Genomic DNA, 142,130 nt, shown 5'->3' on the forward strand with positions numbered 1-142,130 from the left:
AGCAAAAGGGAGTAGAGACCCCCTCACCTCTGCAGGAGTATACCGTATACCCTGCAGCTGTGGACAAGTTTACATCGGGACCACAAAGCGTAGCCTCCAGACAAGAATAAAAGAACATGAAAGACACTGCAGACTTGGCCATCCTGAAAAATCAGCAGTGGCTGAACATAGCCTAACTCAAACAGGACACAGTATCCTATTCCAGGACACTAAAATACGTGACAACACTTCCAACTACTTTGTCAGACTGCACAGGGAAGCCATTGAAATTCATAAGCATAAGCACAATTTCAACAGGAAAGAAGAGACTTTAAGAATGAATAGAGCATGGTTTCCAGTCCTGAAAAACACCAGGCTAACAAAACACTCTATACCCAACAATAGCCCTGCAGAGAAGATTAGCACATCAAGCACCAATCCATATGCAAAAGAACCTCCTCAGGATACAGTGAAGCCTCCCTCCATTAGCATTCCACACCCTGGGAAACTCTTACAGGATGACTCAGCTCAACCCCACCCCTCCTGAGTAGATATAAATGACCTGCCAACATCTTTTCCACACTATGACACTGAGAGATCTCTGTCTTTTGGTGCTACACCTCTGAAGATGCCAGCCACAGCTGCTGGCGAAACGTCAGGAACTACAATGCCAAGACCACGGTTGTACAGCCCAGAAAATCCACAACAACCATCACTCCTGATATCACATTATTTTTTCCACTGAAATTGAACCAAACCAGCATAAGCCTGTACCTTGTACTGTAGTCACGATGAAGCACTGCAAAAATCACATATCCATTGCTTAGTGGCACCACCATAGAAGAAAAACATGATAGGACCCAAGTAGGGTTGCCAGCCTCCAGGTGGTACCTGGAGATCTCCTGGAATTACAACTGATCTTCAGGCCATAGAGATCAGTTCCCCTGGAGAAATAGGCTGCTTTAGAGGGTGGAGATCTTTCTTTATTCAAACCCTGCCTTCTCCAGGCTTCACCCTCCAAATCTCCAGGAATTTCCCAACTTGGAGTTGGCAACCCTTCTCCCAAGCATGAAGCCTCATGCATCTTCACTTCCCAGGGTTTTTACAGCTGTTGCAAAAATAGCAAGGTTCGTGACCTGGTGATTTGCCCAATGATTTACAACCAAACTTGGAGAACTTTGCAGAGGAAAAAACCTTTATTTCATGAAATAAGGAGGAACAAAGTTTCAGCAAGTAAAAACACCCTGAAGCAGCCCAGACATGGCAGGGAGGGTCTTTTTATACCTTTCTTCTTGAGACAAAGGCTCTGTTCCGAGGAACACCCACCTCCTTTTTGTTTCTGTGCCCCCCTGGATCTCTCTCCTTATCTTTCCAGCTCAGACTAGTTCTTGCTCACAGCTACTGCCTTGCTGCATAAGGCTTCTGAGCTGTTCTCTTGCATTGTTGAAGGCCAAGCAACTAAGTTGCTTCGTATTTCAAGGGAGCAAGAAAAAATAGCAGTGCTTTTGCTCCTACAGACACACAGGTTTTTTCCTCTGCAAAGTTCTCCAAGTTTGGTTGTAACCCATTTTGACATTCCTTTGGATCCAGGAGGATGCGTGCTTTGGGATTAAATATTTGCACTCTTGCAGTGCCCCAAAGTGGGGGATGAGTGATTTTTCTGGTCCAGTCTGTGGCCATGGACATGACATGTAAGCCAATGGTGAGTTTTGGGCCCCACATAAAAATCCTTTATTTCTTATCCGTGGCCATCTGTGCTGTGGAATCACAACTTTGCACCATGGCAGTGCCATGAAGTGATTTTTGTGGTGTGCTCTGTGGCTATGGACATGGTCTGTGATTTGATGGTGAGTACGGGGTGGGGGGGGGACCCTCTGGGTGGCCACGTGAAAATCCTGAGGACCCCACAGGATCTGTGCCCGGGATTCATGTTTTTGTGCTGTGGCAGCACCCCAAAGTGGTGGATAGGTGATTGTTATGGCGATGCCTACAGGCTAGGAAATTATCTGCAATGTGGAGGTGGTTTGCTTTTGCTTCAAGTCCACTGAAGAGTTAACGGGAAGGAGTCTGCCTTCCTAGAGAGGGCAGAAGAAGGGAGGCCTCCTGACTGGGACAGTCACTTCCTGTCCCAGGGCCCCAGTTGTGTGGCTGCGGTGTGGTTGGGCGAAGGGGAGGGGAGGCAGAGCCTGAGGACTCTTTGCAAAAGAGGTAAGGAATGCAATCGTCTTTCCTTTGCAAAGCGCCTCCCTGCTTTTGAGGGCCCCGTTGAGCCAACAGGCTTTTCTGCTGCTGTCTTCACTGGAGGTGGAGCTGAGCTCTTCCCGGAATAAGGCAGGCACCTTCTGCCGGATTTTCTCTGCATTGTGCTGCTGTGTGCAAACTCTAGCAATGAGGCCTCTCTTTCGGCTTCTGTTTAATTCATTTTTATTTTATTCACGTTATTTATAGACCAGCTTTCTCACTGTGTTCAAGGTGGATTGCAAAATGTGAGCCAATACAATCAATAGCTTGGTCATTCAATAAATAATACAACGGGGGGGGGGGTGGATTGCAGACATCTGAAAGCAAGCATCAATCCAAATATTTGCATGAAACACTGCTGAAACTAAACCTAAGAGGTTTTGACATTCTTATTAATCTTATATGGAAACACCCAATAAGACCATATCTCCACCACTAGCCGGTACCCAGTAGAATAGTCTATAGTCTCAGCTTTTTCCAGAGCATCTCTCTGATCCATTTCTTATGACACAGCCCTGTAATGTGGGTAAAATGCCCTCCTGAATAATTCAGTCTTGCATAGTTTGTGGAAAGCATCAAGAGTTGGGGCTTTCCTGACCACCTCAGGCAGTCCATTCCACAAGGTGGGGCCACCACAGAGAAGGCACCTGTGTGAGCAGCTGTTGATTTGGCTCCTTTTCGGGATGACCCCTGCAGAAGGCCCTGTTCAGATGAGTGAAGCTGCCATGGTGGGACATGGGGGAGAGGAAATCCCATAATTCTTTTCTGAAGCCTGGCACCCTTCCTGGTTTTTTTTTCCTCTTGTAGTTCTGGAATAGCAAACTTGGATTTTTGGAGAGTTCCCCTCTTCACTCTGTTTTGTACTCGAGGTATAATTCTACCTACGGACTCGGGACGATTTTTCCTTGCCAGAAAATCTGCTGCCTTACAGGTGACTTCTCCAGCCTGGCACACATCAGTTGCATTTGCTAAGGTAAGATCTTTGGCTTTTGGAAATCAGCCCCCTCCTCTTGAGTTCATGGGCACCTGCAGCCATCCGATGCCTTCTTAATGAGTCAGCAAACCCTGGGATGTCCTTTCTTGGACTTCCATTTCTCGAATCAGTCACAGAACTCACAAGATCTCTGCCTGGCTTTGCTTTCCTGTATGTCAAAGAACCTGACCGAGGCAGCTTAAAAGCACATTGTAATGAAAGATGAAAAGCTATGAATTAAAACTCCAGCAGTATGAAAATATAGATCATTGAATATCAATGAATCACACTTACTTTCATATGCACAGTTAGCGGAAAGATATAAAATAAATCAGTGGATTCCAGGTTCCAAATTAGGGTCCCTGGCCTCTTCTCCGCCTCCTCCACGGCTCTGCTGGCTTCCGTGAAGAAGTCAAACCGCTGTTGGAACCTGCTCCAGTTGCGCCATCCTGCTTCTGGGCCACTCTTTCTAACTTCACAATTACTTTGCAAATATGCACTTTTGACATCCCATAATGTTCTCTGGCTTCTGAATGCTGCAGGAATCTTTAGTTCCTAGTTTAGCCTTGCTTTTATTGAGCAGAGTAGAGCCTTTCTGCTTGCTGTGATGAAGCTCCTCTTCACTTGCTCCATCCAGCTTCTTCTATAGGAACACCCTTGATTCTGGGGTGCTCCATCAGCTTTCTTGAGTCGTGGGTCACCTCTTTAGAGGCAGGTGTCCAGATACACATTTCCAGCAAATGTCCTTTTTTTGCAGGAGGTCATCGATCTGGCAGTTGCCTTTACAGAAGAATCCAGCAGAGGAGGAAGGCGATCAGCTGGTCCAGGTGGAGGCTGGAGAGCAAGAGAGCATGAGGGAAGAGCCGGGATCAGATGGTCCAGAAGCAAAAAGAGGCCCTTCTGCCCCCGAGGCTGGGAGCAGAAGGGAACTGTGGGAAGAAAGAGTGCAGAAGGGCCTGGGAGAGGATTTTCTCCCTTCAGATGTGCAGCGCCAGCAATTCAGGCACTTCCGCTACCAGGAGGCTGAAGGGCCCCGAGAGGTCTGCAGCCGCCTCCACCATCTTTGCCACCAGTGGCTGAAGCCAGAAGGCCACAGCAAGAAGGAGATCTTGGACCTGGTGGTCTTGGAGCAACTCCTGGCCGTCCTGCCCCCGGAGATGGAGAGCTGGGTCAGGGAATGCGGGCCGGAGACCAGTTCCCAGGCAGTGGCCCTGGCAGAAGGCTTCCTCCTGAGCCAGGCAGGTGCCAAGAATCAGGAGCAGCAGGTGAGAGGGAGGATCCATCTGTGTAATACGTGGGGCACAAGATATGATCGAGGATGCCCTCGAAATCTGTACAGATTGTCCCCAAATGTTTAGGAAACCTTCCCCACCCTCAGCCTTTTCCCTGTCCCCTTTCTAAATAGTCTCCCCTTCTCCCCCCCCCCCTTTCTTTTTCAGGTGCAGGAAAAGCTCTCACAGGAGCATCACCACGGAGCAGCTTTTCCAGGTAAGATCAGAGGGGTCTTTGTTTCCACTGGTTTTCCTCCTCGAGCGTAAATAGGCTGCTTTTACTCCTCCTTCCCTGGGCCAGTGTGAGAAAGATGCTCCAACTTCTCAGTATAGAAGTGTCCTTTTGGGGAAGTAAAAGCCTAGAATCAATTTAAGATCAGTGCAAAATAATTGAAAGAGCAGCGATTTAGGCCATTCCCCATCTCCAGTTATATTACATACATGTGAGTGTGACATGTTTAACCAGCTGGGGAATGACTTTGTTAAAATGCCACTGGGATTGTGGTTGTTGATAAAGAAAAATTTTAGGGGTTTATAATTCAACCTTGGTAATGTAAGAATCCCCTATATGTATGGGACAAAAACAGAACAATAAAATGTCCTGCTCCCCTCCCCTCCGGTGCCAGCAAGAAGGGTGTTGAAAACAAAGCTGCCTCCACACTCAAAAAATGACAATTAATGCAAATAATGTTAAAAATTGAGCCAAAGAGTAGAGCAATTATAAGCCTCGAGGAGACCTTACGGCCTAGTAACTGAGGTTGGTTGCTCTGAGGGACTTTGGCCTCCAGGCTGAGGCTCCCCCATTGGTTACAGTTTAGGATTTCTTGACTTCCATGATAACCACAGGCCTGTCTCGGGTAATAAGAGGCTTCACGTCCTGCGCAGGGCAGACTCTGGATCTGGTGTCTTGCTCTGGGCAGGAGGAAGGTGATCTGAAGGTTGAAGGCGGCCCCCCTCTTGTTGGCAGATCACCACTGGCCAAACTCTGCCCGTTTTCCTTAGCATCCCTTCCAACATGGACTCTGCATTAGCAGTGACAGGGCAAGATGTCCCAGGGGCCAACTCGTCCTGTTGTTTGTAGATGCAGACAGGATCCGTGAAGGTTTGAGGCCTACCTCCTTTTTCTTAGTCTCTTGCCTATCCTGGCAAATTAAATCTGCCAGGGCAGGTCTGACTGGGCCTGAAAGGGAGGGGGTGGTTGCCCGAGCCTCGAAACAGCCTATGGTGTGCCCGCTTCTGAAGACTGGCCTATCACCATGCATTCCCTAAAGGGTGCTTAGGCCAGCCGATAAACGACTGCTGGTGGTCCCTGGCCCCAAGGATGCTCGCCTGGCTTCGACCAAGGCCAGGGCCTTTTCGGTCCTGGCACCAACAGAGTGGAACTCTCTGTTGAAACTAGGGCCCAGCAGGATTTATTATCCTTCTGCCAGTTCTGTAAGACAGAGATGTTCCGCCAGGCATATGACTGAGCTAGGAGTGTGGTGAGCTTCTTTTGAGGGGGGGATTGAAATCTTCCTCCGTTGTCCACCAACTTGCTTGATGTTTTATACCATCTCTATCCCACTTGGTTGTATTGGTTTGGTTCTGCTAATATTGGCTGCCGTGTAGAGTTGCTGCCTTCTTATACTGCATTTTATGTTTTAATATCTTTTAATCTGGTTTTATTACTTCATGTTACCTACTCTGAGCCCATTGCGAAGTATCCTACTATATAATTGAGTAAGCATGTTTCAGACAACTTACTTTATAACCTGGTGCACCACCAGAGAGCACTGCCGTGGAGGAAAGCCAAGGCAAGGCACCATCTCGCTCCAGAAAACATGCTGTGGCGGGAAGGCCAGGCCAGGACCGGGAGGGGAACGGGGTGCTATACCAGCCCCCTGCCTTCACCCAGCTGGTATTAGGAGCGGAACAGGTGGCAATACCTACTCCCCACCTTAACCCAGCTAATATTAGGAACGGAGCAGGTGGCAATGCCCAACCCTGCCTTAACCCAGCTGGTATTAGGAGCGAAGCAGGTGGCAATGCCCGTCCAATGCCTTAACCCAGCTGGTATTAGGAGCAGAACAGGTGGCAATACCTACCCCCACCTTAACCCAGCTAATATTAGGAGCGGAGCAGGTGGCAATGCCCGACCCTGCCTTAACCCAGCTGGTATTAGGAGTAGAGCAGGTGGCAATGCCTGTCCAATGCCTTAACCCAGCTGGTATTAGGAGCGGAGCAGGCGGCAATGCCTTCCCCCCACCTTAACCCAGCTAATATTAGGAGCGCAGCAGGTGGTAATACCCACCCCCCAACCTTAACCCAGCTGGTATTTGGAGCGGGACAGGTGGCAACTACACGAGTAGCAACTACAAAAAAGGGGGAACCAGCCCGAGAAACCCGAATACACTACCAGGTGTATGCTAACAAACTCTGTAATTAAAGTGCAAGTGCTCCGTCATACATATCACAATATACTCTATAAATTACAAAACTCATGTATCCTCAGAGATAAATATACAAACAATTGATCATACAGTGCTAAGTCCAATACAATATTCAGTCAATTAGGAGTGTCCAAAAAAGTCCACAATAATTTGAAAACCTCAGGTATTAACTCCCGTAGGTAAATATCTGGTGGACGGTCTTAGAGGACAGCAGACATCTTCTATGTGAAGCTCCAAAAGACGAAAATTCAAGGGTCGGCTGAAGTTCCAGGGAGCCGAAGACTCCAGGCAGTTGGCAATGAGCCTGCCAGCTAATAATTCTGCTCGTTTCGATGTTTCTTCTTCCCAGCCAATATTCATGTGGTCTCCCTAGTTAATGTTCTCGCCTTCCATCATCATCCTGTTTTGTCCAAAGTATTAGGAGTAGAGCAGGCGGTAATGCCCACCCCCACCTTAACCCAGCTGGTATTAGGAGCAGGACAGGTGGCAATACCTGGCCTCCTTCAGCCATCTGGGATCAGGAGCAGAGCAAGTGTCAGTGCCTGCCCCTTACTTTAACCTGGCTGCTATTAGGAGCGGAGCAGGTGGCAATGCCCACCCCCACCTTAACCCAGCTGGTATTGGGAGCAGGACAGGTGGCAATACCTGGCCTCCTTCAGCCATCTGGGATCAGGAGCAGAGCAAGTGTCAGTGCCTGCCCCTCGCCTTAACCCGGCTGCTATTAGGAGCGGAGCAGGTGGCAATGCCCACCCCCACCTTAACCCAGCTGGTATTAGGAGCAGGACAGGTGGCAATACCTGGCCTCCTTCAGCCATCTGGGATCAGGAGCAGAGCAAGTGTCAGTGCCTGCCCCTCACCTTAACCCGGCTGCTATTAGGAGCGGAGCAGGTGGCAATGCCCACCCCCGCATTAACCCAGCTGGGATTAGCAGCAGAACAGGTGGAGATGCCCATCCAATGCCTTAACCCAGCTGGTATTAGGAGCACGACCGTTCCTTCCGAGTGCGCTGAATCTAGGCACCAAAGAGTGGGTAGATCAGTTGCCAGTTGGGAGAACACACCAGGGTGGTTATTACACCGTCCCTGAAGAAGCGGACACCATGAAGCAAGCTATTTAATCCGGACGCTTGTTGGATGGTGCAGCTCGTTACCCGGTGTGACTGGATTCTCCACAGTGCGCTTAACATCTTGTGCACCACCCACCCCAACTTGGAACTTTTCATGGGACCCTCAACGATTGGTCATTCGTGATCATTGTTCCCAGTGAACTATGAGACTGTATTGATGAATGGATTCAGTAAATTTTGGAAATAAGCGATTCACTGGAAGAATCCTTTGAGGTCATACGGTCTTGTGTGAAGCATTAAGTCACTTTGTTACAAATGAATGACCACCCTGTGATGTTTGTTTGAATGCACTTTATTGTTGTACACAGTTTGAATGACTAAATCATTTTTGTACTTTGTTATACTTTCATTGTGGCTCCTTCCTGTTACCAAGTGTACGTTTTGATTTTCGGGAGCCGTCTCTGGTTTTGTTTGCTCGGTATTCGGAGTGGAGCAGGTGGCAATGCCCACCCCCGCCTTAACACAGCTGGTATTAGGAGCGGAGCAGGTGGTAATGTCTACCCCCCCACTTCACGTGGCCAAGATCATACGTGGAGCAGGTGGCAATGCCCACTCCCTCCTTTACCAGCCAGGATCTGTGATGGAGGAGGAAGGAATGCCTGCCTATCCACCCTCCCCTTTCTAGACCCCGTTGTATTTTTCCCCACAACGGGCTTTGTTGCTAGTAAATTTAATAAATAACATAAAAATAATCAAATAAAGACCCCTGCCCTGGTTTCAGGAGATCTCATTCCAACAGTCTGAAATATTCCATTCTTGGCCAAGGTGACTGAACAGGTGGTGCCTGGACAGTTTCAGGCTTTCTGGGATGCGGCCAGTTGTTTAGATCCTTTCCACACCAGTCTAGGCCTGGTTATGAGACTGACACAGCCTTGATGGATGAGCTGCCCTGGGAGATGGACAGAAGGCCCGACTCCCAGCAAAGCGGGCAATTGCAAGGCTGCCTTGAGTTCAGAACTGCCTGTTCCTCGCATTTTGGAGTTCCTCCTCCTTAATTCTGTCAATTCTGCACTATTGGAGAAACGGGCATAATTTTTGTAGGTGACAATTGCATGTTGCAAATGTATGGATTCTGGGGGAGTTGTGTCCATGACCCAAGAGAGGAATCATTTTTTCCCCAATGCCAGGAACAGAAATGCTAAAGACTTGGAAAGTTTAGAATGTCTTCCAGTAACTTTTTTGCTGCTTCCAGGCGGGGCCTTGACAGAAGTGATCTGTTCTTTGCCATCTCCTTGCGGAAGACAGAAAGCGGTTTGCGTGTGGCCAGATCGGGTAAGTGGGGGACTGCAAAGCATGAATCTGGGGGTCTCCCTGTACCTCCATCCCTCCCTAACCTCTCTGGGTCTGAGCTGCTCACTGGACAGAAAAGGAAAATTTTGAGAGATGTTTGAGTCCTGCAAGCAAGCGTCTAATTATAGTCCTTTTCTCAGCAGAAGGGTGCCATTATCTGAGAGGAGAGAGGGGTTTCTTTCTCTTCTCTTTTCAGGCTCCGGTGACCTTCGAGGAGGTGTCTGTTCATTTCACGGAGGAGGAATGGGCTCTGCTGGGTCCGGACCAAAGACGCCTTCACAGGGAAGTCACGGAGGCCAATCGTCAGGCTGTGGCCTCTCTGGGTAAGGCTGCCCTTTCCCTTTATTCACAGGAAGAAACGGCTCCTTCTAAGGAAGACTCTCTTCTGGCGGAGAATCTCAGTATTGTATTAGATTGTAAGTTAAAATGTTGCTTTGCAAACTAAAAGGAAGATTTATGGGATGTCAACAGGGCCTCTTGGGCTTTTCAAAGCAGCCAAGGAAGCCAACATTTAAATAACCATAATAATACTAGAAACAAAGCCCGTTGTGGGGGGAAAATACAACGGGCTCTAGAAAGGGGAGAGCGGATAGGCAGGCATTTCTTCCTCCGTCACTGATTCTGGCCAGTGAAGGAAGGTGGTGGACATTGCCAGCTGCTCCACACCTGATCTCAGCAAGATGAAGGTGGTGTGGGCTTTGCTACCTGCTGCACACCTGATAAAGTTTGGGTAAAGGGGGGCAGGCATTGGCACCTGCTCCGCTCCTGATCCCAGCCAGGTGAAGGGAAAACAGGCATTACCTTCTGCTCTACGTCTGGTTATGGCTGGGTGAAGGGGGGCAGGCATTGCTGCCTGCTCCAAGCCTGATCCTAGCTGGGTGAAGGGGAGTGGGTATTGCCACCTGTTCCCTGCTGGGTGAAGGGAGGGGAAGGCATTACTTCCTGCTCCTCGCCTGATCCCGACAGGTGAAGGCGGGCAGTGGGCTTTGCTATGTGCAAGGGGGGCAGGCATTGCTGCCTGCTCCAAGCCTGATCCTAGCTGGGTGAAGGGGGTGCGAGCATTGCCACCTTCTCTGCTCCTGATTCCAGCAGGTTGAAGGGGGGCAGAGATTGCTGCCTCCTTGGCGCCTGATTCCAACAGATGGGTGAAGATGGGGTGGGCATTGCTGCCTGCTCAGTGCCTTATTCCAGTAGGCTGAAGGGGGGGGCAGTGTCACCAGCTCCACTTCTTATCCTGGCTGGGTGAAGGAAAGAAGGGAATTGCCTCAAGCTCTGTGCCTGATCCCACCCAGGTGAAGGCACTGGGTGGGCAATGGCACCTGCTCCACTCCTGATCCCAGCTTGGTGAAGGGTGTGGGCATTGCCATCTACTGTGCTCGTGATCCCACCTGGGTGAAGGGGGGTGGGCATGGTCCCCTGCTGTGGCTCCCAATACCAGCTGGGTTAAGGCAGAGAGTAGGCATAGCCACCTGCTCCACTCCTGATCCAAGCTGGGTGAAGGGGGGTGGGCATTGGCACCTGCTTCACTCCTAATGCCAGATGCATTAAGGTGAGGGATGGGCATTGCCCCCTGCACCGCTCCTAATACCAGCTTGGTTAAGGCAGGGTCGGGCATGGCTACCTGCTCCACTCCTGATCCCAGCTTGATTAAGAGGGCAGACATTGCCACCTGCTCTGCTCCTAATGCCAGTTGTGATAAGGCAGGGGTGGCCATTGCCACTTACTTTACTCCTAATACCTGCTGGGTTAAGGTGGGGGATGGGCATTGCCACCTGCTCCATGCCTACTACGAGTTGGCTGAAGGGGAGTGGGCATTTCCACCTGCTCCACTCAATACCAGCTGGGTAAAGGCGGGGGAGGTCATAGCCACCTGGCATTGGATGGACATTTCCACCTGTTCCACTGCTAATCCCAGCTGGGTTAATGCAGGGGTGAGCATTGCTGCCTGCTCTGCTCCTTGTATTAGCTGGCTTAAGGTGGGGGGTGGGAATTGCCAGGGGTGGGCATTACCACCAGCTCTGCTTCTAATACCAGCTGGGTGAGGTGGGGGCGGGCATTGCCTCCTGTTCCATTCCTGATCCTAGCTGGCTGAAGGGGGGTGGGCATTGCCACCTGCTCTGCTCCTTATACCAGCTGGGTTAAAATGGTGGGTGGACATTTCCACCTGCTCCACTCCTAATACCAGCTGGTTGAAAGCGGAGGGGGGGGCACTGACACCTGCTCAGCTCCTGATCCCAGATAGCAGAAGGAGGGCAGGTATTGCCACTTGTCCCGCTCCTAATACCTGCTGGGTTAAGGTGAGGGTGGGCATTGCTGCCTGCCCTACTGCTAATACTACCTGGTTGAAGGCAGGGGATGGACATTGCCATCTGCCCCGCTCCTAATACCAGCAGGGTTAAGGTGGGGGTGGCTATTACCACCTCCTCCGCTCAAAACACCAGTTGAGTTAAGGCATTGGATGGGCACTACCACCTACTCCGCTTCTAACACCATCCATGTTAAGGCGGGGGTGGGCATTGCCACCTGTTCCACTCCTAATATTAGCTGGGTTAAGGTGGGGTGTGGGAATTGCCGGGGGTGGGCATTGCTACCTGTCCTGCTCCTAATACCAGCTGGGTTAAGGTGTGTGGGATGGTAGGCATTACCACCTGCTGCACTCCTAATATTAGCTGGGTTAAGGTGGGAGGTAGGTATTGCCACCTGTTTCTCTCCTAATACCAGCTGGGTTAAGGCATTGGACAGGCATTACCACCTGCTCCGCTCCTAATACCAGCTGGCTTAAGGTGGGGTTGGGCATTGCCACCTGCTCCGCTCCTAATATTAGCTGGGTTAATGTGGGGAGTAGGTATTGCCACCTGTTCCTCTCCTAATACCAACTGGGTGAAGGCAGGGAGCTGGTATTGCCCCCTGTTCCCCTCCCAGTCCCGGCCTTGCCTTGGCTTCCCTCCACGGCAGTGCCCTCTGGCGGTGCACCAGGTTATAAAGTAAGTTGTCTGAAACACGCTTACTCAATTATATAGTAGGATGATAACTAACTACTGTGCTTCTGAGGGGCTCCTATTCTTCTATATGAACTTCTTGGTGAAATCCAGCAAGGCTTCCCCTATATTTCTAGCCATATCCATAACACAAAGGAAATCCTGGCTTTCTTCAAGTATTTTAGACTGCAGTCAGGATCCAGCCGATCTGCTTAACATCTGATTGTGTGTTGCCTGGAGTAGACATTTGGGAAGCTGATTTAGTACTCCAGGAAATGTGCAGAAGGGGGTCTTGCAGGGAGGGAATGTGGGTCAAGGGGGGCTGGCTCAGCACCAGCTCGGATGTAGCTCAGACTGGGTGAACGGATCCTCTTGGTGGGACGCAGGAGTGCTTCTCCCTTCAGAGGTAAGAGAAAATTGCCAGCTGCCCCTCTTTGTGCAACACAAGGCGATTGGGGTTTAAACTGTTGCATCTCAAGATGGGTTCTCTTTTGGAATATAAACTTGACCCTTTATTTTTTCCCACTCTTGCCTTCTTCCTGTATTTAACTGCAAAAGGAAAGAGTGGTGGTGACCTCTGGTCCTTTATTGTACTGGAAGAGAGGGCATGGGCTATGTCTCCAAATTGTGGGGTGTCCTTAGGATGGGAGGAAAGGCTGTTGGTAAAATGACCCATGCAGGCCTGCATTTGCCCCGAGAGGGCAGGATTTCTGCTACTGGCTTTGGTCTCAGGTTACTAGACCTCCACAAGGAAGTCCTTGCTTTCTAGTTTCCAGCCCCCTCAGTCCCCTTCCTTTTTTCTCGGGGCTACCTCCGTTTGCTTCTAAGAGGTTTGCGGCCTGCTTTCTCCTTCATAGTATCAGAACCTCCCCTTGAAATGAGTCAGTACAGAACTAGGGGGAGACCCGGAGACACACATTTTAGAAAGGGAGCGGGTTATCATGCAGAGTGTAGCATGCAGTGAACATACCCAAAACCACCAGCTGAACATTGTGAGACTACAACATCTGAGCGTAGGAAGACCAAACACGTAAAAAGGCATCTTGTCTCCCCACACTAAACTTAACCCTGTGACGTTTAAAGTGAGAGGCGAAAGTAATTTAGTGCCTCCAGGTTTCTTCTTCAGATTAAAATCATCCCAGTTACCTTCTTCCCATGGCCAGTTATGCCTCACCCGGTCAGGTGCTGGTGTATCTCTGTCCTCTGGGATGCTTGCGTTTGATGGCCTTCTCAAAGCCTGGTTGCACCCAGAAGACCAGTCCCACCCAACTCCTCCAAGAAGGGCTGCCCCTTCTTCCAGCCACTGTGTCTCCTTCCTATGAATCCCAGGGCAGGACATGCCAGAGATTTTACCCTTCCTTCAGCAATCAGGCCACAATGCGATTTCTCCATTGTCTCGGCCAGGCACAGTCACAAGGAAATGATGTTGTCCCTCTAAATGGCCACATGCTGCGGATCAGCCACTACCATGCAATTTGTCAGAGGACAAGACTCCCAGCCATGATTTTGGAACGTGTTTCCAGGCCCCAAAGCTTGGTATTCTTGCCTTGTGAACAGCACTTAACTCAGTTCATTCCCTAATTTCAGGCTCCATATTTTTCTGTGTGCTTTTGCCAGGAATGGCAAAACAACAGGGACTGAGGGTTTTACTCTGTGGCACCTGGTGTTACTAGACCATAATGAGGAGTTCTTCCCTCTCTGGCCTTTCCCTCTCCTTCCCTTTGACACCTGGGGTTGGCACTTTAAGGCTACCAGCCAGTTCAAATGAGAATTGCAACCTCTCAGTGGGCAGGTACATGTTGGAAGAAGAATCAGCAAGCACTGGGGTGGCACATTCACTTAGTGGCCCTCGGCCATTGCCGAAGGTGCCAGTGTCTGGGGGCACCATGCAGCTCTCCTCTGCCACCCTGCTACCACTGGGCCATCCACCAGGAGATCTGAGTACAGAGAAAAGGAAAAAGGTAAAATCATACCCTCTTTTCTTTTGAAAACTTACCTATGTGGTGTTAGAGAGACAGAGATAACTCAGGTTTCTTCTTAACGTTGGATTACCTTTTCCTCCATCTGGCTTCTGCCATGTGTACAAATGGCTCTCCCTCACTTAAAGGGTGCCTTTACCTCCCACCAAGCCCTTATCTCCCATTACTCCCCTTTGTAAATCCACCCTGGCAGAAACAGATAAAACAACTGGTTCAGTTTAAAATTGAAGATCTCCATTGCACATGAGCTTTCTTTTGTCATCTTGGGTTACTTGGCTTGGAACTTAGAAGGAAATGAGAAGGTTAGGGGCAGAAATGGCTGCTGACTGTGGGAGATTAATATCTCAGCATTCATAAACTTTACACCACATGAGGTTTCTCTTCCTTTCTGCAGGCGGTGTATGGGAGTCACCAAATGAAAGGAAAAGGCATCCAGTGATGGAGAAAGAGGATCCGTATTCATATGTGAAGGAGAAGCCTGAATATTGTGATGCCCCAATAAAGGAGGAGGGAAAAGATCCTCATAGAGGGAGGAACGCTTCTGGACTTGTAGATGGGGGTGACTCTATACTGGAAAAAATATACAAAGGAGAGAATAAGAATGAGCTCACTGCAAGCAGGGATATTTTTCCTTGCAATTCAGATATTATTAATCAAGGAAGGATGTATAACAAAAAGAAAAAATATCAGTGCCTGGAGTGTGGAAGAAGCTTCCGTCAGAGTGGGCGCCTTAATTCCCATCAAAGGATTCACACAGGAGAGAAACCATACAAATGCCTGGAGTGTGGGAAAAGTTTCGATCGGATAGGAAAACTTTCTGAACATCAAAGAATTCACACTGGGGAGAAACCATATAAATGCGTGGATTGTGAAAAAAGCTTCTGTCGGAGTAGAGATGTTACTGTCCATCAAAGAATTCACACAGGAGAGAAACCATATAAATGCTTAGAGTGTGGGAAAAGCTTCAGTCATAATGGAAGCCTTTCTTACCACAAAAGGATTCACACAGGGGAGAAACCATACAAATGCCTCGAGTGTGGGAAAAGTTTCAATCAGATAGGAAAACTTTCTGACCATCAAAGAATTCACACTGGGGAGAAACCATATAAATGCCTTGAGTGTGGAAAAAGCTTCTCTCAGAGTGGCAGCCTAAATTCCCATCAAAGAATGCACTCAGGAGAGAAACCATATAAATGCTTGGAGTGTGGGAAAAGCTTCAGTCATAGTGGAAGCCTTTCTTACCACAAAAGTTTTCATACAGGCAAGAAACCATATAAATGCCTGGAGTGTGGGAAAAGCTTCAGTCGGAGTAAAGATCTTACTGTCCACCAAAGAATTCACACAGGGGAGAAGCCATATACATGCCTGGAGTGTGGGAAAAGTTTCAATCAGAAAGGAAAACTTACTGTCCATCAAAGGATTCACACTAGGGAGAAACCATATAAATGCCTGGAGTGTGGGAAAAGCTTCAATCACATAGCAAAACTTACTGTCCATCAAATGATTCACACTGGAGAAAAACCATATAAATGCCTGGAGTGTGGGAAAAGTTTCAATCAGATGGTAACACTTACTGTCCATCAAAGGATTCATACTGGAGAGAAACCGTACAAATGTCCAGAGTGTGGGAAAAGTTTCAATCAGATGGGAACACTTACTGTCCATCAAAGGATTCACACTGGAGAAAAACCATACAAATGTCTGGAGTGTGGGAAAAGTTTCAATCAGACAGGAAACCTTTATTCCCACCGAAGAATTCACACTGGAGAGGAACCATACAAATGCCTGGAGTGTGGGAAAAGTTTCAATCAGATGGGAACACTTGGTGTCCATCAAAGGATTCACACTGGAGAAAAACCATACAAATGTCTGGAGTGTGGGAAAAGGTTCAATCGGACGGGAAACCTTTATTCTCACCAAAGAATCCACACAGGAGAGGAACCATATAAATGTCTAGAGTGTGGAAAATGCTTCAGTACAAGAGGAAACCTTAATTCCCACCAAACGATTCATACAGGGGAGAAACCATATAAATGCGTGGAGTATGTCCCTAGCAAGCTTGACACAGGGAGGAAAGACCCAGTGACTGTGCAGCCACATCAGAGGGCTGTGATCTCAGCAACCATCTGGTACCCGCCCACACAGGTGAGTCACCTAGGGGATGCCATCTTCCGTGCAGAGCCTGGAAGTCTCCCGGAATTACACCTCCATACCACAGAGACCAGTTCTCCCCAAGCGAACGGCATCCTCTGTAAAGACATGAATTGTAATGATTAGGTGTTACGTATTGAAAACGTTGTTGTTTCAGTTTTGGATCTGGGTTTTCTGAAGGAGCTATGCACCATTACTGTATTTTTTAGGATGGGCGTTGCCTGCTTGGATCAAATTCAAGCTTAGTGGTTTTTTATTATCATGAGTTTCAGCCCCATTCTTTGGAATAAGCACTTCCAGGCTCTTTGGGACAGCTGTTTTTAGTGCTAGAACACAGTCTTCCCTCTAAACCATCAATCCACTGAGGTTTTTCTGAGTTATACTATACACACACAACAACACCAACACCCTGAAGAAGATGAGAATCAGCAGGTGGTGATGGTGGGAAACAGGCTGGTACATAAAAAACTATCTTGTTTTATTTTCACTTTTTTTTCTCTGATGTAAATAAATCATGCTGTTGCCTGTTGGTGCTTTGCAATTTTTCAGTTCTTCAACTCTGTATTGGATCCTTACTAATGCTACGTCTTTGTAAAATCCTATGATGGTTTTGGAAATGTCCTTAACACTGTATAGAAATGTCCTTGATGCTATATGAAAATGTTCCTGATACTGACTGTACTAATCCCACACTATGTAATCCGCTTTGAGTCTAAATGAGAAAGGCAGTCTATAAATAATGTTAATAAATAAACTGAATTACCACAAATCTCTGTTGCCCAAGTGCCGGCAGGCAGGCAAGCAACTTGATTGCCTGGATCCTGCCCTAAAAAGATGCCTAAAAAGACCTGTGTTTTCTCCATAAGTTTTCCTTTTGGTGTGGGTTGGTTTTTGAAAGGGCAGTGCAGGCAACTGACTTGCAGGATGGAGAGGAAACAATTCTAAACAGGTCTACTCAGATGTAAGTGCCATGTGATTCAACAGTGCTTTCTCCCAGGAAAGTATCTACAGAATTGCAGCCTGTGGTTGAAGTCTGTATATTCCCCTTTCTAAACCTTTCCAAAGCTGATATGTGGGGTCTCTCCTTTCGAGGATTCACCTGATAGACAGGGAGCCAATACCACTGCCCAGGGAACCACAGGGGAAAAAAGGATGCACTCAAGAGCATTGCGCACATGCCTCCTTCCTGCCTACAGAGTTAATTAATAAGAGATTGTCTCGCTCCCCTTGAGATCCGAAATGCTGTTGAGAAAAACAAGATATTGCTCCTTCTGCGATGTAACAACCAAATGGAAACGAAACACACAAACTTTTGAGTGGGAGGGTGTCATTATAAATTTGTTTCCATTATTTGGTTCACAGTTCTGGAAGCTGCTTTAACGAAAGGAAACAATGGTTTCCAGCTCGTTTATTTAGTTTTGCACACCCCTAGTAATGATTTGAACTGTTAAACTCAGATTTATTCTTTAAAGGGAATGTCTTCAAAGAACTCAAAGAGTGTCCATTACATAAAACTGTTTGAGGGAGAAGTTATCTTTCAGTACAAAATATCTGGATTATTCCTTCCACCCCTGAAAGAAACCCTTCGACCTCTATAACCAGTCCATGCACTCGGTTGCTCATCCCTCTTGTAGATGTTATATACTGCGGGAGTATCGCAGGCTCCGCAATCCTCTTCTGTAGGGCATCATTTGGGGGGGGCTGTTTGAAGTTACCATTTAGTGGAGAATTTTGGTTCTCTAGTTCACCAAACAAGTCCCAATCCATACCCAGAAGAGCAGGAATGGAAAACATGTAAGGGAACACTTGAGCTAGAAGATCCATTCTGGGGCCTCCTGGATTTTCTGCAAAAATAGAGCACTCCAGGAACCTTAATGAAAAGAACCCCCAAGGAGAGGAGAAGGTATCCTGCTACTTTGCCCCATGGGTATCTGGTGTCTGAGCTAGTTGGAGGGGGCCATGACACTTCCTCGGAAGAAAGCACTTCTAGCTGCTCTTATGGAATTCTTGCTCCTTTTTTCCACCTGCCTGAGGACCCTTTTATCTCTGCCCCTCTGCTTCTTTCCCATGAAGCGTCAAATACTTTCCCCCTTCTTCCAATCAGGGTTGGTCTAAAATACGGCTCTGGCCCCGTCTTCCTGACATTCAACATCCTTTCTCCTTTTGCACTGTAGCTCCCATGTTCACCCAGAAGCCAGTAGCCCTGTTGAGGCTCCTAGCTTTATTCTCTCAGGCATTATGCCTGCCACCGGTGGACAGAGCCTTTACAGATTTATTACATTTACTGGCAACAAAGCCTGTTGTGGCAAAAAATACAACGGGCTCTAGAAAGGGGAGGGTGGATAGGCAGGCATTCCCTCCTCTGTCACTGATCCTCACTGGTGAAGGAGCGGGGTGGGTATTGCCGCCTGCTCCACATGTGATCTTAGCCACATGACGGGTGGGTGGGCTTTGCTCCATGCTCCATGCCTGATACAGGCCAGGTAAAGAGGGGTGGGCATTGCCACCTGCTCCACTCCTGATCGCAGATGGGTAAAGGGGAAACCGGCATTGCCTCCTGCTCCACGCCTGATTAAAGAGGGTGAAGGGGGTGGGTATGGCCACCTGCTCAGTGCCTTGTTCTGGTAAGTTGAAGGGACTGAGCATTGCCACCTGCTCTGCTCCTTATCCCGGCTGGGAGAAGGGAAAAAGAGCATTGCCTCCTGATCTGCGCCTGATCCCAGCCAGGTGAAGGTGCGAGGCGGGCATTGCCACCTCCTCCACTCCTGATCCCAACTGGGTTATGGTGGGAGAGCAGGTATTGCCACATGTTTTGTCTCTGAACGCAGCTGGTGGAAGTGAGGGTGGGTATTGCCATCTGTTCCACTCGTAATACCAGCTGTGTTAAAGTGGGAGCGGGCATTTCCACCTGCTCCACTCCTAATACCAGCTGTGTTAAGGTGGAGGGTGGGCATTGCCACCTGATCCACTCCTACTACTAGCTGGCTTAAGGCAGCGGTGGGCATTGCCACCCGCTCTGCTCCATATCCTGGCTGGAAAAAGGGAAGAAGAGCATTGCCTCCTGCTATGTGCCTGATCCCAGCTAGGTGAAAGCATGGCATGGGCATTGCCACTTGCACCACTACTAATCCCAAGTGAGTGATGACTGGGATGGGTGCTGCCGCCTGCTCTGCTTCTGATCCCATCTGGGTGAGGGGGGCAGGCATTTCCACTTGCTCTGCTCCTAATACCACCTGGGTTATGGCGGGTGGTGGCCATTGCCACCTCCTCCACTGCTAATACCAGCTGAGTTCAGGTGTGTGTGGGCATTTCCACCTCCTCTGTGCCTATCCTAGCTGGGTTAAGGCGGGGGTAGGCATCTCCATCTTTTCCTGATCCCAGCTGGGTGAAGAGGAGGCGGGCTTTGCTGGCTGCTCTACTCCTTATACCAGCTAGGTTAAGGCAGGGGGTGGGCATTGCAATCTGCTCTGCTCCTAATAGCTGTGTTAAGGAGAGGGGTGAGCATTGCCACCTACTCCCATCCTAATACCAGATGGGTGAAGAGTGTGCAGGCATTGCCACTTGCTCTGCTCCTGATTTTGGCAGGTTGAAGGGGGGCAGGCATTGCAATCTGCTATTCCTGATCTCAGCTGGGTGATGGGGGGTGGGCATTGCCACCTCCTCCACTCCTAATACCAGCTCCATTACGGCAGGGGGTGGGCACTGCTACGTGCTCCACTCCTAATACCAGCCGGGTTAAGGCAGGGGGTGGGAATTGCCGGGGTGGGCATTGCCACCTCCTCCACTCCTAATCCCAGCTGGCTGAAAGGGATGGGCATTGCCACCTGCTCTGCTCCTAATACCAGCTGAGTTGAGGCGGGGGCAGGCATTGCCACCTGCTCCATTCCTAATCCTCTTGCCAGAAGTCCTGGGCACTTCTTGGCATGAAGGAGGGGGTGTAACTGCTAACAGAGAGGGCAGAACTTGGGTACCTTCCCTTTGCACGGGGATTCATTGAGCCTGGGTTGACCGAGTGGTGGGGAGAGGAGAGCAGGGGCCAGGTGGGGAGAGGCAGCTCCTGAGAAACCTGCTTGTTTGAGAGAATGTGCCTTCCTAAATATCAATGTAGGAGGGATTGTAATGGTCTCTGGGTGGGGTGGAGCACATGTGACTCTTCGGGTTCTGCTTCTGTATTGTTACTAGTTCCATGTTCTGGGTGGAGCTGATGGCTTAGCTGTCTTTCAGATCCGAACTGCAGGCTGAGCAAGAGACCTCTTGGGAACCTCTCTTAGAGTCTGTCTCACCTGGCCCAGAGGCTCCCTTGGAAACTTGGGCAGCCATTATTTCTCAGCCTGAACTACCCCAAAGGGCTGGCGTGACTGGTAAGATGCTGCAGGGGGAAGTCCTCAAAGTATCTTTGGAAAGAAGCAAGCAGGGAACTCACCAGGTGGAGCTGACACCGAACCCTCCTGTGCAAGAAACTTGTCTTCTCTACCGAGGGATTTTTCACGATGGGTCCGCCATGCAAGATACATTTGTCCGCCTGCGCCTCACAGCAATTCTGTCCCCAGAGGGTTTGACTGTGCTAGAAACCAGCCCTGAGATTCCAGTAGAGAACAGGAGGCGCTCCCAGAAAACCCTGCCTGGTGCAACGGCTGGGGCAAGTCATGAGTTCCAAAGGGTCCAGTGGAGGAAGACGGCCAACGGGGATCCTGCACCCCTGAGGATCGCCTCTTCCCCACATGCTTACATGGATGAGTCCCACCAGATGCAGAGCAGTGGGCATCTCCCGGAACAGCCCCCGCAGCATCTGCTTTGGACCTCTTCCATGTCGGTATGGAACAAGGGAGCCGTTGGCTGGATTGCCCTGTCCTAGCAGGCTGCAGGGAGGCCTCCTCTGCTGTTGCAAACCAGCTCTCCGCAGCCTGTTCCCGCCTGGGTTGAGGGAGACGGTTCGGAAGCTGCTGAATGTAACATACCTGGCTCAAAGCGGGGCCCTCTTGGCCTGGTTCTGTTTTAAAATGAGCTGGAGAGGCCGAGCCGTGGCCCCAGGGCCCAGCTCAGCAGGGGCTGCAATCCCGGAAGAAAGTTCTCCTTACCTCCCCAGGCAGGTGGCTGTTCAATATTGGGCCCTCCAGGGGTGCCCCTCGTGCTGAGCCCTGACAGGAATGATAACATTTGATTTATACACTGCCCTCCAGGACAACTTAATGCCCACTCAGAGCATTAAGTTGTCGTCATTACCCCGACAACAAAACACCCTGTGTGGTGGGTGGGGCTGAGAGAGCTCCAGAGAGCTGTGACGGCAGAAGTTCAGACTTGGTTGTCCTGCCCCATCTTTCTCCCCGGGGGCTCTCTCTCTCTTGCTTCCCTCAGGATGAGGGCTGCTCAGGATGCCCCCTCCCCTCCAACCCCCCTCTTTCTCCCTGCCCCCTTCTGCATTGCTGGGGCAGTGCTCTGAGGCGAGACTCGGGAGTCAGGCATGGATGACAGAAGGGCCACGGCTGGCCTGTGTGCTAAGATCCCCCTTCCGTGTAGGCTGATGGGGCCTTTAAGCATAGCACGGGGTGTGGACAGAAAGGGCGGCTGGCCCCATCCATCCCTGTTGACTTAGCCTGCCGGCTCCACTGGATGTTGTAGGGCTGGCCTGTTCCCGAATCCCTGCTGTGCCCTCTGAGGATCAGGGGTCGTCCTGGCCTGGGCTCTGTTTTAGGGTGACCCAGAGAGCCCAGGCCGCCACAGAAGACTCCGGGTCCTGTGTCAGTGGAGGCTGGAAGTGAGTTCGAGTGCAAGGAGAAAGACTTGACTCTGTGGTGTGGAGGAGGGAGGCAGGTCTCTAGGCCATTCCCCCCCAAACAGGCCAAAGCTTCGTCAAAGCCTCAGGCCCAAAGACCTAAGGCATCCTTTTGTATCCAGTGGGATATACATGGTTTAGAGGGGAGTGGGAAGTGGTTCATAATCTGGTTCATAATCTCTGGTTCATAATCTCCCCCCTCCCCTGAGATTATGAACCAGAGTGGCAGGATTTTTTCAGGGTCAGCAGCACCAGGTGCAGACTGAAAGAAAGAGACCAGGCCCCCATCCAGCATGCCTGGAAGACGCCAGTCTCTGGCCTGATTCCCACCAGCAGAGACTCCCTGCAGGGCTAGATGTCTATGTGTGGGGAGGAGGTTTCCCATGATACAAAGGGACATTGTGGGGCTGCCCAGTCCAGGAATGGAGTCCCCCCCACACACCATCTGGAGCCAGGCAGTGCCATTGCAGCCCCTCAGGGCCTCCCCCCTCATGGCCTCTCCTCAAGGGGTGGGGAAAGACATAACTCCTAGGCATGGGTCCTCCTGAAATCGCATTATTTTTTCACTGAAACTAAACCATACCACCATGATCCTGTACCTTGTACCGTGGTCAAGAGGAAGCACCACAAAAATCAAATATCCACTGTTTTGTGGCACAACAATTGAGCAAAAACATGGGTCCAAGGCACGGAGCCTCATGCATCCTCACCCCCCCCAGGATTTTTACAGGGGTTTCCCCCAAACTCATCAGAGTCTCCCTTTGGAATTAAATATTTGCGCTCTTACAGTGCCCCAAAGTGGGAGATGAGTGATTTTTCTGGTCCAGTCTGTGGCTATGGACATGACATGTGATTCAATAGTAAGTTTTCAGTAACCACATATAGAAAACATTGTTATCCGTGGCCATCCGTGCTTTGGGATCACATTTTTGCACCACGGCAGTGCCATGAAGCGTTGAGTGTGTAATTTTTGTGCTGTGCTCTGTGGCTATTGTAGAGTTAAGATTTTTAATATTCTTTTTCTTTTAAAGGTTTCATAGAATTCCATGCTTTATACATGTATATTCTTAGAATGAATTAATAGTGCAAAGTGGCTTTTTGCAAACCCCCCCTTCTCTTTTTCTTACTCATTGTTCAAATTTTTGCTGAAAGCTGTTCTCAGAGAGAGAGAGAGAGAGCATAACCAAGGCCGAAAAGGTTTCTCATTTCTCAGTTGCTTAGGAAACTTAAGATAAGGCCACATTCTTTGAGCTGCTGTCTCAGGAGAAGGGAGAAATAGATTCAACAAGAAAAGTACAGCCACTGTATCCATAACTTTTGATTCTAAGGTTTGGGAGTCCGCACAAGTGAGAAATTCAAAGTCAGCAAAGGATTAGTGACCAAATAAGGGGAATAGAAAGTTACATTGATAGATGCAAAATCGCGAGATTAGCTGAAAGAACTGAGTCCGTAGCCAATCAAAACAACTACAGAGATCAAATGTATGGAAAGGACCAATTGCAAGTGGTTCAGCAGGTAGTCCCTTTTGTACTTGAAAAATGTCTTTAAAAATTGCTTGTTCTCTGGTGCTCTTAGGGCTCCTTTGAAAGCTGGGTACCCATATTGCAATATTCAATACAGTCATTGAAAAGAAGCGCTTGTCTGTCTCCTCCATTTGATCTGAAGAGTTTGGGTAAGGGCAAAAGGGCACCATTTGTGTAAAACTATGGACATGGTATGTGATTTGATGGTGAGTCTGGGGGACCCCCCCCCGGTGCCCCCTCGGTCCCCCTCCCCCGTTGCCGATGTGAAAACACTGAGCATCCCTACGGATCTGTGCCTGGCATTCATGTTTTTGTGCTGTGGCAGCACCCCAAAGTGGTGGATGCACGATTGTTATGGCGATGCCTACAGGCTAAGAGATTTTCTGCAATATAAAAAGTGGTTTGATTTTGTTTCAGTGGTAAAATGCACCCTCTGGCGGGGCGAAGCCAGAAATGGGGCTTTTTTGCTTTCTGGAGAGTCCATTTAAGGGTTAAAGGGAGGGAGTCTTTATTCCTAGAGAGGCCAGAAGAAGGGAGGCCACCTGACTGGGACAGTCATTTCCTGTCCCAGGGCCCCAGTTGTGTGGCTGCTGAGTGGTTGGGCGAAGGGGAGAGGCGGCAGAGCCTGAGGACTTTTTGCAAAAGAGGTAAGGAATGCAATCATCTTTCCTTTGCAAAGCGCCTCCCTGCTTTTGGCCTGATCGACCAGAGGGCTCCATTGAGCCAAAGGGCTTTTCTGCTGCTCTCTGGAAGCTCCTCTTCTCCGGGGATGGAGCTGAGTTCTTCCAGGAACAAGGCAGGCCCCTTCCGGCATATTTTCTTTGCAGCCTGCTGCTGTCTGCAAACTCTAGCAAAGAGGCCTCTCTTTTGGCGTCTGTTATTTTAATCTTACTGACGTTATTTATAGTCCATCTTTCTCACTGAGGCTCAAGGTGGATTGCACAGCATGAGCCAATACGATCAATAACTGGGGCATCCAATAAATAATACAACCGGGTGGGATTGCAGACATCTGAAAGCAAGCATCAGTCAGAACATAATGACGAAATCCTGCTGAAACAAAACCTATGTCGTTTGACATGAATGTATTAATCAATACGGAAACCTATCACCACCAGTAGACAGCACCCAGTAGAATTGTCTATAGTCCCAGCCTTTCCCAGAGCATCTCTCTGCTTATGACACAGCCCTGTAATCTTGGTAAAAAGCCATCCTGAATTATTCAGTCTTGCATAGTTTGTGGAAAGCCGTGCAAGTGGGGGCTTTCCTGACCACCTCAATCAGGCCATTCCAGAATGTGGGGCCACCACAGAGAAGGCACCTGTGTGGAGAGGTGTTGATTTGGCTCCTTTTCAGGATGGCCCCTGCAGAAGGCCCTGTTCAGATGGAGGGACATAGGGGGAGAGGCAGACCCATAATTCTTTTCCGAAGCCTGGCGTTGCTGTAGTGCCGTCCTGATCCCACAGGCCCTTCCTGTTTTTTTCTTGCAGTTTTGGAATAGCAAACTTGGATTTTTGGAGGGTTCCCCTCTTCACACTGTTCTGTACTCAAGGTCCAATTCTACCTCCAGATTCAGCACAATGGTTTCTTGCCCACAAATTTGCTGTTTTATGGGTGAGTTCCCCAGCCTGGCACACTTTGGAAATCGGCCCCCTCCTCTTGAGTTCATGGGCACCTGCGGCCATCCGATGCCCTCTTAATGAGTCAGCAAGCCCTGGGATGCCCTTTCTTGGACTTCCGTTTCTCGAATCAGTCACAGAACTCACAAGATCTCTGCCTGGCTTTGCTTTCCTGTATGTCAAAGAACCTGACCGAGGCAGCTTAAAAGCACATTGTAATGAAAGATGAAAAGCTATGAATTAAAACTCCAGCAGTATGAAAATATAGATCATTGAATATCAATGAATCACACTTACTTTCATATGCACAGTTAGTGGAAAGATATAAAATAAATCAGTGGATTGGGCCCTTCCAGGTTCCAGATTAGGGTCCCTGGCCTCTTCTCTGCCTCCTCCACAGCTCTGCTGGCTTCCGTGAAGAAGTCAAACTGCTGTTGGAACCTGCTCCAGTTGCGCCATCCTGCTTCTGGGCCACTCTTTCTAACTTCACAAGTACTTTGCAAATAGGCACACCGCTCTTGACACCCCATAATGTTCTCTGGTTTCTGAATGCTGCAAGAATCTTTAGTTCCTAGTTTAGCCTTGCTTTTATTGAGCAGAGTAGAGCCTTTCTGCTTGCTGTGATGAAGCTCCTCTTCACTTGCTCCATCCTGCTTCTTCTATAGGGACACCCTTGATTCTGGGTTGCTCCATCAGCTTTCTTGAGTCGTGGGTCACCTCTTTAGGGGCAGGTGTCCAGATACACATTTCCAGCAAATGTCCTTTCTTTGCAGGAGGTCATCAATCTGGCACTTACCTTTACAGAAGAATCCAGCAGAGGAGGAAGGCGATCAGCTGGTCCGGGTGGAGGCTGGAGAGCAAGAGAGCATGAGGGAAGAGCCGGGATCAGATGGTCCAGAAGCAAGAAGAGGCCCTTGTGCCACCGAGGCTGGGAGCAGAAGGGAACTGTGGGAAGGAAGAGTGCAGAAGGGCCCGGGAGAGGATTTTCCCACTTCAGATGTGCAGCGCCGGCAATTCAGGCACTTCCGCTACCAGGAGGCCGAAGGGCCCCGAGAGGTCTGCAGCCGCCTCCACCATCTTTGCCACCAGTGGCTGAAGCCAGAAGGCCACAGCAAGAAGGAGATCCTGGACCTGGTGGTCTTGGAGCAACTCCTGGCCGTCCTGCCCCCAGAGATGGAGAGCTGGGTCAGGGAATGCGGTCCGGAGACCAGTTCCCAGGCGGTGGCCCTGGCAGAAGGCTTCCTCCTGAGCCAGGCAGGTACCAAGAGTCAGGACCAGCAGGTGAGAGGGACACACCTGGGTAATACGTGGGGCACAAGATATAATCAAAGATAACCTCAACATCTGTACAGACTGCCCCAACATTTTTAGAAGGCCACCCCATGCTTTTTTTCCCCTTTCTCAACAGTCTCCCCTTTTTGGACCCCCATTTCTGTTTCAGGCGCACGAAAAGATCACACAGCAAAATCACCAAGGAGCAGCTTTTCTGGGTAAGATCAGAGGGGTCTTCATTCCTACTGGTTGTCCTTCTTAAGGGTAGGTGGGCTGCTTTTATTGCCGCTTCCCTGGGCCAGTGTGGGAAAGATGCTCACTCCAGCTTCTCAGTTTAGAAGTGTCTATTTGGGGAAGCAAAAGAATCAATTTAAGATCCGTGCAAAATAATTGAAAGAGCAGTTATTTAGGCCATCCTCTGTCTCCAGTTATATTACACTCGTGAAAGGGTGACATGGGTTTATAATTCATCCTTGGTAATGTCGTGAGAATCCACTAGATGTATGGGAGAAAACATGATTAAAACATCTACGGCTCACCTCCTTTCTGGTGTCAGCAGGAAGGGTGTTGAGATGAAAGCTTCCTCCACACTCAAAAACTGACAATTAACACAAATAATGTTAAAAATGGGGCTAAAGAGAAGGGCAATAAAATTATAAGCCTCGAGGAGATCTTACTTCATAGTAACTGAGGCTGGTTGCTCTGGGGGACTTAGGCCTCCAGGCCGAGTCACCCCTGTTGGTTGCAGTTCAGTATTTCTTGACTTCCATGACAACCAGAGGCCTGTCTCAGGTAATAAGAGGCCCCACATCCTGCACAGGGCAGACTCTGGATCTGGTGTCTTGCTCTGGGCAGGGGGAAGGTGATCTGAAGGTGGGGGGTTGAAGACGGCCCCCCTCTCGTTGGCAGATCACCACTGGCTGGGCCTTAGGCCTACAGGGACACCAAAACTGTGCAGGGGCAGGAGATAAGGTAATCTGCCCCTGTCGCTGGGTGGATCCAACTGGTTTTTAGATGGCCCTGGGGATTTTCCTGCCAGTTTGGTTGGCTGGCCATACCTTGGTTGACCTCCGGAATGAGGAAATGACCCAAGCACTCAACACAATCCCACCTAGGCACCCCCAGGCAGCCACTAGCTTTACTGATGGGTCTGGACTGTGACAAGAGAAGGGAGAGGGAAGACGCTCATTGTGAAGCCTCCTCTCTGGAGGGAATGGCAGCAAAGAACTCTTTTAATCCTCCATTTGGTCTGCACAATGGAGGCCAGTGGAGCTGTTCCAGGTGGTCCAAGGCCTGCTGAGATCTGGCCTGAAGGAGGAAGTTGATTTCCTGGCGGCCCCATTGTGGCCATTTTGCTCAGCATCCCTTCCAATGTGGACTCTGCATTAGCGGTGATAGGGTCAGATGTGACTCGTCCAGTTGTTTGAGGGTGTGGACAGGATTAGTGGATGTCTGAGGCCTACTTATAATGATAATGATAATAGATTTATATACTGCCCTTTAGGGCAACTTAATGCCCCCTCAGAGTGGTTTACAAAGCATGCTATTATTATCCCTACAACAAAACACCCTGTGAGGTGGGGCTGAGAGAGCTCCAGAGAGCTGTGACTAGCCCAAGGTCACCCAGCTGGCTTCAAGTGAAGGAATGGGGAATCAAACCCGGCTCTCCAGATTAGACTCCAGCCCTCTTAACCACTACACCAAGCTGGCTCAAACCTCCTGCTTCTAAGCCCTTTGCCATTCTTGGCTAATTAAATCTGTCAGTGCGGGCCTCGTTGACTGGGCCTGAAAGGTGGTCGCCCGAGCCTTAAAACAGGCCGTGGTGTGCCCACTTTGGAAGACCGGCCTGTCTCCGAGACTGCCTCTCACCGTACATTTCCTGGGGGGTGTTTAGGTTAGCCGATGAACAACTGCTGGTGGTCCCTGGCGCCAAGGCTGCTCGCCTGGCCTTGACCAGGGCCAGGGCCTTTTCGGTGCTGGCACCAACGTGGTGGAACTCTCTGTCTGTGGAAACTAGGGCCCAGCGGGATTTATTATCCTTCCACCGGGCCTGACAGACAAAGATGTTCCTTCAGGCATATGGCTGAGGTTGGGGCGTGGGGGAGCTCCTTTCGAGGCAGGGGGATTATAACCCTCCTCCCCTGGTTGTCCACTGACTCACCTAATGTTGTATGCCATCTCCCACACCCTGGGTTGTATTGGGCTGGCTCTGGCAATATGGGCTGCTGTGCAGAGTCGCTGCCTTCTTCTATTGCATTTTATGTTTTAATGTGTTTTAATGTCTTTTTATTACTTGATGTTACCTGCTCTGAGCCGTCTTGCGGGGGGAACAGGATATACATTTTGAAAATAAAATAATCAAAGAAAGACCCCTGCCCTGGTCTCAGGAGGTCTCACTCCAACAGTCTGAAATGTTCCATTCTTGGCCAAGGGGACTGAACGGGTGGTGCCTGGACAGCTTCAGGCTTTCCGGGATGCGGCCAGTTGTTTAGATCCTTTCCACACCAGTTTAGGCCTGGTTATGGAACCGAAACAGCCTTGGTTGCCCAGGTGGATGAGCTGCCCTTGGAGATGGACCGAAGGCCTGACTCCCAGCGAAGTGGGCAGTGGCACTTCACCAACGGCAAGCCTGCCTTTTCCTGTATGTGCCAATCTTGCCCATGTGCCAAGAGGTTCTGGGAGCTGCAATTCAGTCCTTGAGTTTAGAACTGCCTGTTTCTTGCATTTTAGAGTTCTTCCTTCTGTCAATTTTTGCACCATTGGAGAAATGGGCCATAATTTTTGTACGTGATAACTGTGGCAAGACTACATGTTGCAGATGTATGGAGTTGTGTGTATGAACCGAGAGAGGAATCATTTCCCCCCCAATGCCAGCAACAGAAATGCTAAAGACTTGGAAAGTTTAGAATGTCTTCCAGTTACCTTTTGCTCCTTCCAGATGGGGCCTTGAAAGAAGTGACCTGTTCTTTGCCATCTCTTTGCGGAAGACAAAAAGCAGTTTCTGTGTGGCCAGATCAGGTAAGTGGGGGACTGCAAAGCTTGACGCGGGGGGGGCTTCCGGTACTCCACAACCCTCCCTAACCTCTCTGGGTCTGTGCTGCTTACTGGACAGAAAAGGAAAATTTCTGGCCTAAATTTTTTGGATATAATATCCATATGCAGCAATGGGAGAAAATGTGGAATTATGGTCTAAAATTTACATTATGTTATAACTTGAAAGAAAACGTCTATAAACTGATGTGTAGGTGGTACATGACCCCACAAAAATTAGCTAAGATGTTTAAGGGGGTGTCAAACAAATGTTGGAAGTGTCAAAAAAATGAGGGTTCCTTCTACCATATGTGGTGGTCCTGCCCAGTTGCTAAAACGTATTGAAAACAAATACATCTAACAATGCAAAAAATATTAAAGAGCAACCTACAACTAAAGCGAGAGATGTCTGTTGAGTTTAGTGGATATTTCAATAGAAAATGAATTTGGAATTTTGATTAGATATATGACAACAGCTGCAAGAATAATTTATGTACAATATTGGAAATCGAATAAATTGCCAGCAGTAGATGATGGGCTAATAAAGATGTTGGAGATTGCGGAAATGGCAAAATTAACAGAACTGCTGAGGGACAAAATGATAGAAATTGTGTGAAGATCTGGAAACCTTTCATGGACTTTCTGTATATAAAAGAGAAGTCAGAACTAATGATCTGTGGATTTGAAAATTAGAGTTATAAGGTTGGCAATAAATGATAGGCTGAAGTAAGCGGGAAAAAATGCAGATATCTTCACAATAAAGTCAAAGTTATATGGTTGTTGTGGATTTTCCGGACTGTATAGCCGTGGTCTTGGCATTGTAGTTCCTGACGTTTCACCAGCAGCTGTGGCTGGCATCTTCAGAGGTGTAGCACCAAAAGACAGAGATCTCTCAATGTCACAGTGTCTCAGGAGGGTGGGGTTGGGCTGAGTCATCCTGTAAGAGTTTCCCAGGGTGTGGAATGCTAATGGAGGGAGGCTTCACTGTATCCTGAGGAGGTTCTTTTGCATATGGATTGGTGCTTGATATGCTGATCCTCTCTGCAGGGCTATTGTTGGGTATAGAGTGTTTTGTTAGCCTGGTGTTTTGTTAGCCTGGTGTTTCCTGTTGATATTGTGTTTGTGCTTATGAATTTCAGTTCATACGCATAAGCACAATTTCAACAGGAAAGAGACTTTAAGAATGAATAGAGCATGGTTTCCAGTCCTGAAAAACACGGGTTTTTGCTGTCCTCTGGAGATACCTTTGACTGAATATACTGTTTGTATATGCATATGTAATTGTTTATTGCAAAAGAACCTCCTCAGCCAGCCACAGTTGCTGGCCAAACGTCAGGAACTACAATGCCAAGACCACGGCTATACAGCCCGGAAAGTCCACAACAACCATCATTCTCCGGCCATGAAAGCCTTCGACAATATATCAAAGTTATGTGTCTAGTTAAGATATGGGTATCTTACAGAAGAGTTACTAAGTAATAAGAGAAAAAAATTCTGTAAAATGTTTAAATGATATGTCTCTTTGTTCTTGTTTGTTTTTATGTTTTTGTTTCTTTATGTGAACCTTTGTCGTTTGCTGTAATAAAATAAAAAAAATTAAAAAGAAAAAGAAAAAAAAATAAAATTTCAGAGGGATGTTTGAGTCCTGCAAGCAAGTGTCTAGCTATAGTCCTTTGCTCAGAAGGGGAAGAAAGGTTCCATTATCTGAGAGGAGCGAGGGGCTTTTTCTTTTCGTTTCAGACTCTGGCAACCTTCGAGGAGGTGTCCGTGCATTTCACGGAGGAGGAGTGGGCTCTGTTGGATCCAGACCAAAGACGCCTTCACAAGGAAGTCATGGAGGCCAATCGTCAGAGTGTGGCCTTTCTGAGTAAGGCTGCCCTTTCCCTTTATTCACAGGAAGAAACGGCTCCTTCTAAGGAAGACTCTCTTCCGGTGGAGACTCTCAGTGTTGTATTTGACAATACGAAGAAACATTTCCTTGCTCCAGGGCCTTTATGGTCTTCTGTTTGCATGAGGAGGATAACCAGGTGTGGTGGGGGAGGGGGACAAAGGGATGTTTTGGGTCCTTCCACCACGTCCATGCTTCTTACATCAGTGTAGGTGTCAGGTTCTGGCAGTTAGATCCCAATAGTACTTCACTGCAAACAGTCCAGTGTGTGAGTTAAAGTTGCTTTATTGGAGATCCATCAGACTCACTATACACAGCCTTTTGCATTGGCAGAAGTTGTCAAGTTATGGATGACAGCACACAGCAGACAGATCTCTGGCCCATTTGCAGTAAGACACAAGTACTTAGTCAAATGGATTTTATTCAGAAATCATATCATTTCCATATGCAGGTCCATAGGGCTACTTAGAAGCAAGACAGGCATCTAAGCAGCATGAGTAGAAGTTGACAGGAATGACATCATGTGAGAGAGACTTCTCTTTTACACTTCTGGTTTGCTCCTTTCTCCCCCCCTCCCAACTGTAAACAATACCATGGTGCTTTATTTGTGTGAGAACATTTCACATCTTTGTGATATCACGATGAGTTACTAGGAAGCAAGACACTGCACTGTCTGGGAATGAGCACAGAGTTGTAAACACTGGAAGCTGCTACAGTTCAACAGATAACCACCTGTGAAAGCCTGAGAAAGAACAGTTATGACACTAGGCAAGTGACATGGAGCTACAGCTAGATACACTGTGTTCAGCAGAACAGAATAAATTGGCATGGATGGGGCTCAGACATGACATTACTGACGTAAATGGGGATGGCGATGTTAGTTATAGGGAGGATTCCCGCCCTCGGGACAGGGACGGTTAAGAGGTCTGGCCTTGTTGGGGTGTGGGGAGATGGGTTTAGGCTAGACAGAGAAAAGAATGAAATAATCTCAGTTCCCAAGGAGGATACATCTCTGAGCCAGCTTCAACCAGCATTCAAGGACACCTACTCCAGTCGGCTGGAAAAGCTCAAATAAACACTTGCAAGATAAGCTACCAGCTTAGCATCAATGGTATACTTCCCATACCCTCAGAGGATCAGTACAGAACACAGAATACAGATATGTAGGCAGACATATATGACAGTAGGCTTAGACATGGAGGACACAGGCAGGAATAGCGTACGGTAAAGCCTTAAAGAACAAATAGCGTTATGGTAGAGCCTTGAAGAGCCAGTTTGGTGTAGTGGTTAAGAGTGGCAGGACTCTAATCTGGAGAACCAGGTTTGATTTCTCACTCCTCTGCTTGCAGCCAACTGGGTGACCTTGGGTCAGTCACAGCTTCATGGAGATCTTTCAGCCCTGTCCACCTCAAAAGGTGATTGTTGTGGGGATAATAATGGCATACTTTGTAAACCACTGTGAGTGGCTGTTAAGTTGGCCTTTAGTGGTGATATCTCCTTCTTTGGAGGTACCTAAGAAGAGGCCAGATGGTCACCTGACAGCTGTGATGATTGTCTGACTTAATATGAATGTCCACAGATCAGGAGAGGGAGAGAATGGAGGAGCCAGTGTTTGGTTCTTGTGGCCATTTCTTACATGCCCAGCATCACGGCTTTTTTTCAGCCAGAATGCCCCAGAACAGCGTTCTGGCACCTCTTAAAAATACCCACGTGACTGGTATTTTAAAGAATTTTTAAAATGACTCTTTTGGCTATTTTGGGCTCATTTCGGCCTGATTCGGGTATAAAACGGCCTGGCTCAAGCTGCTGAAGGACGGGGGATGGTTCCCTCACATGACAGCAACTTGTTCCAGGCCAATTTGGGTCCGATCTGGGCCATTTTGAGCCTGTTTTGGCCTTTTGTGCCCGGATTCGGCCTCTGCCAGGTGTGGAAGGGTTCCCCCATGTGGCAGCAAACTGATCCTGGCCGATTTGGGTTCAATCCGGGCAGTTTCAGGCCTGTTCAGCCATTTGGTGCTGGTTTCGGCCCAATTCAGGCCCAAAACATCCAGGATCGGGCCGCTGCCAGGTGGGGGAGGGTTCCCCTGTGTGGCAGCGGCCTGTTCCAGGCCAATTCAGGCCCAGTCGAGGCCGTTTTGGGCCCCTTGACATTTTTAAGCCTGTTTCAGCCCAATTCAGCTGCAAAATGGCCAGGATCGGGCTATTACCAGGCAGGGGAGTGTTCTCCCACGTGGCAGCAGCGGGTTCCAGGCTGATTTGGGCCTGAATTGGACCCCCTGTGGAGCGTGGGAGTGCTCATGGGGTGGCCTCTGCCTGCGTGTTAACGTCATTTCCCAGCAGGGATGTCATTGCGTGGTTCCAGGAGCGTGCTCACATGAAGAGCACGTGCATGTGGCGCCCAGTGAGTTCCATCACCTCTTTTCCCAGGAAAAAAGCCTTTCCCGTGGTAGAGAAACATGTAGAAAGTTTATTGTATTCAGCCATAGGCCATTACAAGTCACAAACAACACACAAAACAGAAACACAAGCTTGCATAAAATTGATGTGACGTGGTCAAAAGCATTAAAATTTAAAACTAGATACATGGTCAAAGCGTTAAAATTTAAAACTAGATACAGCCATTAAACCATTTCCTGTTTTCAAATTCATATAGAACAATAAAAGTATACGCAGTTAAAACAGTAAAGACAATAAAAATCCCCAATGTACAATATTAATGTTATCCCTTAATCACAGCATTAGCCCGTATTTTTTTTGCAGCCAGGGCATATAAAGCCATTTTGTGGGATATGTTAACATCGGAGTCGGCTAATAAAATTGCAATCTTCTCAGGATCTGAGTGGGTACAAAGGTTGGACAAGATCTCAGAAAGAAATGTAGTCCTAGGTTGGGCATACAACGGACAGTTAAGAATATAATGAGGTAAGTCCTCAATTGCGGATGTTCCACAGGGACAGAAGCGCTGGTCCTTAGGTATTTTACTGTAGCGGCCCGTGGTAATGCTGATCACCACTTTGGGGTTAGGAAGGAATTTACCTCTGGGCCAGATTGGCCTGGAATCCTGGAGGTTTTTTGCCATCCTCTGGGGATACCTTTGATTGAATATACTGTAATTGTTTATTGCTATGAGTGTTTATTATTGCCGGTACTCAGCCTTCTATTGTGGTTTTCCACCAGTCTTATTTGTTTGCAATGAAGGCGCCTCTCCTTTGTTGCTTGTCCTCTGGGGATAGAGCAGGGGTCACCGAGGGAGGTGATAGGGGTGGGGGTAGTAATAGCTTGTGAATTTCCTGTGTTGTACTCGGGGCTGGACTTGATGACCCTTGGGGGTCCCTGCCAGCTCGGTTTCTATGTGTATAGAACCTTTGGTTCCATTCTAAGCCTTCACTATTACATGATGAGTCGAAAAAAGTATCTTACTCAAAGATAAGCTGGCAATGACCTCCTTCCAAGAAGAAGCTCCCAGTCAATTCAACTCCTCATATTTGTAGAGTTTCAGAGTTATTTCCTAATAATAACTAATTGTCCTGCTTCCGAGGGGCTCCTATTCTTCTATGAACTTCTTGGTGAAATCCAGCAAGGCTTCCCCTATATTTCTAGCCATATCCATAACGCAGAGGAAATCCTGGCTTTCCCCTGGGAAAGCAGGATTTCTGCTTCTGACTTTGGTCTCAGGTTACTAGACCTCCACAAGGAATTCCTTGCTTTCTAGTTTCCAGCCCCCTCAGTCCCCTTCCTTTTTTTCTCGGGGCTGCCTCCGTTTGCCTCTAAGAGGTTTGCAGCCTGCTTTCTGCTTCATAGTATCAGAACCTCCCCTTGAAATGAGCCAGTACGGAACTGGGGAGAGGGGGAAACGACAACCCAGAGACACCTGTTTTAGAAAGGGAGCAGTTTATCATGCAGAGCATAGCATGCAATGGACATGCCAAAAACCACCAGCTGAACAATGTTAGACTACAACATCTGAGCACAGGAAAACCAGAAATGTTAAAAGGCATCTCCTCTCCACGATAAAATGTTTAACATGAGAGGCAAATCCGACGTGCTGCTTCCAGGTTTATTGTTCAGATTAAAATCATCGCAGTTACCTTCTTCCCACGGCCAGTTATGCCTCGCCCAGTCAGGTGCTCATGTATCGCTGTTCTCTGCGATGGTTGCTTTTGATGGCTTTCTCAAATCCTGGCTCTACCCAGAAGACCAGTCCTCCCCTCCCAAGAAGGGCTGCCCCTTCTCACAGCCACTGTGAATCCCAGGGCAACCTATGAATCCCAGGGCAGGAAATGCCAGAGATTTTACCCTACCTTCAGCAATCAGGCCACAGTGCGATTTCTCCATTGTCTCTCTGCCAAGCACTTTCCCAGGGAAATGTTGTTGTCCCTCTAAATGGCCACATGCCTATGAATCCCAGGGCAGGAAATGCCAGAGATTTTACCCTACCTTCAGCAATCAGGCCACAGTGCGATTTCTCCATTGTCTCTCTGCCAAGCACTTTCCCAGGGAAATGTTGTTGTCCCTCTAAATGGCCACATGCTACGGATCAGCCAGTATCATGCAGTCTGTCACAGGACAAGGCTCCAGCCAAGACTTTGGAACGTGTTTCCAGGCCCCAAAGCTCAATATTCTTGCCTTGTGAACAGCACTTAACTCGGTTCATTCCCTAATTTCAGGCTCCGTTTGTTTCTGTGTGCTTTTGCCAGGAATGGCAAAACAACAGGGATTGAGGGATTTACTCTGTGGCACCTGGTATTACTAGACCACAACAAGAAGTTCTGCCCTCTCTGGCCTTTCCTTCTCCTTCCCTTTGACACCTGGGATTGGCACTTTAAGGCTACCAGCCAGTTCAAATGAGAATTGCAACCTCTCAGTGGACAGGCACATGTTGGAAAAAGAATCAGCTAGCACTGGGATGGCACATCCACTTGGTGGCCCTCGGCCATTGGCAAAGGCGCCAGTGTCTGGGGGCACCAGGCAGCTCTCCCCCGCCACCCTGCTACCTCTGGGCCATCCACCAGGAGATTTGAGTACAGAGAAAAGGAAAAAGGTAAACTCATATCCTCTTTTCCTTTCAAAACTTACCTCTGTGGTGTTTGAAGAGGTGGAAATAACTCAAGTTTTTTGTTAATGCTGGATTTCCTTTTCCTCCCTCTGGCTGGCCACCTCGCTTCAGACCTTCTGCCATGTATATGGATGGCTGTCCCTCTCTCAAAGGGTGCCCTTCTTCTCCCCCCAACCCACCGTCAGTCCCCCCTGTAAATTCACCCTGGCAGAATCAAATAAAATTACTAGTTCAATTTAAAATTGAAGATCTCCATTGCACATGCAATGACATCTTGGGCTGCAGGCATTGCCAAACGGATACTCTGCCAACTTGGAATTTAGAAGGAAATGAGACAGTTAGAGGGGGAAATGGCTGCAGGCTGTTGGGGATTAATGTCTCTGTTTTGTTAAACTTTGCGTCACACAAGGTTTCTCTCTTGTTCAGCAGGAGGCGTGTGGGAGTCAGCGAATGAAATGAGAAAACATCCAGTGATGGAGAAAGAGGAGCCGTATTCAGATGGGAAAGATAAGGCTGAATATCATGTTGCCCCGATGAAGGAGGAGGGAAAAGATCCTCATAGAGGGAGGAATACTTCTGGTCTTGCAGGTGGGAGTGACTCTATACTGGAAAAAATATACAAAGGAGAGAATAGGCAAGAGCTCACTGCAAGCAGGGAAAATGTCCCCAGCAAATCAGATGTTAATATTCAATGGAGGACATATATCAAAAAGAACATATTTCAGTGCCTGGAGTGTAAAAAAAGCTTCTGTCGGCGTGACAACCTTAGCTCCCATCAAAGAATTCATACAGGGGAGAAACCATATAAATGTTTGGAGCATGGAAAATCCTTGAGTCAGAGTGGAAACCTTAATTTCCACCAAAGGATTCGCACAGCGGAGAAACCATACAAATGCCTGGAGTGTGGGAAAAGCTTCAGTCGGAGTCAAGATCTTACTGTCCACCAAAGGACTCACACAGGGGAGAAACCATATAAATGCCTGGAGTGTGGGAAAAGTTTCAGTGATAGGAGAAACCTTAATTCCCATCGAAGAATTCACACAGGGGAGAAACCATATCAATGCCCAGAGTGTGAAAAAAGCTTCAGTCACCATGGAAGCCTAATATTCCACCAAAGAATTCACACTGGGGAGAAACCATATAAATGCCTTGAGTGTGGAAAAGGCTTCAGTGATAGGAGAAGCCTTTATATCCACCATAGAATTCACACTGGGGAGAAACCATATGAATGCCCAGAGTGTGGGAAAAGCTTCAGTCAGAGGGGAAATCTTTATTTCCACCAAAGAATTCACACTAGGGAGAAACCATATAATTGCCTAGAGTGTGGGAAATGCTTCAGTGATAGGAGAAGCCTTTATGTCCACCAAAGAATTCACACTGGAGAGAAACCATATAAATGCACAGAGTGTGGGAAAAGCTTCAGGCAGAGGGGAAATCTTTATTCCCACCGAAGAATTCACACTGGGGAGAAACCATATAAATGTCCAGAGTGTGGGAAAAGCTTCAGTCAGAGTGGAAACCTTTATTCCCACCAAAGAATTCACACTGGGGAGAAACCATTTAAATGCCTAGAGTGTGAAAAATGCTTCAGTGATAGAAGAAGGCTTTATGCCCACCAAAGAATTCACACTGGGGAGAAACCATATAAATGCCCAGAGTGTGGGAAAAGCTTCAGTCAGAGTGGAAACCTTAAATCCCATCAATCGATTCACACACGAGAGAAACCATATAAATGCCTAGAGTGTGGGAAATGCTTCAGTACGAGGGGAAACCTTAATTTCCACCAAAGGATTCATACAGGAGAGAAACCATACAACTGCTTAGAGTGTGGGAAAAGTTTCTGTCAGAGTGATAAGCTTACTTCCCATCAAAGAATTCACATAGGAGGAAACCCATAGAAATGCTTGAAGTATGGAAAGATGTTATGTCAGGTATATTGGCTGTCAAGCAGTGAAATAACAGACTGTAATATGGTGTTTCGTAATTCAGTATAATTACATGAAAGCTTTCAGAATTAACAGCCGAATCCTAGAACCCATGGCAGCAAAAAGGGGGGGGGGGAAACCCCACAGAAAACAAAGTACAATTATATACAATTTATAAGTGAAACTTTAAAGTGCAACATGCTAATAATCCATAAACCCCTTTACAAAATTACAAAAGCAAATGTCATCAATTCCACAAGCAACAAATGACAATTAGATTACAGTATCCGGGTATAATAAGAGTCCTCTATACAAAAGGGTCCTTCTGAGTTTTTCTTTCTTGTTTCTGCGTGTGTTTTCTCAATTGGTGAAAATCCTCCACTCCATTAGATTCCTCCGTTAGGTGGCTCGCGGCATGTGATGCACAAAGCAGCCCTTCAGCATGCTCAGATCTGAGGCCAGGTACGAACAGATTTCGCGCTTGCTTCTTCAGCAGCGTGCTTTATATCGCCCATGAGGAACCATAATCAATCATTTTTCCCGGAACAAGGCGGCGGTATTCTCTCTCGCGCTCTCTCTTGGCACATCCCAAGACAGCTTTAATTTAAAAAGGAGAGATACTGTAAAATGCAGGAATAACATCCTGCCATTTGAGCTCAAGAATGAAAGTTTGGTTACGTTTCTGTTAAAAAGCTGTCCAGAGTTTTCCCAAGAAATGAATTGATGGCAGAAGGCCTGCAATAAGGGGCTAAACAATATCACGGGGAGGGAATTACAGAGACTTAAGAGAGTACCTTTGCATGAGTCCCTCTCAAATCTGTGCCTGCCGGTCTGGGCTCCCCCCCATGGCACCCTCAGAATAGATCAGTCTGTTGTGAGACTGATAGGTGGGATTTCCCAAGTCTTGTCATGCAAGGGGGAGAAAGCTTGACTTAGCAAGGGCCCAGTCACTGCCTCCTTGTGAAAGAGCCGCTACGAGTGTGTGAGGTCCCTTTTTATGTTTTTGTCCAGGGCCTCAGAGCTGGGGGCACCAGGAGGTGGGGGGAGACCAAGAGATGGAGATGAGGCTGGGGGGGGGGGCTTTCCTCTTCCTGGTGGATTCCCTGTACACATTTAAGTTTTACGCCAAAGCTGGGTTTCGCCGCTGCAGCTAATGCAGTTCTGTATAGGGGTGGGGTATTAAAAGCTTGTTTTAAAAATTTGCTTGTCAGGATTCTTTCTTGCCAAAATGTTGCTGCAGTTTATCAGACGTCTTGAGGGGCCTTTGAAAGGAAAGAGGAAGCCCAGGTTCAAGCTGGAAAAAGAAAAAGAAAAATGGACTCCCGCCCTTCTACTAAAGCGATCCTCAAAGAATCCAAACTCCAAAAATAAAGATTTTGAAAGGCTAAAACAAGGAGCCCCCCCCCCCCATGATTATCAGATAATTTTATGTATTTCTAATTTTCAATCATCCCATTCAATTAGGTGCAATATTGCTTGGCCGTCAGATGTGGTGTTTGAAGTGGTGAGATCCTTTCCAAGGATTAAGGCCAGAGAGTCTGCAGCCTAGAGGGGCACATGGAGGGGGGAGCCATTTCTTGCCCCATCCTTTGAGTCTTCCTGGCTAAAGCTTGAATTACTGGGGGGGGGACTGATGAGCTCAGAGGGGCTTTGCAAGACGCGGGATGGGAAGGGGGTGCAATGCAAGACCAAAAGCAGAGCGAAAGGAAGGGGATCTTTTAATTCTGGGGAAGAGCCCCTTTCCCCAGGTGCCGCACCCTCCCCCCCATGCATCAGAAAGAGCTGCTTTGTGCAAAGCCAAAGAAGTCACCCCAAAATTAATGGGCAATAGAGATCTGCAGGCAACATGTATAGGAAAGGGAGCTGCTTGCCCCTTTGGACTGCGGACTGCAGGAGTAGATTTAACAGGGAAAGGAGAGGGGGGCCCTATTCCTGTCCTCTACTCTTCTTTCCAAGCTATCTTGTCCTTCCAAATCAAGCTCCCAAAACCACAGCCCTGTCCTTTGCTTTTTGGAAAATTGAAGGACTGAATGGGGCCTACAGAATTCCCTCGCCTTTCTCCTCCTCCCTTTGAAAATCCTGGTTGTCTTAAGTTATGGGCTGCTTTTCTACCCCTCTGGGTAGACTCTCCCACCCCGCCATCTCTAGCCAGGCAGTCCCATTGCAGCCCCTCAGGGCCTCCCCCCACCTAGCCTATCTTCAAGGGATGGGGCAAGACATGGCTCAAAGGCATGGATCCTCCTGAAATCGCATTATCTTTTCACTGAACCATACCACCATGATCCTGTACCTTGTACTGTGGTCAAGAGGAAGCACCACAGAAATCACAAATCCACTGCTTTGTGGCACCACTATTAAGCAAAAACATGGGTCCCAGGCACGAAGCCTCATGCATCCTCACCCCCCAGGATTTTTAGAGGGGTTCCCCCCGAACTCATCACGGTCTCCCTCAACCTGTCCACAGCCGCATGAGTTTTGGGGGCCCTGTTGTAAATTCCTTAGGATGGCTGGATGAGGATCTGCGCTTTGGAATTAAATATTTGCACTCTTTTTGTGCTGTGGCAGCACCTCCAAGTGGTGGGTGCGCCATTGTTATGGTGATGCCTGCAGGCTAAGAGATTTTCTGTAATGTGATGGTTTGATTTTGTTTCAGTGCTAAAATGCACCCTCTGGCGGGGGGGGGGGGAGCCAGAAGTGGGGCGTTGTTTTGCTTTCCGGAGAGTCCACTGAAGGGTTAAAGGAAAGGAGTCTATTCCTAGAGAGGCTAGAAGAGGGGAGGCCACCTGACTGGGACAGTCATTTCCTGTCCTAGGGCCCGAGTTGTGTGGCTGCTGAGTGGTTGGGCGAAGGGGAGAGGAGGCAGAGCCAGAGGACTTTTTGCAAAAGAGGTAAGTCATGCAATCATCTTTCCTCTGCAAAGCGCCTCCCTGCTTTTGGCCTGATTGACCAGAGGGCTCCATTTATCCAAAGGGCTTTTCTGCTGCTGTCTTCACTGGAGGTGGAGCTGAGTTCCTCCTGGAATAAGGCAGGCACCTTATGCCGGATTTTCTCTGCGTCGTGCTGCTGTCTGCAAACTCTAGCAAAGAGGCCTCACTTTCAGCATTTGTTAATTTATTTTTATTTTGGTTGTTGTGGATTTTCCGGGCTGTATAGCCGTGGTCTTGGCGTTGTAGTTCCTGACGTCTCGTCAGCAGCTGTGACTGGCATCTTTAGAGGTGTAGCACGAAAAGGCAGATCTCCAAGACCACGGCTATACAGCCCGGAAAATCCACAACAACCATCGTTCTCCGGCCGTGAAAGCCTTCGACAATATATTTTTATTTTATTCACTTTATTTATAGTCCACCTTTCTCACTGAGGTTCAAGGTGGATTGCACGGCGTGAACCAAAACGATGAATAGCAGAGGCATTCAATCAATAATACAACAGGGTGGGATTGCAGACATTCGAAAACATACAACTGTAAAGGAGGCACTCAGGGAAGAAAATGCAAAATGCTACAAACCAAGAACCCTCCCTCTGTCTATTCACTATATAGTCAATTATACATAAATTATACATCTTTTGGTGCTACACCTCTGAAGATGCCAGCCACAGCTGCTGGCGAAACATCAGGAACTACAATGCCAAGACCACGGCAATACAGCCCGGAAAACCCACAACCATCGTTCTCCGGCCGTGAAAGCCTTCGACAATACATTATACATAAACCGTTTAATAAAGTGCAAATGATATCTACAGTGCAAGAATTAAACATACATATATCTTATATAGTCGCAAAATGGTTCAATAAATATGAAATACGATAAACCCTTAATATACAACAATTCAATCACTATATAATATATAACATACCATCAGTCAATACATACACATAATACACAGCACACCAGAATGACTCATAACATCAAAGAGTAACAACCAGCCTCCTATTCATATGCATCCAAACTGGAAAACTATTCTTGGGAAGACCACAGTCCAAAAGTCCATTCCTGGTAATCGATAGAATATAATAAATGTAACCCTCCACCTTGTTCTGTAACAGGAAACTCTGAAGTGCAAACGGTGGTGATGCTCTTGTGGGCAATGGTTGGAACTCTGCCCAACAAATCGCTAGTCCAATCTGTTTCACAGCGTAAGCTTCCTCAGGTGCGACAGTCCAATTTGTAGAACACCTAAAGATTCATAGTATCTGGTCTGGTTTGCGAAAAGCCAAGAGAGGGGGGGCTTTCCTGACCACCTCAATCAGGCCATTCCACATGGTGGGGCCACCACAGAGAAGGCCCCTGTGTGGGCAGCTGTTCATTTGGCTCCTTTTCAGGGTGGCCCCATCAGATGAGTGAAGCTGCCATAGAAGGACATAAGGGGAGAGGCAGTCCCATAATTCTTTGCAGAAGCCTGGCGTTGCTGGAGTGCCGTCCTGCTCCCACAGGCCCTTCCTAGATTTTTCTTGCAGTTCTGGGATGCCATCTTAATGAGTCAGCAAGCCCCGGGAAGTCATTTCTTGGACTTCCATGTCTCAGATCAGCCACAGAACTCAAAAGAGCTCTCCCTGGCTTTGCTTACCTGTACGTCGAAGAACCTGACTGGCAGGCCTTAAGAAGCCTGTTGTAAGGAAAGAGGAAAAGCTATGAATTAAAATCTAGGGGTATGAAAATATAATTCACTGAATATCAATGAATAACACTTACTTTCATATGCACAGTTAGTGGAAAGATATAAAATATATCAGTGGGTTGGGCCCTGCCAGGTTCCAAATTAGGACCCCTTTCCTCTTCTCTGCCTCCTCCGTGGCTCCGCTGACTTCCATGGAAAAGTCAAACCACTGTTGTAACCTCCTCCACTTGCGCCATCCTGCTTCTGAGCCACTCTTTCTCCCTTCACAACTACTTTGCAAACACGCACACCACCCTTGACACCCGGCTTCGGAATGCTGCAGGTATCTTTAGTTCATAGTTTAGCCATGCTTTTATTGAGCCGAGTAGAGCCTTTCTGCTTGCTGTGTCTACAGCTCCTCTTCCTATGCTCTGCCTGGCTTCTTTACGAACACCTTCAATTCCGGGGTGCTCCATCAGCTTTCAGAGGTCACCTCTTTAGGGGCAGGTGTCCATGTATATATTTCCAGCAAACATCCTCTCTTTGCAGGAGGTCATCGATCTGGCACTTGCCTTTACAGAAGAATCCGGCAGAGGAGGACCTTGATTGGCTGGTCCAGGTGGAGACTGAAGAGAGGATGAAGGGAGAGGCTGAATCAGTTTGCCCAGAAGGAAAAAGAGGCCCCGGTGTCCCCGAGGCTGGGAGCAGGAGGGAACTGTGGGAAGGAAGAGTCCAGAAGAGCTTGGGAGAGGATTTTCTTCCTTCAGATGTGCAGCGCCAGCAATTCAGGCGCTTCCGCTACCAGGAGGCCGAAGGGCCCCGAGAGGTCTGCAGCCGCCTCCACCATCTTTGCCACCAGTGGCTGAAGCCAGAAGGCCACAGCAAGAAGGAGATCCTGGACCTGGTGGTCTTGGAGCAACTCCTGGCCGTCCTGCCCCCGGAGATGGAGAGCTGGGTCAGGGAATGCGGGCCGGAGACCAGTTCCCAGGTGGTGGCCCTGGCAGAAGGCTTCCTCCTGAGCCAGGCAGGTGCCAGGAATCGGGACCAGCAGGTGAGAGGGAGGGTCCATCTGGGTAATACGTGGGGCACAAGATATGATCAAGGATGCCCTCAAAATCTGTACAGAGTGCCCCAATGTTTTTAGAACCCCCCCTCCCAGACTATTTCCTGTTCCCTTTCTCAAAAATCTCCCCTTTTTGAGACCCCCATTTCTGTTTCAGGTGCAGGAAAAAATCTCACAGGAGCTTTACTACAGAGCAACTTTTCCAGGTAAGATCAGAGAGGTCTTTGTTCCCACGGGTTGTCCTCGAGGGTAGGCGGGTTGCTTTTAATTCCCTCTTCCCTGGGCCCATGTGGGAAAGATGCTCACTCCGGCTTCTCAATATAGAAATATCCATTTGGGGAAGAATCAATTTAAGATCATTGTAAAATAATCGAAAGAGCAGTGATTTAGGCCATTCCCCGTCTCCATTTATATTACACACATGCAAGTGTGAAATGGGTAACCAGCTGGGTAACGACTTTCTAAAAATGCTAGTAGGTCTGTGGTTGCAGATGAAGAAAATTTGTAGGGATTTATAATGTACCCATGATAATGTTGTGAGAATCCACTCTACGTATGGGAGAAAACACAAGAAAAACATTTCCTGCTCACCTTCCCTCTGGTGCCAGCAGGAAAGGAGTTGAGAACAAAGCTGCCTCCACACTCAAAAACTGACAATTAATGCAAATAATGTTAGAAGTTGTTTGGATACCGATCTTCTGGACACTTGGGGCAATGCTCTGCATCTGGAAAGAAGAAGAGAGATCCAGTGAGGTGCATTGCTGCCACATTTTGCATGAATTAAAGCTGCTGAGACATTTTCAGAGGCAAATTATTAACAAGAGAGTCCCTACTGATCAGACCAAACAACACCGGAGCGGCTGGATCAATGGTCTGATTCCATATAAACCAGCTGCTGTAGCATAGAGGTGCGGTGGCTGGGCTACAAATCGGCCCCCTTCTGGTTCGACTTCCTCTACTGCCGTGAGCTCTACAGGCAGCCTTGGGCAAGCCCCTCCTGTGAAGAAAAAAAATGCTTATGTTCACAATTGTATGAGAAGCCCCTTTTGATAGGTTAGAGGCTTCATTTCTGGGAGAAATTCTCCCCCCCTAGAGAGGCCTCTTCGTTTCTTGCTAGCAACAAGTTCCTTTTGCTTCTGTCCTTGAGATAAGATAAGCTGTTCTTGCTGGTGCCTAGCAGAACCTCCATAGCTGAACTTTTGTGTGTGTGTGTGTGTGTGTGTGAGTTAATTGGCAATCAAATTCGCACCTGTGGATTTGGGTTGTGTGCTAAGAGCTGTCGACTGGACACACTTCCCTTTTGCACTTGACGCCTACTTCTCACGTGATATTGGCAAGTTGTGACCAGATTGGCTGGCAGGTCTGAAGCTACTCTGGCCACAACTAGCATAAACTGACTACCAAAAACATGGCGTCTGAGCTTGTGGTGAGTGTCAACTACAGACAACTGCCCTTGTCCCTGTACATGGCGGAGATGGACAAAATGACAAGAAGATTGAGAGACCTTGATCCAGGACAGTTTAACACGGATTGGGAGAAGCTGAAACAATACTTGGTGAAAAAATGAGAGGTGGGAGGAGAACTGTGGCAGTTTGAAAATTACTGAAATATAACAAAAGAAGAAAGAAGTGACTATACCGGGGGGGAAGAGTTAATTGAAAAATTTCTAAGCAATTATTTTATTTGACTATTATATATAGTATGAAGTAATAGTGATGTCATTATAAGATTTATAGGGATAGAAACTGATTAATTTCATCGCTGGCAGATAATGGTATAATGGAGAATTTATATAATCAAAACGAATGAATATAAGAAAGAAGGGGAAAGTATACGGTAACATACAGAATATGGGTCAAATTGATTGATTGACTTATGCTTAAAGTATATATTTAAAGTACAGTTAAAGTGATTGATTATTTTTGACAGAGTTGCATAATGGAGAAACTAGACAATTAAAATAGTATGAAGATAAGATATATGAAGCAAAGAGTAATATATGGAGTATGGGTTAAATTGATTGACCTATATTGAAGGTATGCAATGTTTATAATGTACTTAAAGTTATGTATAATGAGGAACAAATTGTTTGTATTGTCGAAGGCTTTCACGGCCGGAGAACGATGGTTGTTGTGGGTTTTCCGGGCTGTATTGCCGTGGTCTTGGCATTGTAGTTCCTGATGTTTCGCCAGCAGCTGTGGCTGGCATCTTCAGAGGTGTAGCACCAAAAGACAGAGATCTCTCAGTGTCACAGTCAACTGCTGTGACACTGAGAGATCTCTGTCTTTTGGTGCTACACCTCTGAAGATGCCAGCCACAGCTGCTGCCAAAATGTCAGGAACTACAATGCCAAGACCACGGCAATACAGCCCGGAAAACCCACAACAACCAAGATCTGTTGTCTTTGTGTGTGTGTGCATGTCAACATGGGCTGGAACGTGGCTATTATACACCAACCCCTCCACGTCCACGCTGTAGCTGACATGAAAAGTCTGTAAGATCCTCTTAGCTAATAACCATTTTTGTTCCTTTAGTCTGTACTCTAGTCCTATTTCTCTTTTCATGTCAGCTACAGCGTGGACGTGGAGGGGTTGGTGTATAATAGCCACGTTCCAGCCCATGTTGACATGCACACACACACAAAGACAACAGATCTTGGTTGTTGTGGGTTTTCCGGGCTGTATTGCCGTGGTCTTGGCATTGTAGTTCCTGACATTTTGGCAGCAGCTGTGGCTGGCATCTTCAGAGGTGTAGCACCAAAAGACAGAGATCTCTCAGTGTCACAGCAGTTGACTGTGACACTGAGAGATCTCTGTCTTTTGGTGCTACACCTCTGAAGATGCCAGCCACAGCTGCTGGCGAAACGTCAGGAACTACAATGCCGAGACCACGGCAATACAGCCCGGAAAACCCACAACAACCAACAAATTGTTTGTTCGATATAGAGGAGATCAGAATGAGTAAGATAGAGCACAGGTTACCAAAATGATTATTGAAGAATATATGCCAGAAATGTATTATTTAGTTGTTAAGTTAAATGGAAAGGGAAATGAGACAGCACTGTGATATAATAGATAAGCTTAGAAGAGAGTGAAAGTATATGTTTAATAGGTAAAATAAGTTTGAAATGAGTAGGGGAAAATAGATAAGAGGTTGGAAAACTGTTGGAAGTCAACAAAAGGGGGGAAGGGAGGGGGTTAGAATTGGAATATTTAAAGGAAATTGATTGTAATGGACATTAAAATATTTCTAATCCAATAAAAAAAAAATTTTTTTTTTAAAAAGACAACTGCCCTTGCCCCTTTGTTCTGCTTCTGGCTCGTTTTGTGAGAGGGACTGAAGCCCCCACCTTTGAGATTGCTGCTTGCTTTTGTGGACCCCTGACTGAAGACTTTGCTTGCTACGTTTGTGAAACCCACTTGCTTTGCCTCCTAAGGAATTACTGTGGTCTGTAGAGCTACCAGCTATAGTTTTCTTTTTTTCGTTCTCACATTTTGTCTTGTGCTTTTGATAACCTTGCACTCTGATTAATAAACATTTGTATTTTTACCCTGTGTGAGTTATGGTGACTCTCAAGCCTCAAAGCTGAACTCTGTGTGCTCATGTGTGTGCTCATGAACCACCTACCGTACAGATACTCTTTTGCTGTGAACTCAGCTTGCAACATCAACCTTGCAAGGTAGACTATGCTTTGGCTAATTCCCTAACAGGCTATGGAGCTTTGCTCCCTGACTCCTTAGCCTAGGGATAGACTGGGGAGCTGGTGGCAGCCTACTTGGCAGGAGTGGGGCTTTCTCCTCTTGCCTGTTTTGTAACTAATGTGCTGTTTGCAAAAAGGCCCTTCCAGGCAGGCTGTGTCCCTTCCCCTCAGCTGTGTAATGGTCCTCCCACCTTCAAGCATGGATATAAGGGTTCCAGGATCTCTAGTCCTACTTGTATCTGAAGAAGCAAACTTTGACTCATGAATGCTAAAACCTGGAAACTTTCGTTGGGCTTGAAGTTGCTGCTGGACTTGAATCTTGTTCTTCTGTTACAGGCTAACAGGGCTGCCTACCTGAAAATACATTGGTCACTTTTTGTGCAGCACAAGAAGACAGAAAGGCCCAACTTCTGTATGGCTCTCAGATCGGTCCCTTTGTCAACTTAAAGTCACTTGAAATTGTCCATTCTAAATTTCTTAGATCCCTATTTGGTGGACATAAATTCACTTCCAATGTAATACTCAGGCAAGAGGTCGGTCTACCCAGAGTAGAAACAAATGTTTGGGAACAAGCAGTATCACTCTGGCTAAAAATTCACTACAAGCCGAAGGGCCTAATACCTTTCTTTCTGGCCTCGGACCCCTATCCCGTTTGGTCTACACACATTCTTAACAAGATTAAACCGATTGGTTTAGTTCCAGAAGATCTCTTTCATGGAAGCCTACAAATGGCAAAAATTTCCCTTACACAGAGACTGCTTGATATTGAATTACAAAATGAAGCAGCTCTGCTGCCCAAGAACTTCAAATGTCTAAAATCCAGCCCCCGTTTTACTGCTGCTCCTTCCCTTTCCAATATCACTCATGAGCCTTACAGACGGGCACTCTTCAGAGCCCGATTTGAGGCACTTCCTTCTGCCGTATTGCTCGTGTGCCAACGCATGCCTATGCCCATGCCCATGGATGAACAACGCGGTGGAATCGGTCACTCGTGTTCTCTTATTCTGCGAACTATATCAAGAGGAAAGGGCTTGTTTTATACTGCCTCTCTTGTCTAAATTCAACCCCTTGCAGTCCTATCTTGACTTTAGACCAGAAATTTTGCACAATTTTTTTTAGAAGACACTCAGAGTTCAGTGACTTTGCCGTGGCCAGATTTTGTTCTTTAGCCATTAGGGAACATAGACTTCTTTTAGGTGAAAATGTGGTGTAATTGCTTTTGCAATTTTTTCCTAACTCTTATCTTCATTGTTTTTCTTTTATTAATTTCTCCATCGTTAATGTTCTGTTCTTATTGTTATGCCCTGATGTAATAACTTATCTTTTATCTCAGATTTGTTGTGTTTTACTGGGTTTTGCTGTAATAATAAACGATGTGTAGGCAGCCAGGCCCGCCCTCCTTCAACCTTCCGGAATCAGGAGCAGAGCAAGTGGTGATGCTCGCAACCACCCAGCCGTGATCAGGAGTGGAGCAGGTAGCAAAACCCGCCGCCCGCCTTCATCTGTCAGGATCAGGTGCAGAGCAGGAGGCAATGCCCACACCTCTCTTCAACCAGCAGTGAGCAATGTCTCTGCCCACCTTTACCAGCCTGTGTCAGGCAAGTAGCAAAGCCCACCACCCCTTCATGTGCCCAAGATCAGGCGTGGAGCAGGTGGCAATGCCCACCCCCCTCCTTCACCCAGCTGGGATCAGGCTCAGAGCAGGCAGCAATGCCTGCCCACCCAGCCATAATCAGGAGCAGAGCATGTGGCAATGTCTGCCCACCTTTACTGGCCTGTATCAGGCAAGTAGCAAAGCCCACCATCCCTTCATGTGCCTGAGATCAGGCATATGGAGCAGGTGGCAATGCCCACCCCCCTTCTTCACCAGCTGGGATCAGTGACAGAGGAGAAGAGAATACCTGCCTGTCTGCCCTCCCCTTTGTTGCTAGTAATAGTATATAACTAGTATATTGTACTAGTTATAATGATTATTATAATATCTCTTATACTATTAACTTAGAGGTAAGAAAAGTATAACACTTAACATTATTAAATATGGCTTTCACGGCTGGAGAACGATGGTTGTTGTGGATTTTCCAGGCTGTATTGCCGTGGTCTTGGCATTGTAGTTCCTGACGTTTTGCCAGCAGCTGTGACTGGCATCTTCAGAGGTGTAGCACTGAAAGACAGGGATCTCTCAGTGTCAAACTGAGAGTGTCAGTTTGACACTGAGAGATCCCTGTCTTTCGGTGCTACACCTCTGAAGATGCCAGCCACAGCTGCTGGCGAAATGTCAGGAACTACAATGCCAAGACCGCGGCAATACAGCCCGGAAAATCCACAACAACCACTTTAAAATACAATATTGTATTTCTGATATTTGATTTAACAGCGAGATATAGTAAAAGAGAGAGGAAAAATCTTTGTAATGTAATTGAAATGACTCTTAAAGCATACAAAATTTCTGGACCAAAGCCGTTAAGAACTTTGTATGTAATAACTAATACCTTGAACTGAGCATAGTAACTGATGGGTAGCCAATGGAGTGACTATAGGATGAAAGTGATGTTCAGGCTCCTGCTCGCTCCTGCTAACAGTCAAGCTGCAGCATTTTGCACTAATTGGAGCCTCCTAGTTAACTTAGATGGGAAACCTATGTAGAGAGCATTACAATAGTCAAGCCTTGACGTTACCATAGAATGGATCCAAATGGCCAGGTCAGCCATGTCAAGGTAAGAAGCCATCTCCCAGGCTAGAGTGAGGTGATAGAAAGCATTTTTTGCCACTGCCTTAATTTGTTTTTCTAGTAATAACACTGGATCTAGTACAACCCCTCCTTCCCCCAGTATGAATTCTTTGATGGTCAGTTTCCACTCCAACAGAAGCTTTTTCCACGCTCCAGGCATTTTTATTCTATTTATTTAATTTCATTTCATTTATAGTCCACTTTTCTCACTGAGACTCAAGGTGGGTTACATAGTGTGAGATCACTACAATCGGTATCAAGGATATTTCCATACAGTGTCAAGGACATTTCCACAGTGTCATAGGATTTTACAAAGACGTAGCATTAGCAAGGATCCAATACAGAGTTGAAGAATTGCTGAAACAAAACAAAGTCAGTTCAAGGACTGACATTAGATAACATGAAGTACAGGAGTACATATTCGAGAAACATATAATATGCAAGGCAACAGTGGTGAAGTCTATGGTCCCTAACTCATTAGGGAAGCATTTGAGACCCCCTCCCTACAATACTTCCCTCCTATCTGAGTAAAATGCCATTTATATGGTTTCTCCCATGTGAAATCTTTGATGGCGAGTAAGGCTTCGTCTCCAGCCAAAGTTTTTCCCACACTCCAAGCATTTATAAGGTTTCTCCCCTGTGTGAATTCTGTGGTGGAGATTAAGGCTTCCACTATCATTGAAGCTTTTTTCACATTCCAGGCACTTATATGATTTCTCCCCTGTGTGAATTCTTCTATGGGAAGTAAGGTTTCCTCTCACGCTGAAGTTTTTTCCACATTCCAGGCATTTATATGGTTTCTCCCCTGTGTGAAATCTTTGATGGCAAGTAAGGCTTTGCCTCCAACTGAAGCACTTCCCACACTCCAAACATTTATAGGGTTTTTCCCCTGTGTGAATTCTGTGGTGGAGATTAAGGCTTCCATGATCACTGAAGCTTTTCCCACACTCCAGACATTTATATGGTTTCTCCCCTGTGTGAATTCTTTGATGGAGTGTAAGGCTTTGCCTCCAACTGAAGCTTCTCTCACACTCCAAGCATTTATAAGGTTTCTCCCCTGTGTGAATTCTGTGATGGAGCTTAAGGCTTCTACTATCACTGATGCTTTTCCCACACTCCAGACATTTATATGGTTTCTCCCCTGTGTGAATACTTTGATGGCAACTAAGGCTTTGCCTCCAACCAAAGCTTTTCCCACACTCCAAGCATTTATAAGGTTTCTCCCCTGTGTGAATTCTTTGATGGAGTGTAAGGCTTCCATGTTGGCTGAAGCTTTTTTCACACTCTGGGCATTGATATGGTTTCTCCCCTGTGTGAATTCTTCTATGGGAAGTAAGGTTTCCTCTTATACTGAAGCTTTTTCCACACTCTAGGCATTTATAAGGTTTCTCCCCAGAGTGAATTATTTGATGACAAGCAAGGCTTCTGCTATCGCTGAAGGCTTTTTCACATTCCAAGCATTTATATGATTTCTCACTTGAATGAATTCTTTGATGGACAGTAAGGTTTCCACTCTGACGGAAGCTTTTTCCACACTCAAAGCATTTATAAGGTTTCTCCCCTATGTGAATACTTTGATGGCGATTAAAGTTTCTTCTATCACTGAAGCTTTTTCCACACACTAGGCATTTATATGGTTTCTCCCCTGTGTGAATTCTCTGATGACAAGTAAGGGTTCTGCTATCACTGAAGGCTTTTCCACATTCCAAGCATTTATATGATTTCTCACCTGTATGAATTCTTTGATGAACAGTAAGGTTTCCACTCTGACTGAAGCTTTTTCCACACTCTAGGCATTTATATGGTTTCTCCCCAGAGTGAATTCTTTGATGACAAGTAAGGGTTCTGCTATCACTGAAGGCTTTTCCACATTCCAAGCATTGATATGATTTCTCACCTGTATGAATTCTTTGATGGACAGTAAGATTTCCACTCTGACTGAAGCTTTTCCCACGCTCCAGGCATTTGTATGGTTTCTCCCCTGTGCGAGTACTTTGATGGAAATTAAGGCTTCCACTATCACTGAAACCTTTTCTCCATTCCAGATAGTTATTTTTTTTCTTTCTATTATAGGTTTTCCAATCCATGTTAACATCTGAATTTTTAGAATACATTTCCCTACTTCCTGTGCTCTCATTTCTATTGACTTCTCCAGAAGTACTCCTTCTTTTAGATGGATGTTTTCTCTCCTCCTTCCTCAGGGTATCACAATATTTAACCTTCCCTTTCCCATCTGAATATGTATTGCCTTTATCCATTTCTGGATGCTCTGATGTTTCATTCGCTGACCCCCACATGCCTCCTGCAGAAAGAAAGAGAAACCTGGTGTGAGGATAGGACACATTTAGAACCTATCTGTATCAGAGCTTTCTCTTTTGCTTTGTGATGGTTGTGTTGCATTCTGGGAATGCTCAGGGGTTAAGATCACACAGCCTGTTGCCAGTTCTCCCACTCGCTTTCTCCATTGCTTCTAAGTTCCAAGCTGACTAAGCTGGAAGAGAAGCCATTCCTATGGTAATGACTGTAGGCCAAGAGAACAGAAAACAAAGAACATACAATGGAGACCGTATCCCCCCACCCGCCCCTGGAACTCAAAGTGACCCTGTTGTTTTAAGTTTCTCTTTTCCTGCCTTTGTGAATCTAGAAGGTGAGTGGTTTGGGGGGCTTCTGGTGAGAACAAAGCCACCCCTTAAGAGAGAGCCAGCCAGCGATGATTTAGCACACACAATAGAGGGTCTGAAAAGAGGCAGAAGAAGGACAGAGATAAGTTTTACATCTAGGGGGAAATGGATGCATTTTTAACTTTTTCATATTCTCCACACTCAGATGTTGTCATGTTATGCTGTTCAGCTGTATGCTCTTTTTTTCTGAGGAATTGCATGGTATATTCTTTAAGGGGAAAAAAGGGATTCCTGCGGTCCCTGCCACCAGAGAAAGCTTCTGCTTTGTTGCAATGTCGCAGCTGCTTTGTTGGAAATGGCTCTTCACGGACTCAGGCTGGCTTCGGCCGGTTCGGCTCCCTCGGTCCCCTGTCCTCTGAGCACCCTATTGAGTTGTGGGGAGGCAAGAAGCAAGGGAAGGCAAAGAGGGCCTGCCCCATTTCCCCACACCCCAACAATGGGAAGGAATTAGGGATCTTGCTCCCCCACAGATTCCTGGGCTGTCCTTGCTGCCATGTGGGATAGTGGTGGTGGCTGGGCTGCTGGCGTTGGGGACACAGAGCTGACTGGTGCCCTTCCCCTGGCACCCTGGGCACTTGTCCATGTCCGCCTGGTGGCTGTCTAGGGCGGCCACGCGGCTAAGGGCTAGGTCTCCCCTGCAGTGGCTGATTCTTCTACAGAAAGTTTGGTTGTCCAGGGAGGGGAGAGGCCGGAGAGAGATGAACTCTGCCTTGTAATCTAGTAACATATAAAACCACAACCAACAGAGTAAATCTCTCATCATCTGTGGTAAAAGCAAGGACCTGTGGGGTCAGTTTAAATATATTCAGTCAAGCACATACAAAAAATGGAGCATGAAATTGGAAGATGAACCCAATGATCTGCTGTTGAGAAAGCAAAAATGGCCATTTCAATAACAGTTCTCAGCCAAACTAGAATGCTTTTGTGGACTGGGTTTTATTCCTGCTTCCCCACAGCATCACAGTACACTTCTGCACCACCCAGACCTTCCCTGGCTATTCTCCAGTCTTTCTCAAACCTGCTCTGCTCCAAATATTTGGGAACAATAGCAGTAAAACCTGGTTGGCTATATTGTAGGTGGGAAAACTTGGGTTTTCCAGTCTGTACAGAACTCATTTTATGTCACCCCACAGCAGCTATTTCCTCCCCCTGCCACAGGGGGGTCTTTTTAAAAATTACTGCTAGACTATCGTTATATTTTTATATCATTCTAACAACAACTGTATGAAGTTCTCTGAATTCCCAGATTTCATTTTTTAAAAGGTAAGTCCCTAGCCCTTTCCCTTGCAGAGATATAAAAGGAAAGGCTTATCTACAGAAGGGGCCAGAGACTTACTGTTAAAAAAAAGCTGGAATTCAAAGAACATGCTACACCTACTTTTACAATGGTGTCTCAATATAACAATATTCTTGTGCTGCTTTTTTAAAAATACAAAAGCTAGCAGCCCAATGGAGGAGGATAGCTACATCCGGAGGACAGGGAAGGAAAACTTGCCATGCGGAAGCCCCATTGTTGCTGTGCTTTATCTTCAGCCACACCAGCAATGGGGAAACCACAGAACCCCCTGTCTTTGTGGAAGCCAGCAGTTTCAAGGCTTGGTGTCTGGACACACTTTCCAATGTCTTGTATGGGAGTCTGGTTCTGTGGCCGACGAGATCGTATTGACCAATTCCTGTGAGTTTAACATGCCATCAAGTTGTCCCTGACTTAAGAAGACCGTATGTGTTAAGTCCTCCAGAACTTCCTCTCATTATCAGCCTTCATTTGCAAACTGAAGGCCATGACTTCCTTTACGGCATCAATTCATCTTTCCCCTACTGCCTTCAACTTCCCTTAGCATTACTGTCTTCTCATGTTTGACCAAAGAACGATAGCCTCAGTTTAGCCATTTTAGACTGTAGGGAGAATTCAGGATTAATTTCATCTAGAACCCGCTCTCCGATATTTAGCTTGTGGCAATCAAATGAAGAAAAGCATTTCACGGAGAGAGAGATTGGCAGAGAGACGAGGCAGAGAGAGAACTCTGGCCTACTCAGATAAGCCATGGAGAAACTAGCGTTGTTTCTGCCCGGCTTATTTTCAGAATGGGATTTCCTTGACCAAGACCCCCTGGCAGCCATTCTTTAGAGGGGTCTTCCAGGGGTAGACATGCTTGAGTAGGCAATCAGAAGCAGCCAACAAAGAGACCTGAGATACATGGGTAGATGACGAGATGAGAGAAACCAACCACAGGAAGAAGGCAACAGGATTGAAACCTGGAATCAGTAAGTCAGATTTGCCTTTCTCTTTAAACACATCACTTAACTTTCCCAAGGTAGGAAAAAAACCCTACATTACTTGGGTGTAGGCAAGGGCGTGGACTTTACAATTTCCTTGGGGCGGGGGGGGGGGGGGGCTAGAGGCATTGCTATATCAGGTCCTTAAAAGAACCAGGGCCCAGTGACATCATAGGGAAGAGCCAATGACATCACAGGGAGGGACTTCCATTGTCACCATCTATGGAGGCGGGGCCATGGGAGATTTAGGGAGTGGCTCCCCATAAATTTAGGGGGACCCAGTCACTCAACGGGACACCCCTAACAACCTCCCTGGGCCAAACCTAGGAAAAGGTGGGAGTTGGCCAGCAGTTATAGTGCTATCACAGCGATCTCCTGCGGTGTCCCGTTTTTGAAATTTACTTTTAGGATAGTCACTTTAAGATCTACAAATATACATATACCACTAGCACTAAAGCCCATTGTGGGGGGGGGCGGTAATGGGCTCTAGAAAGGGTAGAGCGGGTGGGCGGGCATTGCCACCTCCTCCCTGACTGATTCTGGCCAGGTGAAGGGGGGGACGGACATTGCCACCTGCTTCACATCTGATCCAGGCTGGGTAAAGAGGAGGGCCTGTTCCCAGCTGGGCAAGGGAGGGCAGGCATTGCTGCCTGCTCTGTGGCTAATTCCAGTGGGTTGAAGGGAGGAGGGCATTGCCCCTGCTCTGCTCCTTATCCCAGCTGTGTGAAGGTGGGGAGTGGGCATTGCTGAAGGGACTGCCAAAGAAAGCTGCCAGTTTTCGTAAATTCCAGGTTTACAAGCACCATTTCAGCATTCACAACCCAGGCAAGCTCTTTGGAGGAGAGGCTCCGTCTGAGAGGAGAAACAAGGCCACAGGAATCCACCAGCCCCTGGGAGGAAGTGCAGGCCTTGCACAGCCCCACAGCAGATGGAAGCAGCTACCTGCCAATCCTTCTTCGGCATCAGCAATCAGGAGAAACGGCTCTTCTTCTCCTTCCAGCCTGGAAATGAGGTCAGGTTTGGCAATCTCAGGTCCTTTTATGGGGAAAAAAGAAAGACAAAATTATGACACTTCTGTGTGCACATAAATCAAAAAATTCCAAGCTAGAATGCCTGCTCCTCCAGAAACACACAACAGAAAGTAGGGGCGGGGGCAGTATGGGGCCATATCTAGCATGGGCAGTTCTGTGCCTCCTCCCCGCCAAGATGAGATGGAAATGCCAGCTGAGAACTAAGGCAGTGGCAGAGGAGCCAGCAAAGTTCCCTCCACAGACAAAACTCAGCCAGGGTAAGGCAGGGCCCAGAATGGGGGAAAGCCCCTGGATATTCTCTCCCACCTTCTCCAAATCCAGGCTCACTTGGCACCCCTTCTGATGCCCTCTCTGGTGGTCCAGACACAGGGCTGCCACATTGTGGGGGGGGGCTCCTTTTCTACAACCCCTCCCACACTAGAGGATCACAGAGAGTGGCAGAGATCAGCCACTGGGCCCAGGGAAGGCAGCCTGACCACGTCCTCCCTCAACAAGGAGTTCCCTGCAGTCACTCCTCAGAGCATGATGGAAACAGCGCAGGGGAAAAGGATCCTCACCCAGAGAGGCCACGGTCCCAAAATTCTCCAGCATGACTTCCTTGTACAGGGCTCTCTGGGCCGGGCTCAGCAGGCTCCACTCCCCCTTGGAGAAATGCACAGCCACCTCTTCGAAGGACACCCGACCCTAGAAGAAGGAGAAGAAAGTTTCTTTATATCTCTGCAAAGGTGGTCCATGAGAAAGAACATCCAAAGGACCAGTGTGACGTAGTGGTTAGAGTAAAGGAATAGGACCTGGGAGGAGTGAATTCGAATCCCCTCTCTGTCATGGATGTTTCTCTGGGGACATTGGGCCCTTCATAGTCTCTCAGCCTAACCTACCTCACAAGACTGTTGTTGGGAGGGTTAAGTGGTGGAGAGGAGAAGAGTATGAAAAGCTGCTTTGATCAGAGAAAAAAGAGGGGTGTCATTTAAAAAATAGGAATACATAAATCATAAGCAAAATTAGGGGTGGCAAAACCAAAATGGAACAAAGAGGAAGGGAGAAGACCCCATAGGGACCTTTGTCTCTCCCCCACCCCAGTCCTCCTTGGGGGCATCTGAGGGCCAGGGGGGCTCTCCTTATCTGCGGGGGGCCAGCAGCCAAGTGGGGAAAAGGCCAGAGATGGCTGTGAAGAGGAATAAATCCTTTTCCAGGGGACAACTGTAGCGAAGCATCGTTTCCTTCTCTGAACACGCAAAGCTACACAGGGGGTGGCCATTTTCCACCTTCCGAGTGGGCAGCCTCAAAGGCTCTTGGCACCAGAACCAAAGGGAAGGAACCCGATCCGCTGAGCCTTTCCTCATATATACTTTACATCTCCTCCTTACCTGAGCTGGCTGCATGGCTGGTCTTTTCCCTTCACCACACGGAGGAGAGATCAGAGAAACAGCCAAGGGGGTCTTTGCGCTGCTACCTGGGAGGGGAGAGAAAGAAAAAAAGATGGAGGGAAACGCTTTTTGGGCACACAAATTTCTATGCCAGTCCCTTCAGAGAAGCTCTCTCTGGACTTGCTTTGGGGCACAATTCAAGATATTGGATCCCGAGTCTTTGGCCCAATATCTCTCTCCAAACCCAGCCATTCTTTATGGGGGAAGGTCCCACCTTCCTTATCCATTCCTCCCCCTCCCCTTCCAGCCACTTTTCCTCCCAACCTCACCACATCCTTTCCTGGGCGCTGAGTCCCTGGCCCTGCCAGAAGCCACAATGGTCCCCTCTTTTCCTCTGTGGGAAGGCGTCCACTCAGGTCTCTGCCACCTCTTCTTGCTGAGCCTCTGGTTTATCCCTGTGCCAGGCAGGGGCTGATTCTCTTGTCTCCTGGCCCCAAAGACATCCTGGACCCGTGGCTGATGATCTAGGGGGAGCTAGAGAGAGAAGCCCCCTTTGCACATGCCCAGAGGATGAGAAAAGCAGCCAAGAAGTTACAGGAGACCAACTAGGATGAGAGAGGAGAGGGGTGTGGGGGGCACCTAAGGTATTTCCCACAAGGGGGGCTGGCTTGTTGCTGCTGGAACAGCGAAGACAAGGCACTGGCAATGGGGCTTCCACGTGGCAGGTTTCCTGTATCTCCCCTGCCCCACCTTCCAGTTGTGCCCACCACCCCCAACCCACCTATGTCATAGCTTCTCCACCCCTATCCCATTTTTAAAAAGCTGGGAAGTGAACTGGCACAAGTACATTGGCATGACGTTATACCAGGATGTGAATCAAGTTCTTTGAATTCCCAGCTTTCACTTTTTTAACAAGTCAATCTCCAGCCCCTTTTTGCTGATTAGATAGAAAGATAAAGGTGTATCTCTGCAATGAAAGAGGCTGGCGGCTGGCTTGTTTAAAACATGGAAATAGGAATGTTGTTTTCATAATATTCCGATTGCCACTTAAATATAATTGCCCCCTGTTTCCCGTCACAGAAGCAGCTGCCGTGGAGGCAGAGGAAACGGATCCAGTGCGGCTGGGAGAGGGGAAATGCAAAGTCTCCCACCCCCAAGGTAGACATCGAGGTTTGCAAGGCAGCTGGAGGGGGAGGGGTCTTTCATCAGCGTCCCGCCCCCTCCCCGGATTCTTTGCAGAAAGGAGGAAACTCCAGGGGGTGGGGTGTATGGGGGTGGGGTGGGGATTGTCCCAAAGGATCGGCCATGCAGCCGCCCCCACCTAATTCCCCCCCCCCCCAACGCGATTGTAACGCACCAGACGCGCCTGGGATGAAGCAAACCTTGCAGAGGAAAAAACAAGGCACACGTGCCTAGGACGGAGGGGCAGCAGGAAGTGACCTCACCAGCCCCCCCCCCCCACTGTATACCTTGGAGTCAGGGCTCTTTCACTTTAACCCCATCGTTGACCGCTCCCTCGCCTTGCCCGGCTTTGCAGGGGACTGGGCGGCCCAGGAGGGCCCGGCTGCTGCGCGCTCCTCCGGCTTCTCTTGGGCAAAAGCGTCGCCTGCTTGGTGCAGGGGGCGGGGGGTGCAGGGGCAGGGGGCTGCCCTCTGTACCTGGGGGTGGGGGTGGGGGTTCGGTCCGGGAGTCCATAGGAGAGTCCCAAGGGGGGAGCCCCTCCCTAACCTTCTCCAGCCCCCATGCAGGCAAAGTGACCTTGGATTCTCTCTTGCATAGCTAAAGCAGCCCCCCTGCCCAGCCGCGACACACACCCGGATCTGGAGAGGGGGAATTGCATGGGGCGGGGGGGGGAACAGACGCCCCAGGACTGCAGTGGAGCGGGTCGGGGCGGGGGGAGCTTGCCTGTTGGCTCCTGGTAGGTTTGCCACCCTCCAGACTGCAGGCATCAGCTATGGAGAGCAGGCTGTGGCTGAGCGGAAGGGCGGCTGCTTGGCTTGCAGAAGGTCGCAGGATCAATTCCCGGCAGCATCTCCAGTTAAAAGGTGCGGGTAGGAGGGGGTGTGAATGAAGGAGAGCCCCCCACCCACCCATCAGTCCAAGGTCATAACTGTATAAGAACAATAAACTGGAGTTTCCTGGAGCAGGATACCCCCGAAGCCCCACTGCTGTACAGGCGCAGCCAGGAGGGCTCTTGCCTGGTTCTCCCCGCCTGTGGGCTCCGGCTTGGCCCTGCAGAAAGAGGGGGCTGAGCCAGATGGACTCTGGCCTGATCCAGACGGCTCTGCTGGTGTTCTTACCCTGGGATCCTCCACCAAAGCAGGCCCCAGGCTGGGGCTAAAGGAAGTCTGGCTTTTATTTTTCTCAAAATTTCTATGCCACATTTCCAGGGAGCCTGCCCGAGGAGGCTTCAGAAAGGAAACATCAAAAGCGTCTCTTAAATTGCCCTTCGTGTCTTGTCTTTGATTCATTACAGGGAGGAATGGACGAGCTCTGCTTGGGGAGATTCCTTGGGGAGGTGACAAAGTCCAAAGGGGCTGCTATGGAGAATCTGGGCTCTTTGGGCATAAGAATTAAGACCTTCTTCTGGCAAGAGACTGGAGGCATTACGGGGAAGAATTGCTAGGGTGAGAAGGACTCCCCAGTTTTGCATTCCAAACCCTTTAAGGCCAGAGAGGGAGGAGAGGCCGATGCTTTCCAGCTCCTTAGGCTTGCCTAAACCCTGCTGCACTCTCACAGGAAGATGCTATGTGGTCGGGCTACGTGGGCTTGACACAAGTGCACAGAGCCAACCCCACATGGTTGGAAGGTTCTGCTGTGGACGTGGCTCATGGCCTTAGCCTCAGCATTTGCCTCTGTGCCTTTGTTCTGTGGCTCCTCCTCAACACCTTTATGGACTACTACTTTGCTCTGATGCCTTGGACTTTGGAACTGAACGCTGACCAAGAATGCTGTGTGATAACTTCAAGTTGCAATCATGGATTAGAGGGGCAAAGTCTTTGCCAGTAAATATAACATAGGTTTTAGCTAGCTGTATTGTTTTCTGTTTCCTTTCCATGCTCTTTCTTGATATAGCCTTTTGTGCCCAGTTTAATAAATAAAAAATGTTCTGCAAGCTGTGTGGCATTTTCTTGTCTCCTGGTTCAAACTTAACTAGTGGCCAGCCTGGACTGGCCCAACTGCCTTTGCAGCTCTTTGGTGGGAGTTCCAGCCTAGCTGACTTCTCCAGACAGACGATAGCTGCGCAGCTTACCACCTCCCATGGATCACCAGTGATTGACAGGCAGGAGGCCAAACTGCTGGGTGTTTGTCCGCCACTGGTGGACGTCTGGCCTTCTGGCAACACAGCAGTTGCATCCCCAACATGTACCCTAGACTGCAAATATTGGTAATCCCTCCCCTTTTTTTACCTGATATGATCTGCAGGGGGAACCCCCACTCGCTAGCCAGTCGCTGGGCAGATTTCAAGCAAAGCCCTAAACCGAGTAGCCCTTTTATTGAGTGCTCAAAGCAGGACCCCCTCCCTGCCTCCAAGGCTCTTAGCCTCTTCTTGCTTGGCACAGATTTCCACATGTCGTTTTCCCTGCAGACCTCGCTTCCAGGAGGGGGAGGGAATTTGCCAATCTCCCGGAAGTGACATCATTGCGCTGGCCTCAGGAGAGCTCCAGCACTTGGGGCGCGGCTGATTCTTTAAGACGCTTCCGATTGTTTGGGGCTGAAATCGGCCCTCAGAAAAGCAAGGAGGCATTCCCGCGGACATTGTGATGACGTCACTTCCGAAAGTGACATCCTCATGCCCAGCAGAGTGTGTGTGCACCACACACCACACATTTCTGGGTGTCCTGCTAGTGACAGACATTAGCTGGGCAGCTTGCCACCTCCCACTGCTCACCAGTGTTCAGTAGGCAGGGGGGCGCATTGCCGGGTGTTTTTCAACTACTCGTTGGCATCTGGGAATCCTCTTTCATTGCCCTAAGCAGCCAGCTGGGTCTAGTTTATGACTAATATTCAGATTAGAGACCAGACACAGGCTTCGGGCAGGGTTCATCGTGTTTTAGCCCTGCCCTTAACAATAGATCAACCCTTAGGTTACCACAACAAACGTATGATCCGAACAGGTTCAGGCCGACTGTCCGGGGAGAGAAGTTGCCAGCTGGGAGTTGGGCTTGTCCAAGCAGCCTTCAGGAAAAGGGCCCTCAGTTGTGGTATAGATGCTGTGAAAATCACTGGCCGCAGTCTGGGATGAATGGAGATAGCCTGTCTTGCTCTCAGGGTTGCAAGAGGGAGGAAAGGCAGATGATTGAGGGGTGATATGATAACCATCTTCAAGTATTTGAAGGGCTGCCACATAAAGAATGGAGTAGAGTGCTTTTCTGTCACCCCAGACGGCTAGACCAGAAACAATGAGCTAAAATCAAAGCAAATAATTGTGGTTATTGTAAAATAGTGCAAGCGCTGGAAGCTGCCACGGTTTTCATTTTCCACCAACCGCTCTGCACCCAGTGGGAAATCAGAAAGAAAAATATAAAGTGGATTTGAAGGGAAAGGATCTGGGGTCGGAGTATAAACTCACCCAAGCTTGAAACAATCAGTAGGATAAAACTGACAAGACACAAGAGGGTTCATTTTTAAAGTGAACAAGAATAATGTTTATTTAGAAAAACAGATATCTTGAGATAAAGGCTGAATCCACACACCCGCGGAGTGTCCCGGCGTTGCGCTAAATGTTCTCTAAACACCCGGAAGTGTAGCGTTTTTCTAGTGCAATATCTAGCGCTAGCGAATCACGCTAGAAAGACGCTACACTTCCGGGTGTTTAGCGAACATTTAGTGCAACGCCGGGACGCTCTGAGGGTGTGTGGATTCAGCCAAACATAAACACTTCTATTGAGAGCCAGTGGGGTGTAGCAGTTGGAGGATTGGATTAGAATACGGGACATCCATGTTCAGACCGCCACTCTGCCACGGAAGCTCGGCAGGTGATGTAAGGCCAGAAAAAAAATCTCAGCATAACCTGCCTCACAGAGTTCTTATGAAGATACATTGGAGGACAGTTATGATCAGATAACCCTATGGCTAGAATGCTTTAATGTAGTCCACATGGGTTTGCCCCTGACAACAGAAAATGTGGCTGGTAGACCGGAGAATGCCCCAAGGCAATTACTCTGAAGCTTGAGGCAAAGAATGCACGTTAAACATGTCCAGCAATGGCTCCATAGTCTATTGATTAGTTATCAGGCTCAGGAACTGTAACTTCAAGGGCAGATCCAGGGTCCCCATTTCTCTCCAGGACCAGCCCTCTCCATATGCTCTGCGGCAGGGCTGAGGTGAACAGCTGCCTGGACAGAGGCCTTCTCTCTTGTGGCTCCCGCTCGGTGGAAGGGCCTCAGAAAGGCTCCCACAATTGTCTCATCCCACAGAAGGTGTCGAATGGAATGGTTTAAGAGGGTAATTTAACAGAGGCAATAGGGCTGTAATTTTAGAACTGGCTCTTCTGGATAGCTCTGTCCAGGCCTGATTTAGACATAAGAAATCCTAACCTTTTCTATATCATTTAACTAATGGCCAGAGGAATACCTCAGGAATGGTTTTAGGATCATTAACAAGTATAGAACACAAGTAAATATTATCACAGACCCTCTGCTTCCATTCTCAGCTTTTATTCAAACATCATTATTCAACATTCTCAGCATTCGATAAATCAGTAAGTTTCTTACCCCAAAAGATGAGTAGGATACCACCAAGGAGGCCCAAATAGAAACAAGCCTCGATCAGTTCCACTTCCCATATTGATAGGATTTGAGAACCATTTCTCAACAACTGCTAACTGTCCCACTTGCTAAGGGCGCACATTCTTGGCTAACTCATTATTTTAACTTCAAACATCATACAAAGTTATCTGTACTTGAAATGGCTTTTTAAAGCATACAACATTTGTTCATTCTTGCTACTTTTTAAAAAAAAACAAAGTTTATATAAAAATAGTTTCTCATACATATGAATAACTTTTGGGTCCATAACCAATACACTTTAAATCATGCCTTCATTTCAGTGAAGTTGAACATGCTTGGTATTCTCAGATGAATCGATGCGTCTGAGCCTCAACACATATGGGTTCGCAGGATTCCAGTAGCACCTTCAAGACTAACCAGGTTTTCAGAGTGTAAGGTTTCAAGAGTCAGAGCTCCCTTCTTCAGACACAAGGAATGGAGATCTCCGAGCCTTTATATCCCAGCCAAAGGCAGGTGGGGTGTTACAAGGGAGGGCATCAGGATGTGAAGTTACAATGCAGCTGATTAAAGCAGAAATTAGCATCTGTAGCGAAATAAGAATCCCAAGTCTCTGTTCAGGCTGTGTGTGTGTGTATTGATCTGCAATCTCATGTTGTAAACTCCTCTTGAAGTTCCTCTGTTTGAGGACAGCCAATTTTAGGTCAGCAACTGAATGTCCTTTGCATAGGGATTGACCTGTTTGTCATTTGCTCCCCATTTCAGGAATTACAAAAGTAAAGATGTAAATCTTCCATGGCAAACCAACATACAAAATCTAGTATCTTTAAATAATAACTTTTAAAATGTTAAAGTTTTTTTTTATATTTTGAAATTTCTAAAGTGCCCAGTGCTCACAGTGAATAATAATCTCCTCTCCTGAATGTAGTAAATTCATACAGTATATACAGTAAATATCCATACAGAATATAACTCTGTTAAGGTCTTAAAATCACAAAATACAATAAATAACAACATGTTCTTGAAATCCCAATGTACAACAAATATCAATACAAAATATAGATCTATGGAGTCTCAGAATCTCAACGTACATTCAAAATAAGCCTCTAGTAAATTTCCTAAATAGCTGTACTTATCTTCATAAGAACCAGCTGAGCGTCCATTAGATGAAAATCGATCATTTTCTCAATAAGTCTCAATATCGCGAAAAGACTTAATTCCTTTTAATTCTTTTTCAGGATCTGTATGCAAGAAGCCTTCCCAGAGCGAATAGTCCCTGCAGAAATTAGCATCTATAATAATAATAAGAAGAAGAAGAAGATTCGATTTATATATCACACATCAGAACAACTTAATGCTCACTGAGACCGGTTTACCAAGTATGTTATTATCATCCCCCAACACCCTGTGAGGTGGGTGGGGCTGAGAGAGCTCCTAGAAGCTGTGACTGACCCAAGGTCACCCAGCTGGCTTCAAGGGAAGGAGTGGGCAATCAAACCCAGCTCTCCAGATTAGAGTCCCGCACTCTTAACCACTACACCTCTACACCAAACTGGCTCTCTGTAGAATCCCAAGTCTCTGTTCAGACCTGGGAGGGCAGGTCCTTAAAACTGAATAAACTCAGTTTCTGCAATCTCATGTTCTAATCTCCCCTTGAAGTTCCTCTGTTTGTTGACAGTCACTTTTATATCAGCAATGGAATGTCCGGGAAGATTAAAATGTTCTCCCACTGGTTATGAGTGTTGTGATTTCTGGAATCAGATTTACATCCATTTATTCTTTTGCATAGCAACTGACCTGTTTGTTCAGTGAAGAGAGTAGAAGGGCACTGCTGACCCTTAATAGAATATAGAGCTTTGGAAGATGAATAAGTGAATGAACCTGAGATGGTAAAACTGGTGTTGTTACATCCAGTGACTGGGATAAGGGCTAGATCCCTCTTCAGATGTACAAACGGCCATACAGTTGTGTTACTACTTTGTCTCTTGCCTCTCTCCAAAGCGATTCAACTCTCTCTAGCCATGAGGACAAGTTAACTCTATTACTGCATGCAGACACATCCTCTATGATTTTCTTGATGAAATACTGCACCTGTTTTCCTATGTTTCTGGCCGTACCTGTTACAACAGTCATGAGGGCTGGGGTCAAAAGGGCCAAGGGAGTCGGAGAAGCATCATGCCAGCACAACTGTCAGCTACGCAGATGGCTCCTAGACTTGTGCCTGCAGAGCCCAGAGCCATGTCATAAGCTCCCCATTTAAGGGAAACAGGCAGGGTAAGGTTTCCCCTCCAACTGAAGCTTTTCCCACACTCCAAGCATTTGTAAGGTTTCCCCCATGTGAATTCTTTGACGGGAATTAAGGTATCTACCTGAAGCTTTTCCCACACTCTTGGCATTTATGAGGTTTCTCACCTTTATGGACCCTTTGGCGGTAAGTAAGGCTTTGCTGCTGGCTGAAGCATTCCCCACACTCCAGACATTTTAAAGGTTTCTGTCCTGTGTGATTTCTTTGATGGTGAGTAAGGTGCCCTCTCATACAAAAGCTTCTCCCACACTGCAGGCATTTATAAGGTTTCTCCCAAGTGTAAATTCTTGATGGCAAATAATGCTTCTACTATTACATTCATACTATTACATATGAATGCGCAGAGCTTTTTTCTGGGAAAAGAGATAGTGGAACTCTCAAGAGGGAAATGAAGGAGAAATAGATGGAACTCTTTGAAATAATATTACTTTCACGTGCTATGGACTTACACCATATTTAAAGCAGTTTCCAAACTTTAGACATGTCAGCAACTTCCTCAGTCCTTTCTTCAGTCTTGTTTTTGGTGTCTACAGCTGAACGATGACCCTGAAGCAACCATGTTTTAACATACTTCGTTGGATCAAACACTGTCAAGGGAGGGCCAACAATTCTTATAAACAATAAAGATGTTATGGTTTTGACTGACAAGGAGGACCTTTCCGGAGTGACAATCAGGTTCATCTCTGAAAATCCCCTTTCACACTGACTGGAGGAAATGGCTATTGTGCTGAGAGTGCGCTGAATCGGAGACAGTGCCTTGGGCATCTCTTCTCTGAGTTTTAGATGTTCTCTGAAGGCTTGGATGGCTTCTCTTTCATTGAGCTGAAATCTTCTTGCCAGTGTGCATATTTCTTCTTCCCCGTAGAGAACCTTGTCCTTTGGGTTTGTAGGCCAGTTCTTAGAATCTAGGACTCTTCCACACCTTGCCAGTTCTTCATCTTCCTTTGAAAGCAGTCTTTTCTGAAGAGAAATTTTAAGTTGTTCATAGAATGCAACTGGGGAGATTGGTGGGTCACTGACAGTATTTTTTCTATGCAGTGGGACGCCCTTAAATTTCATCTCTTCTGCTGACTTGAGAGCTTCCTTATAATACGGACCTGGAATAGTGCCTCTCTTCCCACAAACATAAACAAGACACTCAATCTTGCAGTGGGCTTTGTAAAGATCAATATTTCTCCCCTGCAAATCTAAGCTCAACTTCGACAGTTCTTGCAAAGCATCACAAATCAATCCAAGATCCAGAACAAATTCAACTGATGTGATCTTTCTATGAAGACCTTCATATGTGCTCTTCTCCTTTCTGTCTCGACCATCTTCCGATCTACCTTTTTCAAAATGAAGCACTAGGGCTTCATAATCCTGCCAAACAGCCAAAACGGTTCTGTAGCTAGATGCAACCCATCTTGTTGACAGAATCTTTCCAATTTTTAAAATCTCCATCTCCACCGTAGCTGCACATGACTTGAGCTGCCTTGCATTTTTGGGAGATGAATGATACACGACATACAACTTGTCCAAAAAACGCTTAAATCTATCAATGCCAGAAACTTCTTTGACAACATCATGTACTGATAACTCCAGCCTATGGCTAGCACAATGCCATATAACAATGTCAGGGAATCTGTCTTTGAAAAGTTTTGAAACTCCTCCACGGCATCCCAGCATCACCGTAGCACCATCACAGGTCAACGCAACGAGATTTTCCTGTAGGAATTCTTCAGTGAACCCTAGTGACTCAATATGAGACATCAAACTTTGGTATATACCATTTGCTGTTACGTCTTCCAGCTCTATCAAACCGATGAAGAGATTTACAGGTTCTTCCACGTCTATTTCCTCGATGTAGGTACGAATATATAATATCAGTACAGATTCCTGGCTCACAGTTGTCAATTCATCGAGTATCAGTGAGATTTTACTCGGTGAATCAGTAATCTTTCTGATCAACGTGGCTCTCATTTCACTGCCAATGTGATTTATGATATTTATACAGGCACTTGGCGAGTGTAAAATTCTCCCCATATCAACACCGTTTAATTCTTGCAAATCAATTTCAGCTTCAAAGTCATTAAAAGACTGGTTCTTTTTAGCGGCCTTATACACAGTACGGAATATCTTGTTGGTAATTTCCTTTTCTATTGCTAGTGAATTCAGGCATACCGTTTCGAGCCCTTTCTTTTGTCCTTCATTTATCTTAACTGCAGTTTTATGAACTGCACTTTCTTTATGCTCAAAAATCTTTTTCCTTAAAGACGTTAGTTGCTGTTTCCTAGTTTCGCCATAAGATGTTATCTTACAATTCACCCATTCTCTAGAAAGTCGCATGCTCACATACTTCTCTGTGTCTAAGCATCGGACATTTTTGCAGGCTGAGCAACCTAACTTGCCATCGTGAAAAAGTAACCAATCGTTTTTTTTCACAAAATCATTCTTCTGCCGTATAGTCCAACAACTGGGCCAGAAGCCTCCGCTAACTTCAGAGACGGAAGCGGAATTCCCGGAGTCACTTGTTGCACTTTGAAGTTCCAAACCTGAAGCATTGGAAGTTGAAATTCCAGCCGGATTGATTGAAGTTGATGACTTGCCTTCATCCTTTGACGTTGACGAACTGCCTTTGTTTGCTCGACGTTTCCTGGTCGCCTCAGGAAAAGAGCCCGAAATCCTTTTCTTCGTTTTCTTCACTGGTCTGAAAGAGGAGCCGTTCCCAATGTGAAATCACAATAAAATTAGAAGAGAGTCTTTCTGCCTCTGTGGCGAAACGGGGCCTTTCCTCCCACTGGTAGACCCCCCTCTGCCTACTCCTCCCTTCTCACCTCTGGCCAGGCACCTGAAGGGGCTGTCTCCCTTTCCTGTCTCCAGGTAGTTGCTGCCACCACTATTCCTGTATGGGGTCCTGGTGAGGCGCGACAGCCTCCTAACCTCCCTCCTCTCCTAGTGGGCCCAAGCAGTTGGGGGACTATGTGGAACAGAAGAGCTTTCTTCCTTCATAAATTCCAAAACTCATTTATTTAACTTCTAACTAGACTCAGGCAAATATACAATGAATGGAAGGAATAATAAAACAGAAACCCCTACTCTATCTCCCTCATGCCCTAATTAGATGTTGTGTAGGGCAGGCCCAATCCTTTGATACCTGGGGTTACCTTCGAGCTACCTCTCCCCTCAGAGCCATCTCTCCCCCTAGCCCCCAACTGCCAACGTCCAACTCCCCTCCACCAACTGACTCGCTCTCCCTCCAATCACATTCCACTCCAGAACTGGCCCCTCCCCTCTGCAGCCCATAGGAAGTTAACTCCACAAACAGAATGGCGTTTCTCCACAGCCTCTAACTTGCTCTCCGGGTACCCAGATCCAGATTTGGGTTGTCATGTTGTCTGTTTCTCTTGGTTGACTGGGGAAGGCACAGCTACAGTAATGAAAACAGGCGACTTATGTCCTATCACCAGTCCCACATCTTTGGATACGGCCCTGTGGATTTCAGTCTGCCTTGCCTTCACCTTGGGGGCCGGGCTTGTACCTGTGCTGCAGCTCACCTTTTTTTCACACACCTCTAATCTCATTAGTGGACTTGCAATAATAGCCTCAGCGGGGACAAACGCTGTCCCCCTTGGGGTGAGGTTCCCTTTCTAGCAGAGAGAAGGAATCCCTCCAAGGATCAAAGGTAAGGGTTCCCAGCCTGCTTTCTTAAAAGTCAGTGCCTCTGGAATCACCACCACTCTGGGGGGCGCAGGGTTGCCAACTTCAGGCTGGGAAATTTGTGAATATTGGGGGAGGTGGAGGAGGGACGGACCTCACTGGGGTATGATGTAACAGAATCCCCCTTCCAAATGGCCATTTCTTCCACAGTAAATGATCTCTGTCTGGAGATCAGGGGGGAGCAGGGCCACTGGACACGTGAGTATTTTCAAGAGGTGCCAGAATGCCATTCCACAGTGTTCCGGTTGAAAAAAAGCCCTGCTTACCTCAAACTTGCCGGAGAAACTGGCCAAGGTGAGCACATCCAGGTGGTATCCATTAACAATGAGGTTGTAGGAAAGTTTCCCATAGGCTGGAATGAGAAGGAGAGACAATGTCCATCGTGGACCAGGTGATACTCGTAGCTGGGAGCTTTTGACAGCTTGCTCAGCAGGCGACGGACTCATCGGGGTTTCTGCCCCACGGCTCCGTCCAACTGTCACGATCGCCAAAGCAGACTGCCACCAAATTTGAAAACCATGCCAAGCAGGGGGCAATAAAAATAGCTGAACTCAGCAGCAGGAGAATGAGAACAGATTCTGATTCTAACCTGAGAGCCAGACTGGTGTCGCAGTTCGAATGCCAGACCAGGATCAGATCTCCACCCTACCATGCCAGATCCTAATTAATATCTTTTAATGCCTCGTTTTGCTCATGTTTTATTTTGTAAGCCTCCCTGGCCCAGTTCCTTGGAGTGGCAGCATAAGAACTGCTGAATAAATAAACACTGTGGGAGCTGGCTGATTTGGGGGCAGTCGCTCTCTTTCAAATTAACCTACCTTGCAGGGTTGTTATGAGGATAAAAAGGGAAGGAGGGGAGGAGAATGTTGTGGGCTGCTCTGGATCCCCACACAGGGAAAAACAAGCTGCCAATATCTAAAAACGGTTACCAAGCTGAGGCTTTCACCGATTCCTCAGGTGGGGGCAAGTTGGTGAGGGGGCAAGCTAAGGGCTTCTCTGTTTCTTGCTGAGGCTCTTCTGGTTCTGACATATTAGGCCAGCCCAGGGGCTAGACTAGGCCCGAACTTTTTGAATGAACTGAGTCTGGGTTCCCTTGACAGACTCTCATTCTCTGGAGCTGGGTGGCAGCTACTGAGAAATGATTTCCTAAGCACCACAGCAACACAATTTGGATTAGAACTACAGCCTGGGGGAGGGAGGACAGCTTCACCTTCCCCCTCTGTGCTGTTTTCCCCACTCAAAATGGCCCCAGGGGGATTATGCACCATGTTGGGGTGTTGTAGCTGCACTGATGAGCTGGTTGGGGCGCTGGGAGATGCCCCTGAAGAGCCCCTGCTGATGGTGCAACCCCCAGAGCCTCGATCAGGGGAAGCTGGGCCTGAAAATCCCCCCACTGGCCTGGATTAGGTTCTCTGTCTTGGAACAAAACGGGACCCAGATGAACAAACAACTGTCCCCTTCCCAGCACTTACAGTCCACGTGGGCCACCAGGAGTTCTGGGGTAGGATGCAATAGAATTCCCCTTCCTTTCCAGACTGGCCATTTCCTCCAGGAGAACTGATCTCTGTCTGTAGAGCAGGGTGGGCGGGGCCACTGGTCACGTGAGCTTTTTCAAGAGGTGCTGGAACACTGTTCCACGGTGTTCCCACTGAAAAAAAGCCCTGTGAATATGTATCCCTTTTATCCATCATTGGATACGCAGGTGCTTCATTCGCTGAAGCCCACTTGCCTCCTGCAAAAAGAAAGAGAAACCTAGTGTGAGGACAGGATATATTTACAACCTGTTTTCTCCTTTGCTTTGTGATCGTTGCGTTTGCACTCTGGGAACGCTCAGGGGACGAATTCACAGTCTGTTGCCAGTTCCGCTCCCCTCCACGCTTTCTCCATCCCTTCTAAATTCCAAGCTGACTAACCTTGCAGAGAAGCCAGGTTAGATCATAGAATCATAGAGTTGGAAGGGGCCATACAGACCATCTAGTCCAACCCCCTGCCCAGTGCAGGATCAGCTTAAAGCATCTCTGACAAGTATTCATCCAGCCTCTTCTTGAAAACTGCCAGTGAGGGGGAGCTCACCACCTCCCTAGGCAGCTGATTCCACTTTTGAACTACTCTGACGGTGAAAAAGTTTTTCCTAATATCCAGTCGGTAGTTTTAGCCCATTGCTTCGCGTCCTACCCTCTGCTGCCAACTGGAACAGCTCCCTGCCCTCCTCCAAATGACAGCCTTTCAAATATTTAAAGAGAGCAATCATGTCCCCCCTCAACCTGCTCTTCTCCAAACTAAACATTCCCAAGGTCCTCAGCCTTTCCTCGTAGGGCTCAGTCTCCAGACCCCTGATCATTCTTGTCGCTCTCCTCTGCACCCTCTCGATTTTGTCCACATCCTTTTTGAAGTGAGGCCTCCAGAACTGCACACAATACTCCAGGTGTGGCCTGACCAAGGCAGTATAGAGAGGGGCTATGACCTCCTGCGATTTCGATGCTATGGCCCCTTTGATACAACCCAGGATTGAATTAGCCTTTTTTGCCACCGCATCACACTGACTGCTCATATTCAGTTTACAGTCCACTCTTACCCCAAGATCCCTTTCACATATACTACTGCCCAGAAGTGTATCCCCCATCCAGTATTTGTGCTTCTCATTTCTGTGACCCAGATGTAATACTGTGCACTTGCCTTTGTTGAATTGCATCCTATTCACAGCTGCCCACTTCTCCAGAGTATTCAGGTCTTGTTGAATTTTAATTCTATCTTCTTGGGTGTTTGCCACCCCTCCCAATTTGGTATCATCAGCAAATTTAATGAGCAGCCCTTCCACTCCTTCATCCAGATCATTGATAAAAATATTGAAAAGTACCGGGCCCAAAACCGAGCCCTGCGGCACCCCACTGGACACCTCCCTCCAATCTGATGAAACGCCGTTGACCACCACTCTTTGAGTGCGGTCCTCCAACCAGTTCCCTATCCACCGAACTGTCCTATAGTCTACTTCACAGTCGTCCAGTTTGCCCATCAGAATGTCATGGGGGACCTTATCAAAAGCTTTACGGAAATCCAGATAAATCACGTCAACAGAGTTCCCCCGAAGATCTGAACTACCTAGCTTTGCTGGATCCACCGTGTATGTGGGAATGGAGTCCCTCGACCTGCTCGCAGCTACTTCCAAAATAAGGCTGAAGTTTGGTTTTGAGAGATGGGCTGGAATTGGACTGGAGCCTATTAGTTCCCTATAATTAACCACCAACCCAACCCACAAATATCCTTGCCATCTCTTGTGAAATAATACTGGAGGAGAATTGGGTCTACCATCTGTCTCTCTTTTCGGAAGGCATGGATCTGCTTGACAATGATAGCTAAGGAGTACCTGAGCTATCTAGCATCGCTGGATCCACTGTGTATGTGGGAATGGAGCGCTTTGGTCTGGCAGCAGATACTTCCAGAATGAGATTGTTGGAGTTTGGTTTTCAGAAACAGACTGGAACTTATTACTTCCCTGTATCCCCAATCCATACATTCCCAGATTAAGAACATCAAAACTGCACAGAAATCGAATTCAGGTCGAAAGGAGAGAGGATGGTGTGCAATGGACCCATGCAGTGGAAAGGAAGGCTCCAGTCCTGCCATTTGAAGTATTTACAGAAAGGAGAAGAAATATTTGCACTCTTTCTCCCAGCCTTCTTATAACCTTACAGCAGGATGCACTATTTCTTGGGCACAGATGTTGCCATCTATGCATCCAGGTGTTTGTTTTTTGTATATCCCATCCTATTCTGTGGCCTTTAAGACATCTCTGCACCCACCAAAAGCCTTCTTGGTGTCACACACAACATACTACCAGAATTCCTGCTTTGAGGAGAATCTCTCTAAAAGTGCGGTTTTAAGAATTCACTCCTACCTTCATATTAGCTGATGTAAAGGGGGAACTCTTATGCTGGCTGATTCCGCTCACGTTGGATAACGCACATTCAATGCACTTTATAAATCGTTTGAGATGGATTATTTGTTCCGCACACAAAAAAAAATCCATTCCAAATTATCTATAAAGAGGATTGGAAGTGCATTATCCAACATGTGCGGAATCACTTGCTATTAACAAGGGGTTGTTTCAGTAAACCTCTCAGAGGCCTATGGAGGGAGGAACAAGGATCCTCGTTGAGGTTTTGCAGCTTGGGACCGAGGCCTCCAGAACAAGTACACATTTCCAAGTCTTTTCCGCCTCAGATCCTTGCCACCCCCCGCAAAAGGTGAAATGACCTCTGTGGAGGAACTAGAATGTGTTCCTACGAGATCTGTCTGGTGTTGCTTTCAGTCCTGTCTCTGAGGAAAAGCAGATGCTTTGCTTTGCAGGCCCAACGTCAGGACCAAGACTTGCCACCTAAAGTTAAAGAGACCACTGAAGAAACTTGCCTCTTTTCATCAGTTTAAGACCTACAAGCACCCAGCCAAGCTCTTTGGAGAAGCGGCTCAGATTGTGAGGAGAAACAAGGCCATCACACACAGTCCACAACAGACTGAAGCAGCTACCTGCCAATCCCTCTTCTGCATCAGAGATCCGGAGAAACGGCTCTTCTTCTCTTTTCAGCCTGGAAATGAGGTCAGGTTTGGCAATCTCGGGTCCTTTTGTGAGGAAAAAAAAGAAACACAAAATCGTGACTCTTCTGTGTGGTCATAAATGGAGCAATTCCAAGTAAACATGCCTGCCTCCTTCAGAAATACACAACAGACAAATAATAGGGGCAGGGTGGTATGCGGCCATATCAGGCATGAGTAATTCTCTGTCTCTTCCCTGCCAAGATGAGATGGAAATGCCAGCTGAGAACAAAGTCAGTGGCAAAGAAGCCAGCAGAGCCACATCTCAACCCAGGAAAAACAAGATTCAGATTGGGGGGGGGGTGCCCTTCAGGATGAGTTAACACCCAGTCAGAGAAGTTTACAAAGTATGTCATTATTATCCCCACAACAAAACACCCTGTGAGGTGGGTGGGGCCGAGAGAGCTCCAGAGAGCTGTGACTGACCCAAGGTCCTGCTTAGACCTTCCCGCCTTCTCCATATCTAAGCTCACTTGGCACGTCTTCTATAAACCTTATTGCAGGGGCACTTAATGATATAAATGACTCCCCGGGTGTTTCAAGTCAAAAAACTTCTTAATATTAAATCTCTCCTTGGTGATGGTAAGGCTGATGAGTTACCCGAAATCAATAAGCTGCATACAATACAATGCTCACGGCTGTAATTTCCTTTAGAGCTATCTCTTTCTGGGTCACTGTTCTTAATGTCAGCGTGGACTAATATATCTCTAAGGCTTTTCGCAATTGTGAGAGGAGCTACAATGTCTTCTTAAGAGACCTGTCTGTGGGTGCTCTCAGTCCTGTCTCTGAGGAAAAGCAGATGCTTTGCAGGCCCAGCGCCTCAGGACCAAGGCCTGCCCCCTCCAGTTAAAGGGATTACCGAAGGAAGTTGCCTGTTTTCATATGTTCAAGACCTACAAGCACCGTTGCAGCACTCACAACCAGCCAAGCTCTTTGGAGGAGAGGCTCAGACTGTGAGGAGAAACAAGGCCACAGGAATCCACCAGCCCCTGGGAGGAAGTGCAGGCATCGCACAGCCCCACAGCAGATCGAAGCAGCTACCTGCCAATCCCTCTTCGGCATCAGAGAATAGGAGGAACGGCTCTTCTTCTCCTTCCAGCATGGAAATGAGGTCAGGTTTGGCAACCTCAGGTCCTTTTATGAGGGGGGAAAAAAGAAAGACAAAATCGTGACTCTTCTGTGTGCTCATAAATGGAGCAATTCCAAGCCAGGATGCCTGCTTCTCCTGAAATTCACAACAGACAAGAAATAGGGGCAGGGTGGTATGGGACCGTATCTGGCACTGGCAGTTCTGTGCCTCCTCCCTGCCACGAAAGAGATGGAAATGCCAGCTGAGAACTAAGGCAGTGCCAGAGAAGCCAGCAGAGCCACAGGTAAGACAAGGCCCAGACTGGGAGGAAGCCCCTGCTTAGACCCTCCTGCCTTCTCCGTATCCAGGTTCATTTGGCACTTCTTCTGATGCCCTCCCTCGTGGTCCAGGCACAGGGATGCCAGATTTTGGGGAAGGGGCTCCTCCTGCACAACCCCTCCCATATTGGAAGAAGGATCACAGAGAGTGGCAGAGATCAGCCACTGGGCCCAAGGCTCACAGCCTGCCCACGTCCTCCCTCAATAAGGAGTTCCCTGCAGTCCCTCCTCAGAGTATGAAGGAAGCAGCCCAGGAGAAAAGGACCCTCACCCAGAGAGGCCACGTTCCCAAAATTCTCCAGCATGACTTCCTTGTACAGGGCTCTCTGCGCTGGGCTCAGCAGGCTCCACTCCCCCTTGGAGAAATACACAGCCACCTCTTCAAAGGACACCAGACACTGGAAGAAGAGAAAGAAATGTGGTCCATTAGAAAGAAAATCCCAATGGCTGGCATGACACAGGGGTTACAGTGATAGACTAGGAGCTGAGAGGACAGAGTTCGAATCCCCTATCATGGATGCTTCTCCAGGGACACTGGGCCCTTCACAGTCTTCCAACCTAACCTACCTCACTAGACTGTTGTTGGGAGGGTTAAGCGGTGCAGAAGAGGACAGTACAAAAAGCCGCTTTTGTCCTTGATCAGTGAAAAAAAGAGGGATGTCATTTAAAAAACAGGAATAAATAAATCATGTACAAAATCCTGGCTGGCAAAAGCAAAATGGAACAAAGAAGAAGGGAGAAGACCCCATAGGGACATTTGTCTCTCCTCCATCCCAGTCTTCCTTGGGGGCACCTACCAAGAGGGCTTGCTCAAAATCTTGTAGCACCAGAACTGAGGGGAAGGAACCCGATCCACTGAGCCTTTCAGCAGAGAAGGGACCCTTCCTCATATATACTGTACATCTCCTCCTTACCTGTGCTGGCTGCATGGCTGGTCTTTTCCCTTCACCACACGGAGGAGACAGCAGAGAAACAGCCAAGGGGGTCTTTCTGGGAGGGTGAGAAAGAAAGATGGAGGGAAACACTTTGGAAATGCATACATCTCTAAGTCAGTCCCTTTAGCAAAGCTCTCTCTGGATTTGGTTTGGGGCGCAATTCAAGATCTCAGCTCAAGAGTCAGATCCAGGGGCTGGCAGATGGAAAGGCTCAGGCTTCGTAGCAGTTCTCCTCTGCCCCACCGTCCAGTAGTGCCCACCCCCCAAACCCTTTCATGTCACAGATTCCCACTACCTATTGTTTGAAAAGCTGGAAACTGAACTGGCATAACTCCAGTGGCATAAAGTTATACAAAGGACATGAATCATGTTCTTTGAATTCCCAGCTTTTGCTTTTTTTATAAATAAATCACCATCCCTTTTTGCTGTGAAGATAGAAGGAAAGGGGCCGGAGGCCTGCTTTTTAAAACATGCATAGGAGAAGGTCTGAGAAAGGGATAGGTTCGTTGGTACCACAATATCCAATGACCAGTTTAAAATAATCCCCTTTTCGCCAGAGAGCTGGCTGCTACGGAGGCAGAGGAAACAGACATGGCGTGGCTGGGCCAGGGGAAATAGAAAGCTTCCAAACCCCAAGGTAGAAAGGGAGGTTTGCAAGACAGCTGGAGGGGGCACGCCTTTCCTCAGCCCCCTCCCCGGATTCTGCCTCCTGGCTTTGCAGAGAGGAGGAACTTCTAGGGTGGTGGTGGTGGGGGTTACGAGAGGAGTCCCAAAGGATGCACCCTGCAGCCCCCCCCCATCCGCTGTCTCCCCTTCTGGTCTCATTTCTCCCTCCCCCAAAGCAGTTTCTGCTCCCCCCCACGCCCCTCTAAAATGGAGCAGATGCTCCACAATGCTCCCAATTTTCAGAGAAGATGTGGCTGCCTTGGAGGAAAAGGATCCCGTGTGGCTGGGACGGGAAAAGGGACCCCGCCCCAGGCAGAAATGGAGGTCTGCAAGGCAGCTGGGGGGGCGGGGGCGGGTCTTTCCTCAGCCTCCGGCCCGTGACCCCCCCGACCCCCTCCCAGAATTCTGCGAGGAGGAGGAAACTCCAAGGTTGGGGGGGGGGTCTTAGACGCGCCCCCAAAGATCCAGCGGGCCATTGTAACCCACCGGACGCGCGTCTAGGAGGGAGCAGATGCGGCCGCGAGAAAAACAAGAGCCACATGCCCAGGAGGGAGGGGGGGCAGGAAGTGACCTCACCAGTCCTCCCTCGCTGCCCGTCTAGGAATCGGGACTCTTTCTCTTTAACCCAGTGGTTGCCTGCCCCCCCCCCCCGGCCCAGCCTTGCCCTGCTTCGCGCGCCCCTGGGAGGCCGGGGACGGGGCGGCCAAGGCGGGCCCGGCTGCTGCGCGCTTCTCTTGGGCAAAGGCCTCGCCTGCCTGGTGCCGGGGGGTCGGGGAGGGGGGTCCTCTCTGCACCTTGGAAGAGAGTCCGGCTCCCCGGAAAGTCAGAAGGGGGGGCCGACTTGTATCTGTGGGGACTGACAGACGCCCCAGGACTGCAGGGGGGGCGTGCATGTTGGCCCCGAATGAAGGACCCCCGCCTGAGGCCCTGGACAGCGCCCCCCCCGCCCCAAGTCCACAGATACAAGAGTCCAGTAGCACCTTTAAGACAGATGCATCTGACGAAGAGAATTGTGATTCTCGAAAGCTTATGCTACAGTAAAGTTGGTTAGTGTTAAAGGTGCTACTGGACTCTTTTTTCGATTTTGCTACTACAGACTAACAGGGCTACCTCCTCTGGACCGAGATACAACAGTGACCTTCAGGGGCCGATAGTCTGATTCTGTGTCCTGCAGTTTCACGAGTCCATTTCGTGGAGTAGGATACCTCTGAAAACACACAGCCAGGGAGAGCTCTTGCCTTCTCCTCTTGCCTGTGGTTTGGCCCTGCAGAAAGAGCGGGCTGAGCCAGACGAAGCTTCAGCCAGATCCAGGGGGATCTACCGAGGATCTTTCCTGGGACTCTCCACCAAGACAGGCTTCATTCTGGGCATGAGGGAAGTCTCCATTTTATTTATCTGGAAAATTTCTATGCTGCCTTTCTAGGGAATCTGCCCAAGGTGGTTTGAGAAGTGAAGCCGCCAAAACTTCCTAAACTTACCGTTCATATCTTGTCACGTCTTGTCTCTCTGTAGGAAAAATGTCGCTTCCATTGAGCCCTTGAGGTCAGTCACTGAGCTTTGCTGCATGACTTCCTTTAGTCCCCTTTTCAAAATATTGTACTGCATCCTCATCACCTGCCAATCCGGCTGCAGATTCCTCGGGGAGGTGACAAAGTATAAAGGGGCCGGCGTGGCGAATCCGGGCTCTTTGGCAATAAGAATTAAGACCTCCTGGCAAGAGACTGGAGGCATTATGGGGAAGAATTGCTAGCTTCAGGGCCAGAGTGGGAGGTGAAGCCAAGTCACTCCAGCTCCTTAGGCTTACCTAAACCCAGCTGCAGTCTCACAGGACGATGGTTCGGGGTCCAGGTCAGGCTATGTGGGCCTGACACAACTAAGAGCACCAAGCCCATATGGTAGGACAGGGCCCTGATAGGCTCCAGAGAACAGCCCAGGTTGCTAGGCAATGGGATGTATAACTAGAAGGTTCAGCTATGGATGGGGCTCTTGGCCTCGGCCTGTTTGCTTCCTTCTGCACCTGCCAAAAGGTTCCCACCATCCTAAAAATATTGGTGCCAGCTGCAACACTGCTCACCCCCAGTTCTAGATCATTTATGAATAAACTAGCAACAAAGCCCACTGTGGGGAAAAAATACAACGGGCTCTAGAAAGGGGAGGGCAGATAGGCAGAATTCCCTCCTCCTCTGTCACTCCTCCTGGCTGGTCAAGGAGGGAGTGGGCATTGCCACCTGCTCCATGCGTGATCTCAGCTACATGAAGGGGGGTGGGCTTTGCTACCTACTCCATGCCTGAAACAGGCTGGGTAAAGGGGGTGGTGGGCATTGCTATCTACTCTGCTCCTGGCCGCAGGCGGGTGAAGGGGAAACGGGCATTGCCTCCTGCTCCATGACGGATTACAGATGGGTGAAGGGGGTTAATTCCCAAAGGAAGCTCTTTCCACACTCTTGACATTTATATGGTTTGTACCCTGTGTGGATTTTCTGATGGCAGGTAAGGCTTGACCTCTTACTGAAGTTCTTTCCACATTCAGAGCAGTTATATGGTTTCTCCCCTGTGTGGATTCTTTGATGGGAAGTAAGGTTTGAGTTTTGGCGGAAGGACTTCCCACACTCTGGGCATGAGTATGGTTTCTCTCCAGTATGTATCCTTTGATGGGAAGAAAGGTACTCCTTTTGAATAAAACTCTTTCCACACTCTGAGCATTTATATGGTTTCTCCCCCGTGTGGATACCTTGATGGGATATTAGGCTTGCACTCAGGCTGAAGCTCTTCTCACATTCCGAGCAGGTGTAAGTAAGTGTTTCTATGCTTGTTACTGCCGTATTATTGTATATAGCGTATTTATTGAAGCCACATGTTGTATAATATTTATTGTTATATTTCTCTCCAGTGACTGTGTTCTTTGAGAAAGATATTCCTGAAACGGGCTTGATAAGGATCTAGACCACCCGTTAGAAGATTTATTATCACAGAAAAATTAATGTATACCGTAAGAAATATATGAAAGGTCTACTAATGTTTTGTGACTTGTGCAGTCGACTGGAATGAACTTTTGAAACTGCATCAAACCCCACGGTTGGAATATAAGGCGTGCTGGATCTTGGATATTGTCAGAAGGACTGGTGTTTACATGGTGCTAATATCGCATTTGCACTTTATAATCTGGTGCAATAATAATATGATAGCACTTTGAGCACTAAACACTTTATTGTTTGTTAATAGAAAATTGAGGACGCCTATATGAATGTGTTTTTTGACCACATAAATAGGGGTGTTATTATCACATGTGGTATAAATTATTGATCATATATGTGATAGAGTTATACGGTTCGGGGTAATGGAGAAACCGACGTGATTCGGAGCTCCGGATCATCTGAGGTGCTGTTTTTTGGGGTGGTGGGGCTTTCAGATCGCCCACAGCCCCCGGGTTTTAGTCAGAAATCCGGCAAGAATGCTTTTAGCCCAGAGAGTGAAGGGTCTCGGCGGGTGGGAGGCTCTGAATTAAGGGCTTCTCCCCCAAGCCTTGAGATCCTCCTCGGAGAAAAGCGGCCAAAATCTCTGCAGCAGCTTCGAGAGTCATTAAATTGACATAGGCTCTTTGTTCCCCGAGCCTCGGGAACAGATTTGAACAGATTTGGACGTTTGAAGCAGTGAGTACATCCCAAGAAGTCTGTATTAAGTTAAGATTACTATCTCCCCCAATGGAATGTTTTACTGAATAAAGACTTAAATTTTAAAAGAACTAAAGATTGAGTTACCAAGCTGAAAAAGTATATTAAAAGACTGAGCAATTTAATTGGAGTTTTGAGAACGAGAAAAAGTTTAAAAGATCTAAGAAGAATATTGTTTTGCATACCTGTGGTTGGGGAGATAGCGACGCGGTGGGCGGATCATGGGAACTGGAAGGTGTGCTGTGAGACAGGAAGTGGAGAACAGTAGATGGAGAGGAGATAGAGAGAAAGAGTGGCAAGGGAGGTCAGGAAGAGCAGGAGGACCCGGAAGAAAAACAAAGCTGGAAGAGGATGTGAAGTACCCACCATTGAAAGTAAGGGAAAGGAAACGGAAGTAGAGGATTCACCATTGAAAGTGAGGGAAGATTATCGGTGTGACTGTATTACCATAGAGAAAGATCGCCCGACATTTTGAACCATAGAAAAACATCGCCCGACATTTTAAGGGTAAGGGAAGCCTCAATTGCCATTTTAACTGAGGGCAAACGTCAAAAATTTTTGATATATAAAAATAGAGACTTGAATTAAAAAGAAGACGGAGCTAAGAAAGAGAGCAGATTCGTGGGGACCTAAGGCAAGTCCGATGGACTCCAAAAAAGAAAAGGACTGGCAGGCTGCTATTGAAAATTTGGATAAGAAAATAACAGATGGAAATAAAGAGATTCGGGAGATGATACGAACATTACAGCAAAATCTAATGACGGAAATGAAAGAAGCAATCAAATCGGAAATTATGGAAGTTAAAAAGGAGATGGAGGCAATAAAAACAGATTTACAGAATACCCAACAAAAGGTGCAAGAAACGCAGCAGTTGGTGCAGGATGGGGAGAAAAAAACTGAGGCTATACAGAATGAGACCATAGGTATGGGCGAAAGAATAGTGATGATGGAATGCAAAGCAATGGACAGACAGATTCGCATGAGGGCAGTTCTGGAAAAAATGGATGGATCTGCCCTTAAACAAGTAGCTGGAATATTGGCAAAATTTTGGGGGCAAACAGAGGAGGAAATGATGACTCATTTGGATATCGCGTATAGAGTCGATTCAAAATATGCGGAACAAAAGAACTTACCAAGAGATATTATTGTCCAATTGACCACAAGGAGAATGAAGGAGGAAATTATTAGAAGACACTTTGAAACTCCACTGGAGGTAGCCGGGACATGGATTTGAATTATGAAAGAAGTACCACGTAAAGTACTCCAGGATCGGAAAAAGTACAGAGACTTAACACAAAAGCTAAGGGCAGCGTAAATCAGATATAGATGGGAGCTACCGGAAGGAGTGACTTTTGAATTCCAATCAGGGAGACAAGTGATTGGCAGCCCAATCCTAAGAAGGGCGGGGAAAGTGAACAGGAACCGAACTAAGGCTTGCGACGGCGCATCTGGCCCGTACGCCCGCGTAAGTGGCCCTCCGCCCGCGCTGGGACGCGGCGCTGGCCCGCCAACGGGCCAGCACCGGTGCAAGCCACAGGCGCCCGGGCGGCGGCGCAGGAGTGGCGTAGAGCCCTACGCCGACGCAGGGGGGGGGCGGGGAGCAAGGCGGGGTCGGAGTTAGTCCGCTCCCTAAGCTCCTCCAGAAGCGGGAACGCCCACAGCGGCGCAAAAAAGCTACGCCACGGAAAAAGAAGGCGTAGCCCATAGGCGTCCATGGAACGGCGAAAAATCAGCCCCCTCTCTGAGCGCCCAGCCCCGCCCCTATGGCCCGAAGGAGCATAGGATGAGAACTATCCCGGGGACCAATTAGCGTGCGCGCCCGGCGTGGACGAGCCCCCCTCTCTGCACCCAATCACCTGCGACCGCGCCCTACAAAACATCCGGCCAGCGCCGCCCAAACCCCCAGGTAAGTGAGCACTCGGCCGGAGGCTCTGCCCGTCTGCTGAGTGGCATTGCCCCTTTGAAAACCGAAACGGGCTGAGGGCATTCACGTTGGCAGGCGCAGAATGCACTCGGGGGACTTTGCGAAAAAGTGGGGGAACTTCTCGTAAAGGGGAAGAGGTGCAAATGTCTGCCTAACTCTCTTTCTACCGTGATAGAAAGAATGACTCAACAGCTAACTGGACTCATGCACGCTAGTTGCTTCTAACTAAGCACAAACAAACTAACCCTTCCGTGGCAGAAGGGAATGACACTTTGCAAATTAACCGCATGCTCTCCCGTTTCCTTGCAGGTGCCCTGACTCTGGCGCTCCCACCTGGTGATGACCAACGGAGTGCTGACAGGTGAGGAGGAGGAGGTGGGGGGGGCATTCCGCAGATTAGTGCAAACCGCCCATTCACCTGAACCCACCCGCTCACTTGCCGCTTTGGGTGAGGCCCAGCAGGGGTGGGGGGCAACCATGGCCGCCCCTGGCTGCCTCAGAGGCAGGCGCCTCGAAAACCACATGTGGCCAGGTGTTTGTTGTGACCAGCTCATTCCCTCCCATAAAGGTAAAGGCTTCCCAAGGCTGAGTGCATCCTCGCCAGACCGTCAGGCATCAGCTGCTGCCCTCGACCATGTGCAACCCCCCCGGATGGCGGAGTGTGGGGCTTGCCTTGCCAGTGGAACGAGGCAAAGCCCACACGTGTCTTTTTCCCCCACAGGCACGTCCAGGGCATGGCTGCTCCCCCGCGCCCCGCCCTCCCCAAACATCTCTGATGGACGGTTGGCTGCAGCCCAGGAAGCACCGTTGCGCCGCGGCCTGCATCCCAGCCCCGCCCCTCCGAGCGGGAAGGAGGGCTGTGTGGAATGCTCCGGCTCCCTTGCCAGCCTAAACGCAAGCCCGCTCTTTCCAGTGCAATAAAACGAGATGTACAACAACTGTCTTCTGTGTCTGCGAGTCTGACTTCGTCCTCCGCCCCTCCCCCAACACTCCCGTCACATCTCCCCACCTGCACATTGCCACAAATGTATCCGACACACCCCGTCTTGCCTCCCCGCCCCCTCCCTCCCTCCTCCTCCCCCTCTCCTCCTCTGTATTTGACCAGTGTCTGTACCACCCATCTGCCGAAGAGAACTTGATTCTCAGAAGCCTATGCCACGATAAAATTGGATAGTTTTAAAGGTGCTACGGGACCCTTTTTGAATTCGCTACCACAGGCTAGCACGGCGGGAAGGACCTGGCTCCGCCTCTGAGGGGGAGGGGCCCATGGAGGGGGTCCTTCCAGGCGCACGGGCTCGCGGCCCCCGCCCTGCCCAGCGGCTTCCCCCGACACTAGCCGCAATGTGGGCGGCGATCGAGAGGGAGCGGCTAGAGGTGCACGCTGCATGGGAGGAGGCGAACAACCGCGGCCGGGAGTTCATGGCTGCGGTACTGGAAGTGGGGGAAGGGCTCCGTGCCTCTCAAGTCCGTGCCGAAGCCCTGCTCGGGCGGCTCGTCGCCATCCTCGACCCTCCGGCCCCACCCGCTGCAGCAGCTCCACCCGCCCCAGAGGCACCCCTCCCTCGGGCCCAGTTGCGTGCGAGAGGCCGGGCCTGTGGACGGCCAAGGGGGTCCGGCCGCCGGCCTCGCCGGTGACCGCCGCTGCCGCCTTGGGGGTGGGGTGTTTTGCTGCACAGGCGGCTCTCCTACACGCCTCCCCTTCCTCACGTCTGCTGGGGGAGGTGGGATGATATAATAATAAAGGCTGATTTCTGTGCAATGGGTGTCTGTGTTCTTTGCCTTGGGATGGGGACGAGGGGGCAGGCCCGCTGTGTCTGCCTCTTGGTGGCGGCCTCAGGCCAGCCCTCCCCTTCGGCGCCACTTGGGGGCTGTCCCCTGCTGCCAGAGACTGGCTGCTGCCCTGGATTCCTCATGGCAGGGCGCCTGCCAGTCCCATGCCAACCTCTCTGGACGCGGCCGCCACAGACTTGGTGCTACATTGGGCAAACGGGGGAAAGGCTTCTCAGACTACGCCCACCCCTCTCCTTCCCGACTGCGAGCCCCGCCCGACACACGAGCCGAGGCAGTCTGCCGGCATGGGCACGGTTTGCCTGCTGCTCTGGGGCCTGGCCGGGATCGCGTGCTGCCCATAGGCTGCGCCTTTCCTGGCCCCTCCCCCTGACGCTTGTCAGGAACAGCACCCTTTGGCTGCGCCTGGCGGCGGCCGTGCATCAAACCCACCCACAACACTTTCTGGTTCTCCAAAATTGCATCTCTGCGCCGCTGCGGGCGCCGCTGCGGCCACACTTTGCTGGCACAGGATCCGGCCCAGCGGCGCCGCCACACCACCAGTGCAGCCGCGCCAGCGTTGGGGCCGGCCATAGGATTGCGCTGTAAATCAAAATATGAAATGGATGTTTTTCTGATGGAAAATGGAAAAGACTTTCCTAGCTCATCCAGATTATAACTATGGAGTACAAATTAATTTCATGGAATGTTAATGGACTTAATTCACCCTCTAAATGTAAAGCTGTGTTACATTGGTTAGCTAAACAAAGAAGTAATTTGATTTGTCTACAAGAAACTCATATTAGGGATCAAAATGTTAAATATTTGATTAACAAAAAGTTAGGAAAACAATTTGTCTCGGCAACAAAGCAAAAAAAGAGGGGAATTGTTATATATATAAAGGAAGAGCTACAACCCAAATTAATTGTGTCTGACAAAAATGGAAGATACCTGGCTGTGGAATGTTTATGTAATGCAAAGAAAACTATGGTACTTGGACTATATGCGCCAAATGGCTCCAAAGATATATTTTTCAAAGACTTACGAAAACAAATGGAGCAGTGGACTTATGACCAGGTAATTATAGCTGGAGACTTTAACGGAGTGGTAGATTTGCAATTGGATAAAACTCTATCAACAAGTAAAGTAAGGACGGGGAAATTACCGGTCTTTTTTTGAAATTCAGGAACAAGAAAATTTAGAAGATGTCTGGAGAAAATATAATCCTAAATTGAAGCAGTATACTTTTTTTTTCATCTAGTCACCAATCTTTTTCGAGAATAGATATGATCTGGGCATCTAAAGAACTGGTAGTATTTACAAAAGAAACTGATATATTACCAAAAGTTAGCTCGGATCATAATCCAGTGATGTGGAGATTTGGAATGAAACACAAGAAAAGGAGATGGAGAATTAATGAGGATCTTTTGAGTGACCCAGAATGTGTTGAGGTGTTGAGAAAAGAAACGAAGTTTTTTATTCAGTCTAACATGGATAAAGAGGTGCCAATGCACATGGTCTGGGACACATATAAAGCCGTAATTAGAGGTGTTTTGATGGACTTAAATGGCAGAGAGAGGAGGAAAAAAGAAGTGAAATTAAAAGAGATACAGGAAAAAATTATTCAAGTTGAACAACAATTGAAAAAGAGACCAGGTAAAAAGAAATTGTTGTATGAAATAAAGTTACTGCAAGAACAGATTAGAGCCATGGAAAATAAAGAAGTGGAGTGGGAGTTGAAGAAAATGAAGCAAAGAACATTTGAAGGAGCTAATAAACCAGGGAGATATTTGGCGTGGCAATTAAAGAAAAAGAGAGAGAAAAGAGTAATAAGTAAGATTACAGAAGAGGGAAAAGAACTATATGATCAAGGATTGATTGAGAGAGCATTCTATAAATATTATGCCAAGTTATATCAGAAAAAAATAGTGGATCATGAAAAGATAAGAGACTACTTTGACAGGATTGACTTACCAAAGGTACCGGAGAAGTTGAAAGAGAAGCTTAGTGCTGAGATATCAATAATGGAAGTGTTACAAGCAATACAAGCTACTACAGTTGGTAAAGCTCCGGGACCAGATGGAATTACTGCAAAATTTTATAAAGTGATGGCAGAGGACTTGAAACAACTGATGCAAAAGATGATGAATGGGATATTGGAAGGGGTCGTGATGCCAGATACATGGAATGAGGCTAATATTACATTGATACCGAAGGAGACATTAGACTTAAGTAATGTTAAGAATTATAGACAAATATCTTTAACTAATAATGACTATAAAATATTTGCAAAGATACTAGCAGAAAGACTTAAGACTTGGCTAGTGGAATTTATTGGAGAAGATCAAGCCAGCTTTTTACCGGAAAGGCAAATAAAAGATAACTTACGAGTGTTGTTGAATGCTATTGAGTATTATGATAAAAATCCAGGGAAGCAGGTTGGTTTTTTCTTTGTGGATGCGGAGAAAGCGTTCGACAATTTGAACTGGGATTTTATGTTTGCAACAATGGAGAAGATGCAGTTGGGAGAGAAATTTATACAAGCAATAAAGGCAATATATAAAAACCAATCTGCAAATATAATTGTTAACTCGGATGTAACCAAAAAGTTGGAAATAAGAAAAGGAACAAGACAAGGGTGTCCGCTTTCCTCACTTCTGTTTGTAATGGTACTGGAGATTTTACTTAGGCAAATAAGAGAAGACAATTCAATAAGAGGATTGAGGACTAAAGGATTTGAATATAAAGTAAGAGTTTTTGCTGATGACATAATGGTGATAGTGGAAGATCCAATAGAGTGCATGCCAAAATTGATGAAGAAAATGAAGGATTTTGGAGATGTAGCGGGTTTTGTAATTAATAAGGTGAAGTCCAAAATACTCTGCAAAAATATGACTAAACAACAACAAAAGGAGCTGATGGACAAGGTGGAGTGTGAAGTAGTGAACAAGGTTAAGTATTTGGGAGTGGAAGTGACAGTGAAGAATATTGATTTATATAAGAATAACTATGACAAGTTATGGCAACAAATAGAGAAAGATATGATTAGATGGAATAAAATGAACTTGTCATGGTTAGGTCGTATTGCAGTAATTAAGACGAATGTTCTTCCAAGAATGATGTTTCTACTACAAACAATACCTATTGTTAAAGACAGTAAACAATTTGAGAAGTGGCAGAGAATGATGTTAAACTTTGTTTGGGCTGGAAAGAAACCCAGAGTTAAAATGAAAGTACTCTATGATGCGAAAGATAGAGGAGGTCTACAATTACCAAATTTTAAATTATACCATGAAGTGATATGTCTGGACTGGCTAAAGGAATGGATGACATTGAAGAATTTGAAGTTGTTAGCATTGGAAGGATATAATAAACTATTTGGATGGCGTGCATATCTATGGTATGACAAAGTAAAAGCAGACTCTATGTTTCTACATCATTATGTCAGAAGAAGCTTGTTTGCTGTATGGACTAAATACAAGAAATATATAGAAGAGACTATACCAATGTGGATTATCCCTGCGGAAGTAGTAAATCCAAGAACAGAATATGCAGGGGAAGATTGGTTGACTTATAAAGAAATTCTTGAGACACAGCAGAATAACTATATGCTTAAAGGTAATGAAGAATTGCCATTCCAATATGGATGGTTTCAATACATGCAGATAAAAGACCTATATGAGAAAGACAAAAGAAAAAATGGTTTTAGACTACAAAACTCTGAGATTGAGGAGTGTTTGCTTCAGGGGGGGAAGAAAATAATTTCTAAAATATAAGATATTATTGAAATGGTTTACAGAGGAGGAAGTTGTTAAAGTGCAGATGGTCAATGGGCAATAAATTGTAATAAGGAAATTTCAATGGAAGCTTGGGAAAAGGTTTGGAAAAATGTAGTTAAGATTTCAGCATGTACCACTGTGCGTGAAAATGTATATAAAATGTTGTATAGATGGTATTTAACACCGAAGAAGTTGACCAATGGTAACAGCCAGATGTCTGATAAGTGTTGGAAATGTAAACAGCATGAAGGTTCATTCTATCATATGTGGTGGACTTGTGATAAGGCTAAGCAGTTCTGGGGGGATATAGTTAAAGTTATGTCAGATATTTTACAAAGGAATATAAATAAAACCCCGGAATTGCTGTTATTATGTATGAACCTAGAAGATTTTGATAAAATGGACAGAGTTATGGTGTTTTATATGATCACGGTGGCCAGAATGTGTTATGCACAGATGTGGAAGACTCAGGAGATACCATCTATGGAAGATTGGATTTTGAAAGTTTTGAACATGGCAGAAATGGACAAATTAACAAGGAAATTGAAAGAACAAGAAGAATTGGACTATACATCAAGCTGGGAAAAATTTAAGAAATATGTGGAAAAAAAGTGGGACATGAAGGGGAAATTGTGGTCTTTGGAGAAGTAGGGGAGATAGAAACTTACTTAAGGCTAAAAAGGGGTATATTTTATTATATGTTATGGGATCAGTATAGTATATTTACAGGGGATATGTATGTAATTTTGTTTTACTTAGTTAGCATATGTACTTATTATTACTTATGTAATCTTTATATTTTTAACTAAGACAAGTAATATAGTTAGATAGTAGGTATAATATATATATATATTATATTAGTATTATAGATTTTAAGAATTTATATGATATACTTTTTAGATTAAGTTGGGTATGGAAAACTGCGGGGAGTCACCAGAAAAGGGGGCGGAAGGATGGGGGAAACGCAATGGGGTGAATAATGATAATGATTTCTATGTTTATGTTTGTAAACCCATCCAATAAAATTTTTTTTAAAAAAAATCTTATTTTGTTGTATTAAAGTCAATAAAGTTCATAGTGCTGATGATATATTCATCCAATTATTGGGGTGAAGCCCAATTATTGGGGTGGAGCCTGATGGGCGTGCGCCAGCAGTATGTTCCCGTTTCGTGTAACACACTTTTTCAAAGGCTCGTTGTGACCAAGTCAATCGAACAAGCAGAATCGCAGTTTCTCAACCAAATGGTGTGAATACAGACGGTGACTTGCTGCAAGTTTTAGAACAGGCTCCTCTGGCCAGGCCTGATTCAGACATCAGCATGCTCTTAAGAAGCCCTAAACTTTCCTATGTCAGATCATTTAACTAATGGCCAGAGAAAAGCCTCAGGAATGATTTTAGGACCATTAATGGGTACACGACACAAGTAAATGCTATTATAGAGCCTCTGCTTCCAGTCTAAGCTTTTATTAAAATATTATTCAACATTCTCAATATTAGAAAAAATCAACAGAAAATCACACCATCCATCATTGCTACACGGATTATTTAAAAAGGAGCAATTACATGAGTCCATAAAATTTTCTTACCCCAAAAGATGAGCAGATCAGAACCAAGGAGCCCCAAACAGAAACAAGCCACGATCAATCCTCATTCTCATTTTATAGATTTTCAGAATAATTTCTCAGCAATAGCTAACTGTCCCACTTACAAAGGGCGCACATTCTTGGCAAACCCATTATTTTAACTTCAAACATCATACAAGGTTACCTATATTTGAAATGACTTAAAGCATACAAAATTTCTTCATTCCTTCTTGCTACTTTTTTAATCTTAACAAAGTCTGTATAAAAATAGTGATTAGAAATGTCTCATACATATGAATAACTTTTGGCCCACAATCAATACACCCAACCTTAAACCATTTCTTTATTTCAATGAAGATGAACAAGCTTGCCACTCTCAGCTGAATTGATGCGTCTGAGCCTCAACACATGGGAACTACTGATATGAGTTAGTAGAATTTGAATCCAGTAGCATCTTAGAGACTAACCAGGTGCAAGCTTTTGAGAGTCAGAGCTCCCTTCTTCAGACACAAGGAATGGAGATCCCCAAGCCTTTATATCCCAGCCAAAGGCGGGTGGGGTGTTACAAGGGAGGGCATCAGGATGTGAAGGTACAATGCAGCTGATTAGAGCAGAAATTAGCATCTGTAGTGAAATAAGAATCCCAAGTCTCTGTTCAGGCTGGTTGTGTCTCTGTGTGTGTGCATTAATGTGAACGAACTCCATTTCTGCAATATCACGTAATCTCCCATTGAACTATCTCTGTTTCAGGACAGCCACTTTTAGATCAGCAATGGAATGTCTTGGAAGATTAAAATGTTTCCCCACACTCCAGGCATTTATATGGCTTCTCACCTGTGTGCATTCTTCAATGGGAATTAAGTTCTCCACTCCGACTAAGCATTTGTGCTTTCCCTCCTGTGTGATTTCTTTGATGGTAAGACAGGCTTTGACTATTACTGAAAGCTTTGCCACATTCCAGGCAGGTATATGGTTTCTCCCCTGTATGAATTCTTTGATGGCGAATAAGGCTTCCCCTCAAACCGAGGGCTTTCCCACACTCCCAGCATTTATAAGGTTTCTCCCCTGTATGAGTTCTTTGGTGGGAATTAAGGGGTCCACTCTGACTGAAGCTTTTTCCACACTCCATGCATTTATAAGGTTTCTCCCCTGTGTGAATTCTCTGGTGGGAATGAAGTTGGCTACTAATCCTGAAGCTTTCTCCACACACCATGCATTTATAAGGTTTCTCTCCTGTGTGAATTCTTTGATGGTGAGTAAGGGTTTCCCTCCGACCAAAGCTTTTCCCACACTCCATGCATTTATAAGGTTTCTCCCCTGTGTGAATTCTCTGGTGGGAATGAAGGTGTGTACTAATCCTGAAGCTTTCTCCACATTCCATGCATTTATAAGGTTTCTCCCCTGTGTGAATTCTTTGATGGTGAGTAAGGGTTTCCCTCCGACCAAAGTTTTTTCCACATTCCAAGCATTTATAAGGTTTCTCCGCTGTGTGAATTCTCTGGTGGGAATGAAGGTGTGTACTAATCCTGAAGCTTTCTCCACACTCCATGCATTTAAATGGTTTCTCCCCTGTGTGAATTCTTTGATGGTGAGTAAGGGTTTCCCTCCGACCAAAGCTTTTCCCACACTCCAAGCATTTATAAGGTTTCTCCCCTGTGTGAATTCTCTGGTGGGAATGAAGGTGTGTACTAATCCTGAAGCTTTCTCCACACTTCATGCATTTATAAGGTTTCTCCCCTGTGTGAATTCTTTGATGGTGAGTAAGGGCTTCCCTCCGACCAAAGCTTTTCTCACACTCCAAGCATTTATAAGGTTTCTCCCCTGTGTGAATTCTTTGGTGGGAATTAAGGTGTCCACTCTGACTGAAGCTTTCTCCACACTCTATGCATTTATAAGGTTTCTCCCCTGTGTGAATTCTTTGATGGTGAGTAAGGTTTCCCCTCTGACTGAAGCTTTTCCCACACTCCAAGCATTTATAAGGTTTCTCCCCTGTGTGAATTCTCTGGTGGGAATGAAGGTGTGTAACAATCCTGAAGCTTTCTCCACATTCCATGCATTTATATGGTTTCTCCCCTGTATGAATTCTTTGATGGTCAGTAAGGTTTCCCCTCTTACTGAAGCTTTTCCCACACTCCAAGCATTTATAAGGTTTCTCCCCTGTGTGAATTCTTGGATGGGAATTAAGATGTCCACTCTGACAGAAGATTTCTCCACACTGCAGCCATTTATATTTTTTCTTTCTCTTATACATTTTCCAATACATGTTAATATCTGAGTTTTCAGAAAATTTTTCCCCACTTGCTGTGCCCTCATTTCTCTTGCCTTCTATGTACATTTTTTCAAGTAATGGGATTTCAAGACCATTTTCACCTCTTAAAAGACCGGAATTGTTCATTCCTTTAGATGAATGTTTTCTCTCTTCTTTCCTCATTGTATCACAATAGTCCACCTTCACTTTCACTTCTGAATATATATCCCCTTTACCCATCTCTGGATGCTCAGATGTTTCATTCGCTGACCCCCACAGGCTTCCTGCAGAAAGAAAGAGAAAGGTGGTGTGATGATAGGACACATTTACAACTTATCTGTGTCAGAGTTTCCTCCTTTGCTTCATGACTGAAGACATTCCTATGGTAATGACCATAGGCCAAGAGGACAAATAACCACAAAGAATATGTAATGGAGACTGCCCTCCACCCCTTCCCTCGAGCTCAACATGACCCTGTGATTTTAAGTTTCTTCTTTCCTGCCTAGGTGAATTTAGAGGTTGAGTGGTTTGGGGGGCTTTTTGGGAGAACAAAACCACTCACTCAGAGACAGCCAGCTAGTGATAGTTTAACATAAAATAGAAGGTCTGAACAGATGCAGGACAGAGATAAGTTTTACATACAGGGGGAAGCATGTGCTTTTAACTCTCATGCTCCCATTTTCTCTATGCTCAAATGTTGTCATCTTATGCTGTTCAGCTGTATGTTCTTTTTTGTGAGGAACTGCATAGTATATCCTTTAAGAGAAAAAACGATTTTCCTGGAATCAGAATTCTCTGTTCTCTGCTACCACAGAAAACCTCCTGCTTTCTCCTTGCAATGGAGCAGCTGCTGCATTGGAAATGCCTCTTCATGGACTCAGGCTGGCTTCAGCGTTTTTGGCTTCCAAGCTGTCCTGTCCTCTAAGCCCCCTAATGGGTTATGGGGAGGCAAGAAGCAAGAGAAGGCAAAGAGGGTCTGCCCCTGTTGCCCCCCCCCCAATAATGGGAGGGAATTAGGGAGCATGCTCCAACACAGATCTCTGGGCTGTCCTTGCTACCATGGGTGCAGCTAAGCAGGGTTGTGGCAATGCCTGGGGTGCTGGCATAGGGTACACTGGTGCCCTTCCACTGGCACCCCAGGCATTTGCCTACGTCCACCTATTGGATGATTGAGGCGACATCGTGGCTGAGGGCCAGACCTCCCCTGTGTTGCCAGCTGACAGCCTGCAATTCGAATTCTCGCAAGAGCAGAGAGCAAACCCCAGTTGCCTAAGAGAAGGAGAGAGGCAAACTCCACCTGGTGGTCTAGTAATGTTAAGACCACAACCCTTAGTAGGAACCTGTCAAAAATATAGAAAACAAAACATTAGCCACAGACTGGATGCTGAAAGATGAACATGGAAATACAACATCTGATCAGGAAAAAATAAAGGAAAGAGGGAAACAATACACTGACGTACTATACAGAAGAGATGGAAGGATGGCACATATTTTTACTGAAGAATCCTTTGATGAAGAACCAGAAATCTTGGAAAGTGAAGTAAAAGCTGCACTCAAAGCAACTGGGAGAAACAAAGCACCTGGACTAGAGGGAATTCCAACAGAGCTATTTCAAGCTACAGAAACGGGAGTTCATCAGAATCTTAACAAGAATCTGTCAACAAATATGGAAAACAAAACAGGCCCACAGATTGGAAATGCTCAGTCTACATTCCAAGGAGCAGGGTCACTAGGAGGTGACAAAGATACTTACCTGGGAGGAAGGTCACCTAGCCTTGATCAGAACTGAACACATCAAAGGCATAGCCAGTGTCCAGGCAGACTGGATGAGCAGGTAGATCATTCAACAAGGGAAACAGTCCCTTAAGAAAGAGCTCATCTGATGGAGAACAGCATCCCCTTCATAATCTAGTGATGTGCCCTGCATCCAGGTTGGACAGGTAGGGAGATAATGGGCATCCTTGTCTGACACCTTTGCCAACTGGGAACCATTCTGTTTCCCCATATCCTCCCCTAACATTAGCCTCTTGTCCAGAGTACAGGTTATGCATCAAAACAATCAGATGTTTTGTGACACCCCCATTTCTTTTAAGACTCTCTGTAGCTTTTCATGATCCACACAATCAAAAGCTTTGCGGTAACCTATAAAACACACAATTAAGGAAAACAGGAAGTTCTCTCAATCTAGAACCCATGAGGTATTAAGAAAAAAAATCAGGCATCAAGAACAACTTTCTTCAGCAACACAGGAATAAAAAGAGTAAAAATGAAAACTGATGAACAAACAGTGCAATCTTAAACAGATTTAGATCAGTGATTTCAAAAGGCTTAGACTGGAGTAACTCTGTTTAGGATTGTGCTGAAAGACTCCCAAACAAGAGGACGACTGTGAATACTGCTTTTCCTCTCTTTCCCCGCTGTAAGCAAGGTAATTTCACAGGAGCAAAGGCAACGTGGAATGCCTTGAAAACATGTAGCATCTCTGGACACAAGTGAAAAAAAGGTCTGGTGCTGGAAGTCCCCCCCCCTCCAAAAACCCCTTTGCTGCTGCTTATAGCTGGGAAATGGGTAAGCAGGCCTTCACACTTGACCTTGCATGTTATCAGCCAGGCATGGTCTCCTTTGAGAAGAATCACAAAAAAAGGGATTTTCAGAGACTTACTCTGTAGATCCCAATCAGCAAAGCAAGGCGGGCTTTTATCTAAAATAGTAAAAATATAGAAATAATGAAAATGGAATTTTAATGGGTGGAATGTTGGGTTCCTGAAGACTGCAAGAAGTCGGACTCCATGGCTTGGGGGGGGGTCCCTCCCCACTCTGTGATCCCATGAAAAGGAGCTGGCCTGGAGCTTCCCATCTCCTCCGGGATCCCTCCCACGGAGGCCGCTGCTGTCTCCTTCGGATGGTTCCCAAGATGAAATTTTAAGAATTCTGTCCGGCCTCCATGACAGCTGAGGTCAAAGGGGAACTCTTATGCCATTAAAGAGGGCCCGTCTCAGAAAACCAAACGTAAACCACAGAGGTGGCTCTGAGAAGGAAGAAAGGGAAGGGACTTGGGGCAATGCTCCTCGTTGAGGTCCAGCAACTTGAGACCAAGGCCTGCAGGACAGGTGCTCATTCCTGAGGCAAAACAAGGCCCTGCAGGGTCTTCTCCCCTCAGTCTCCCCTGGCGAGAGGAGAAATGACCTTTCTTCCTCCCCTCTGCAATTGGGAGAGGAGCTACAATGCATTCCTATGAGACCAGTCTGGGGTTGCTTTCGGTCTCGTCGCTGAGTAAAATCAGATGCTTTGCTTTGCAGGCCCAGCACCCCAGGACCAAGGCCTGCCCCCTCCAGTTAAAGGGAGTGCCGAAGGAAGTTGCCTGTTTTCCTATGTTCAAGACCTACAAGCTCCGTTTCAGCACTCACAACCAGCCAAGCTCTTTGGAGGAGAGGCTCCATCTGAGAGGAGAAACAAGGCCATAGAAATCCACCAGCCCCTGGAAGTACGTGGAGGCATCGCACAGCCCCACAGCAGATGGAAGCAGCTACCTGCCAATCCCCCCTCTTCATCAGAGATCCGGAGAAACGGCTCTTCTTCTCCTTCCAGCCTAGAAATGAGGTCAGTTTTGGCAATCTCAGGTCCTTGTACGGGGAAAAAAAAGAAAGACAAAATCGTGACTCTTCTGTGTGCTCATAAATGGAGCAATTCCAAGCCAGGATGCCTGCTTCTCCTGAAATTCACAACAGGCTAATAATAGGGGCAGGGCGGAATGGAACCTTTTCTGGCACGGGCAGTTCTGTGCCTCCTCACTGCCAAGATGAGATGGAAATGCCAAATGAAAACTAAGGCAGTGCCAGAGAAGCCAGCACAGCTCCTTCCAGGGCCACATCTCAGTCCAGGTGAGACAAGGCCCAGACTGGGGGGAAGCCCCTGCTTAGACCCTCTCGCCTTCTCCATATGCAGGCTCACTTGGCCCTCTTCTGATGCCCTCTTGTGTGGTCCAGACACAGAGATGCCAGATTGGGAGGGGCTCCTCCTGCACAACCCCTCCCATATTGGAAGAAGGATCACAGAGAATGGCAGAGATCAGCCACAGGGCCCAAGGCTCACAGCCTGCCCAAGTCCTTCCTCATTAAGGACCCCCCCCCCCCAGTTCCTCCTCAAAGCATGAAGGAGGCAGCCCAGGAGAAAAGGACCCTCACCCAGAGAGGCCACGTTCCCAAAATTCTCCAGCATGACTTCCTTGTACAGGGCTCTCTGCGCTGGGCTCAGCAGGCTCCACTCCCCCTTGGAGAAATAAACAGCCACCTCCTCAAAGGACACCAGATGCTGGAAGAAGAGAAAGAAATCTGGTCCATTAGAAAGAAAATCCCAATGGCCGGCGTGACACAGGGGTTACAGTGATAGACTAGGAGCTGAGAGGACAGAGTTCGAATCCCCTATCATGGATGCTTCTCCAGGGACACTGGGCCCTTCACAGTCTTCCAACCTAACCTACCTCACTAGACTGTGGTTGGGAGGGTTAAGCGGTGGAGAAGAGGGCAGTACAAAAAGCTGCTTTCGGTCCCTCATCAGTGAAAAAAAGAGGGATGTCATTTAAAAAACAGGAATAAATAAATCATATACAAAATCAGGGCTGGCAAAAGCAAAATGGAACGTGGAAGAAGGGAGAAGACCCTATAGGGACATTTCTCTCTCCTCCATCCCAGTCTTCCTTGGGGCACCTACCAAGAGGGCTTGCTCAAAATCTTGTAGCACCAGAACCGAGGGGAAGGAACCTGATCCACTGAGCCTTTCAGCAGAGAAGGGACCCTTCCTCACATCTGCTATGCACCTCCCCCCCCCGCCCTTTTACCTGTGCTGGCTGCATGGCTGGTCTTTTCCCTTCACCACACGGAGGAGACGGCAGAGAAACAGCCAAGGGGGTCTTTCTGGGAGGGTGAGAAAGAAAGATGGAGGAAAACACTTTAGAGGTGCGTAAATCTCTATGTCAGTCCCTTTAGCAAAGCTCTCTCTGGATTTGGTTTGGGGCGCAATTCAAGATCTCAGACCCAGAGTCTTTGGCCTGATCTCATTCCCCCACCCAGCCATACGGGAGAAGTGCCCACCTTACTTTTTGTTTCATTTATTTGAGTTACAGACAAGAACAATCAAGGCAGTTAACAAATATACGGATAAGCATCCTGTAAAATACAGCTCTTAGTTAACCAGTCGTAAATAAGCAAAAGAGTACTAGCATTTCTATTACAGGTGGTTTGCCTCCTCAAGCACAAGGTCGAGTTGTGGGGGGGGGGGCTGGTAGATGGAAAGGCTCAGGCTTCTTAGCAGCTCTCCTCTGCCCCACCGTCCAGTAGTGCCCCCCAAACTCTTTCATGTCACAGATTCCCCCCACCCCCATTGTTTGAAAAGCTGGAAACTGAACTGGCATAACTCCAGTGGCATAAAGTTATACCAGGACATGAATCAAATTCTTTGAATTCCCAGCTTTCGCTTTTTTTATAAATAAATCACCATCCCTTTTTGCTGTGAAGATAGAAGGAAAGGGGCTGGAGGCCTGCTTTTTAAAGCATTGGAAGGGAAAGGTCTGAAAAAGGGATAGACTCCTTGTTACCACAATATCCAATGACCAGTTTAAAATAATCCCCTTTTCGCCAGAGAGCTGGCTGTTACGGAGGCAGAGAAAACAGACATGGCGTGGCTGGGGAAAGGGAAATAGAAAGCTTCCAAACCCCAAGGTAGAAAGGGAGGTTTGCAAGACAGCTGGAGGGGACACGCCTTTCCTCAGCCCCCAGCCCGTAAGCCACCCCCAGCCCCCTCCCCGGATTCTGCCTCCTGGCTTTGCAGAGAGGAGGAACTTCTAGGGTGGTGGTGGGGAGTTACGAGAGGAGTCTCAAAGGATCCACCCTGCAACCCCCCCCCCCCATCCGCTGTCTCCCCTTCTGGTCTCATTTCTCCCCCAAAGCAGTTTCTGCTCTCCCCCCCCCCCCGTCTAAAATGGAGCAGATGCTCCACAATGCTCCCAATGCTGCCTTGGAGGTAGAGGAAAAGGGGAAAAGACCCCCCCCCCAAGGCAGAAGTGGAGGTCTGCAAGGCAGCTGGGGCGGGGCCGCGTCTTTCCTCAGCCTCCGGCCCGTGACCGCACCCCCCACCCCTTCCCAGGATCCGACCTCCCACTCTGCAAAAAGGATGAATCTCCAGGATGGGGAGGGGGTCGTTAGAGGCGCCCCAAAGGATCCGCCGGGCACTGCCCCCTCCAATCCGGTGCCTTCCCTTCTGGACTCAGGTCCCCCCCCCCAAAGCAGCCCCCCCCCGCAATTGTAACTCACAACTGCGGGGAAAACAAGAGCCACATGCCCAAAGGCGCAGGCAGGAAGTGACCTCACCAGCCCTCCCTCGCTGCCAGTCTAGGAGTCGGGACTCTTTCACTTTAACCCAGTGGGCCGGCTGCAGCGCGCTCCTCCGGCTCCTTTGGGGCAAAGGCATCGCATGGGGGGGTCCCCTCTGCACCTTGGGGGGGGGGTTGGCCTGGGAGTTCAGGGGAGAGTCCGAAGGGGGAGCCGCTCCGTGCCCTGCTGCTGCCCTCGAGGGAAAGGGGCCTGGGGCTGCCTCCTGCGGAGCTAAAGCAGCCCCCCCCCGTCCACAGTGGGTGGGGGGCTTGCCTGGTGGCCAACGTGTACCATCCTGCAGACTGCAGGTGAAAAGGACAGCTTTGGAAAGTGGGCTGTGGCTGGACGGAAGAGCAGCTGCTTCGCCTGCAAAGGTGGCAGGTTCAATCCCGGCAGCATTCCTAGTTAAAAGGTGGGGGTAGGGGGGATGTGAAGGACCCCCGCCTGAGGCCCTGGACAGCCCCCCCCCCCTTTATCGCCAGTCCAAGGGGATGATATGCATCTGTTTCCTGGAGCAGGATACCTCCAAAGACCCACTGCTGTACAGGCGCAGCTGCAGAGGGCTGTTGCCTTCTTCTACTGCTCGTGGGTTCTGAGATAAACATTGATCCAGAGGAGTTAGCCGTGTTAGTCTGTAGTGGTAAAATCAAAAAGAGTCCAGTAGCATATTTAAGACTAACCAATTTTATTGTAGCATAAGCTTTCGAGAATCACAGTTCTCTTCGTCAGATGCATGGAGGGCAAAAAGAGAAACTGGTCAGCTATAGAGGAGAGGGGAGGGTGGAGTAGATGCAAACAGCTCCTTCTGATATGGAGATACAAACAGCTCCTCATATGGAGAATTATCTCATTATCACAGGTAACTGATTTCCTTTACAGAAGCAAACTGATCTCCATATCAGAAGGAGCTGTTTGCATCTACTCCGCCCTCCCCTCTCCTCCTCTATATCTGACGTTTCACTTTTTGCCCTCCATGCATCTGACAAAGAGAACTGTGATTCTCAAAAGCTTATGCTACAATAAAATTGTTTAGTCTTAAAGGTGCTACTGGACTCTTTTTGAGATAAACATTAACAATTCTATTGAGAACCAGTGGGGTTTAGCATTTGGAGAGACTAGAGTCTGGGAAATCCACGTTGAGACCGCCACTTCGCCACGGAAGCTTGGCGAGGGATGTAGAGCCAGTAATACTGTCAGGCTAACCTACCTCACAGGGTTGTTGTGAAGATAAAATAGAGGACAGAATTATTCCATGATAACCCTGTGGCTAGACCACTTTAACGCACTCCAACTGCATCTGCCCTTGAAGTGAGAAAACGCAGCTGGTAGACTAGGGAATGCCACAAGCCCTTTGATTAGGTATCAGGCTCAGCTCCAGGGCCTCTAACTTCAAGGGCAGATCCAGGGTCCCCCTTTCTCTCCAGGACCAGCCCTCTCCATATGCTCTGCTGCAGGGCTGAGGTGAACAGCTGCCTGGACAGAGGCCCTGTCTCTTGTGGCTCCCGCTCGGTGGAAGGGCCCCAGAATGGCTCCCACAATTGTCTCATCCCACAGAAGGTGTCGAATGGCATTTTAACAGAGGCAGTCAGGTTGTAGTTTTACAACAGGCTCTTCTGGGTAGCTCTGGCCAGGCCTGATTCAGACATCAGTGTGCTCTTAAGAAGCCCTAACCTTTCCAGTACTGGATCATATAACTAACGGCCAGAGGAAAACCTCTGGAATGGTTTTAGGATCATTAACGGGTACAGGACACCAATAAATGCTATTACAAAACATCTGCTTCCATTCTAAGCTTTTATTACAACATCATTATTCAACACTCTCAATATTAGAAAAACATCAACAGAAAATCACACCATCCATCATTGCTACAGAGATTATTTAAAAAGGATCAATTCCATACAGGAGTCCAAAGAAGTTTCTTACCCCAGAAGCTGAACAGATCATAATCAAGAAGCCCATCTACAAAAAAGCCCCAATCAAATCCCTTTCCCATATTTGCAGGATTTGCAAATCATTTCTCAACATTAGCTAACTGTCCCAAGTCTATATAAAAATAGCGATTAAAATTTCTCATACATATGGATATCTTTTAGGCCCACAACCAATACACCCCTCCTTAAATCTTATCTTCATTTCAATGAAGTTGAACAATCTTGCCATTCTCAGATGAATCGATGTGTCTGAGCCTCAGAACATGGGAACTACTAATATGGATTGGCAGGATTTGAGTCCAGTAGCATCTTAGTGACTAAGCAGGTTTTCAGAGTGTAAGCTTTCAAGAATCAGAGCTCCCTTCCTCAGATACAAGTAGGAATGGATATCCCCAGGCCTTTATATCCCAGCCAAAGGTGGGTGGGGTGTTACAAGGGAGGGCATCAGGATGTGAAGGTACAATGCAGCTGATTAGAGGAGAAATCAGCATCTGTAGTGAAATAAGAACCCCCAGTCTCTGTTCAGGCTGGGTGTGTCTGTTGTGTGTGTGCGCATTAATGTGAAGGAACTCCATTTCTGCAATATCACGTTGTAATCTCCCATTGGAGTATCTCTATTTCAGGACAGCCACTTTTAGATCAGCAATGGAATGTCTTGGAAGATTAAAATTTTCTCCCACTAGTTTTGAGTGTTGTGATTTCTAATATCTGATTTATGTCCATTTATTCCTTTGCACAGGGAATGACCTGTTTGTCCAGCAAAGAGAGTAGAAGGGCATTGCTGACCCTTAAGAGCACAGAGACCATTGGAAGGTGAGCCAGTGAATGAACCCTGAGATGGTAAAACTGGTGCTGTTACCTCCAGTGATCGTGACATGGGTTAGATCCCTCTTGCGATGTACAAATGGTCCTATAATTGTGTACCTACTTTGCCTCTTGGCTCTCTCCAAGGCAGTTCTACTCTGGGCCCTTCTAGCCGTGCAGCCAGGTTAACTCTATTCCTGCATGCAGAGACATGCTCTGTGATTTTCTTGATGAAATCCAGCAACTGTTCCCTATATTTCTGGCTGTATCTGTCACAACAGACTTAAGCGGTGGGATCAAAAGGGCCAAGGGAGTCGGAGAAGCATTATGCAAACATAGCTGTCAGCGACTCAGGCAGTTCCTGGTATTTTGCTTGCACACCCCAGAGATGTGTCATATGTTCCCCACGGAAGGAAAGCGGGTAATGAGCGGCGACTTGGGACACTTATATAGGGTTGCCACCTCCAGGTTGGGAAGGGGGAGTACGAGGAGGGGACAGAACTCAGAAGGGACGTGAAGTCACAGAATCTGCCCTCTGAAGCTGGGCTCCAGGGAAACTGGTCTCCATGATCTGCAGATCAGATGTAATTCTGGGGAAACTAAAGGTTCCACCTGGGGGTTGGTTACCATAAGTGACATCTGTGGGGCACGCTGGAGTGGATTGGCTCCCAAAGATCATTGCAGCTTCAGCTGGAGCTGCTTTTTGCACACTCAGGGCATTTATAAGTTTTCTCCCGTTTGACTTCGGTGACGTTGAGCAAGGCTTTCTCTCCAACCCAAGTATTTTCCACACTCCCAGCGTTTATAAGGTTTCTCCCCTGTGTGAATTCTTCGATGGGAATTAAGGGCTCCACTCCCATTGAAGCCTTTTTCGCACTCTGGGCATTTATAAGGTTTCTCCCCTATGTGAATTTTTTTGATGGTGAGTATGGTTTCCCCTCCAACTGAAGCTTTTCCCACACTCTAAGAAATTATAAGGTTTCTCTCCTGTGTGAATTCTTTGGTGGTAATCAAAATGTCCATTAATCCTGAAGCTTTTCCCACACTCCAGGCATTTGTAGGGCTTCTCGCCCATGTGAATTCTTCGATGAGAATTAAGATCCCTACTCCAACTGAATCCTTTATCACACTCTGGACATTTATATGCTTTCCCTCCTGTGTGATTTGATGGTAAGACAGACTTTGATTACTACTGAAAGCTTTGCCACTTTCCAGGCAGGTATATGGTTTCTCCCCAGTATGAATTCTTTGATGGTGAGTAAGGTTTCCCCTCCAACCAAAGCTTTTCCCACACTCCCAGCGTTTATAAGGTTTCTCCCCTGTGTGAATTCTTTGATGGGAATTAAGGGCTCCACTCCCATTGAAGCCTTTTTCGCACTCTGGGCATTTATAAGGTTTCTCCCCTATGTGAATTTTTTTGATGGTGAGTATGGTTTTCCCTCCAACTGAAGCTTTTCCCACACTCTAAGAAATTATAAGGTTTCTCTCCTGTGTGAATTCTTTGGTGGTAATCAAAATGTCCATTAATCCTGAAGCTTTTCCCACACTCCAGGCATTTGTAGGGCTTCTCGCCCATGTGAATTCTTCGATGAGAATTAAGATCCCTACTCCAACTGAATCCTTTTCCACACTCTGGACATTTATATGCTTTCCCTCCTGTGTGATTTGATGGTAAGACAGACTTTGATTACTACTGAAAGCTTTGCCACTTTCCAGGCAGGTATATGGTTTCTCCCCAGTATGAATTCTTCGATGGTGAGTAAGGTTTCTCCTCCAACTGAACCTTTTCCCACACTCTAAGCAATTATAAGGTTTCTCCCTTGTGTGAATTCTGTGGTGGGAATTAAGGTGTCCATTAATCCTGAAGCTTTTCCCACACTCCAGGTATTTGTAGGGCTTCTTGCCCATGTGAATTCTTCAATGGGAATTAAGTTCTCCACTCCAACTGAATCCTTTTCCACACTCTGGACATTTATATGCTTTCCCTCCTGTGTGATTTGATGGTAAGACAGGTTTTGATTATTACTGAAAACTTTGCCACTTTCCAGGTAGGCACATGGTTTCTCCCCAGTATGAATTCTTTGATGGCGAATAAAGTTTCCCCTCCAACCGAAGGCTTTGCCACACTCCAGGCATTTATATGGTTTCTCGCCCGTGTGAATTCTTCAATGAGAATTAAGATCCCTACTCCAACGGAATCCCTTTCCACACTCTGGACATTTATATGCTTTCCCTCCTGCGTGATTTCTTTCATGGTAAGACAGGCTTTGATTATTACTGAAAGCTTTGCCACTTTCCAGGTAGGCATATGGTTTCTCACCTGTATGAATTCTTTGATGGCGAGTAAAGTTTCCCTTCCAAACGAAGGCTTTCCCACACTCCAGGCATTTATAAGGCTTCTCCCCTGTGTGAAACCTTTGGTGGGAATTAAGGTGTCCACTCCTACTGAAGCTTTTCTCGCACTCCAGGCAGTTATATGGCTTCTCGCCAGTGTGCATTTTTTGATGAGAATTAATGGCTCCACTCCCACTGAAGCCTTTCCCACACTCTGGGCATTTATAAGGTTTCTCCCCTGTATGAATTCTTAGATGGGAATTAAGTGCTCCACTCCTACTGAAGCCTTTCCCACACTCCAAGCATTTATAAGGTTTCTCCCCTGTATGAATTCTTTGATGGCGAGTAAGGTTCTCCCTCCAACTGAAGCTTTTCCCACACTCCAAGCATTTATATGCTTCCCCTCCTGTGTGAATTCTTTGATGGTGAGACAGGCTTTGACTATTACTGAAAGCTTTGTCACATTCCAGGCAGGTATATGGTTTCTCCCCAGTATGAATTCTTTGATGGCGAGTAAAGTTTCCCCTCCAACCGAAGGCTTTCCCACACTCCAAGCATTTATAAGGTTTCTCCCCTGTGTGAATTCTTTGGTGGGAATTAAGGTCTCCATTAATCCTGAAGCTTTTCCCACAATCCAGGCATTTATATGGTTTCTCGCCTGTGTGGATTCTTTGATGGAGATTAAATTCTCCACTCCAACGGAATCCTTTTCCACACTCTGGACATTTATATGCTTTCCCTCCTGTGTGATTTCTTTGATGGTAAGACAGGCCTTGATTATTACTGAAAGCTTCGCCACTTTCCAGGTAGGCATATGGATTCTGCCCTGTATGAATTCTTTGATGGCGAGTAAAGTTTCCCCTCCAACCGAAGGCTTTCCCACACTCCAAGCATGTATAAGGTTTCTCCCCTGTGTGAATTCTTTGGTGGGAATTAAGGTGTCCATTAATCCTGAAACGTTTCCCACACTCCAGGCATTTATACGGCTTCTCACCTGTGTGCATTCTTTGGTGGGAATTAAGGGCTCCACTCCCACTGAAGCCTTTTCCGCACTCTGGGCATTTATATGGTTTCTCCCCTGTGTTAATTCTTTGCTGGGAATTAAGGTGTCCACTCTGACTGAAAATTTTTCCACACTGCAGCCATTTATATGACTTCTTTCTCTTATATGTTTTCCAATACATGCTAACATCTGAGTTTTCAGAAAAATTTTCCCCACTTGCTGTTCCCTCATTTTGATTGCCTTCTAGGTACATTTTTTCAAGTAATGGGATTTCAAGTTCATTTTCACCTTGTAAAAGACCAGAATTATTCTTTCCTTTAGATGGATGTTTTCTCTCTTCTTTCTTCACGATATCACAACATTCTACTGTTCCTTTCGCATCTCCATATGTATCTCCTTTCTCCATCACTGGATGCTCAGATGTTTCATTAGCCGACCCCCACAGGCCTCCTGCAGAAAGAAAGAGAAACGTGGTATGAGGATAGCACAGATATAAAACTCATCCGTGTCAGAGTTTTCTCCTTTGCTTTGTGATGGCTGTGTTTGCACTCTGGGAATGCTCAGGGGTTAAGATCACACAGTCTGTATCTAGTTCTCCCTCTCGCTTTCTCCATTCCTTCTGAATTCCAAGCAGTCAAGAGGACAAAAAACCACAAAGAACAGACAATGGAGACTGCCCTCCACCCCTTCCCTCGAGCTCAACATGACCCTGCTATTTTAAGTTTCTTCTTTCCTGCCTTGGTGAATTTAGAGGCTGAGTGGTTTGGGGGGCTTTTTGGGAGAACAAAACCACTCACTCAGAGACAGCCAGCTAGTGGTAGTTTAACATAAAATAGAAGGTTTGAACAGCTGCCAAAGACATCTTATGCTGTTCAGCTATATGTTCTCTTTCTGTGAGGAACTGCATAGTATGCCCTATTAGAGAAAAAATGATTTTCCTGGAATCGGCATTCTCTGTTCTCTGCCACCACAGAAAACCTCCTGCTTTCTCCTTGCAATGGAGCAGCTGCTGCGTTGGAAATGCCTCTTCACGGACTCAGGCTGGCTGCAGTGTTTTTGGCTTCCGAGGGGTCCTGTCCTCTGAGCCCCTTACTGGGTTATGGGGAGGCAAGAAGCAAGAGAAGGCAAAGAGTGTCTGCCCCTGCTGCCACCCCCAATAATGGGAGGGAATTAGGGAGCGTGCTCCAACACAGATCTCTGGGCTGTCCTTGCTGCCATGGGTGGGCAGCCAGGCCGGGTTGTGGTGGTGGCAGGGCTGCTGGCATAGGGTACGCAGAGCTGACTGGTGTCCACCTAGTGGCTCTGTCCACCGACTGGATGATTGAGGCAACATCGTGGCTGAGCACCAGACCTCCCCTGCTTTGCCAGCTGACAGTCTGCAATTTGAATTCTCGTGAGAGCAGAGAGCAAACCCCAGTGGCCTAAGAGAAGGGGAGGAGAGAGCAAACTCCACCTGGCGGTCTAGTAATGTTAAGACCACAACCCTTAACAAGACCCTGTCAACAAATACGGAAAACAAAACATTAGCCACAGACTGGAAATGCTCAGCCTATATTAATAATAGTGACACAAGGAGGTGACGAAGATACTTACCTGGGAGGAAGGTCATCCAGCCTTGGCCAGAATTGAACACATCAAAGGCATAGCCAATGTCCAGGCAGACTGGATGAGCAGGCAGACCATTCAACAAGGGGAACAGTCCCTTAAGAAAGAGCTCATCTGATGGAGAACAGCATCCCCTTCATAATCTAGTGATGTGCTCTACATCCAGGTTGGACAGGTAGGGAGATAATGGGCATCCTTGTCTGACACCTTTGCCAATGGGGAACCCTTCTCTTCCCCCACATTCTGCCCTAACAGCAGCCTTTTGCCCAGAGTACAGGTCGCGCATCAAAACAATCCGATGTTGTGACACACCCATTTCTTTTAAGACTCTCCATAGCTTTTCATCATCCACACAATCAAAAGCTTTGCTGTAATGTATAAAATACATAATTAAGGAAAACGGCAAATTCTCTCAAGCTAGCTATTAAGAAAAAAAAATCAGGCCTCAAGATCAACTTTCTTCAGCAATGCAGGAATAAAGAGTAAAAATGAAAACTGATGAACAAACTGCAATCTTAAACAGAGTCACGCCAGTCTAAGTTCATTGATTTCAACAGGCTTAGACTGTACTAACTCTGTTTCGGATTGCACTGAAAGACTCCCCAACAAGAGGACATGTGTGAATGCAAATACTGCTTTTCCTCTTTCTCCCCGCTGTAAACAAGGTAGTTTGACAGGAACAAAGGCAACATGGAATGCCTTAAAAACATATAGCATCTCTGGACACGTGCGAAAAAATGGTCTGGTGCGGGAAGGTTCCCCCCCTCCAAAAACCCCTTTTGCTCCTTATGGCTGTGAAATGGGGGGGGGGGCGTTTGTTGATAGATAAACAGCTGTTTGCACTTGACCTTGCATGTTACCAGCCGGCCATGGTCTCCTCTGAGAGGAGGTACAAAAAAGGATCCTCAGAGACTTACTCTGTAGGTCTCAATGAGCAAAGCAAGGCGAGCTTTGATCTAAAATAGTAAAAACACAGAAATAATGAAAATGGAAAGGATTCTTTGTCCTGCAGGGACAGGGTGGGCTGTTGGATTCCTGCAGACTGCAAGAAGTCGGACTCCATGGCCTGGGGGGGCCTGGGGGGGGTCCCTCCCCACTCTGTGATACCATGAAAACGAGCTGGCCTGGAGCTTCCCATCACCTCCGGGATCCCTCCCACGGAGGCCGCTGCTGTCTCCTTCGGATGGTTCTCAAGAGGAAATTTTAAGAATTCTGTCCTGCCTCCGCGATAGCTGAGGTCAAAGGGGAACTCTTCTGCCATGAAAGAGGGCCCGTCTCAGGAAAGCCAAACGTAAACCTCAGAGGTGGCTCTGAGAAGGAAGAAAGGGAAGGGACTTGGGGCAATGCTCCTCGTTGAGGTCCAGCAACCTGAGAGCAAGGCCTGCAGGACAGGTGCTCATTCCTGAGGCAAAACAAGGGCCTGCAGGGTCTTCTCCCCTCAGCCCCGCCTGCACCCCAGGACCAAGGCCTGCCCCCTCAGTTAAAGGGGCTGCTGAAGGAATTTGCCTGTTTTCGCATGTTCAAGCCCTACAAGCACCGTTTCAACATTCACAACCCAGTCAAGCTCTTTGGAGGCGAGGCTCCATCTGAGAGGAGAAACAAGGCCACAGAAATCCACCAGCCTCTGGGAGGAAGTGCAGGCATCGCACAGCCCCACAGCAGATCGAAGCAGCTACCTGCCAATCCCTCTTCGGCATCATTGACCAGGAGAAACGGCTCTTCTTCTCCTTCCAGCCTGGAAATGAGGTCACATTTGGCAATCTCAGGTCCTTTTATGAGAAAAAAGAAAGACAAAACTGTGACTCTTCTGTGTGCTCATAAATGGAGCAATTCCAAGCCAGGATTCCCGCTCCTTCAGAAATACACAACAGACAAGAAAGAGGGGCAGGGCGGAATGGAACCTTTTCTGGCACTGGCAGTTCTGTGCCTCCTCCCTGCCAAGAAGAGATGGAAACACCAGCTGAGAACTAAGGCAGTGCCAGAGAAGGCAGCACAGCTCCTTCCAGAGCCACATCTCTGCCTTGGTAAGACAAGGCCCAGACTGTGGGGAAGCCCCCTGCTTAGGCCCTCCTGCCTTCTCCGTATCCAGGCTCATTTGGCACCCCTTCTGATGCCCTCTCTGGTGGTCCAGGCACAGGGATGCCTTCTCCACAACTCCTCCCATATCAGAGAAAAGATCACTGACAGAGGCAGAGATCAGCCACTGGGCCATGGGCAGACAGCCTGACCATGCCCCCCCTCAATCCCTGCAGTCCCTCCTCAGCCAGAAGGAGGCAGCCCAGGGGGAAAGGACCCTCACCCAGAGAGGCCACGTTCCCAAAACTCTCCAGCATGACTTCCTTGTACAGGGCTCTCTGCGCTGGGCTCAGCAGGCTCCACTCCCCCTTGGAGAAATGCACAGCCACCTCTTCGAAGGACACCCAGCCCTGGAAGAAGGAGAAGAAGAGGAAAGGAGGTCCATAAGAAAGAAAATCCCAATGGCTGATCTGACATAGTGGTTAGAGTGAAGGACTAGGACCTGGTTGGAGTGAGCTCAAATCCCGTCTCTGTCATGGATGCTTCTCCAGGGACATTGAGCCCTTCATTGTCTCTCAGCCTAACCTACCTCACAAGACTGTTGTTGGGAGGGTTAAGGGATGGAGAGGAGAACTGAATGAAAAGGTGTTTTGCGTCTCTGATCAGTGAAAAAAAAAGGGATGTCATTTAAAAAACAGGAATAAATAAATCATAAGCAAAACATGGGACAGGAAAACCAAAGTGGAACAAAGAAAAGGGGAGAAGACCCCATAGGGACATTTGTCTCTCCCCCACCCCAGGGATCCCTGGGGGCATCTGAGGGCCAGGGGGGCTCTCCCTATCTGCAGGGGGCCAGCAGCCAAGTGGGGGAGAGGCCACAAATGGCCGTGGTGACGAGCAAATCCTTTTCCAGGGGACGCTTGTAGCACAGTAATCTATTCTTCTCTGAACATCTAACTTGACACAGGCTGTGTCCATTTTCCACCTTCCAAAGGGGCAGCCTCATAATCTTGCGGCACCAGAACCGAGGGGAAGGAACCCGATCCGCTGAGCCTTGCAACAGAGAAGGAACCCCTTCCTCACATCTGCTGTGCATCTTCCCCTTACCTGAGCTGGCTGCATGGCTGGTCTTTCCCCTTCACCACTAGGAGGAGACAAAAGAGAAGCAGCCAAGGGGGTCTTTGTGCTGCTACCTGGGAGGGAGGGAAAGAAAGATGGAGGGAAACGCTTTTGGGGCACACAAATTTCTATGCCAGTCCCTACAGAGAAGCTCCCTCTGGATTTGCTCTGGGTTAGAATTCAAGATCTCAGACCAGAGTCTCCCCCCACCCAGCCATCCTTTTCAGGGACTGTCCCACCTTCCTTCTCCATTTGCCCCCCCCCCCCGTTCTGGCCGCCTTTCCCCCTCCCAATCGCACCACGTCCTTTCCTGGGCGCTGAGTCCCTGGCCCTGCTGGAAGCCACACCCCTCCCCCCATCCGTCCCTCTGTGGGAAGACGCAACCCTCTGGCCTGCCCCACCCAACTAGTAGCTAGCACGTTTAATTGTATATGGCCAAAGGCCATCACAATACAAAGTTAAAAAACAGTAAAAATAGAAATCTCTCTTACTAGCATAAAACACAGTTATTGAAATAATAAAACAACTAGGAGGAGGTGCCATGCGGTGATGGGATGGCCCGCCTGGCTCAGGGAAGCATGTGGGAAACGCCAGCCGGGAAGGGAATTCATCCGCGCTCACAAAAAACCAGCCCTGCAGGCATGACCCAAATTGCTGTATGCTGTTACTAGAACTGAGAGAGAGACTTTGCCAAGTAGCAGACCCCGAACCTACTACTGTCTTTAGGGAACACACTAGGATCCCCCCCCCCCGTCTCATCTCTCCCTCCCCCAAATGCGATTGCAACTCACGAAACGCGTCCGGGAGGGAGCAGAGGCAGCCGCGGGAAGAACCAGGGCCACATGGCCGGGAGGGAGGAAGAGGCCTCCCCAAGCCCCCCACCCCCACCCCACCCCGCTGCCCGTCTAGGAGTCCGGACTCGCTCGCTTTAACCCCCGAGTTGACTGCCCCCACCCATGCCTTGCCCTGCTTTGCCCCCCTCGGAGGCCGGGGACGGGGCGGCAGAGCGGTGTGGCCCGGCTGCTGCGCGCTCCCGCGGCTTCTCCTCTTGACAAAGGCGCCGCCGGCCCGGTGCGGGGGGCGAGGGGAGGGGAGGGGGGTCCCCTGTGCACCTTGGCGGGGGTTAGCCCGGGAGTTCAGGGGAGAGTCCGAAGGGGGAGCCGCTCCCTGCCCTGCTGCAGCCCTCGAGGGAAAGGGGCCTGGGGCTGCCCCGCCATCACACACCTGGGCCTGGGGAGGGGCGATGGCAGGGAGGGGGGATCTGCATTTGATGTGAGCCGACGGGGCATCAAGGCAGATACTTCCTCCTGAAGTTGCCTCCTGCCCCTGGGATTCGGAGGTTGGCTGCCTCCGAACATGGAGGCCCCCCTTAGCCGCCATGGCTAGCAACCTTTCCAAGGCCGTCCTGCATGGCGCTCTGACTCGCCTCTTTTTAAAGCCCTTTGTGCCCGTGGCCGTCGCGGCATCCCCTGACACTGCGTTCCACGTCAATCACTCCTTAGGCGTAGAAGCATGTCCCTTTGGTCGTCCTGAATCTTCAAGCGGATACTGAATGTTGGGGGTTTTGTTCCATCCCCTCACGCTTGCCTGCTTTCCACTTTATTTGCCCCTCTGTTGCCCACTCACACATTTTGTGGAGATCTTCCTGGAGCTCTTCACGGTTGGTCCTGGTTTTCACTATCCTGAAAATGTGGGTGCCATCCGCAAACCTGGCCGCTACACTGCTCACCCCCCAGTTCTGGAGCATTTAGGAACCGTTTCAATAGCACTGGACCCAATACTGATCTTTGTGGGACAACACGACGTACTTACTTCCATCGGGAGCAGAATCTGTTTATTCCTTCTCTTCAAGAACATAAGAGAAGCCATGTTGGATCAGGCCAATGGCCCATCCAGTCCAACACTCTGCCTCAGGAGGTCTGCCAGTGGGGAGGGGACACTAGAAGCCCTCCCACTGACTGCCCTCCCCAAACACCAAGAAGACAGAGCCTCACTGCCCTAGACAGAGAGTCTCATCTAGACCTTGTGGCTCATAGCCACTGATGCCTCTTTGCTTCCTGTTGTTTAACCAAGTTTTTATCCATAAGAAGACACGTCCTCTTACCTCATAACTCTTAAACTTACCCAGGGGACTTTGGTGAGGGACCCTGCCAAATGCCTTTTGAAAGTCCGAGGATATAATATTTACCAGGTCCCCCTTACGTACTTGCTTGTTTATTTTCTCGGAGAATTCGAAAAGGCGGGTGAGGCAGGATTTCCCTTTCCAAAAGCCATGCTGATTTTCTCCCAGCAGGCTTTGTTCCTCTATGCGCCTAACAATCCAATTTTGATTACAGTTTCTACTCATGTGCCTGGCCAGATTTTAGGCAAACTGCCTGTAATTTCCTTAATCCCCTCTGGATGTAACATTTGCTACTCTCTAGTCTTCAGGTACAATGGCTGATTTTAGTGATCAGTTACATAAACAGGTTAGATGGGTAGCTTTATAAGGTGTGCAGTAGAACCCCCGTGTATGAGTCCACATTAGCACCTTAGAGAACAAGATGTCCAGAGTGTAAGCTTTTGAGAGTCACAGCTCGTATCTGAGGAAGAGAGGTCTGACTCTCGAAAGCTTACACTCTGAACATCTTCTTGGTCTCTCAGGTGCCAATGGACTCATAAACAGGATAGTAGAGGAAGAATCACACGTTTGAGTCCCCAAAGAATTCTTCGGTGTGTGCCATCAGGACTTGGAGGCTTATTGGTTGTTAAATTTTGTTTCTATTTCCCCAATAGTTCTAAATCTTCTAAATCTCTCATGGCCTCATTTTGACTCAGTTCTTCAGACTCCCTTCCTGAAAATTGTGGCTGTGGCGTGTGCGTATATATCCAACACAGTGAACAAAAATGCAAAGGATTCATTGAGCTCCTCTTCCCTCTCACCCTCTTTCTTTAGCAATCCTTTTATTCCTCGATCAACCAAAGGCCCACGGACTTCTCTGGCTGGTTTCATCCTACGTATATATTTAAAGATTCGTTTATTGTTCATCTTAATACTTTTAACAAGCGCAGATTCTCTTTTTGCATGCCTAATTATAAAGTTGCACTTCTTTTGCCAGACCTTGGGCTCCCCCCATCTCAAAACTGGCCCCCAACTTCAAAGTGATGGAGGGACCTGCAGGGCCAAAAATGAAGAGAATTGGGACAGATTAGCCACGGAACACCCTTGTGATATTTGCAATGGGAGCAAAGGTTTACTCACAAGAGGATAGAAAGGCACAGGCAGCCCAGACACAAAAGGTGGGAAACAAAGATAGTTAAGAACCTCCGTGAGCAAGGAGCCAGTTGGAGAGAGTGGTTAGAGGGTCTGACTAGGATCAAGGTTCAAATCCCACCCCTGCAATGGAAACTGGCTCAATGGCCTTGGGCCACTCACATCCTCTGAGTCAGCTGTGGGGATAAAAAGGATGACATGAGAACGATGGAAGCCCCTCCAGGTCCCCATCTGGGAAAATTATAGATTCTGCTTATATAGTTATAAAGGAGACTTTACCTATTTGCCAAAAAAGAAAAGATGGCCACCCTTCCTCTTGCTTCATCTGGTATTACTGCCGCTCCTTCAGTCTTTCAGCAGGGGGCTGAACCAACTCATCCAGCCCCCTACTGATGGATAAATACTGCAAGCACTGCACAGGACAGGGTCACAGAAAGCGGTGAGGGTGCCAGGCCCTAGTTGCTGAATGAAAAGCTGTGATGGATATCTGGGTGTGTGTGTGTGTGTGTGTGTCTTGCAGCCATCAACGAATGCACTGCATTTTTTTCCTCCTGAGTCCTGCCAGTTTTCATTTTCTACCAACTCCACTGCATCCAGTGCACAAACAACAAGAAAATGTGAAGTGTCAGATATGTGACCCACAGTCCTTCCATACTGCTGCATTCTGTATTTTTCCTCTGTGTGTTTAGGTTAGCAGAAGCATTATTTTTTAATAGTGAACAAGAATAAAGTTTATTTAGAAATACACATCTTGAGATAAACATCAACAGCTGAGAACCAGTGGGGTTTCGCATTTGGAAAGATGGACTAAAATCTGGGAAATCCACGTTGAGACCGCCACTCTGCCGTGGAAGCTTGGTGAGGGATGTAGGGCCAGCAATACTGTTGGGCTAACCTACCTCACAGGGTTGTTGTGAAGATAAAATGGAGGACAGAATTATGCCATGATAACCCTGTGGCTAGACCACTTTAACGCACTCCAACGGCATCTGCCCTTGAAGTGAGAAAACGCAGCTGGTAGACTAGGGAATGCCACAAGTCCTTTGATTAGGTATCAGGCTCAGCTCCAGGGCCTCTAACTTCAAGGGCAGATCCAGGGTTCCCCCTTGCTCTACAGGACCAGCCCTCTCCATATGCTCTGCTGCAGGGCTGAGAAGAACAGCTGCCTGGACAGAGGCCTTCTCTCTTGTGGCTCCCGCTCGGTGGAAGGGCCCCAGAATGGCTCCCACAATTGTCTCATCCCACAGAAGGTGTCGAATGGCATTTTAACAGAGGCAGTCGGGTTGTGGTTTTACAACAGGCTCTTCTGGGTAGCTCTGGCCAGGCCTGATTCAGACATCAGCATGCTCTTAAGAAGCCCTAACCTTTCCAGTACTGGATCATTTAAATAAGGGCCAGAGGAAAACCTCCGGAATGGTTTTAGGACCATTAACAGGTACAGGACACCAATAAATGCTATTACAAAACATCTGCTTCCATTCTAAGCTTTTATTACAACATCATTATTCAACACTCTCAATATTGGAAAAAAATCAACAGAAAATCACACTATCCATCATTGCTACAGAGATTATTTTAAAAAGATCAATTCCATACAGGAGTCCAAAGAAGTTTCTTCCCCCAGAAGATGAGCAGATCACAACCAAGAAACCCCACCTACAAACAAGCCCCAATCAAATCCCTTTCCCATATTTGCAGGATTTGCAAATCATTTCTCAACATTAGCTAACTGTCCCAAGTCTATATAAAAATAGCGATTAAAATTTCTCATACATGGGGATATCTTTTAGGCCCACAACCAATACACCCCTCCTTAAACCATATCTTCATTTCAATGAAGTTGAACAATCTTGCCGTTCTCAGATGAATCGACTACAGTACCCACCAAATGAAGTGAAGAAACCAATCAACAGGGCCAGACTAGTACCCAGAAACAGTCTGCTCCAAGACAAACCTTAAAGGAACTAACAACAGAACACCACTGGTTGTCACCTATAGCTCCCAGCTCAAACCCATCCAACGTATCATCAGTGAGCTACAACCCATCCTGGAAAATTATACCTCTCTTTCAGAAGCCCTGGGTGGAAGACCTTTCCTTGCCTACAGACAGCCCCCCAACCTTAAACGACTATAGACCGAGTGGTATGTTTAGGGTGGTACCTGTATGAATTCTTCAATGGCAAGTAAGGTTTCTCTGCCAACTGAAGCTTTTCCCACACTCCAAGCATTTATAAGGTTTCTCCCCTGTGTGAATTCTTTGGTGGGAATTAAGGTCTCCATTAATCCTGAAGCTTTTCCCACAATCCAGGCATTTATATGGTTTCTCGCCTGTGTGAATTCTTCGATGAGAATTAAGTTCTCCACTCAAACGGAATCCTTTCCCACACTCTGGACATTTATATGCTTTTCCTCCTGTTTGAGTTCTTTGATGGTAAGACAGGATTTGATTATTACTGAAACCTTTGCAACATTCCAGGTAGGTATATGGTTTCTCCCTTGTATGAATTCTTTGATGGTACATAAAGCTTCCCCTCCAACCGAAGGCTTTCCCACACTCCAAACATTTATATGGTTTCTCCCCTGTGTGAATTCTTTGGTGCGAGTTAAGATGTCCATTAATCCTGAATCGTTTCCCACACTCCAGGCATTTATATGGTTTCTTTCCTGTATGAATTCTTTGATGGCGAACAAGGTTTCTCCTCCCACTGAAGCTTTTCCCACACTTCAAGCATTTATAAGGTTTCTTCCTAGTATGAATTCTTTGATGGCAAGTAAGGGTTTCCATACGACCATAGCTTTTCCCACACTCCATGCATTTATATGGTTTCTCCCCTGTATGAATTCTTCGATGGCGAGTAAGGTTTTCCCTCTGACTGAAGCTTTTCCCACACTCCAGGCAGTTATACGGCTTCTCTCCAGTGTGCATTTTTTGATGGGAATTAAGGGCTCCACTGCCACTGAAGCCTTTCCCGCAGTCTAGGCATTTATAAGGTTTCTCCCCTGTATGAGTTCTTTGATGACGAGTAAGATTTCCCCTCAAACTGAAGCTTTTCCCACACTCCAAGCATTTACAAGGTTTCTCCCCTGTGTGAATTCTTTGGTGTGAATTAAGGTGTTAATTAATCCTGAATCTTTTCCCACACTCCAGGCGTTTATATGGTTTCTCTCCTGTATGAATTCTTTGATGGCGAACAAGGTTTCTCCTCCCACTGAAGCTTTTCCCACACTCCAAGCATTTATAAGGTTTCTCCCCAGTATGAATTCTTTGATGGCAAGTAAGGGTTTCCCTACGACCAAAGCTTTTCCCACACTCCATGCATTTATATGGTTTCTCCCCTGTATGAATTCTTTGGTGCGAATTAAGGTGTCCATTAATCCTGAATCGTTTCCCACACTCCAGGCATTTAAATGGTTTCTCTCCTGTATGAATTCTTTGATGGCGAGCAAGGTTTCTCCTCCCACTGAAGCTTTTCCCACACTCCAAGCATTTATAAGGTTTCTCCCCAGTATGAATTCTTTGATGGCAAGTAAGGGTTCCCCTCCGACCAAAGCTTTTCCCACACTCCATGCATTTATAAGGTTTCTCCCCTGTATGAATTCTTTGGTGGGAATTAAGGTGTCCATTACGTCTGAAGCTTTCCCCACATTCCAAGCATTTATATGGTTTCTCCCCTGTATGAATTCTTTGATGGCGAGTAAGGTTTTCCCTCTGACTGAAGCTTTTCCCACACTCCAGGCATTTATAAGGTTTCTCCCCTGTATGAATTCTTCGATGGGAATTAAGATCCCTACTCCAACGGAATCCCTTTCCACACTCTGGACATTTATATGCTTTCCCTCCTGCGTGATTTCTTTCATGGTAAGACAGGCTTTTATTATTACTGAAAGCTTTGCCACTTTCCAGGTAGGCATATGGTTTCTCACCTGTATGAATTCTTTGATGGCGAGTAAAGTTTCCCTTCCAAACGAAGGCTTTCCCACACTCCAGGCATTTATAAGGCTTCTCCCCTGTGTGAAATCTTTGGTGGGAATTAAGGTGTCCACTCTGACTGAAGCTTTTCTCGCACTCCAGGCAGTTATATGGTTTCTCGCCAGTGTGCATTTTTTGATGAGAATTAATGGCTCCACTCCCACTGAAGCCTTTCCCACACTCTGGGCATTTATAAGGTTTCTCCCCTGTATGAATTCTTAGATGGGAATTAAGTGCTCCACTCCTACTGAAGCCTTTCCCACACTCCAAGCATTTATAAGGTTTCTCCCCTGTATGTATTCTTTGATGGCGAGTAAGGTTTTCCCTCCAACTGAAGCTTTTCCCACACTCCAAGCATTTATATGCTTCCCCTCCTGTGTGAATTCTTTGATGGTGAGACAGGCTTTGACTATTACTGAAAGCTTTGTCACATTCCAGGCAGGTATATGGTTTCTCCCCAGTATGAATTCTTTGATGGCGAGTAAAGTTTCCCCTCCAACTGAAGGCTTTCCCACACTCCAAGCATTTATAAGGTTTCTCCCCTGTATGAATTCTGTGGTGGGAATTAAGGTGTCCATTAATCCTGAAGCTTTTCCCACACTCCAGGCATTTATATGGTTTCTCGCCTGTGTGGATTCTTTGATGGAAATTAAATTCTCCACTCCAACGGAATCCTTTTCCACACTCCGGACATTTATATGCTTTCCCTCCTGTGTGATTTCTTTGATAGTAAGACAGGCTTTGATTATTACTGAAAGCTTTGCCACTTTCCAGGTAGGCATATGGTTTCTTACCTGTATGTGTTCTTTGATGGCGAGTAAAGTTTCCCCTCCAACCAAAGGCTTTCCCACACTCCAAGCATTTATAAGGTTTCTCCCCTGTGTGAATTCTTTGGTGGGAATTAAGGTGTCCATTAATCCTGAAACTTTTCCCACACTCCAGGCATTTATATGGTTTCTCCCCTGTATGAATTCTTTGATGGGAATTAAGGTGTCCACTCTGACTGAAGCTCTTCCCACACTCCAGGCATTTATACGGCTTCTCGCCTGTGTGCATTCTTTGATGGGAATTAAGGGTTCCACTCCCACTGAAGCCTTTTCCGCACTCTGGGAATTTATAATGTTTTGCCCCTGTGTGAATTCTTTGATGGGAATTAAGGTGTCCACTCTGCCTGAAGATTTTTCCACACTGCAGCCATTTATATTTTTTCTTTCTCTTATATGTTTTCCAATACATGCTAACATCTGAGTTTTCAGAAAAATTTTCCCCACTTGCTGTGTCCTCATTTTGATTGCCTTCTAGGTACATTTTTTCAAGCAATGGGATTTCAATTTCGTTTTCACCTCGCAAAAGACCAGAATGATTCCTTCCTGTAGATGGACGTTTTCTCCCCTCCTTCCGCAGGGTATCAGAATTTTCAACCTTCCCTTTCGCATCTGAATATGTATCCCCTTTATCCATCGCTGGATGCTCAGATGTTTCATTTGCTGACCTCCACAAACCTCCTGCAGAAAGAAAGAGAAACCTGGGGTGAGGATAGGACACATTTACAAGCCATCCATGTCAGAGTTTTCTCCTTTGCTTTGTGATGGTTGTGTTTGCACTCTGGGAATGCTCAGGGGTTAAGATCACAAAGTTTGTATCCAGTTCTCCCCCTTGCTTTCTCCATTCCTTTTGAATTCCAAGCAGCCAAGAAGACAACCCCCCCCCACAAAGAATAGACAATGGAGACTGCCCTCCACCCCTTCCCTCGAGCTCAATGACCCTGCTATTTTAAGTTTCTTCTTTCCTGCCTTGGAGAATTTAGAGGCTGAGTGGTTTGGGGCACTTTTGGGGAGAACAAATCCACTCACTCAGAGACAGCCAGCTAGTGATAGTTTAACATAAAGTAGAAGGTTTGAACAGCTGCCGAAGACATCTTATGCTGTTCAGCTATATGTTCTCTTTTTGTGAGGAACTGCATAGTATGTCCTTTTCGAGAAAAAATGATTTTCCTGGAATCGGCATTCTCTGTTCTCTGCCACCACAGAAAACCTCCTGCTTTCTCCTTGCAATGGAGCAGCTGCTGTATTGGAGATGCCTCTTCATGGACTCAGGCTGGCTGCAGTGTTTTTGGCTTCCGAGGGGTCCTGTCTAGGGGTGTGCAAGGCAAAAATTTTCGGCTAAAGCCGAAAGCCATAAGAGGAATTTCTTTCAAATAAGCCGAAAGCCGAAACGGCCAGCCGTTTCGGCTTTCGGCTTTTTCAATGGGAAAATGCCTCCGGTGTCTTCCTGGACGTCTGGGGGAGGCATTTTCCCACCGAATCATCCCAAAATTGGTGGAGACCTTCCTCTAACCCCTCTCTACAAAACCCCCAAGATTCAGACGGATTGGACTTTGGGGGGGCCATGTTATGGCTCCCCAAAGCAGGTCCCCCTATCCTCCCATAAGAAAGCTAAGGAGCATCTTCTTCATTATTTCCTATGGGGGAAAAATGAAGAAGCAGGCTTCCTTTGCCAGGGGTGGCATTTTGCATGCAAAATGCCCCCTTACCCTCAGGGGCCCTTCTCCCACCCTTCCTCCCACTCCCCACCAAGGCTCAGACTGCTCCCACTTGGGGGGGGCATTTCATGGCCTCCCCAAGTAGCTTCTCTCATCTCTACCACAGACAGCTGGGGGAGGCTTGACTTGCCAGGGGTGGCATTTTGCATGCAAAATGCCTCCCATCCCTCAGGGGCCCTTTTCCCACCTCTACTGCCACCCCCCACCACTCACTTCACATTAAAGAATCACCCCAAATAAATTTCTGTCAAAAACACTTTATTTCTTGAACAGCTTTAGGTTACACAGTAGGAGGGCACAACAGGGCATGATAGCAATGTACTACAAAAAATAATACAACCCACTTCACCGTTTTGACAGCAATTGTGTTTGTGTGATTCTCTGATGTGAAGCGAGTTGTGTCATTTTTGTGTAGTACACTGCTTTCCTGCTCTGTTGTGCCTTCCTACTGTGTAACCTAAAGCAGTTAAAGAAATAAAGTGCTTTTGACAGAAATTTATTTGGGGTGATTCTTTAATGTGAAGTGAGTTGTGTTATTTTTGTGTAAGATACTGCTGCCATGCCCTTTGGTGTTCCCCCCTGCTGTGTAACCTAAAGCTGTTCAAGAAATAAAGTGTTTTTGACAAGAATTGTGCTTTTGTGATTCTCTGATGTGAAGTGAGTTGTGTTATTTTTCTGTGTGGGGGACTGCTGGTGTAATGTGTCATTATGTTTTGCCTACTTGTACTTTGGAAGGGAGAAAATAATTTTTTAAAAACTTTATTTTGTGTTGTTCGTGTTTTATTCTTTGTTGTGCAGTTGGTTCCCATCATAGGGAACAATGGGGCTGGCTGGCCAGCCATCTCTGTAGGTGGTGGGGGAATTTGAGGGAGGGTGTCTGTGGTTCAGGTGCTCTTTCACAGGGACCAGCTGGCACTCAGAAGTGTGCCCACCATTGTGGCACCCCTGGGCTGTGCAGAATTGCCCAGGGAAAGAGAGTTTAGAAGTTCCCAGCATAGGGAACAAAGGGAGAGGGCTGGCCTTTGCCAGCCTGTCCCTGGGGTTATGGTGGGTGTGGGGCTGCTGGGGTGGATTTGGGTCTGTGAGGGGCTAATGTTGGGATTTGGGCCTGTGTGTGGCAGCTGGGGGGGAATTGGGTTTGTGTGGGGCTGTAGGGGGTGGACTTTGGGGGATGAGAGCACCTACTTGGGGAGGCCATGAAATGCCCCCCCCAAGTGGGAGCAGGCTGAGCCTTGGTGGGGGGAGGGAGGAAGGGTGGGAGAAGGGCCCCAGAGGGCTGGAGGGCATTTTGCATGCAAAATGCCACCCCTGGCAAGACAAGCCTCCCCCAGCTGTCAGTGGTAGAGAGATTAGAGCACCTACTTGGGGAGGCCATGAAATGCCCCCCCAAGTGGGAGCAGGCTGAGCCTTGGTGGGGGGTGGGAGGAAGGGTGGGAGAAGGGCCCCAGAGGGTTGGGGGGCATTTTGCATGCAAAATGCCACCCCTGGCAAGACAAGCCTCCCCCAGCTGTCAGTGGTAGAAATTAGAGCACCTACTTGGGGAGGCCATGAAATGCCCCCCCCCAAGTGGGAGCAGGCTGAGCCTTGGTGGGGGGTGGGAGGAGGGGTGGGAGAAGGGCCCCTGAGGGTAAGGGGTAAGCATGCAAAATGCCACCCCTGGCAAAGGAAGCCTGCTTCTTCATTTTTCCCCCATAGGAAATAATGAAGAAGATGCCCCTTCGCTTTCTTAAGGGAGGATAGGGGGACCTGCTTTGGGGGGCCATAACATGGCCCCCCAAAGTCCAATCGGTCTGAAACTTGGGGGGTTTGTAGAGAGGGGTTAGAGGAAGGTCACCACCAATTGTGGGCTGATTCGGAGGGAAAATGCCTCCCCCAGACGTGCGGGAATACGCCGGAGGCATTTTCCCATTGAAAAAGCCGAAAGCCGAAAGAAAGCTGAAACGTTTCGGCTTTTTTTCTTTTGGCTAAGCTGAAACGTTTCGGCATAGCCTGAAACGTTTTGGCTAACCTGAAAGAAGCCGAAACACTTTTGTTTCGGCTTTCTTTCAGCTTTCAGAAAGCCGAAATGCACATCCCTAGTCCTGTCCTCTGGGTTATGGGGAGGCAAGAAGCAAGAGAAGGCAAAGAGGGTCTGCCCCTGCTGCCACCCCCAATAATGGGAGGGAATTAGACAGCATGCTCCAACACAGATTCTGGGCTGTCCTTGCTGCCATGGGTGGGCAGCCAGGCGGGGTTGTGGTGGTGGCAGGGCTGCTGGCATAGGGTATGCAGAGCTGACTGGTGTCCACCTAGTGGCTCTGTCCACCGACTGGATGATTGAGGCAACATCGTAGCTGAGGGCCAGACCTCCCTCGTGTTGCCAGCTGACAGTCTGCAAATCGAATTCTCTTGAGAGCAGAGAGCAAACCCCAGTGGCCTAAGAGAAGGGGAGGAGCGAGGCAAACTCCACCGGGTGGTCTAGTAACGTTAAGACCACAACCCTTAACAAGACCCTGTCAACAAATATGGAAAACAAAACATTAGCCACAGACTGGAAATGCTCAGCCTATATTAATAATAGTGACACAAGGAGGTGACGAAGATACTTACCTGGGAGGAAGGTCATCCAGCCTTGGTCAGAATTGAACACATCAAAAGTATAGCCAATGTCCACGCAGACTGGATGAGCAGGTAGACCATTCAACAAGGGGAACAGTCCCTTAAGAAAGAGCTCATCTGATGGAGAACAGCATCCCCTTCATAATCTAGTGATGTGCTCTACATCCAGGTTGGACAGGTAGGGAGATAATGGGCATCCTTGTCTGACACCTTTGCCAATGGGGAACCCTTCTCTTCCCCCACATTCTGCCCTAACAGTAGCCTCTTGCCCAGAGTACAGGAAGTGCATCAAAACAATCCAATGTTGTGACACCCCCATTTCTTTTAAGACTCTCCATAGCTTTTCATCATCCACACAATCAAAAGCTTTGCTGTAATGTATAAAATACATAATTAAGGAAAACGGCAAATTCTCTCAAGCTAGAACCCATGAGGTATTAAGAAAAAAAAATCAGGCCTCAAGATCAACTTTCTTCAGCAACGCAGGAATAAAAAGAGTAAAAATGAAAACTGATGAACAAACTGCAATCTTAAACAGAGTCACGCCAGTCTAAGTTCATTGATTTCAACAGGCTTAGACTGGAGTAACTCTGTTTCGGATTGCACTGAAAGACTCCCCAACAAGAGGACATGTGTGAATGCAAATACTGCTTTTCCTCTTTCTCCCCGCTGTAAACAAGGTAGTTTGACAGGAACAAAGGCAACATGGAATGCCTTAAAAACATATAGCATCTCTGGACACGTGCGAAAAAATGGTCTGGTGCGGGAAGGTTCCCCCCCTCCAAAAACCCCTTTTGCTCCTTATAGCTGTAAAATTGGGGGGGGGGGCGTTTGTTGATAGATAAACAGCTGTTTGCACTTGACCTTGCATGTTACCAGCCGGCCATGGTCTCCTCTGAGAGGAGGTACAAAAAAGGATCCTCGGAGACTTACTCTGTAGGTCTCAATGAGCAAAGCAAGGCGAGCTTTGATCTAAAATAGTAAAAACACAGAAATAATGAAAATGGAAAGTATTCTTTGTCCTGCAGGGGACGGGGTGGGATGTTGGATTCCTGCAGACTGCAAGAAGTCGGACTCCATGGCCTGGGGGGGCCTGGGGGGGGGTCCCTCCCCACTCTGTGACACCATGAAAACGAGCCGGCCTGGAGCTTCCCATCACCTCCGGGATCCCTCCCACGGAGGCCGCTGCTGTCTTCTTCGGATGGTTCTCAAGAGGAAATTTTAAGAATTCTGTCCTGCCTCCGCGATAGCTGAGGTCAAAGGGGAACTCTTCTGCCATGAAAGAGGGCCCGTCTCAGGAAAGCCAAACGTAAACCTCAGAGGTGGCTCTGAGAAGGAAGAAAGGGAAGGGACTTGGGGCAATGCTCCTCGTTGAGGTCCAGCAACCTGAGAGCAAGGCCTGCAGGACAGGTGCTCACTCCTGAGGCAAAACAAGGGCCTGCAGGGTCTTCTCCCCTCAGCCCCCCCTGCCCCCCGGCCAGAGGAGAAATGACCTTTTTCCTCCCCTCTGCAATTGGGAGAGGAGCTACAATGCGTTCCTACGAGACCAGTCAGGGGTTGCTTTCGGTCTCCTCTCTGGGGAAAAGCAGATGCTTTGCTTTGCAGGCCCAGCACCCCAGGACCAAGGCCTGCCCCCTCCAGTTAAAGGGATTGCCGAAGGAATTTGCCTGTTTTCGCATGTTCAAGCCCTACAAGCACCGTTTCAACATTCACAACCCAGTCAAGCTCTTTGGAGGCGAGGCTCCATCTGAGAGGAGAAACAAGGCCACAGAAATCCACCAGCCTCTGGGAGGAAGTGCAGGCATCGCACAGCCCCACAGCAGATCGAAGCAGCTACCTGCCAATCCCTCTTCGGCATCATTGACCAGGAGAAACGGCTCTTCTTCTCCTTCCAGCCTGGAAATGAGGTCACATTTGGCAATCTCAGGTCCTTTTATGAGAAAAAAGAAAGACAAAACTGTGACTCTTCTGTGTGCTCATAAATGGAGCAATTCCAAGCCAGGATTCCCGCTCCTTCAGAAATACACAACAGACAAGAAAGAGGGGCAGGGCGGAATGGAACCTTTTCTGGCACTGGCAGTTCTGTGCCTCCTCCCTGCCAAGAAGAGATGGAAACACCAGCTGAGAACTAAGGCAGTGCCAGAGAAGGCAGCACAGCTCCTTCCAGAGCCACATCTCTGCCTTGGTAAGACAAGGCCCAGACTGTGGGGAAGCCCCCTGCTTAGGCCCTCCTGCCTTCTCCGTATCCAGGCTCATTTGGCACCCCTTCTGATGCCCTCTCTGGTGGTCCAGGCACAGGGATGCCTTCTCCACAACTCCTCCCATATCAGAGAAAAGATCACTGACAGAGGCAGAGATCAGCCACTGGGCCATGGGCAGACAGCCTGACCACGCCCCCCCTCAATCCCTGCAGTCCCTCCTCAGCCAGAAGGAGGCAGCCCAGGGGGAAAGGACCCTCACCCAGAGAGGCCACGTTCCCAAAATTCTCCAGCATGACTTCCTTGTACAGGGCTCTCTGCGCTGGGCTCAGCAGGCTCCACTCCCCCTTGGAGAAATGCACAGCCACCTCTTCGAAGGACACCCGGCCCTGGAAGAAGGAGAAGAAGAGGAAAGGAGGTCCATAAGAAAGAAAATCCCAATGGCTGATCTGACATAGTGGTTAGAGTGAAGGACTAGGACCTGGTTGGAGTGAGCTCAAATCCCGTCTCTGTCATGGATGCTTCTCCAGGGACATTGAGCCCTTCATTGTCTCTCAGCCTAACCTACCTCACAAGACTGTTGTTGGGAGGGTTAAGTGGTAGAGAGGAGAACTGAATGAAAAGGTGTTTTGGGTCTCTGATCAGTGAAAAAAAAAGGGATGTCATTTAAAAAACAGGAATAAATAAATCATAAGCAAAACATGGGATAGGAAAACCAAAGTGGAACAAGGAGAAGGGGAGAAGACCCCATAGGGACATTTGTCTCTCCCCCACCCCAGGGATCCCTGGGGGAACCGGGGGCCAGGGGGGCTCTCCCTATCTGCAGGGGGCCAGCAGCCAAGTGGGGGAGAGGCCACAAATGGCCGTGGTGAGGAGCAAATCCTTTTCCAGGGGACGCTTGTAACACAGTAATCTTTTCTTCTCTGAACATCTAACTTGACACAGGCTGTGTCCATTTTCCACCTTCCAAAGGGGCAGCCTCATAATCTTGCGGCACCAGAACCGAAGGGAAGGAACCCGATCCGCTGAGCCTTGCAACAGAGAAGGAACCCCTTCCTCACATCTGCTGTGCATCTTCCCCTTACCTGAGCTGGCTGCATGGCTGGTCTTTCCCCTTCACCACTAGGAGGAGACAAAAGAGAAGCAGCCAAGGGGGTCTTTGTGCTGCTACCTGGGAGGGAGGGAAAGAAAGATGGAGGGAAACGCTTTTGGGGCACACAAATTTCTATGCCAGTCCCTACAGAGAAGCTCCCTCTGGATTTGCTCTGGGGTAGAATTCAAGATCTCAGATCAGAGCCTCCCCCCACCCAGCCATCCTTTTCAGGGACAGCCCCACCTTCCTTCTCCATTTGCCCCCCCCCCCCCGTTCTGGCCGCCTTTCCCCCTCCCAGTCGCACCACGTCCTTTCCTGGGCGCTGAGTCCCTGGCCCTGCTGGAAGCCACACCCCTCCCCCCATCCGTCCCTCTCTGGGAAGACGCGACCCTCTGGCCTGCCCCACCCAACTAGTAGCTAGCACGTTTAATTGTATATGGCCAAAGGCCATCACAATACAAAGTTAAAAAACAGTAAAAATAGAAATCTCTCTTACTAGCATAAAACACAGTTATTGAAATAATAAAACAACTAGGAGGAGGTGCCATGCGGTGATGGGATGGCCGGCCTGGCTCAGGGAAGCATGTGGGAAACGCCAGCCGGGAAGGGAATTCATCCGCGCTCAGAAAAAACCAGCCCTGCAGGCGTGACCCAAATTTCTGTACGCTGTTACTAGAACTGAGAGACTTTGCCAAGTAGCAGACCCCGAACCTACTACTGTCTTTAGGGAACACACTAGGATCCCCCCCCCGTCTCATCTCTCCCTCCCCCAAATGCGATTGCAACTCACGAAACGCGTCCGGGAGGGAGCAGAGGCAGCCGCGGGCAGAACCAGGGCCACATGGCCGGGAGGGAGGAAGAGGCCTCCCCAAGCCCCCCACCCCCACCCCACCCCGCTGCCCGTCTAGGAGTCCGGACTCGCTCGCTTTAACCCCCGAGTTGACTGCCCCCACCCATGCCTTGCCCTGCTTTGCCCCCCTCGGAGGCCGGGGACGGGGCGGCAGAGCGGTGTGGCCCGGCTGCTGCGCGCTCCCGCGGCTTCTCCTCTTGGCAAAGGCGCCGCCTGCCCGGTGCGGGGGGCGAGGGGAGGGGAGGGGAGGGGGGGTCCCCTGTGCACCTTGGGGGGGGGGTTGGCCCGGGAGTTCAGGGGAGAGTCCGAAGGGGGAGCCGCTCCCTGCCCTGCTGCAGCCCTCGAGGGAAAGGGGCCTGGGGCTGCCTCCTGCGGAGCTAAAGCAGCCCCCCCCATCACACACCTGGGCCTGGGGAGGGGCGATGGCAGGGAGGGGGGATCTGCATTTGATGTGAGCCGACGGGGCATCACGGAAGATACTTCCTCCTGAAGTTGCCTCCTGCCCCTGGGATTCGGAGGTTGGCTGCCTCCGAACATGGAGGCCCCCCTTAGCCGCCATGGCTAGCAACCTTTCCAAGGCCGTCCTGCATGGCGCTCTGACTCGCCTCTTTTTAAAGCCCTTTGTGCCCGTGGCCGTCGCGGCATCCCCTGACACTGCGTTCCACGTCAATCACTCCTTAGGCGTAGAAGCATGTCCCTTTGGTCGTCCTGAATCTTCAAGCGGATACTGAATGTTGGGGTTTTTGTTCCATCCCCTCACGCTTGCCTGCTTTCCACTTTATTTGCCCCTCTGTTGCCCACTCACACATTTTGTGGAGCTGGAGCTCTTCACGGTTGGTCCTGGTTTTCACCATCCTGAAAATGTGGGTGCCATCCGCAAACCTGGCCACTACACTGCTCACCCCTCAGTTCTGGAGCATTTAGGAACCGTTTCAATAGCACTGGACCCAATACTGATCCTTGTGGGACAACACGACGTACTTACTTCCATCGGGAGCAGAATCTGTTTATCCCTTCTCTTCAAGAACATAAGAGAAGCCATGTTGGATCAGGCCAATGGCCCATCCAGTCCAACACTCTGTGTCGCACAGAGGCCAAAAACCAGGTGTCCTCAGGAGGTCTGCCAGTGGGGAGGGGACACTAGAAGCCCTCCCACTGACTGCCCCCCCCAAACACCAAGAAGACAGAGCCTCCCTGCCCTAGACAGAGAGTCCCATCTAGACCTTGTGGCTCATAGCCACTGATGCCTCTTTGCTTCCTGTTGTTTAACCAAGTTTTTATCCATAAGAAGACACGTCCTCTTACCTCATAACTTACCCAGGGGACTTTGGTGAGGGACCCTGCCAAATGCCTTTTGAAAGTCCGAGGATATAATATTTACCAGGTCCCCCTTGCGTACTTGCTTGTTTATTTTCTCGGAGAATTCAAAAAGGCGGGTGAGGCAGGATTTCCCTTTCCAAAAGCCATGCTGATTTTCTCCCGGCAGGCTTTGTTCCTCTATGCGCCTAACAATCCAATTTTGATTACAGTTTCTACTCATGTGCCTGGACAGATGTTAGGCGAACTGCCTGTAATTTCCTTAATCCCCTCTGGATGTAACATTTGCTACTCTCTAGTCTTCAGGTACAATGGCTGATTTTAGTGATCAGTTACATAAACAGGTTAGATGGGTCGCTTTATTGGTGTGCAGTAGAACACCAGTGTATGAGTCCACATTAGCACCTTAGAGAACAAGAAGATGTTCAGAGTGTAAGCTTTTGAGAGTCACAGTTTGTATCTGAGGAAGAGAGGTCTGACTCTTGAAAGCTTACTCTCTGAACATCTTCTTGGTCTCTCAGGTGCCAATGGACTCATAAACAGGATAGTAGAGGAAGAATCACACGTTTGAGTCCCCAAAGAATTCTTCGGTGTGTGCCATCAGGACTTGGAGGCTTATTGGTTGTTAAATTTTGTTTTATTTCCCCAGTAGTTCTAAATCTTCTAAATCTCTCATGGCCTCATTTTGACTCAGTTCTTCAGACTCCCTTCCTGAAAATTGTGGCTGTGGCATGTGCGTATATATCCAACACAGTGAACAAAAATGCAAAGAATTCATTGAGCTTCTCTACCCTCTCACCCTCTTCCTTTAGCAATCCTTTTATTCCTTGATCAACCAAATGCCCACGGACTTCTCTGGCTGGTTTCATCCTACGTATATATTTAAAGATTCGTTTATTGTTCATCTTCATGCTTTTAACAAGCGCAGATTCTCTTTTTGCATGCCTAATTATAAAGTTGCACTTCTTTTGCCAGACCTTGGGCTCCCCCCATCTCAAAACTGGCCCCAGATTCAAAGTAATGAAGGGATCTACAAGGCCAGAAATGAAGAGAATTGGGACAGATTAGCCACGGAACACCCTTGTGATATTTGCAATGGGAGCAAAGGTTTACTCACAAGAGGATAGAAAAACACAGGCAGCCCAGACACAAAAGGTGGGAAACAAAGATAGTTAAGAACCTCCGTGCGCAAGCAGAGCCAGTTGGGGAGAGTGGTTAGAGGGTCTGACTAGGATCAAGGTTCGAATCCCACCCCTGCAATGGAAACTGGCTCAATGGCCTTGGGCCACTCACATCCTCTGAGTCAGCTGTGGGGATAAAAAGGATGACATGAGAACGATGGAAGCCCCTCCAGGTCCCCATCTGGGAAAATTATAGATTCTGCTGATATAGTTATAAAGGAGATTTTACCTATTTGCCAAAAAAAGAAAAGATGGCCACCCTTCCTCTTGCTTCATCTGGTATTACTGCCGCTCCTTCAGTCTTTCAGCAGGGGGCTGAACCAACTCATTCAGCCCCCTACTGAAGGATAAATACTGCAAGCACTGCACAGGACAGGGTCACAGAAAGCGGTGAGGGTGCCAGGCCCTAGTTGCTGAATGAAAAGCTGTGATGGATATCTGGTGTGTGTGTGGGTGTGTGTCTTGCAGCCATCAACGAATGCACTGCATTTTTTTCCTCCTGTGTCCTGCCAGTTTTCATTTTTTACCAACCAGTGCAAAAACAACAAGAAAATGTGAAGTGTCAGATATGTGACCCACAGTCCTTCCATACTGCGCATTCTGTATTTTTCCTCTGTGTGTTTAGGTTAGCAGAAGCATCCTGGTTCCTGAGACAGCCTTATCTGAAGTAGCTCACCACAACGGCCTTGGGACAGCTCCTTCCTTCTCTCCCACCGAGGGTACCAGCTGGGCAGACACCGAGGGTGGGGGATGTTGGGAAGGGTTATGATATACTGTAGCAAGCACTGAATACGTCATTCTCAACAAGAGTTCTGTGTACAGCTAGAGCTTGCCTTCGCCTCTGGATAATCTATGGAAATAGATACTTTCTGAACTTCTACTCTCAATAAAACAAACTTTGAATCAAGAGAGCTTGGATTTCTTGCTGCAAGGGGTGGGAGAAAGATTCAACAGTATCCTGTCTCCTGTTTGAATGGATCGGATCTGGGCCTGAGTGCAAATTCACCCAAGCCTGGAACAATCACTAGGATAAAACCGATGGACACAAGAGGGTTTATTTTTTAATAGTGAACAAGAATAAAGTTTATTTAGAAATACACATCTTGAGATAAACATCAACAGCTGAGAACCAGTGGGGTTTAGCTTTGGAAAGATGGACTAAAATCTGGGAAATCCATGTTGAGACCGCCACTCTGCTGTGGAAGCTTGGTGAGGGATGTAGGGCCAGCAATACTGTCAGGCTAACCTACCTCACAGGGTTGTTGTGAAGATAAAATGGAGGGCAGAATTATGCCATGATAACCCTGTGGCTAGCCCACTTTAACGCACTCCAACTCCACCTGCCCTTGAAGTGAGAAAACGCAGCTGGTAGACTAGGGAATGCCACAAGCCCTTTGATTAGGTATCAGGCTCAGCTCCAGGGCCTCTAACTTCAAGGGCAGATCCAGGGTTCCCCTTTCTCTCCAGGACCAGCCCTCTCCATATGCTCTGCTGCAGGGCTGAGGTGAACAGCTGCCTGGACAGAGGCCTGCTCTCTTGTGGCTCCCACTCGGTGGAAGGGCCCCAGAACGGCTCCCACAATTGTCTCATCCCACAGAAGGTGTTGAATGGGCATTTTAACAGAGGCAGTCGGGTTGTAGTTTTACAACAGGCTCTTCTGGGTAGCTCTGGCCAGGCCTGATTCAGACATCAGCGTGCTCTTAAGAAGCCCTAACCTTTCCAGTACTGGATCATTTAAATAAGGGCCAGAGGAAAACCTCCGGAATGGTTTTAGGACCATTAACAGGTACAGGACACCAATAAATGCTATTACAAAACATCTGCTTCCATTCTAAGCTTTTATTACAACATCATTATTCAACACTCTCAATATTGGAAAAAAATCAACAGAAAATCACACTATCCATCATTGCTACAGAGATTATTTTAAAAAGATCAATTCCATACAGGAGTCCAAAGAAGTTTCTTATCCCAGAAGATGAGCAGATCACAACCAAGAAACCCCACCTACAAACAAGCCCCAATCAAATCCCTTTCCCATATTTGCAAATCATTTCTCAACAATAGATACTGAATAGATATTACTGAAAGCTTTGCCACTTTCCAGGTAGGTGTATGGTTTCTCCCCTGTATGAATTCTTTGATGGTAAGTAAGGCTTCCCCTCCAACCGAAGGCTTTCCCACACTCCAAACATTTATACGGTTTCTCCCCTGTGTGAACTCTTTGGTGGGAATTAAGGTGTCCACTCTGACTGTAGCTTTCCCCACACTCCAGGCAGTTATAGGGCTTCTCTCCAGTGTGCATTTTTTTGATGGGAATTAAGGGCTCCACTGCCACTGAAACCTTTTCCGCAGTCTAGGCATTTATAAGGTTTCTCCCCTGTATGAGTTCTTTGATGACAAGTAAGATTTCCCCTCAAACTGAAGCTTTTCCCACACTCCAAGCATTTACAAGGTTTCTCCCCTGTGTGAATTCTTTGATGGGAATTAAGGTGTCCATTAATCCTGAATCTTTTCCCACACTCCAGGCATTTATATGGTTTCTCTCCTGTATGAATTCTTTGATGGCGAGTAAGGGTTTCCCTCCGACCAAAGCTTTTCCCACACTCCAGGCATTTATATGGTTTCTCTCCTGTATGAGTTCTTTGATGGCGAGTAAGGGTTTCCCTCCGACCAAAGCTTTTCCCACACTCCATGCATTTATAAGGTTTCTCCCCTGAATGAATTCTTTGGTGGGAATAAAGGTATCCATTACATCTGAAGCTTTCCCCACATTCCAAGCATTTATATGGTTTCTCCACTGTATGAATTCTTTGATGGCGAGTAAGGTTTTCCCTCTGACTGAAGCTTTTTCCACACTCCAGGCATTTATAAGGTTTCTCCCCTGTATGAATTCTTCGATGTGAATTAAGGTATCCATTACTTCTGAAGCTTTTCCCACACTCCATGCATTTATAAGGTTTCTCCCCTGTATGAATTCTTTGGTGGGAATTAAGGTCTCCATTACTTCTGAAGCTTTCCCCACATTCCAAGCATTTATATGGTTTCTCTCCTGTATGAATTCTTTGATGGTGAGCAAGGTTTCTCCTCCCACTGAAGCTTTTCCCACACTCCAAGCATTTATAAGGTTTCTCCCCTGTATGAATTCTTCGATGGGAATTAAGGTATCCATTACTTCTGAAGCTTTTTCCACACTCCATGCATTTATAAGGTTTCTCCCCTGTGTGAATTCTTTGGTGGGAATTAAGGCATCCACTCTGACTGAAGCTCTTCCCACACTCCAGGCATTTATAAGGTTTCTCCCCTGTATGAATTCTTCGATGGGAATTAAGGTATCCATTACTTCTGAAGCTTTTCCCACACTCCATGCATTTATAAGGTTTCTCCCCTGTGTGAATTCTTTGGTGGGAATTAAGGCATCCACTCTGACTGAAGCTCTTCCCACACTCCAGGCATTTATAAGGTTTCTCCCCTGTATGAATTCTTTGGTGGGAATTAAGGTGTCCACTCTGACTGAAGCTCTTCCCACACTCCAGGCATTTAAACGGCTTCTCGCCTGTGTGCATTCTTCGATGGGAATTAAGGGCTCCACTCCCACTGAACCCTTTTCCGCACTCCAGGCATTTATATGGTTTCTCCCCTGTGTTAATTCTTTGCTGGGAATTAAGGTGTCCACTCTGCCTGAAGATTTTTCCACGCTGCAGCCATTTATATTTTTTCTTTCTCTTATATGTTTTCCAATACATGCTAACATCTGAGTTTTCAGAAAAATTTTCCCCACTTGCTGTGCCCTCATTTCGATTGCCTTCTAGGTACATTTTTTCAAGTAATGGGATTTCAAGTTCATTTTCACCTCGCAAAAGACCAGAATGATTCCTTCCTTTAGATGGATGTTTTCTCCCCTCCTTCCGCAGGGTATCAGAATTTTCGACCTTCCCTTTCGCATCTGAATATATATCCCCTTTATCCATCGCTGGATGCTCAGATGTTTCATTTGCTGACCTCCACAAGCCTCCTGCAGAAAGAAAGAGAAACCTGGTGTGAGGATAGCACAGATATAAAACTCATCCATGTCAGAGATTTCTCCTTTGCTTTGTGATGGTTGTGTTTGCACTCTGGGAATGCTCAGGGGTTAAGATCACACAGTCTGTATCTAGTTCTCCCTCTCGCTTTCTCCATTCCTTCTGAATTCCAAGCAGTCAAGAGGACAAAAAACCACAAAGAACAGACAATGGAGACTGCCCTCCACCCCTTCCCTCGAGCTCAACATGACCCTGCTATTTTAAGTTTCTTCTTTCCTGCCTTGGTGAATTTAGAGGCTGAGTGGTTTGGGGGGCTTTTTGGGAGAACAAAGCCACTCACTCAGAGACAGCCAGCTAGTGGTAGTTTAACATAAAATAGAAGGTTTGAACAGCTGCCGAAGACATCTTATGCTGTTCAGCTATATGTTCTCTTTTTGTGAGGAACTGCATAGTATGTCCTTTTAGAGAAAAAATGATTTTCCTGGAATCGGCATTCTCTGTTCTCTGCCACCACAGAAAACCTCCTGCTTTCTCCTTGCAATGGAGCAGCTGCTGCGTTGGAAATGCCTCTTCACGGACTCAGGCTGGCTACAGTGTTTTTGGCTTCCGAGGGGCCCTGTCCTCTGAGCCCCTTACTGGGTTATGGGGAGGCAAGAAGCAAGAGAAGGCAAAGAGGGTCTGCCCCTGCTGCCACCCCCAATAATGGGAGGGAATTAGGGAGCTTGCTCCAACACAGATCTCTGGGCTGTCCTTGCTGCCATGGGTGGGCAGCCAGGCGGGGTTGTGGTGGTGGCAGGGCTGCTGGCATAGGGTACGCAGAGCTGACTGGTGTCCACCTAGTGGCTCTGTCCACTGACTGGATGATTGAGGCAACATCGTGGCTGAGCACCAGACCTCCCCTGCTTTGCCAGCTGACAGTCTGCAATTCGAATTCTCGTGAGAGCAGAGAGCAAACCCCAGTGGCCTAAGAGAAGGGGAGGAGAGAGGCAAACTCCACCTGGTGGTCTAGTAATGTTAAGACCACAACCCTTAACAAGACCCTGTCAACAAATACGGAAAACAAAACATTAGCCACACACTGGAAATGCTCAGCCTATATTAATAATAGTGACACAAGGAGGTGACGAAGATACTTACCTGGGAGGAAGGTCATCCAGCCTTGGTCAGAATTGAACACATCAAAAGTATAGCCAATGTCCACGCAGACTGGATGAGCAGGCAGACCATTCAACAAGGGGAACAGTCCCTTAAGAAAGAGCTCATCTGATGGAGAACAGCATCCCCTTCATAATCTAGTGATGTGCTCTACATCCAGGTTGGACAGGTAGGAAGATAATGGGCATCCTTGTCTGACACCTTTGCCAATGGGGAACCCTTCTCTTCCCCCACATTCTGCCCTAACAGCAGCCTTTTGCCCAGAGTACAGGAAGTGCATCAAAACAACCCGATGTTGTGACACCCCCATTTCTTTTAAGACTCTCCATAGCTTTTCATCTTCCACACAATCAAAACCTTTCCTGTAATCTATAAAACACATAATTAAAGAAAACAGGAAGTTCTCTCCATCTAGAACCCATGAGGTATTAAGGAACAAAATCAGGCATCAGGAACAACTTTCTTCAGCAATGCAGGAATAAAAAGAGTAAAAATGAAAACTGATGAACAAACTGCAATCTTAAACAGAGTTACGGCAATCTAAGTTCATTGATTTCAAAAGGCTTAGACTGGACTAACTCTGTTTAGGATTGCGTTGAAAGGTTCCCCAACAAGAGGACATGTGTGAATGCAAATACTGCTTTTCCTCTTTCTCCCCGCTGTAAACAAGGTAGTTTGACAGGAACAAAGGCAACATGGAATGCCTTAAAAACATGTAGCATCTCTGGACACCTGCGAAAAAAAGGTCTGGTGCGGGAAGGTTCCCCCCCCTCCAAAAACCCCTTTTGCTCCTTATGGCTGTGAAATGGGGGGGGGGGTTGTTGATAGATAAACAGCTGTTTGCACTTGACCTTGCATGTTACCAGCCGGCCATGGTCTCCTCTGAGAGGAGGTACAAAAAAGGATCCTCGGAGACTTACTCTGTAGGTCTCAATGAGCAAAGCAAGGCGAGCTTTGATCTAAAATAGTGAAAACACAGAAATAATGAAAATGGAAAGGATTCTTTGTCCTGCAGGGGACGGGGTGGGATGTTGGATTCCTGCAGACTGCAAGAAGTTGGACTCCATGGCCTGGGGGGGTCCCTCCCCACTCTCCGAAGAGGAGCTGGCCTGGAGCTTCCTATCTCCTCCGGGATCCCTCCCACTGAGGCCGCCGCTGTCTTCTTCGGATGGTTCCTGAGATGACTTTTTAAGAATTCTGTCCATAAAGGGGAACTCTTCTGCCATTAAAGAGGGCCTGTCTCAGAAAACCCAAATGTAAACCTCTCAGAGGCCTACGAGGGTTGTTGAGGTCCAGCAACGTGAGACCAAGGCCTGCAGGACAGGTGCTCATTCCTGGGGCAAAACAAGGACCGGCAGGGTCTTCTCCCCTCAGTCCCCCCCGCCAGAGGTGAAATGACCTTCCTCCCCTCTGCAACTGGGAGAGGAGCTACAATGCGTTCCTATAAGACCAGTCTGGGGCTGCTTTCGGTATTCTCTGAGGAAACGTAGATGCTTTGCTTTGCAGGCCCAACATTCCAGGACCAAGGCCTGCCCCCTCCAATTAAAGGGACTGCCAAAGGGTATCGCTTGTTTTCATATGTTCAAGCCCTACAAGCACCGTTTCAACATTCACAACCCAGTCAAGCTCTTTGGAGGAGAGGCTCCATCTGAGAGGAGAAACAAGGCCACAGAAATCCACCAGCCCCTGGGAGGAAGTGCAGGCGTCGCATAGCCCCACAGCAGATCGAAGCAGCTACCTGCCAATCCCTCTTCTGCCCCCGAGATCAGGAGAAACGGCTCTTCTTCTCCTTCCAGCCTGGAAATGAGGTCAGGTTTGGCAACCTCAGGTCCTTTTATGAGGAAAAAAGGAAAGACAAAACTGTGACTCTTCTGTGTGCTCATAAATGGAGCAATTCCAAGCCGGGATTCCTACACAACAGACAAGAAATAGGGGCAGGGTGGTATGGGGCTGTATCTGGCACGGGCAGTTCTGAGCCTCCTCCCTGCCAAGACAAGATGGAAACACCAGCTGAGAACTAAGGCAGTGCCAGAGAAGCCAGCACAGCTCCTTCCAGAGCCACATCTCTGCCTTGGTAAGACAAGGCCCAGACTGTGGGGAAGCCCCCTGCTTAGGCCCTCCTGCCTTCTCCATATCCAGGCTCATTTGGCACCTCTTCTGATGCCCTCTTTCGTGGTCCAGGCACAGGGATGCCCAATGGGGGGGAGGCTCCTCCTTCACAACCCCTCCCACACCAGAGAAAGGATCACTGACCAACCACTGGGCCCAGGGCAGACTGGGCCCAGGGTGGTCCGCGTGACCACGTCCTCCCTTAATAAGGAGTTTCTTACAGTCACCCTTCACAGCCTCACAGCCAAAAGGAGGCAGCCCAGGGGAAAGGGACCCTCACCCAGAGAGGCCACGTTCCCAAAATTCTCCAGCATGACTTCCTTGTACAGGGCTCTCTGCGCTGGGCTCAGCAGGCTCCACTCCCCCTTGGAGAAATGCACAGCCACCTCTTCGAAGGACACCAGACGCTAGAAGGAGGAGAAGAGAGTTCTTTTATCTCTCTGGAAAGGCAGTGCGTAATTAAGAAAATTGCAATGGCTGGTGTGACATAGTGGTTAGAGTGAAGGACTAGGATCTGGGAGGACTGAGTTCGAATCCCGTCTCTGTCATGGATGCTTCTCCAGGGACATTGGGCTCTTCACTTTTTTTCAGCCTAACCTACCTCACAAGACTGTTGTTGGGAGGGTTAAGAGGTGGTGAGGAGAACTGAATGAAAAGCTGCTTTGGGTCCCTGATCAGAGCAAAAGGAGGGATGTTATTTAAAAAACTGGGGAAATATTATTAAATTATTTAAAAAATAAATCATAAGCAAAATCAGGGGTGGCAAAAGCAAAGTGGAACAAAGAGGAGGGGAGAAGACCCCACAGGGACATTTGTCTCTTCCCCTCCCCACCGTTCCCTGGGGGCATCTGAAGGCCAGGGGGGCTCTCCTTACCTGCAGGGGGCCAGCATCCAATTGGGGGAGAGGCCACACATGGCCGTGAAGAGGAGCAAATCCTTTTCCAGGGGACGCTTGTAACACAGTATTTTTTTCTTCTCTGAACATCTAACTTGACACAGGCTGTGTCAATTTTCCACCCTCCACGTGGGCAGCCTCATAATCTTGGGGCACCAGAACGGAGAGGAAGGAACCCGATCCGCTGAGCCTTGCAGCAGAGAAGGAACCCCTTCCTCACATCTGCTGTGCACACCCCCCCCCTTACCTGAGCTGGCTGCATGGCTGGTCTTTCCCCTTCACCACATGGAGGAGACAAGAGAGAAGCAGCCAAGGGGGTCTTCCTCCTGCTACCTGGGAGGGGAAAAAAGAAAGATGAAGAGAAACGCTTTTGGGGCACGGAAATTTCTATGCCAGTCCCTACAGTGAAGCACCCTCTGGATTTGATCCGGGGTAGAATTCAAGATCTCAGACCAGAGTCTTTGGCCCGGTATCTCTCCCCACACCCAGCCATCCTTTTCACCCTCCCCGCCTGTTCTGGCCCCCTTTCCTCCTCCCAATCGCACCACATCCTTTCCTGGGCGCTGAGTGCCTGGCCCTGCTGGAAGCCACACCAATCCATCCCTCTCTGGGAAAACACGACCCTCCAGCCTGCCTAGGGTTGCCAGCCTCCAGTGGGTAGCTGGAGATCTCCCGGAATTACAACTGATCTCCAGGTGACAAAGATCAGTTCCCCTGGAGAAAATGGTTGCTTTGGAGGGTAGACTCTATGGTATTATTCCATTCTGAGGCCCCTCCCCAACCCCCACCTTTTCCAGGCTCCACTCCCCAAATCTCCAGGAATTTTCCCGCCTGGCCCTGGCAACCCTAGGCCTGCCCCACAGAACTAGGAGGAGGTGCCATGCGGTGATGGGATGGCCGGCCTGACTCAGGGTAGCATGTGGGAGATACCAGTTGGGAAGGGAAATCATCCCAGCTCAGAAAAAACCAGCCCCGCAGGCATGACCCAAATTGCTGTACGCTGTTACTAGGACTGAGAGAGAGACTTTGCAAAGTAGCAGACCCCGAACCTACTACTGTCTTTAGGGAACACACTAAGATCCCCCCCCCCCCCGGTCTCATCTCTCCCTCCCCCAAATACGATTGCAACTCACGAAACGCGTCCGGGAGGGAGCAGAGGCAGCCGCGGGAAGAACCGGGGCCACATGGCCGGGAGGGAGGAAGTGACCTCACCAACCCCCCACCCCCACCCCACCCCGCTGCCCGTCTAGGAGTCCGGACTCTCTCGCTTTAACCCCCGAGTTGACTGCCCCCACCCATGCCTTGCCCTGCTTTGCCCCCCTCGGAGGCCGGGGACGGGGCGGCAGAGCGGTGTGGCCCGGCTGCTGCGCGCTCCCGCGGCTTCTCCTCTTGACAAAGGCGCCGCCGGCCCGGTGCGGGGGGCGAGGGGAGGGGAGGGGGGTCCCCTGTGCACCTTGGGGGGGGGGGTTAGCCCGGGAGTTCAGGGGAGAGTCCGAAGGGGGAGCCGCTCCCTGCCCTGCTGCAGCCCTCGAGGGAAAGGGGCCTGGGGCTGCCCCCCCATCACACACCTGGGCCTGGGGAGGGGCGATGGCAGGGAGGGGGTGTCTGATTCAGCTCCGTGGGTCCCTTTCAGCAGGCTCCAGCCTGGGCGCGAAGGAAGCCTCCATTTCATTTATCTGGGAAATGTCTATGCCGCCTTTCCAGGGAACCTGCTCGAGGGGGGCTGAGAAAGGAAACATGAAAAAGTTCTTAAAACTCGGGGCTCATATTTTGTCCTTGATCCATTTCTCCTACAGAGAGAAGTGGAGGCTCCATTTAGCCCTCGAGGTCCCTAAGGGAGCTTCCTGAGAGGATTTCTCTGGTCCCCCTGTGTAAATATATTTTACTTCAGCCTCATCACCTGCCGATCCGGCTGCAGGTTCCTTAGGGGACTGACAAAGTCCCAAGGTGCCAGCGTGGAGAATCTGGGCTCTTTGGCCATAGGAATTAAGACCTCCTGGCAAGAGTCCGGAGGCATCATGGGGAAGAATTGCAGGGGTGAGGAGGACTCCCCAGTTTTGCATGTCAAGCACTGCTACTGGGCCAGAGAGGGAGGCGAAGGCGTTCCAGCCCTTCAGGCCTACCTAAACCCAGACATCGACCAGAGGCATAAAGCCTCAGAACCCAAGAAAACACTACACGGTGTAAATTAAACTCTGTTTTGATACAGTCAGAAATATGTATACAATAATTTTACAATGAATCTAATAAATACATATGTCAGGACAGTCTCATCAATCGTCCATATGTTCTATCACAATACAACGTCCAATCCAGGTAGGCAAACCTTCAGTAAATACCAAGTTCAAATCAAACTCCAATGATATCACAATCTGAATGGTGGCTGGAATGATTAATCCGAAGACTGGCCAGGAGATTGGCAAGGAGCCTGCCAGCTTTATCTTCTACTCGTTTCGGCACTTCTTCTTCATAGCCAATTACCAGTATTTGCAATCAATTATTTGCAATCAGCTGTTGTAACGATCCTGAGAAAGGTTCATGGCACCCTATTATGGTTGATGATTTCATATGATCAGGCCTTGTTGGATTTTGTTTTTGAAAGGTTTCTGTTGAACCACTTCTGAGAGAGAGGTATCATTTTCCAGGATGGGTTGTAGCTCACTGATGATACGTTGGATGGGTTTGAGCTGGGAACTATAGGTGACAACCAGGGGTGTTCTGTTGTTAGTTCCTTTAGGTTTGTTCTGGAGCAGGCTGTTTCTGGGTACTAGTCTGGCCCTGTTGATTTGTTTCTCTCTCTCAGAAGTCCTGGGTGGAAGACCTTTCCTTGCCTACAGACAGCCCCCCAATCTTAAACGACTTCTCACTTACAATCATGAATCGGCCAGCAGAGTCACCAGCACAGGTACCAGGCCCTGCAACAGACCCAGATGCCAGCTCTGCCCCTATATCTACCCAGGGAATACAATTACAGGACCCAATGGCGTCAACTACACTGTCTCTGGCTCTTACAGCTGCTCATCCTCCAATCTGATATATGCCCTCATGTGCCAACAATGTCCTTCTGCTCTGTACATTGGACAAACCAGCCAACCTCTACGCAAAAGAATAAATGGACACAAATCTGACATTAGAAATGGAAACGTCCAAAAACCAGTGGGAGAACACTTCAATCTACCAGGACATTCCACCAAAGACGTAAAGGTCGCTGTGGTTCAACAGAAACCTTTCAAAAACAAAATCCAACGGGAGGCTGCTGAATTGGAATTCATATGCAAATTTGACTCTGTCAAGCTGGGACTGAATAGAGACTATGAATGGTTATCACATTATCACAGGTAACAGATTCTCTTTACAGAGGCGTGATCTGGGGGAGCCCAGTGACGCCTGGTGTGGGCTTTCGGGGACCACAGTTCTCTTTGTCAGATGCAGCTGGCAGGGAGAGCTGTGGTTATCGAAGGCTTATACTACATAGGAATTGGATACTTTCACTGCTACAAACTAATACGGCAAACTGACTGCACACCAAAAGGAGATGTTTACATTTCCAAGCAAAGGAATGTTTTGACTGCCTCCACGCTAATTGCATTCTGTCCCCTTGTGATATATGTCCCCTTCTTTCCTCTCTCTCTCTCTTCTCCCCTCCTCTTCTGTATCTGCCCAGTTTTGATCAGGCATCTGACGAAGAGAACTTGATTCTCGAAAGCTTATGCTACAATAAAATTGGTTAGTCTTAAAGGTGCTACTGGACTCTTTTTGATTTTTCTCCATTGTGAAAGCTTATGAAAAAGCATAACCTTCAAGCAGTATTCAGACCCACCCGAAAAATACAACAGATGCTACGATCAGCAAAAGACAGTAGAGACCCCCTCACCTCTGCAGGAGTATACCGTATACCCTGCAGCTGTGGACAAGTTTACATCGGGACCACAAAGCGTAGCATCCAGACAAGAATAAAAGAACATGAAAGACACTGCAGACTTGGACAACCTGAAAAATCAGCAGTGGCTGAACATAGCCTAACACAAACAGGGCACAGTATCTTATTCCAGGACACCAAAATACTGGACAACAGTTCCAACTACTTTGTCAGACTGCACAGGGAAGCCATTGAAATTCACAAGCATAAGCAAAACTTCAACAGGAAAGAAGAAACCTTAAGAATGAACAGAGCATGGTTTCCAGTTCTGAAAAACACCAGGCTAACAAAACACTCTATACTCGACAATAGCCCTGCAGAGAAGATTAGCACATCAAGCTCCAATCCATATGCAAAAGAACCTCCTCAGGACACAGTGAAGCCTCCCGCCATTAGCATTCCACACCCTGGGAAACTCTTACAGGATGCCTCAGCTCAACCCTACCCCTCCTGAGTAGATACAAATGACCTGCCAACATCTTTTCCACACTGTGACACTGAGAGATCTCTGTCTTTTGGTGCTACACCTCTGAAGATGCCAGCCACAGCTGCTGGCGAAACATCAGAAACTACAATGCCAAGACCACGGCAATACAGCCCGGAAAACCCACAACAACCAACAACCAAAACAAAGGTAGTTAAGAACCTCCCTGAGCAAGTAGAGCCAGTTGGGGAGAGTGGTTGGAGTGTCTGACTAGGATCAAGGTTCAAATCCCACTCCTGCAATGGAAACTGGCTCAATGACCTTGGGCCAGTCACACCTCCTGAGTCAGTTGTGAGGATAAAAATGATGACATGAGAACGATGGAAGCCCCTCCAGGTCCCTATCTGGGAGAACTGTAGATTCTGCTTGTATAAAGATTTTACCTACTGTTTGCCAAAAAAAAAGATGGTAACTTTTCCTCTTCTTCATCTAGTATTACTGCCACTCTTTCTGCATGGGGCAGAACCACTCATTCAGTATTCTGGTTACTGTTAAATATTGAACAAATGGCAAGCTACAGGGTTACAGAAAGCAGCAAGGGGTTCCCTAGTTACTGAATCAATAGCACTGATGGATATATGGGGGATCTTGCAGTCATTACCTTTTGCACAGGGTTTTCCCCCCTCCTGAGTCCTGCCAAAGTTTTCATTTTCCACCCACCCCACCGCACCCACGGGAAAATAAAAAAGAAAAATATAAAGTGGGTTTGAAGGGACCGGACCTGGGCCTGAGTATAAACTCCCTCAAGCCTGGAACAATCACCAGGATAAGGCCCAAGAGGATTTATTTTAAAGTGAACAAGAAGAAAGTTGATTTACAAAAACAGTATTAAGAATTCTATTGATAGCCAATAGGGTATAGCACTCGGTGTCTCCCACTTGGTAGAAGGGCCTCAGAAAGGGTCCCACAATTCTCTCGTTCCAAAGAAGGTATCAAATGGAATGGCTTAAGAGGGCATTTTAACAGAGGGAGTAGGGCGGTAGTTTTAGAACAGGCTCCTCTGAATACTTCTGACCAGGCTTAATCCAGACATTTTAAGAAGCCCTAACCTTTCCTATATCAGATCATTTAACTAACAGCCAGAGGAACACCTCAGTAACAGTTTCAGTATCAT

General features: G+C 47.9%; 4 protein-coding genes and 2 pseudogenes across 6 annotated transcripts; 2 read left to right on the top strand and 4 right to left on the bottom strand.

Annotated features, from left to right (window-relative positions):
* Window positions 1-2,114: 2,114 nt before the first annotated feature.
* LOC129329149 (zinc finger protein 420-like) lies at window positions 2,115-39,621 on the top strand (annotated as a pseudogene).
* A 4,115-nt stretch (window positions 39,622-43,736) lies between these two features.
* Window positions 43,737-44,415, top strand: LOC129327995 (zinc finger and SCAN domain-containing protein 31-like). The gene is made up of 2 exons (XM_054976737.1): window positions 43,737-44,150; window positions 44,320-44,415. The coding sequence occupies exons 1-2, from the start codon at window positions 43,737-43,739 to the stop codon at window positions 44,413-44,415; spliced, it is 510 nt and encodes a 169-aa protein (XP_054832712.1).
* Window positions 44,416-50,747: 6,332 nt separating this feature from the next.
* On the bottom strand, window positions 50,748-59,327 carry LOC129329132 (zinc finger protein 345-like). The gene is made up of 6 exons (XM_054978569.1): window positions 59,304-59,327; window positions 58,276-58,480; window positions 57,947-58,032; window positions 57,137-57,263; window positions 56,491-56,583; window positions 50,748-52,892 (listed from the first exon to the last, which is right to left on the bottom strand). The coding sequence occupies exons 3-6, from the start codon at window positions 57,959-57,961 to the stop codon at window positions 51,130-51,132; spliced, it is 1,998 nt and encodes a 665-aa protein (XP_054834544.1). The 5' UTR covers window positions 57,962-58,032; window positions 58,276-58,480; window positions 59,304-59,327; the 3' UTR covers window positions 50,748-51,129.
* Window positions 59,328-63,590: 4,263 nt separating this feature from the next.
* LOC129329111 (zinc finger protein 420-like) lies at window positions 63,591-98,588 on the bottom strand. Of its 3 annotated transcripts, XM_054978539.1 has the most exons (9): window positions 77,761-77,831; window positions 76,588-76,663; window positions 75,945-76,071; window positions 75,308-75,400; window positions 74,201-74,293; window positions 71,149-71,408; window positions 69,943-70,028; window positions 66,430-68,666; window positions 63,591-64,967 (listed from the first exon to the last, which is right to left on the bottom strand). In XM_054978539.1, exons 2-8 carry the CDS (start codon window positions 76,600-76,602, stop codon window positions 66,437-66,439), a joined length of 2,904 nt encoding a protein of 967 aa, XP_054834514.1. In that variant the 5' UTR covers window positions 76,603-76,663; window positions 77,761-77,831; the 3' UTR covers window positions 63,591-64,967; window positions 66,430-66,436. The 3 variants fall into 3 exon arrangements, with proteins under 3 accessions (XP_054834514.1, XP_054834516.1, XP_054834515.1); XM_054978541.1 differs by lacking the exons at window positions 66,430-68,666; window positions 69,943-70,028; window positions 71,149-71,408; ... (3 more) ...; window positions 76,588-76,663; window positions 77,761-77,831 and adding exons at window positions 79,706-80,042; window positions 90,946-92,531; window positions 95,778-95,870; ... (1 more) ...; window positions 97,085-97,160; window positions 98,556-98,588 and having other exon boundaries at window positions 63,591-66,135; XM_054978540.1 differs by lacking the exons at window positions 63,591-64,967; window positions 74,201-74,293; window positions 75,308-75,400; ... (1 more) ...; window positions 76,588-76,663; window positions 77,761-77,831 and adding exons at window positions 95,778-95,870; window positions 96,432-96,558; window positions 97,085-97,160; window positions 98,556-98,588 and having other exon boundaries at window positions 66,046-68,666.
* Window positions 98,589-102,073: 3,485 nt separating this feature from the next.
* LOC129327996 (zinc finger protein 160-like) lies at window positions 102,074-104,871 on the bottom strand (annotated as a pseudogene).
* A 1,304-nt stretch (window positions 104,872-106,175) lies between these two features.
* Window positions 106,176-138,630, bottom strand: LOC129327998 (zinc finger protein 160-like). The gene is given in 15 exon segments (XM_054976738.1): window positions 106,176-106,186; window positions 106,284-106,352; window positions 107,972-108,064; window positions 115,012-117,279; window positions 117,448-117,700; window positions 117,782-118,158; window positions 121,785-121,853; window positions 123,631-123,723; window positions 124,254-124,374; window positions 125,077-125,162; window positions 131,962-132,447; window positions 133,592-133,660; window positions 135,348-135,406; window positions 136,861-136,946; window positions 138,514-138,630. Coding segments are annotated over 15 exon segments (4,257 nt in total).
* Between the last annotated feature and the right edge of the window lie 3,500 nt (window positions 138,631-142,130).

Source organism: Eublepharis macularius, chromosome 4 (genome assembly GCF_028583425.1).
Source record: "Eublepharis macularius isolate TG4126 chromosome 4, MPM_Emac_v1.0, whole genome shotgun sequence".
Classification (NCBI taxonomy): Eukaryota; Metazoa; Chordata; class Lepidosauria; order Squamata; family Eublepharidae; genus Eublepharis; species Eublepharis macularius.

Bases quoted from the DNA above. Each gene is read 5' to 3' on its own strand.
- LOC129327995 (XM_054976737.1), top strand. From the start codon at position 43,737: ATGAAGGGAGAGGCTGAATCAGTTTGCCCAGAAGGAAAAAGAGGCCCC. The intron at 44,151-44,319 runs GTGAGAGGGAGG...TTTCTGTTTCAG, and splicing joins CCAGGAATCGGGACCAGCAG to GTGCAGGAAAAAATCTCACA.
- LOC129329132 (XM_054978569.1), bottom strand. The intron at 56,584-57,136 runs GTGAGGATCCTT...TCCCCATAAAAG, and splicing joins TGGGACCGTGGCCTCTCTGG to GACCTGAGATTGCCAAACCT. The intron at 52,893-56,490 runs GTAGCTGCTTCC...TTCTTTCTGCAG, and splicing joins TGCCGAAGAAGGATTGGCAG to GAGGCATGTGGGGGTCAGCG.
- LOC129329111 (XM_054978539.1), bottom strand. The intron at 74,294-75,307 runs GTAGCTGCTTCG...TCCTCACAAAAG, and splicing joins TGCCGAAGAGGGATTGGCAG to GACCCGAGATTGCCAAACCT. The intron at 71,409-74,200 runs GTAGCTGCTTCA...TTCTTTTTGCAG, and splicing joins TGCAGAAGAGGGATTGGCAG to GAGGCAAGTGGGCTTCAGCG.